A 144,179-nucleotide genomic window follows, 5' to 3' on the forward strand; every position below is an offset into this window, starting at 1 on the left:
CTACAAAACGGACTGGTACCCTTCTTACCTGCAATGCTTTCAAAACGAATTTGAGAAAATTCCTCTTAATTTGTATCGTCTGCTTTGTGTTCTTAATTAAATCTTATCCTACATTCCTACTTAAATTTTGGTGAAGATTTTTCTAAGTTGTTTCAATTTTTAAGTTTTAGTGCTATAAAAAGCGAAAATACAAGTCTACCAAATTTTCCGTCAAAGAGAATATCTAATTTTTGTGGCTATTACTTTTCCCTTTTCCAAATTCACAATGGAGCCTTTTGTATTTTGACAAAAGTGGAGAGGAAGAAAGATTTGTTTGAATCAAGGAATTTAATTTGAAAAGTAATTTTTGTAGACTATATGATGTAAAATTATTGTGTTTTTTCTCTATAAAAGGCGGTTGGAATGTTTGATTGTTCATGAGGACCAATGTCCCAAAGTATTCATATAAATATTGATGGTTATAATACGTTTTTGTTGGAAATGGATTTACCTGTTACCCAGTCTTGAGGATAAAGTCATGTTTACATAAAAAGGACGATAACTATTTTTGGGCACTTCCATCACCTCAACTTTGTTTTCATCATAAAGATCATAAACGTACCTTTAAAAAATTACTCGTCTATCTAAGATATTATAAATAATGTTTCGAAACGTTTAATAAAAGTAAATATTTGGATCTGTTCAATTCTGAAAACCACAAAGTAAATGCTTGTGTATCGAAGCGATCTGCTTTTATCTCCGACACTATTTTTCATTTTTATTAATGAGCTCCTGTCTGAAAACTTCTAACCCTGCTTAGGCGTATTATATATACATATATGTACATATATTCCTTTCTAAATTCAAACTCTATTTGTTTGGTATGCATCTATAACGGAAATGGATTATAAGATCATTTAATTCTTAACTTGAACATTTTCAAAAGTGAGGAATAACAAATTGAGTAGAATTTATTGCGCCGTAAACTTACAAGGATCACATACTTGACGCCAAAAATGACATAAGATGTTTGGGTTTCCTGAGGCGATGCAAGAACTTTTTCACCCCTTCGACCTGGCTGTTATCGAAGCTTCTGTATATTTCCCATTTCTGGGCTGTTGATCTTACTTAAGTTTCTTGGACAGTTTTGATCCGAAGAGTATTTAAGTTGGTTGGTGAAAATACTTATTTATACTTAAGGTGGCGCTAGAGTCCTTTGCGAATAAAGGCCTCACCCAACAAACTTCCGCATCTATGTAGCTCAGCTAGAGCTAGATGGCTCCAGTTTCGTGCTCCAAGTTGGATGAGGTCACTTTCGAATTGCGCGCGCCACCTGATTCACGGTCTTTCTTTACTGCGCTATCCTGTGGGTGTGGATTCGAAGACTTTCCGGGTTGGAGCATTGGTTTCGATGCGCCTTACGTGACCCAGCCATCTTAGTCGTTAGAGTTTCAGCCTTCTGGCTAAGTCTAGGTCGCTGTACAGCCCGTACTGCTCGTCGTTCCATCTTCTCCTCCAATCCCCTTCTATGCATACGGGACCGTAGATCGCACAAAGAACTTTTCTCTCAAAACGAACCAAGGTGCTTTCTTCTGCTTTTGACATAGTCCATGCACCGTATAGCAGGACGGGAATGATGAGCGTCTTATATAGCGATACTGGTCCCTCGAGAGAAGGTTTTGCTACTCATTTGCTTTCTTAGTCCAAAAAAACAGCGGTTAGCAAGAGTTATTCTTCGTTTGATCTCAGCGCTGGTGTTGTTTTCTGTGTTTATAGCGGAGCCTAGGTAGACGAAGTCCTTAACTAATTCAAAGTTACGTCTGTCGATGCCTACGTTTTAACCGAGACGTCGGTGTTTAAGTTCTTTCTTGACGATAGCATGTACTTTGTTTTATCCTCATTAACCGTTAAACAAATTTTGGCCGCCTCTGCCTCAATACTCACAAAAGCCCCATTGACATCACGCTGAGTTCTTCTTCTTATGTCTAGCACATCAGCATATGCTAGTAATTGGACAGACTTTTGAAAGATAGTGTTGACGTGGGAGCTCTGCACTTTCAAGTACGTTAAAAAATCGCATGACATCGCATCATCTTGTCTAAAACCTTATTTGAAATCGAAAGGTTCTTTTAAGTAGTTTCCAATTTTTATGGAGTAGCGTGGATTCTCCATGGTCAACCTGCACAAACGGACGAATTTGGCAGGGATGGCAAAACTAGACATAGCTCTATACAGCTGTAGATCCTGTTATATGCGGCCTTGAAATCGATGAAAAGATGGTGAGTATCGATTCGATGTTCTTGGGTCTTCCAGGATCTGCACTGCATTTGATCGACTATGGACCTTCCTGGTCTAAAAGCACTTTGATAAGGACTTATCAGGTTGTTGACGGTGGGTCTTAGACGTTCACATATTACGGCAGAGAAGATTTTGTAGTATAGTTGGTGCATTTTAGAGGGTCTCATTTTTTCAGAATCGAGCAAACAATACTGAGGTTCCATTCATCGGGCATGTTTTCTTCCGACCATATCTTACAGATAAGTTGGTTGCTGCGATTCCACTATGATGTTTCCATTTTCGTCTTTGCAGCCTTCGGTTCTAGGTTTATGCACCTGTAAATTCCATTTCACCTACTCATAAAACTTTTGAACTTCATTCCTGCTTCTCATGCTCTCTCTCTTGCCTTCTCAGAAGTCAGTGTTCCTCTCACCTCTTCTGCTCATAGAGATCATGAGCATTTGGCTGCATTTGACTGCCGACATTCCTCAACAAACCGGGGGTTCCTTGTTGGAGGCTGCTTGAAACCCAGCACGTCAGAGGCGGCTTCTCTGATTGCATCTTGGCAAAGTTGCCACTGGTTGTCGATACATTGTAGGTATTGGCGGCAGAGAACTTCGAGAGAGGTTACTTGTAAAATAAAAAAAACAACGACATTTTTAATCATCGAACATTATTTTGATAGAATAGCGGTTGTAAGTGGGTTACCCTTTTGGAGCAATACGAACATAATATATTTTTCTTACTGAAAGAAGAAAAATTAAAAACAAACATTTAAGCAAAAATTTAAAAAAAATATATCGATTGGTTTTTGAGAAAATTCGTATTTTTGATTGATCTTTTTCGGGCGTCCACTACTCTGCTTGTTTTCAACTGTACCAGTATTATTAAAGTTACTATGTATGGTTTGAACTGTAGACTTACTTAAATTTAATAGCTTTGCTGCATCGCCAAAAGATTTTCCTTCGTTTCTTTGTTTCATAACCAAATTTCGGACATTAAAAGTTTGTTGAAATTGTTTAAACTTCGACTTTGTACAATGCTTTGGTACAATCAAAAAAACCAAAAACATAAATAAATAACAGTGCTGTCGGTCGTAGGTACATTTTTGTCAGTGTTTTTTTTTTTTAATTGTTTTTAGTTAAAATATTTTAAAGTAAAAAAAGATTGTTTTTTTCGAAATAATAAAAATAGATTTAAAAACAAACTGTATCATTATTTTTATATTTTAAGCTTTTGTTTTGATAAAATGGCAAAAAAGTGGTCGCATGTAGACTTTTGTCGGCCACTGTACATTTAAAACAATACTTCTACTATACCAAACTAAATATTCTAGTATGATCATACTTGCACCACCGCTATCAAATCAAGAAATAATTATTTGGGCTTTAAGCCCAATAATTCCGAGCCTATCTGAATCAGTAGAATTCATTTACATTAAAGTATCCTTCCTCCTGAAAAGTGGCTGGGATGGGATTCACACAGATAACTTACCATTCCGTCTGTCGATTTATCTTGCTTAAAACTTTAACAAAGTCTTCATAATGATATTTTGTGTAAGATAAATAATTTAAAGTCAAATTCCTTCTTTGTTATCCTAATACTTGAGTCGAAAACAATTTCTTATCAATTTTTGTAGGTTTTCGTGGCAAGAGTATGATAACTTAGGCGACAACATTTAATGACGGATTTGTATAGAGCAGTTAAAAATAAGCATTTTTTATTATGGAAGGGGGAGGTTGGATTTTTCTAAAAAATATATTACAGAATGAAATCATTTTGAAGTCAATACCTTCATTCATTCACGAGATCACGAGATCACGAGAATCGAACATCAAATTTTTCCAAAATTTGCGTTCTATGTATTTTTATAAAAAAAACTGACTGTTCTATTTATAAAAAATGTACCCAATGTCGAAAACTATATTTTCTATAAGATGAAATTAGTTTGAAGCCAATATTTTCAACCAAGGGCGGATCCAGACTTTTAATCAAGAGGGGGCCACGCGCTTAACACATACACGAAATGTTACTTACCGCTTAAAAATGCAATATAAAAAAATAGTGTCATTTTCGATCATCAAAAATCATCATCAATTTGAAAATTTGACCATCGACAAGAGCTTGCATTGTCTTGTCTTTAGATTATTGAAATCTGTTGATCAAGTTCTGAGAAAATTTGAAAACAAAATAACGGCCTTATGAGGGGTACCCTTCTGGAGCAATTCCACAATATGTTTTTCTTGTAGAAAGAAGCCGAAATAAGAAAAAAATTAGAGAAAGTTCAAATAAAATCTATCGGCTCATTTCTGAAAAAATCGAATTAACACCAAACAAATTTGTATGGGAACTGCCATTTTTATAGTAATCAAAATGAGACAAAAACGCCTTAAGGTAATCGGCTTAGTTTCAATCGGCACAGTGGTTTAGGCTTTAGGGGCCAGGACAACAAGACAGACGGGTGGAATGGGGGACCCACTTTTTTTTTTGACTTTTCTACCATTGTAATGTCTTGTTTGATTCGAAATTTTGAACGAATGCAATAGTTGCCATATACATAGTTCTTATGTGTCGGAAGTAAAAATCACTTCAATGTTCACTATTTATGTGCATCCAAAAATAAGATGGAATGAAAGGCTTGTTTCAGGAATTTAATATAAAATTGAAGATCTTTTATTCAAGGTTTCTTAAAAACCTAAGTATTTCCTCTTTTTCTTTGAAAAAAATTTTATGAAAATAAGTTAAAGCATTACTTAAGTTACAAAAAATTTAAATGTTTTTCACAGCAAACCACCTTTGGTGAATGTCGTTAAATTACTAACAAGTCGTTACTTATACAACTTAACTGGATAAGCTTTATATCTCATATGACCCCCCCTGGATCAAAGTTTTGGAATAGAGCTGAAAGTCAGATTCATATTATGTTCTTGGCCTAGCCCTCAGTTAAAAGCGCTACTTTTTGCAACAAAGTTTAGAAAGTAAAATACAAATTTTGTTTTCATATGCAAAAAATAAATAATTCAAAATATAATAATGACCCTTATCCCTTATCCATTAACTAAATACGATTAGTTTTGAATTGAAGAGAATTCCTACAAAAATGCAAACAAGTTATCTCCCAGGATCCATTATTTTTAACTTTTGAAGAGATATTGGAGTCGAAAATTAATTTTTACCAGGTTTTGTTTTTTTTAGGTTGTTATTTTTCGTAAGAAAACTGTGAACTCTATCTTTCCCAACATTTTACTGAATGTTGAAATCTATATTTTACATAAGATGAAATAAGTTTGAAATCAATATCTTAAATTTTTGATGACAGTTTCCTTTTTCCTTTTTTTCACTTTTTTCCAAAACATCTTATTCTTTGTTGCCTACAATTATTTTGGAGATAAAATAATTCTGTTTTTTTTCTGTTCTTTGATTTATTAAAAACCGTAAGTTATTTTTTTCAATACTTTTTTTTTAATTTGGTATAACGTCACTATGCACAATATAAAATTTTATTTAAGTCGCTAGTGTTATTGTGTTCGTGATTTTATTTTTTAATTGCTATGGTAAAAATAAACATAATCTTAATATTTTGGAGAATCCTTTTTGCATCTTTCTGTGTTATTACCTGTCGATATCTTTAACCCAGAGGTCTGGGGTCAATCCTTGGCTGTGCCATGCATCTTGCTAGGAACTGACAAATCCCTTAGGAGTAATTCTTGTTATGAAAAAAAGTATTTCGTATTCGGAGTAGGACCTCTCCATCCCAACATTACAAGTACACAGGAATGGTTGATAGTTGTTAAAAACAAATAATGACCATTTAAAATAAAAATCTACTTCACTTTTATAGAGGGCTTTGCTAAAAAGAATTAATAAATTCATTTGAAGTAAGATCCAAGATTGTGAGAGGTTAAATGAACAAAAAATAGAAAATCTTTTCCAATTTTTCATTTGTTTTATTTTATTTTAAAACTTTTTCTATTTTATTTATAATTCGTGTTTCTTTTTCATCATTATTCTTTTTTATATTCATATACGCAATTGAAAGTTATTTGATTTCATAAATAACTTATATAGAAAATAACATTCATTTTATATCGTCAATGCTTTAAATAATGCATTCCAGGGAATGGAGATTTTCTTTTATAATAAATGGTTTAATAATATATTTTAAAAATGTGCACTTATAACCCAATTTGTAATTATTTAATAAAAAAAAAACAATTTTTATCAATAAAAGGATTCTGATAGTTTTTTAGTTTAAGTCTTTACAAGAATTCTTTTAAAATTTTAATTTATTTTATTTATAATGTTTTTAATTAATTTATGTATATTTTACTTTAAGATTCACCTTTGCTCTATGGATTTGTAATTTTTTTTTTGCGAAAGAAAATGCTTTGTAAACAAATTATGTTTATTATAAAATACATTTAGGGAAAAATAATAATTATTCTAATAGTAAAAAAAAATATTGTATGCATTTATATTGCTTTGTCTTTGGTGATAATAATAACATAATAACATATATAAAAATTAGGTTACTATGCATAAAGAATTGCGCGAACAAAATAATAAATACAAAAATTATATTAATAAATATAAACTAAACTGATTGATATGTATTGTGACAAATATAATTTGTCGTTTTCGTTTTATTAAGAAATGTATATTTTATGTATGTAATTATATATTTTAATAATTAAATATATCTTTAAGATTATTTTTCTTATTTCCTTTTGAATTTCGGATGAATAAGCAAAAAGTAATTAAAAAAAGTAAATAAACAAAAATTAAAAATTCATAAGATAAATTAATACCTTTCTTTGGTCATACTCATAAATAATTTGTTTCTTTTATTTTATTCTTATTGGTTTAAATTTTTTTTTGTATTTTTCATATTTAATGTTTTTAATTATTACATCAACTCATGAAAGGATTTTTTTCGAATACATGGTTAAATTATTGATTTATTCGATATTCTTTATTATGCTTTATCGATCAGTCTTAAAGAAAACAAAAAAAATATAAAAAATTTAATAGATGTTCTTTTCAATTATTATCATTATTATATTATTTTTTTTGTTTTTCTATTTTTATCTTTTTTTTATTTACTAAAATAACACAGCAAAATTTTTTTACAAGGTAGTATCGGTTAGTATTTTCGGTTGAGTATTTTATTATTGTTCAAAATCCTTTGAAGAGATGGAAACAAAACTACCAAAAATCCTTTCGCGAGTTGAATCTGACTAAAAAGCTTTTTGTTTAGAAACTTCTGTGAATATTTCGCAAATAAAATAAAACTGTTTAGGAGAACAAATCAAACAATTTTAACTGTTTCGATCAGCAATAAATGTCAAGGAATGTTAAAGCAACGGTAACGATAACAGTAACGGACACCACACAATAGACCACGACTTGTCAAAGTGTCTAGACAAAACCTTTCAATACTGTTTAATTAATATGAATTTATGTGGTTAATCCGTTATAATAGTAAGTTCCATTAGACTGGGATTTTGGATAAAAATAAAAATATAAATAAATAAAATAATAATTACGAGTAGAAGCAATTTACATTAAAAGTAGATATAAATAATTTAAGGATGGAGGAGGAGGGAAATTTAATTTCCTGTTATCTTTAGTAAGTACATAGATATTAAGCTAAAATTATGTTTGGTTATTTTTGTTTTTAAATAAATAGAAATATTAAGGTTACAATTTATATAGTTTTGATAAAAAAAAATATTAACGTGCTGATTTGGAATTAACACTAAAAAAAGAAATATTCTTTCGCGTTTTTGTTGTTGTGTTTTTTTTTTAATCTCATTTGTGATTTGTCTTAACATATATTATATAATAAGTTAAGATTTCTGGAATAAATAATTGTTTTTAAAGAGTGTTTTTTAAGCTAGGTCATTACATTATTTTTTGTTTTGCTTATTTTTTTTCTTTTAGTTTTCGTTTAAACTTATTTGATCATCATTGATTAATAATAGCCTTAATCATCTTCGTATTTTTAATATTTTGTCTTTAATATTAATTCATTTATATATATTTTTAAAAATAATAATAATAATAATATATATATTCATGTGTATGTATACATATATACTATAATTTATTTTAATTTTTCTTTTGTTTCAATTTGTTGTTTATATTCGATTAAATATGTAACCAATACTAAACTAGAAAAATATCAGAAGGCTCTGATTTTGTGCAAGCACTGCCTGTTGGTGATGCTGCACTTGCTAATGAATTAGCACGCGTTGCAGCTAGGGGAGAGCGCATGTCTTGGTTAAGGGTTGTTGTTTGGTTTTGTCCACTTTCATAATAATATGATGTATCTATTGAAGAAATAAAGAAACGAAAATGTTAATCCAAATAGTGGAAATGTAAAATATATATCTTTTTTAAGTTTACAATTAAAAAATACTAAAGTATAATTACAAGAAAAACTTAAAAAAAAAAAAAAAAATGCATCTTGCGAGAGATTGACAAATTCTCCAAGAGTAATTCTCGTCATCAAAAGTGCTTTCTGAAAGTAGAAGTTCGGACTCGGCTTAAAACTGTAGGTGCCCTCCTACCCTGACAACAGTACTCGCACACAGGAATGGTTGAGAGTTGTTGTCACTAGGCCCTATTTCTCAACGGACTGTTGCGCCACTTAATATTTATTTGTATTTATAATAGCGCAAGCTATTACAATATTATTTGCATCAGAATTAGAACACAGATTTTCAATAACATTAAGTGGCCAATTATAGCAATCATTGGTATTCATCATTGAAACCATCATTGGAATTCGTTGGCAGGTAGTTTATATCTATCATTGAAAATTTCTGTCATTGAACAAAATGTCCTGATTATAAACCACCGACAAATTTTTAGTGACAGAAATCTGTCATTGGAAGTGTGAAATCGAAACAAAAATCAGTGAAACGACTTTTGAACATAAAAGTTTCAACTGTTCCAGAAAATGAATATATTCCCATCTGTCGATTTTCTTTCGATGATCAACTCTAACTCCAAATGCTTGATTCTAATCAGGAAATGTCTAATTCCAATAAGGAATTGTTTGATTCCCATCAGGAAATATTTATCCAACCAACCTGACAAAAAATTCCAATGATGAAATCTAATTATAGTTATAACTAGTCCCTAATGGGAACAGAATCCATGAAAAGCGATTCAAATGCGAAGAATATTATTGGCTACCTTTGTTGTATTAAAAAACATATGTCTCCTAGAAAGAATACAAAATATGGACTGTATCAGAATGCCTGTTTCTAATGACAATGCAGTTGTGACAGTTGAAATTTTGTAACTCTAATTCTAATTCATGGTATCAATATAGCTTAACACCATTTAGAAAACTGTCAATGTAGTCTTCGTTAAGATTAATTCTAGGTTACTTGTTTTTTTATTTTATTTAAATATAATTATTAATGATAAAGCAAATAATAAAATCAAAAGAATTACAATTTCACAGCAAGTATTAATGTTAAATACTCACTGTTTACTTACTGAGGAGTCCACCAGATGTGCTATATCCGTATGACCCGTAGGCACTGCCATACTGTGGATATGCTGGACTGTATGCATAATCAGTTGTCGGAACAACAGATCCACAACCTGTAAACAAATAATAATAAACAAAAATTAGAAAAAGAAAAATATTAAATTTAGTTCACATTTTTTATTGAAGATTGAACCGCAGGTGTTATGGTTAAAAAACTACTTTGTCTTTTTATTCCTTGGTCAACGTCCAATCCTCAATAGTTATGATTTACATTATAATTAATATTTGGCTATATTTGTGAGACACCTTCACCATTTTAACAATTAGTTAAGTTGCATACCTTACTTCCCATAAAAAAGAACAAACAAATAAAAATAAAAAAAAAACAACTCAAGAGAAAAAAAAACTAAAACTTGCCTGTTGAATAATGACTAAAACTTGGCAGCATTGAGGAATAACCGCCACCGCTTTGGTTGCTAGGTTGCAACAAAATTAATGACGAATTATCCTGCTGATGATGTTGATGGCTCGGCGAGACATTTGAATTTCCCCTTTCGTTTGTCGTATTTACACTTAAATTGTTATTTGAATTCATAGTTTGTGAAGTAATGCCCCCTCTGCCATCATCGCCGCCGTTATTTGCATTTGATGATGCAACACCACTTCCACTGCTACCACTGCCAACATTTTGATCTGACTGATTGTTATTCGAAGAACTATTTCGATTAGTAGATAAATGGCCGCCACCACCGTTTTGTTGCATATCCGGCACAACACTGTCAGAAGTTATTATCGTTATTGGCAACCCTGGTGATGAAACTGTTTCCGCGTGTGGTGAGACGACATTACCCAGATTTGTTATTGTAGCATAATGACCGTTTTCAACAACTATACGTTTATTTTTTTGGGAATTTGACAAATGTTTTTCTGATTACTTAACTTTTTTTAATATTATTTGTTTGAAATTTATAAAAGCTGACTAAAATTATTAGAACGTAAATATTTTGCAGAAGCTTAGAAGATAAATAGAAAAGTGTATGACAATTGTTAGGAGATAGTAAGATAAAATCGTCTAATATTAAAATCTATTAAGCTTAGTAAACTGTAAAAAACGGCTTTAATTGATTGTTTTTAAATTAACGACCTCATTTTTAGATCAGGTGATTACGATAGCACTGATCTCCATATTGTTGGAAGGTCAAGTTTTGTGTCCAAACATTTCTATCGAAAATTCCAAACCCCAAGTTGACCTCAAAGCTCAACTATTCCAAAATAACTGACTGCTCCCAACTCCTTTAAGGTTATGATAAAGCTTTAAAAGCTTTTTCAATTTTTAAAATAAAAAGTTGGACCAATCAGGGCACCGAAATTTAACAATTTATCGTCTAAAAACCACTTTATACCTTTCTTTTTCTAGATGATTGAAGTACTTAAAAATCTAATCGCATAAGTTATTTTATTTGAATTGTCTTGAATTTTTGATAATTCTCATAACAGTTTATCGACCTCCTTTAACTCCGAGTTTGTATTTTATTTTTGCCACAGAGTCAAAAAAATTTGACGCGCATCTTAAGTTTTTTCCGTACAAGTCTTTATTTTTTAAATACGAATAAAAGAAATTAAAAAGTTGGTTAATTTTATCAGCTATTACACGTCCAGTTAGGTCTCGGCAAATTTAAAACTTTTTAGTGTTTTTGTACCTAATTAGTTGGCCTATGATAAAATATGCATGGTCGAAAGAAAAACTCTCGGTTTTATTTGGAAACATTCTTCGAATTCCTTTCTTAATATCTTTACAGAATAGTTAGATTCAATTGATGGCAGAATTATCATCAATATTTGAAAAAAAAATGACTAAATATCTCCAAAAATGTATGTCCTCGAGTTGTCAAGGAATACACCCTAATTCCTAACAATACAGGATACAATTTCTCAATACTGTCAGTATTTTAAAGATTTCGTTGGTCAAATACATACATATGTACATTTTATTTATGGCCTAGGCCAACAAGCCAACTTCCTCGACCCTCGAGGTACCTTCGATGTGGCAAAATTGAGTTTGAAAGGGAACAACAAAAAAGAATTCTCTAGATTCGTTTCGTCAAGTACGATCTCAACCAAAGAGTAAAGCTTGGTGAAAAGTCAAGAGATTTGAATTTGAGACAAATGATATTGTGAGATGTTTTATCAAAGGGTTTGGCAAAATCAGTGTAGATGTGGTAAATCTCATAGCAATTCTTAAGAGCCTTTAATAATTGGGAAAAATTGGTTTCATTGAGTTCGAAAGAAGGTTCAGGTGGTAACAAAATTAGCCAACAGCTAGCCTGAGTGTGTAAAACAAATTTTATAAGGTTTTAGTTGTTGGTCTAACTTTAAGAAAGCCGCGAAGAACAAGTGAAAATATTGACTTACTGTAAAAATTAATGAAGTCCCTGTTTGGAAATACGGGATAGTTAAGGCTTTCGGCCTTTATATCTTTCGTTTGCATTTTTAGGAGCTATTTTATGAATTGCAAGGATAAGTGAGTCTTTCCACTGAAAAAAGCAGATTGGGTCAGACAAGAGACCGTTTTTAGCTTTGATAAGGTAATGATTATAAAGAGGTTTATTTTATTCAGAGAAGCGATTATATTTGTCAATGTAATCGATATAATAAATATAAGAGGGTGGTTCGTTTTTGAATATTTAGTCTATCCTAGGAGGACATTAGGTTAAACAAAATAGCAAAACATATTCTTGGAGTTTCAAGACTTTTTATCTTGAATTAATCCTATCCACTTTACATTACAGTTGGAGGCTTAATATTGCCATAGAAATCCAACTTCCAAAAAAATTTACCTTAAAATAAGCAGAAGATCGTACTTATATGAGTCACAACATAAAAAGCTTCTTTTATACATTTTTATTTGAATAATTTTTCTAACTAAATACCTGATCCTAGATCGACTAGGCTAGATGAGAATCTTAAGAAATTATTACGGCTTACAGTTTTTAAACGAGTCTTAACATATAACGTTAAATATGCAGTCTTTACTTTTCTTAACATAAGTGCATATATTTATCTTATTATACTATTTATTTAATCTAATGGAAAGACTGCAGTTTCTAAATTTGTCAAAGAAACTTGTAATTTAGAAGTGGTCATTTTTATCAATATACTTATTTTATTTAAACATTTATGAATAGGTATATATTTAAGTTCTAATTAACTTTACGTATGTCAGCTTTATAATATGAAGAAACTTGGTGCAGAATTGATTGTGATATGTGCAGACCTTAAAAAGGAAGTTCATTGTTTTACCTGAATTATATGGCGATAAGGACTGATCAAGTATTCCTGTGCCAAGTTTCATGTCCTGCATACTTATAGGTGCTAATGGTGTTAAAGAACCACCAGCTATTTTTGTGTACATAATTTTTTTTAAATTTAAAACAAAAATTAACAAAATTTAACAAACAAATATCAATTAAAAGGCGAAATAATATTTTTAAAAAAATTAAATGAGCTTAGCAGCTTTTAACTATTTTCCCTTAAACGATGTCCTTTCATTCTGTTATCCATTTTTTGCATTGAATTTAAATAAAAAATTAAATACTTAACACAAAAACAGAAAAAAATATTGGAATGCAAGGTTTCGAATTCTGGTTAGAATCGTTGAATAATATGACTCAAGCATAAATGGTAAACAGAATATGGTTTAAAATAGTCTATAAAAGTTTTCATGCTTAAAGCTTAGTATACAGTTCTTTCAAATAAATAAAATACTTCGTTTTGAACGTTAAATTTGGATTGAAACGTGAAACTTTTCAGTACTCAATTATATCCCACCAGAATTATACGTATTTTTTTTAGAAACTGTTTACTTAGCTTAGAGCAGAAATTATTTTTCAATTGAATACTCACCAATCGATGTTCCAATTGGTGGGGTATACAGCGAACTTTGTGATTGCGTAATTGTCGTTATACTATCATAGAGAATGGATTCAGTTCCAGTAGACGTGGGAAAGCTGTTGTGTGTATCGTAGTAAGTTCCTCCACCATTTGTTACACTCCCCAATTCTGACAAAAGTTTGTGTTCATCCTTGATGCACCATTTTCCGGACCAAATCTGCTTATAATGATGTATAAAATTAAGCTTTGACAAATTGGTGCAATAGAAATTGAAATTTGAAACTCACATTAGAATATAATTGATCACCGCTATAAGCTAATCTCTGACGTTTGATATCCTCTTCGGGATGAATATTGATGTCACGATTTTCGTCATCTGAAAAAAATATTACTGTGAATTTTAGTTAAAATTGAATTTAATCTCTAGAATGGGGTTTTCATTTTGGTTTTGCTTTTAAGGGATGAAAAGTAAAACAAGGTTTACCAGAAATTGATCTATTGATAATCTACGTACGAATAATGTAAAATTGAGATAACAATTGTTGTTCTTGAAATAAGAAACTTTTTAAATACGATTTTAGATTTATAAAAATAAAAATTAGATAGGTTGAAACATGATTTAAAGTTAAATATAACGCATTGCAAGAACTTATAAACAATAAAATGCACACTAGAGGACTGCAGGAAATAAGTACCTAATTAAAAGTATTGACCAATTACTAAGCTTTAAATATGATTTACCTAATTTTAAAGGATTCTACCGTCTTACTATATCTCTTAAAAATTTGCTTAAGTTTAAAACACGGAATGGCTACTTTAACTTTTAGCAATTTCCTGAATCCACATGAAACTGTCAAATGTTCTTATAAGAGCAGTGAATAGAACGGTCCAATCAACAGATATGAATTCCAATTAATAGGTCCATTCAAGCGTATTTGGTATGTTTATTCTTACGAACTGTCACCTTTTAGACACGTTTGGATGCTTGTTTTTAAATAAAAGGCGATCAACAATTTAATAGCCAGCAAAACGGAAAGAAAGGTTGAAAATGTTGGCTCCCTTCATAATTTGCTAAATATTAAGCAAATTGTTAAACCCTTAACAATTGGTTGTTTACAAATTTGCGTCAGTACATTTTAGAAACAAAAACTTACATGTTTTAATTATTTATCAAAACGGAAAGAAAGGTTGAAAATGTTGGCTCCCTTCATAAGTTGCTAAATATTAAGCAAATTGTTAAACCCTTAACAATTGGTTCTTTAAAAATTTGCGTCAGTACATTTTAGAAACAAAAACTTAGTTACATGTTTTAATTATTTATCAAACTTAAAAAATTAATAAAACCCCTCTAGGTTTTATTCAGTCGAATCTAGTGTGAGAGTTTTTATTGTAGAACTAGGTGTATACCCATACATAAATAGAGTGAGTAGAGTATAGCGCAACAGATTTCCTGACATCCATCCTGTGTGCGTTCTGAACTACGGTTGTTGCGGCACGTGATTCCAATGAAAACATCAGCTTAACTACAACTTATCCTCTTTATTAAGAGTATAAAAAGACATTTAACTAATGCAACCCCAAATCAATCTACTTACTTACATATACATCGCATCTACTTGTATTGCAGGAGGGGTAGACACTGTTGTTAATTGTTAAATTCAACCCTAAGCAAAAGCCACCGACATTGGGTGATGAATTATTAACCATCTGATATAAAAATGTTATTCTGACACTTGCATCGATTAGGGAATATGAAATCCCAACTTGAAGTCATGACAAATCAATTCATATTTTCAAAAATTGAGATCCTCCTTAAAGGACCTCTAGGTGAATTTTATTTTAAATGAATGAGAATACTATTATCAACAAAAGTTTTAACATTCTGCGAATTTCCTTAAAAAGCTTAACACACCATTATAGTGGCAACAATAATTCGCCAACATTAACTTGGCCGCGTGCCGTTAAGTGACATTTTGCGTAGCTAACTGTAATTGATGCTCCCAGTGGCGGATTGACGACTGCTGGGTATAAATGTTCACGGCCGTCGTTGTCGTCGTCGCTCGTCGTCGTAGTGATTATGTAAATTGATTGCCTACTCACATCTTTTGATCTATGGTATGGTTGTAATATGTATCGAAGAACTTTTGAAATTTCTAAAGAATCTACATTCTGTTTCAAAATTTAACCTTAATCCAGGACTAGTTGGGCAAAATTTCTTTTGAGAAAAGGATGTGTTATAGAACAGGAGCAGGAATCATTGTGTTTTGGTTTCGGATATGCTCTGAGAAATGAAATATTTTTTTTTTATGAAAAACAGACATCATAACAACATAAGTAATTTGAAGATTATTCTTGAGATAAGGGTGACCATATTATAATGATTATTGCAATATAATTCCCATAATCTCGATAGGGTTGGTGTGTATACTGCGTAAATAACTGCGGTGGCGGATGGTGATGACGACGACAACGGTTTCGGCAATAGCGACGATGACGACGACGCACGTCGACGTCGGAAGGAACACAAAAAACTAGTTTCATAATTCATTTTAGAATATACTTAAGTGTTTGGGGTGCTAAAAGCACTTATCTAAAATTATATTTTGCTATATAACAAAATTGTGGCTTACCAACATCATAAAGGGGGCTCTACTTTTTGTATCTCGAACAAATGTATGTTGCAAAACAGATGTTTTATTATTGTACATTGCTCTGAATACTCTTAGGAGAGCAATGCAGCACCCAGCACCCAGGACCCAGGACCACACTTGCATTCAGCAGTAAAGCCTTTGTATATGATGGTAGCGATAAGTACAACATGTGAATAGAATTTTAATCTATGAAATACACCCTCCAAATATGTAGCTAGTAACACTATAGGGGGATAGTAACACATCGCTCAGAGATAAAATCACTTGAGCTGTTAATACCACCAAAAAAACTGATCCCTGGTCTCAGCTACATCTATATGTACCTGTTAATAAGGAGGAGTGATGAAATTCAGAAGTAGATAGATGTAGCATCATCGTATCTCTAGTTAATAATCATGATAGACTTTTGCATTAGGTGGTTAAGTAAAATTCTAGAAATGGGTTGGTGTAAAGTGTATACATGTCGAATCGGATAAGTTGATAGATTTTGATCCGATATCGTGATGTTTCGTGCTTATTTAAAAAAAGTGAGGGTGTTTTTTAATTTTAAATCTAATTATGAAACATTAGAAACATAATTAATTAAGTTCCACGTCCACACAAAAAAAAACCACAAAAGGTCTTCATATTCATACCTATAAAAAAAAGATGGCAGCTATTTGATAGGAAGATGAATTTTGACCATTTTTTTCGTCCTGCACCTATGTATATCTTGTATCGAAAAAAACCTGTACCCGTAAAACCTGAACCTGCATATGTACATTTTTAACTTCTTATAGGAAGTTATGGTAATGGTTTCGATTTGTTGAATTGAAAATCGAAAAAATTGAATTAAAAATGTTTGTATAAATTACAAAAAAAACTGAAAAAAAAATAATCGTGACCTCGAATATTTTAAGAACAAAATATGATTTTAACCCAAAATTTTGAGAAAAAAAAACAAAAAATAAAAAAAAAACATTTTCGACTTAAATATCTGTTTAAAAATGTATGATACTGGTTTCAAACTAATTTCATCTTATATTATATTGACTTCAAACTAATTTTATCTAATTGAAAAAAAAAATAATTTTCTTAGAAAAATTCAATCTGTTTTTGTTTATATAAGGAATAAAAACTTTCAAGAAATGCTAATAAAATTGGTAAAAACGGGTTTTCGACTAAAAATCTCGTTAGCAAAAATAGATTTTGAAATTAAACTAATTCATCATATGGAAAAATATTTTTTTTAATTTTATATAATTTTTTTTAGAAAAATTAAATTTACAACTTTTTTACAAAACACGAAATAAAAATGGTTTTCGACTGAAGTATTAGGTGAACAAAAAAAAATATTGACTTTTATTAAATTATCGCACACAAAATATTGTTTTAAACATTTTCTTAAAGTGCTAAACAAGACAAATCGGCGGAAGTGATGGGAAGTTTTCATTGTGGGTAGCATCCCAGGCTCTTTTTTGGTAATGCATTTAAAAGAGCAAAATTGAAAACAAGATTGCGGTTCTTTATACTATATATACATATATAAGTATGCAGGGTAAAGTTCAAAGGAAAATTTGAGTTGAATTAATTATATGTATCTTGCTATTTATATTATCATATTACCTTTCAGAACTGTACTGTACAGTGTACAGGTACATTTTAACAAAATATGACTGTGGATAATAGTTTAAAATAGCAAAGAATGTTGATTGTATAAATCTCATTCAAAAACCACATGTAACTGGATACTTTTATGTCACTTAATTCTAATATAAGTAATTTTAATTAAAAAAAAAAAAAAACTTGCAAACGTTTGGTACGATTATCTACTCTACATTTTTTTTGAACAGGAAAATAATTAATTTTGAACCCTTGCTCTTACCATGAACAACATAGGAATAGAAAAAAAGGCTCCTATATAAATATGTATAGCAAACAGTTAAATTCCAGGAGCCAAAGGACAATGGTCATAAATACCCGTCGAGTTGGTCAGGTTTATATACACAACATAAAAACTCTCCAAACCCAAAAACATGACAAAAAAGTGTTTCTTTATCACCTAAAAAGGAATCTTCTTTATTTAAGTATATACCTATATAACTGATGCAGGGTGAAAGATAATTTTACTCTTCAAGGAGACCGCAATAAGTTACGACATCCTTACGATAAGAGTTTGTTATGATGGCAAACTGATTGTAAATATGCAACGTACTTGATTTTAATTTTGCAATTCAAATTCAAAGCTGGAGCGAAGAATTTAAAGACTGTTTAAAATGCTCTAGAAGTGTTACACTAACTTTAACGAAGCGGCCAGGCTGTATTTGCATGGATTCTTTTTGAAAAGCATAAAAAAAAGGAAAACGTTTTTCCTTAATGGCAATAAAATTGCATTTTTCCAATGGATTTGTGCGGCCTCAATTCAAATCCGACTTCAAAATGAATGAATTACTTTTTAAAAATCGAAAAAGCACGTAGCCTCCTTGTGGCTCTCTTAATTTATGAAGTAGCTTTTTTCGATAAAACCTATGATAGTTTTCCAAATCTATGATCCTTTTCTTTATTATTCAGCTGAAATATTTATTTTATACCCTAAACCAGTTTTGCTGGAATGATTTCCAAAAGAGGCAAATCGATTTCAAAGTAATTCTATTATATCAAGTTTTTGAAATATATTAAGAAATATAAAAATTCGAAATCAGCACTAACAATTAAGTGCAAAATGTATTTTCCAAAATTATTTAAATTCAATTTTTTTTCGAAACTTCATATACATGCAAATGAAGACTCATAGCAAATGAGAATTTCCAGAATATAAGTAAGATACTATAATACTTTAAATAGTATCTAAAAGGGAAAGATTTGTACTTTTAAAAATCATCATACAATTTCTTGTTAAAAGATATTTTGAGCTTTAACTTAGGCTCAATAAAAAAACGTTTTTTGTTGTTTTTATAGTATTTTTAAAGGGTGTATTTAAAAAATCTGATGTGATAGAAATATTAAAGGCGGACAATTTAAGATATCTTAATTCTTTAAAATAGATATTGATATTGATAACGATATCTTTCTTTATTGATCGAAGCGATACAAAGAACATTAGTCCGATTTCCATATCAAAAGTTATGATTTTTCAAATTGAATTTTGTTACGGTTCATATTGCTACGTTTTTGAAACAGTTGTTGAAAATGTTGGAACCTTGGACCACATTCTATGAAAAAGTGGGTCAAAAACAAGCGTTTTTTTTTCTAAAACGAAATAACGGTCTATGAGATTCTTGTTCGTTACATTCATGAAGCAAATCGTTCGATCAGAAGTTAACCAAAAATCGAAGAAACTAAAATATCAAACATAAATGTTAAGTAAAAATTTATTAGAATTATTTCGGAATCACCCTATGTCATAAAGCTTTCACGATAACTTCAGTTCGTATTTTTGGTGGTCCTCATTCTGTTATGTCGAGTAGATATATGCACATAGATACTTACTATTTCAACTAACGAAATTGAAAAAAAAAACTTATAATCAAGGAAGATTCGGAACGAATGAAAAAAGAACTCCGTTATGCCTGGTTAAAAGTAACAATGGTAACAGAGTATCCTTGTCGTACATTTTTATTTGCAACATATGAGGGGAGCTTGGAGGGAGTATGGAGTTGTGATATACCAACCTAAAATTCGAGATTTTTATACTGATATAACAAACAAAAAAAAAAAAAACGGAAAAACGGGGTGATATGGAAGACTTTCCTTGGAAATCATAAACATACGAAAAGACTGACTTTTAGTTAGTTGTTTCTTTTTCACTGTTATTTTAATGTTTTGGGATATAAGAATAAAACAACGAGTATATGTTGTTAATGTTTTGCTGTTGTTGCCGGCGGAAATGCTAAACGGATGTTCACCCATTTGACCGGATATGATGTATGTCCTGTGCTGTTGTGTGATTTTATAAAATGTTTTTCGTTTTTCCCCCAATTTAAATAAAGAAAAATGTTGGTTTTCATCTCAATGAAAAAGCATTTAAAGGAGTAAAATATACCACATCAAACTAATTTTATCAACAAAAAAGGAGTTAAATTGTGTCAGAATCAAAAATGTCCGATTGTCTATATATTAAACATAATTTATATAACTTCGGATTTATTTTGGGCGTGTTGCTTTCACTTCAAAAAACAATAAAACTTGAAACTAATTGCAAACTGTAAGCGTGCTCTTAAGAGAACTTTCCTTGCATTTACACAAGTTTCATAAAGTTGGAAAAAAAGAAGAATACAATAATTTTAGTTAAAGAGATAATGACACATTCTATTACCTAAATCATTCCTACAAGACCGATTTTTTTCTATGATAATTTTATAACTTACTACGAAAAACGTAAAGGCAAGTCTACCAACCAGCCTGCCTCTCAACCTTTGCCTTTGTGTCAACAAATTAAGTTTACCAGACCGTTTCCGGTGTCCTTGTAAGAGCCAAGGTATGCATCAATAAATGCAAGCGAATATCGTAAATAGGAGTTTTCTTGTTCTCTTGCATTTAACGATGTCTACCGAGGCTTAGCGAGGTTGGCAGGGGACTTCAGTTTTTGAATATCTCAACACATAAACAAGCTCTCAGCCTTGTAGGAATTGACAATTATACCCATTTCTATAACATATTCACCTTTTTAATTTAATAACTTTTGCATTTTTATTTATTAGAACAAAATCCGCTTTGTAGGCATTATCGCGAAAAATGTGTCCTTATCTCCCGTACAATTGTAAATGTAAATATATATGATATTCCAGAATAAAACTATAACTTACCATGATCATCAATCCGTTTTCTTTTAATATTATTTCCATTCGGGTCTGTTGCATGATGTATACCTAAAATTCCATTTATACTATAACCAGCTGTCCTATGTTCACCTTGACCATCATTTCCATTAACAACATTATTACTACCACCACCACCACCGCCGCCGCCAGGATTTGAACCATTACCTGATGGGTTTATGAGTGCTTGCGGGGGTTGCTGTTGTTGTTGCTGTTGTTGTTGCATAGCTGGAGCATGAGCTATAACAGAAACATTTTGAACCGAACAAGAATTTGAGCCTATTGCACCAGCATTACCACCACCAACGCTGCCACTATTTCCGCTTCCACCAACATTGCCACTGCTATTGCCACTTGCTCCTGCTGTCCCAGTACCACTGCCTGCTGCGGTTCCAACTACCGCTGCTGAGGAACTAGATTGTTGTTGAGTTTGTTGTTGCTGCTGGTGATGAACATGTTTAGCCTTTTCTGCCGCTTTGTTACGGACAATTCTAGAATGAATGAAATTAATAAAAAACATATTAAAACAAATTTTTGATAATATAACATTTCGTTTAAGTTTACTTTGCAATTTCTGACAATTAATTAATAGAATGCTAAAAGATTATTTTAAAAATTCAAAACACACATTAACCATTTTTAAAAGTTGATGAAACTCGAACAAAATTTTAATATTTTATTGATAACAAAAGAAGTATACGGGAAGTTGACGAGGACAATGCAATTGAATTTTTTGCTAAATCCCTGAACGCATTCACTAATGGAATTGTAGTGGATAATGATTTTAACATCTTACAATCTTAAACTAATTGTGCAATATGAAAATACTCGTATAGACAAAATTTGTATTAAAAGTATAAAAGCATTTCCTGTTTTACATGTCAACGTCTATCATTTGACGATATGACAGTTTAGCATTGACTTGCTTTGTATAATGCAATTTTAGTAAGTTAAATTTTGACAGCTTAGTCATTGAATAAATGAACGCGCTCACTGATTATAAAACTAACTAGTCAATTTATATTTGAAAAGTACCATACTTAAGCCGTTTTGCTAAAAAACGTTATCTGAACATAGAGCGTTGCTGTTTTAAACTATAACAATAAAGAAGCTTTCACATGAGCGCGACCAGAGAACGACGAATGAATTACAAAATGTGAGTTTATATACGTTTGAAGACATATTTCCACACAAATTCTTAACAAAACGATAGCAGTATAGTTTTTATTTGATATATGATGCATACTTTTTACTTTTCAATATCATATATCAATAAATTTAAGAAAACAAATTTATTCGTCGCGAAAAAAAATTGACACGAACTGTCAAACTTTATTCGTGTTCCACAATATCCACACTCGCAACGAATAAAATAATCGCGCGTACTTAACCTAAAAAAATCATTCTTGTTTTGGTTTCGGTGGTGAATGGTGTTCGGCTGTAGCTCATTCGCGACCAATTAAAAACTCTCATGTGAAAGAAATGTCAAATCGACGAATATTGGTTCATTCGTTGGTCGTGCTCATGTGAATAGTGCTTAAGTCAGATTCATGTTATCCTTTTTTCAAAATATTTGCTTTATTTTGCAGTATTTATGCAGAATTATGAATTGTGAGATGAGATCAGTTGCAAAAGAAATTGCCTTTGAGACTAAGATATTTTTCCAGCAGCAAATTGATACCTAAGTATCACACTATTAAGAACTAAATAACATTTACAACCATTACGTCAGGGCGAAACGGATATTATATGAAAACTTTTATGCTGGTTCGATTTTAAATCATATTTATTATAACAATTGTTAGTTATATTTTCTTACAGCACAGTTTAGAATGTCCTTAATGCCACACGAAAAAAGTTTGCTAGTTTTCTACAATTCATATACAATTTAGCAGGTTCATATCTAATTGCAGCCCTGCAAACCTTTAGACTTGTGTTAATCCGTCAATTTGATTGCTCTAATTCAGGACCGAAGTGAGGTGAATATAGCAAAAAATTAACCATTGACATACGGTCTTATAGCTTGCTACGCCATCCATCCATCCATCCAACTACCAGTTTGTCGTCTAGCAACATGTTGCGCTAGGTCAATTTGAAAATTACAAGCTACTCGAAGCAACTTGTTGCTTTCGTATTGCTTGGTTTTCAGTTGAATTTCTCTAATTTACCATATTGTAAGCGGAAACTTGTAGCAGTGGTGAATAAAATAAAGTAAGCATATCCGTTTTTCATTCGAAAATAAGCAATATAGAAGAACGAGCAACTCTAAAAATGTGAATTGCTCTTATATCGTAGGTTTACATATATTCTCTATGCTCGTCGCGGTAGTTAGAATTTGAAAATATTGCTATGGTATTTTGTAATTTGAAAGCCTTTTGCTATGACGATGAGTATATATGTATGTGTATGTGTTTAGGGGTGTGTAAAAGATGGGTGTTTACAATTCTACATAATGGGAGGTTACGCGTTGTGCGCTTGTGCATAAATAAGATTACCATTTTGTTGTCTATGTCTATTTTTTCGCTCATCTCGACGACCACGACATCGCCGACGGTGATGGTGACGGTGACGGTATTCACCGTGAGCTAAGCATTCCATACAAAAAGCAGAAAGCTTACGACTTTCGTATTTCTAACAGCTCTTCTTCTTAGGTCTATATCTCATCTTGTGGGTTATGAGATAGGTACCCATCCAAGACAAATAGGGTAATTTTTTTTATTTCGTTGGGCAGGAGTTTAGACAGCTTTTTTTCGTATACCATAAGACAACCTCAAAGCGCATAAACATTATCCTCTTTCCGCCAATAATAGTGAGCGAAACCATCCAAAAGTTTTAATATCACTATACACTGTACCGTTAAGGTATAAAGTTCAAAGTTGCTTTCAATCGCCCCCTACTATTTCATTCCCGCAAAATGTCATAATCAAGGCACTCAAAATAAGAGTTCTGTCTTCTTTTGGGGTTGCTTGTGTTTCGTCGTATAATTTCTTGTTGAAAATAAATGTTCACGCTCTTCTCGCTACTTGTTTTTGTTTTTTTTTTTTTTTAGTTTGTGAGTTCAGTAGGAGGGGGCCATTTCCTTGAGGAAAAGAAGAAAACTTGAAGTTGTTATACGGTGGCGGATGTTAACCACTTTTTTTGGGAGCTTTGTGTGTGTTTTATGGTCACTTAAGAGACAATATTTTTTTTCTTAAATTTTGAATCCCTTTTGTATACACACACAAACCTAAACACCATAAAAATGGAAGATTGAAGTGATTGCAAAATTGAAGATTGCATAGCTACATATTACATATACAGAAGAAGTGGAAGTATATATTTTTATATTATTGTTTAAAAAAATGTGTGAGTTGTCTGAGTGCTGGCCTGTTATATACCTAGATTCTGTCTATAACGTACCCTGATATAGGTAGCTAGCTACGTATTTAAATATATATAAAAACAAATTAAGCAAGAGAAGTTTAATTTTTCACCGAACGTTTGCACCAGTGAACCTTAGAAATATTACGATGTAGGATAAAAAAAACTATCTATGTTTTGTTTTATTTCTTTAATTTTTGTAATTTGGTTTTGATTTTGTCATATAAATTTACCAACAACTTTCAAAAACAAGTGAAAACTTCTTAACTCTTATACTTTTTTTGAGTAATTTGAACAGATTCATTAAAACGTAAAAAGTTGTTTCAAAACTTAATTTTCCCCCCATAACTTATGCAATAAAACAAAACAAAATTGTACTGATTTCTGGGACGTTCGTTACTAAACAAAATTGCAGTAAAACTTGCAATTTCTTCACCTAAAATTGACGGAAAGTTTTGAAACTAGTAAAATATACAAAAAGAACCTTTAAATTTAAATTAAAGAGTTTGATGTTTTTTGTTTAAGTTGGTTTGGTCATTTTAAGATACAACTTTTGGAACGCGTTGTTTTACTGTTCATTGCTTAATCTATTTAATTTCCAACCCCACACATGCTTGCTCTTATATATATAGGGATTAAATTTGATCCATTTTAATCGGATAACTCTTTTGGGATTACTATTTTTAATTTGTTCTTAATTTATTTTGACAAGCTCCATATTTGTTCACTGAATATTTTGATAAACTGAGTGAATTCAAGTAAGAAAAACCCGCATCCTTACTTATAAGTCATCAGTTTTTCATATTCTTAATTACTTAAATTTCAAAAATTTTAAATTATTTTTGGTTTTTAAATAAATCTATACCTTACCTACCTATTTGCACTTTTACAGTAGTTGTATCTAAATTTCGCAGATTTTAATTCAAAACATCAGTAATTATAATAGCGACATTGGGCATTTTTAAACAATAATTTTCGAACAACTCTCTCCTGTACTACAAATTATAACGTTAATACGTATTTTAAAATAATGGCGTTAACATTTTAATCCCAGGGCTCGCGTTAAGTAATAAATTGTTTCCTTTTATAAAAAACCTTGCACCTATGTATAAGGAAAGCTATAGCTTTTTTAATGTTTCACATTGTCCCAGATGCCACCCTTCTTTTGATGCTTCTGACATTTTAACCAATTTGAAAATTAACATTTAACAAGGATATTGCTTTTTGTTGGTATTTACTCAAATATAAAAAAATGCAGTTGAAATAAAATTCTTTTCTTTCTTATAAATGTCATAGCTCATTGGCATTCTTCTTGTGTATATTGAATTTTGAATTTAAGATTTGTTTAAGTTAATGGAAACTAAAATATATAATCATGGTTGAAATTTTCAAATGATAAAAAAGCTGGGGTTTCACCTTACAGCACATTTACATCTGGCAGCTTGCTTTCGCAAATTGATAGCTTTAGCATTCATTTTTAAGTTTCAGATTAATTTAATTGTGATGATTTTATATCAATGATTTATTCAAAGAATGTGTTCACAATAAAGATAAATTTTTAGCCAAACTTGGTGAGATCTTTAATTCTGTTATAACAAGTTTTTGGGTTGTTCCAAAAAACCTAAGGCTTTAAGAAATATCCTTTTATGAACTGTAATTTTTATTATTATGGAATCTGCTTTGAGATTTGTTACGAACTGTAAAGAATTAAAAACATAAAACTCATAAACTTTTAAGTGACTTATGAATTTAAAAAATGTATTCATAAGGTAGGTAGTTAGTGAATTATCCGCATCCCAGCCTCTTTTTTGTGTTTGTTATGAAAATCAGCATATAATAGTATAATATAATATTTTATAAATAAGGAATTTATTTTCAATGATAAGTTAAGAGAATTTATTTAAGTGGCGGATATAATTTTTTTTTTATTAAAAATAGAGCTTTCTTTACACTTTCTGAAACCTGGTTAGAATAGGTCAATGATTTAAGCAGATTTCCGCACGAAAATCAAATATTTGTTTGCCATTGACCATGAGCATGATTACATAACACTCTCTCTTTTTTGTAGAGAAACAAGCTCGGAAATTTGCGAAATATGATCTTTTACAAAAGCTGAGAGCTGGAAAGTCAGATACGTAGATATTGTATAGCAGAGAAGAGAGGATCGATCTTTGAGGAGCATTGGGCTTTATAGAATATTATGTGGGCTTGCTTAGCGAAGTTTCAACAAAAAACTTTTTTTCATATAGAAAGCTTTTAATTAATTTAACAAGATAAATGGGAAGACCATTTACTAATAGCTTGTGAACAATTCCGTCAAAATCCTTTTCAATGCAAAAGTATTGCACAACTCCAATGGATTAGCAACAATTAATTCATAAGGGCAAATTTATTAAATCTGATTCAGAATGTGAAGATTATAAATTATAAAATCGATTTGTATACACTTTTTTTACTATAGCTTTTCTACCTAAGTCTAAAAAATCGTTCTCATTATGACGGGTAAAGTGCGGTTGTAAGAAAAGAGACAGGATAACTTATATGGTTACCTGAAACGATTTCATATAAAAAAAATACCGTTATGCAAATTATTCCGAGGTGAAATGTCTATTTCGACTGGAATAATAGTTCTGTTTTGCAACAGATTTTGTTTTCAAAATTTCGTTATAGATATATATAATATAAAGTTTTTTATCATTATCACCAAAATTGAGTATGTACTCCAATTGGAATTTCGTCTCGTTTAGATGCCACGCCGCAATATGTTTTTTTTTTTTAAGTTCGGAAAAATACCTTTTTTTAATTCAGTCAAATGACATATCAGATCGCCTTACCCTTGCTGTACTAAAATGCCTTTATTGTAAAATGATAACTACATGAGACATCTCATATTTCATTGTTTTGGCATTTACGTAACTGTTACAATGTTCTGTTGCTTCCAGACGTAAAATTGAATAATTATTCTATGCACATACATAAATAAAAAAGGAATGATATATACCTATATTTTACATTATTATTAATTCGTATCAAATTGAAATCTAAAAGGTATGAAGTCGAGATCACTATTATTTTGGTTTAAGGCAAAGGTGTTAGCCGAAACATGATTAAAAAGTAAAAAAGAAACAAAACAAAATAAAAACTATTATTGTGATACAATGAAATGAATTATTGCCTAATCGTAAATATATCGTTGCACGCTCATGGAGAGGGTTGCTCTCATATACATATGTAAGTTTCTATAGATTACGTAGATCACTACCTATATATAGATAGGTATAACTCGGCCAGAATTTCGGGGTGCCTGTTTGCAAATCTGAAGAGAGGCGCACAAATGCACACGAATGTTTCTTACAAAGGTAAATTATATTTGTATTGTATCTATAAAACTTTGTTTCCGATTGTGATATTTCCACCTTAGTCACTTTAACAAGATTCGTTTGTGGTACACACAATGCACTTTTACAGTTTCAAGGGGTCTTATAAAACATCCTCTTGACTCTGGGTAGTTCTCGCAAAAACACAAAGCCTCTTCTGGCTGTAAATAGTTATTAATGTTTGTTTACATATAGACAACCAGAAGTACACAAATTTAAAAGTCGAGTGGCTTGATGAGGACCCTTTTGACAACAGGAAAAAAAACAATAATCAAAGGATATTATTGTCATCATGGGTGACCATTGCATCACAAAAGAAAGAAACAGATGTTATATAGGAAGGTATAGAAGATCACAACGTTTTCTTAGTTGATTAGGGATTATATGAACTGTGAATTGTTTCAAAAATGTGCAGAGAGACAGATAGGTATTTATTTCAATTGGATTTTTCGTTTGCAATTTCAAATTGTTTTCTTTTTCATTTTATTCGAATTTTGTTAAAAACGTTATTTTTTTCTGTAAGGTAATGTAAAATCTGCCACAATTGTTTGTTGTTACCTGAGACTTACAATAAAATAAAACATGATAGAGACATAGGTACCTATCAATCTTATATTATTTACCTATTATTGATTTGTCTTTTGTTAAGCTTTCGAAAAGGTTTTGTGTTTCTGTTAGTGTCAAATTGAAAGTACATAATATGTCCAGAGAACATCACCCGTCGGCCGTCGGTATTTTGTAGTCAAAAAACGAACATGAACATACATTATACTCATACACTTAACACTGTATGGAAATGTCTTCTATATTTTGATTTTACCAATTTCAATCACAAATAATAAAATGAGAAAAAAAAGAATAAGGAATGGAAATTAAAAAAAATACTATAATTTCATCATTAAAAAAGTAAACAAGACGAAAAAAGTTCAAGGTTTAATAAAGTATATTTTCTTAGAGGGAGTTGGAATGAGGAATAATAAAGGATAGGATTGAGAATTTCCACGGACTCGAAAGTAGATTTTGTATGACGAAAAAAACTTAATATTTTTAATTGAGACAAGCTTTGCTTTTGAAAATTTTGATTGATCAAAATTGGGAAAATAGGTTGAAAAAGAAAATTTCCATTACGAAAACATTTTTTTTCTATCCTTTGTGTATTTACAGCATTTCAAGGAACAGAACTTGTATAGTCGAAATATTATGAACAAAAATATAGTTTTTGCTAATTTTAAGTTTAAAAAAGAAACTTCGATTAGATTATGGAAAAAGTGTGTACTGTTTAAATCTTTCACAACTTTTGAAGCACAGAGTTGATTATTTTATCAAAGTATTATATCATGTATCATACTTTAGCACTATATTTTGAGATACTATAGAATAATAATATACATCAACAGTCTTTGAATCAACACTTTGTAAATGATGGTAAATGATTTTTCTTGTGATACTAAAAAAGTTGATAAGTTCTAAGTATTTTTATTTTTCTATTAGTTAATTTTAGTTTTAATTTTGGCTTTTAAAAATACGTACAATCATTACATTTTAGACTCATATAATTTTGAAATACAGATTGATGATTAACTTTTTGTGAAAATATTTCTTGTAGGTACATTTATGGATACAGCATCTTTTTTAGTTCTGTTTATTTATTGAATTTAAAAACTGAATGTAGTTGTACACTGGAGAAGATTTATATCTGCATCATTCAATAAAAAATCCTTCCTAACAAAAAACATAAAATTTGGATTTGAGATTCCAATAAAATCAATTAAGAGTAGGAACTCGTTGGATCTCTAGACAAACGAAACGGTTTACCAGTGAACAATTTGCAAAGTAATTAATGACCAACGAGAAGTGTTTAATTTTATAACAATGTACCTATAAGCTATTGCTCTAGCTCTAGCTCTTTGCTCGAAAACCACAATACAAATTAATCTTACAGATTCAACATGGGACACATATGTACATACGTTGTCGTACAAACATACCCAAAAGAGCATCCATCAGTGTATCTAGATCAAATATAAAGTGAAAATATAGGTATATGTGGATATAGTATGGAAAGCAGACAGATCTAGGTAGTGGCAAAGGCAAATTGATTTGTAATCTTTCGTCCGCAAAAGGATGGAAATAAATTTCCCAGTCTGCTCACACTTTAAAAAACATAAATAACACATCAGAATCACCAACCAGTTCAAAAAGCTAGCATGGTTCGCGTTCAACAAATAAAACAACAAACCAAAAAATTTGCATTTCAAATTCATATATGTACATATATAAGGAGAGACACGTAAATATCCTTAATTCTACATTCGTAAAAGCTGTACATATTTTATACTAAGAGTTTAAGGTTTCAAAAACATTCTATTTTTAGTTTTAAATAAACATTCAAAAAATCTGTTGAACATTTTTTTAAATAAAAATGAAATCAATGAACCAAAATCTACCCCGAAATTTTAACTTTTGGAACCTTATAGACGTTGTCATATAAATTCTTATAAATATTGTCCTTCCAAACTTTAAACAGTTTAAAAACATTGCTTTTTGACAATTCCTTAGAATTCAAATTGACCTTTTTTAAGGAGACTTATTTCAGGATTTTAGCGTTTTACTATCGATGATTTGAGAATCACGAAAAATTGAATTTTACTTTTCAAAAATTCGAAGCGGTCGGTCCAATTAATATTTCCTCTTTGGAATGTTTAATGAGTAATCTTATCAAAAAGTTTAAAAAAAGAGATTCATCAAATTACATGGGTATAATAAGAAAAGATCAATTCCTTTTAAAAAATTGTCAAATTTGGATTTAAATTGAATATTATAAGAAAAAATAAAGACAAAAACATGAAGAAGAGAATAATCACTATTGAAACTTCGTTCGATCTTTATATACAAACTTTACAATGGCCTACATCCCACAGAAAATATTTCAAAGGACGATGAAGAGGAAAAGAAAATGACGGAAAATGCCATTAATTTCTATAGCTTCAAATAATCAAAGCAATCAACAGATACTTTTTTTCAGTGTACATGGAACAAGCTTATACAGTATACACGGAGATATTCACACTTCCACAGGCATTATTTTATTTTATAAAACAGACGTTTTATTGTGGCAGGAAGCAGGATATAACAAAATGTGTATTACCTACATATATATATTTGGTAACCATTCGGAGCACCAAAATTGATGTTTTTAAATATACAACGCTATGTACCTATATGTATATAGAAATGCAGTTGCATATAAACAGTTTGCTAATTTTTAATTCACATCACACAATAAAACTGAATTTCTTGGGATTTTGGTTTTTAATAAATGGTGATGATGGTGCAATGATACCGCACAAAGGACATCAGTAATGTTTTGGAGTGGACATTTTGTTGACATATAATATGGTTTTTTGGTCTACTAATTGACACATTTTTTCTGTTGGTTCAACTATTTAGTTTGAATGTTTTAAAGGTGAGAACGTGTTTGAAACCAATGATGTTGCTGATGGTGTTGCAATTTAAATTTCAATTTCAATTTAATTTTTTTTGCTTATACAAATATTAATTGGCCTTATTTGTATTTGTTACAATAATTGAGAAAACTAAGTTGTCAATTAATTGGAGATTATTTGTTGTAAATTAATTGTGGAATTAAAAATTCAAAAGTTTTGTTACCTAGATTTAAAAATAGGTTGGTTGTTTCTTTCTTACGAAAAAAAATCAGTATTAGTAGTGAAAATAACCTATTAAAAAGTAGCGAAGAGTTAGAACGAATTTCTTCATTAAAGTAAGAATATAGTCTACGCAGTTGTTATGGAGTTTTGTTGAGTATGCTTAAACAACATGGGCACAATTGACCTTTCGAAAAGAGTGCATTTTTAAGAATTCAAAAATGTATATTTCAAGTATATAATCAAATGTCATTCTGTGTTCAAAAGGTAAAAGCTCTTAAGTTTTTAAGATTTTTAACTTTAACTTTGTTTAAAATAATTCAAGAAGGATACGATGATCAGTAATTTTGTCCTTATACATATATACAATTATAGAGATAGAAAAATTAAATTATAATAATAGGAGTATTAAATACATTTGTTGAGGCTTTAACAGTTTTCCAATTACTAAGTATCCAAAGTTCCTAGCTCGTGTTGTTGTGGTATTTTTTTTATAATAAATGGGCACTCAAGGAGCTATTAATACCCTTAACATGTTTAAAGTTTAGTGCGAGCTTTAGGAAAATAGGAAAGGATTAAAGAGGAGATACCGATGCACATTGGCCTCAAAGTTTTGAATATCAAAATGATAGGGAAAAACAGAGCTGGGTAAAGCATTTCACATTCTCGATGCGCCGTTAAAAAAAGAATCTCTATACTTGACAGTACGTCCGAAATTGGTCTCAAGGTTAAACTGATGTGAATTCCTAGAAGTACGAGTATTACGGCTGAATTGTCTGAGGGGGGGAATGCAACTGGCTAATTCGACAGAACACTGTTCAAGTGACGTAATTGTTTCGGTTATATGTAGTTCTATCGCATATCATTGTCAAAGCTCTTTTTTTGATCCTGTCCAAAATACTTAAATTTGTTTTAGGGCACCTGCCCAAATATGCGAGTTATATTCAAGTTTTGGACGAATGAAGGCTTTGTAAATTACAGCCAGATCAGAAGGGGTGAAAAATATCTTCCACCGTCGGAGAAATCCTAAGCACCTAGCAGCATTTTTGGCAATATCGAATATGTAATCATTCCATAGGAGGTGATCTGTGATACACATACCGAGTACTGAAAGTTGGTTAGTTTCCCCGATGCAAGTGCCACTCATGGATAGCGACATCGGGGGTGGGTTACGCTTTAACGACAAGAGACAACATTGAGTTTTCGGAGTATCTATTAAATTCTACACGGTTCTTGATTCCCCATTGAACAATGCTGTCGAGATCAGAATTTAATGAGCTTATCATACGCTGCCGTTGAAGTTCCACATCCGAAGGAAAAGGATGAGAATCTAGAAACGAATATGAAAAGCTGAGGGTACTGTCATCCGCGAAACAATTTAGTGGGTTAGAAGTTTCAGACAAAAGATCATTTATAAAAATAAGGAAGAACGTCGGCGACAAAACGGAACCCAGGGGCACACCAGCATTTATTTTGTGAATAGCAGATTTGAACCTGTCCAATACAACTTGAATTGTGTTTTTACTTGTATCCTTTTTTTTTATTAAATACAGTTAAACACATTAAGTTAATATATGAAATTATATGTTAGAATAGTTGTTAGGTAAAATGTCTTAAGTTGACATAAGCGGTTTAACTTTTTTAATTGACATCGAACATAAAAACAACCTAAGGTATTTTACCAAAATAATTTATGTTATTATCTGATAAATAAAATAAATTGATACATAAGACGCATTTGAACTCTACTTAAGTTGTTTTACCTTTTGCAAAACTCTACAAATTTTACAAAGGCACAGAAGAAAATAGTTTGTATAGAGAGAATATATAGAAAAGGATAAATAGCTAAAGCCACTTAAATCTCTTTAAGAGCCTTAACCCTTTCCGCACAGTATATATGAATTCATAAAGTCTTAAAATTATTATTATCATAAAAACTGAAAAAATAATATCGAAAGGTGTGAAAGCCCTCTAGCATTAGCCAGTAGAAAAACTTCCTGCTTTGAGAAAAGGACGCCATCTTTATTGTTTATGTGTATCCACCACTCACATGGATATTCGTGCAAGAAAAAAATAGACAAATTAAAAGAGATTTCCCCAATGGTTTTTCATGCAAGAGCGCAATCAGTAAGTAAGAACAATCAAAACATTGACTAGAGTTACCTTTCTTGAAATTTAAAATGTATCTTCCCACATTCTTGAAAGTTAGTGACGCCTGGTAACAATATTATGCAAGTTTTTCGAATTTGAATAGCAGCTGATTCTGTTTTGTATTGAAGTTTTAAAAGTCCACATATAATAGCACCACTAAAGTTTTTGATGTTTTGATACCGTTGAGCTAAATATTTTGCTCCACAACTAATTTATATTAAAAAGCTACAATTAGCTCAGTTTTTTTTAAATTTCGAAATTTCACTTCACTGTTTTCTTTTCGATTATTGTATCGCTTGCCTATATGAAGGGAGTGTAGTCGGACTACTAGACCATATTTAAGAATTTATCATAATAAAATAAAATAAAATAAAATAAAATAAAATAAAATAAAATACAAACTCCAAACAAATTCTACAATAAAAAAAACATGTATCCAGACATTTAAGTTAGCCATGTTTGTATATATAACTTCCTCTCAAAAACTGAAACAATACGTATAAATATTTTAAAACAAATTCAAAATTTCTGAAAACTGCATAGAACTTTCTTAACACAGTTTAGACTAGTAAAAATAAAGATTTCTTTATTCTCAAACAAAATAAAAAATGAAAAGATAAAAAGAAAATGAAGATACAAGAAAACTTTCCAGAAAACGACCACTTAAACTCGAGTGCCCCTTGGGGAGGAATAAATTACCCTTTCCTAATACTTTGATTTTCGTCCTTTTAGGCCATAACTCTATTGAATAAATTGTAAGAATTTTGTCTTGTTCACCCATATCCTTTTTCCTATTTTTTCCAGGTACGTAGTTAGGGGGGTAGGTATAGGGGTAGGGATGGATGAGGTACATAGGTTGTTTTAGATGTTAAAAATCATCCCATAGCAAAAAACAAGGCATTTTAAATGGAATTAAATTGCTTACAAAATCAAAAAAGAATTACTAAACAGTGTTAAAGGATTCCACACTAGGACATATTACGAAAAGCATACAGTTAACTAAAAATCTATTGTTAACTTTATAACCCTTGTCCAGGCGGAATACATTTCTGGCTACTAATCTGCAATACTTATTCTCTGCAAAAAAGGGATCATCCACATTCGTCATTTTCTTTTAACTTAGTTCACAAGACAGACAAAATGATGTGTAGTAGCTATGTTGTAGGAGCTCTTATAAAATATCTGATCAAAAGCCAGGACTTATGCGGAGATTACACGGCTTGTGGAAAAACTCAGTTATTTTTGACAAAATAATACCTATGATGAATTTTTTAGTGAGTATATCATAATATATATATGAAATTAACTATCTTGTTGATTTATTCAAAATTAAGAATATGTTAAGTTTAAAAATGAAACCTTGAAAATATACGTAATTGAAGAAAAATAACCTTAGGAAACCTATTTAATTCAATATGTAAGTGCAACAGTTGAGATAAGTAAACAAGTGTTTTTTTTTGTATCAGGTTTTACAATTACATTGCTTTATGTGTAATAAGAATATATGTGAGTCAGGGTAAGTCAATTTATTTAATTTGATTTCGGTGTTCGTTTATTTGAAGACATATGTTACATAGAGCAATTTATTTCCAAATGAGTGGAGCAAATCCCTTTTTCGGTAGCGCAGAGATAAACCAATGTTCAGTTGAAAATAAAAAAGGGGCGCGTGAACAATGATTATTTAACTCAACTAAGTTTTGTGAGTCAATTTGATTTGACCTGCTCTCTGTCTGTTTAAACTCTCGATTTCCCTTGACATTTTCACCGTCGCCGTGCTTCGTAGTCGTCCTCGTTCTTGCTATTGAATATAATCGAAAAAAAATTAACAGAATTGAGACATATGCAGTACCTAACTATGATTTGTCTCCTTTAAATAAAATATCCTTTACTTTCGGCTATATACATTGTGAAATGTGCCTCTTGGTCTGCCACCCTTGGTTGGCCTATTATTGTTCTTTCCCTTTCCAATAAATACAAATGAACAACAAAAATAACACCAAAATCTATAACATGTCCTTAGAAATGAGGAAAGTAGTCAATCACAAAGGACAAAACAACACGCACTGACATAAGCAATAATAAAAAGAAGATAAAAGAAAATAGAACCTGAGCCCAGATCCAGAGCAGCAAGGTTTTAGGAGGAAAATCACAAAAAACCATACAACATATACAGAGATAGAGAAGTTCGAGATGGGTCTTTTTTCTGTTTAGACTTTGTGTAGACTGTATGACTTAGGCCATGTTGACGAGCGGCCATCCGGCGGGCGGCGGACGGCGCGCCACGGCGGAATTGATGGACCAATATATAATGGCTGCAGGAATATTGTTACAAAATATCGATTAAATTTCATTTGCGAAAAAAGCAAAGAGATTTGAATGCTTGAATTGAAATATACCAATTTCCATCTACATATACACAGATACTGTGTGTCTGTTGTGATTTGTGTTTTTGGTAAATGGGATGCAATGTCAATTTCGGAAAAATCCCGGAATGACGATGATGAATCAATTCTATTTTGGAAACATAATCAAACAAGTATACCCTTTTTTGTTTAGTTTTGTTGAAAGGTTATTCGTCAAATTTGTGTATAGCAATTGGGTAAGATAAGTAAGCCAAGTCGATTTTGCTATCACATTATAAGCTAAAGTTTTAAATTTCCGTGTTTTGACTTTTGATGTATAGAGGTATAAACTTTAAGGATTATTTTTTTTTTTGAACGCATAGACACTTCTTAAGCATTCTAAAGCAAGTTTAATACCCATTAAGTACAATTTTTTAAATTTTGGTTTCAGAACTACAAAAAGGAAAACACAAATCTACCAAACCTATTGCCTCAAAAATTATTATTTAATTATCATTCATATCATTAAATTATCAGATTTGATAACAATCAAAAACCCGACGGAATTTCAAGCCCACAAAATATGCTAACGCGGGGGTTCAAATATGCTCATCCCTTGTTTAATCTCCAAAATCTACTAGGACAAATGGAAACAATGTGTAAGTATGTGGCAGTAGTGGTTGGTTGGTACGATTTCAATGCAGTATCTCAACACGGTGCTTAGCACTTTACTGAGTAGGTACACATCACAGCAATGCAGGGCCCTTAGAGCAGCTCACGTTGCTACTGTCACTGAATGCGGAGTGCGCAGTTTTTGGTTTGGTGTCCTTAATTTCATGTACTTATGTTTTTCTATAAGAAAATAATCGACTAAGAAGAGATTGTTTTTTTTCTGCACATTTGGATTAAAGGTACCTTGTTCGCAACAACTATGTAGCACAAGGGAATTATTACTTTCGAGTTCTCAATTAATCTGAACTGGCTTATTATAGATGTCTAAATCTACCCTTAATGTGATGTCTTTTTAAGTGGTTTTATCGAGTGCATTACAAGGATATAGAAATCGACAAGCGACAAGCAAAGATGAGGGTGATAGTATTTTTCTTTTTTTTATATTATTGTTTCTGGTAGTGCTCTCAAAATCGCAACCCTTTATATCTACCCTTATGAATGAACATATGTACATATACATCCTAGGTACTTGTCGGTCTCGGTATCGTTTAAGTGCAAAGTAAAGCAATCGTAATAATATCGTCATCAATAAAAATATATCTGTTCTTCCCTGTTTAAGCTCAAATATACGTATAATGACGTGAGCAAGCATATTTGCCCCTGGATGCTTATGATGGGGATGACGGTGAGTTGGCATCTATATTTAGATTGTGGAATTCGTGTGGTTGGTGTTTTTTCCGATTATCTGTGTAGGGGTTACGTGTTTAATACATACAAGTGCTTTACTTTGTGTTTTACTTAAATTAAGTCATTTTAAATGTAAGCGAGGGTGGTAAAGTGTGGTATAATATTGTTGTTGTTATCTTTTCTTAGGCATAATTTCAATAAGGTTGTGTGCTCTTTTAAGCCAATGATTTGTGTGTGTTATTTGGGGTGTTATACAAATGGGATGAAGAGATTAGTTATTGGTGGTACAAGTACAACGAACAAGATTTAAGTTAGTAAATAAGGGCAGACAAAAGTTACCCATGTAGATGTGACTCGTACTTCAAACTACAAACGACTTGAACTTTTAGAACATAAGTTGAATCTTCAGCTACGTATGCTTTTTTAAAAAAAACCTTTGAGCAATTAAAACATAAACTACTTTTTGAGTTTTTCTAGAACATTTGCTAGTATTTTAAACTTTTGTTACTAAGAAATAGGTGCCTGGAAGCATGTAGTTTCCGACTTTGCTTCAGAGCTTTGAATCCTTAGTGTTCTGAGTGTGTAAAACATGTACCGAACCAATTTTACTATAAGCGTTAAGTGTTCGCTTTTTCTGAACACTCAAAATTCTTTTTAACAAGCAATTGAGCATTAAGGCGAAATTTGACCATTGTGATTTCAGACAAATGAAACCTTTCTTTAACTTTCGAAATCAAAAATATTTAATCAATATCTTTCATTGCGCCGCATCAACTACATATGTACTTCAAGCAAAAGCTCACTGTACACGAGTTTTTTTTTTTCAATTTGAAAACATCTTACCATCATTGCTTCGTATGGTACAAAGGTGTTTTTGCTTCATGTGTTTTCCATTTTTAGAAAATTTGTGTGATCTTAGTCTTCTAAGTATGGTTTTGTTTTGATTCAACCATATCAAGAGATCAAATAGGTTGCAGGTTGTGTTATTAAAGGTGATAGCATAACCGATCGCCTGTCAGCACTGGCAATGTTTTTTTTTCCCAAAATTGAAATATTGAGGGAAACCACTTCAAATGCATTTGATGCGTATACTGATTCGCTGATTTCCAATACGGTTTCGACAAACGTGTAGGCCGCATTTGTTCTGCAGGATGCTCAAAACTTTTTTTGATGTTCTTATACTTCTGAGAAACCTATTGAAATCGGTCTCATCCGTAAGCTCCCGACTTGTTGATTTCGAATATAATGTACATATATATGACAGACGTCGCCGAAAATTCATTTTTTTTTTTGGATTTTTGGACTTTTCAGCAACCACTCCAGTGTTTCCAGTAACAGACAGACGTTTAAAATAGACCAACTGCTCACTATCGCTATTTAAGTCGCAAATGCTATGCTACATTCTAATTTTCAGGCATCGAAGTTAAACCAAACTTGTAAAAAAAAAACGTCAGCAGAATGTGTCACGTGTGTACACTGTACACGTTCAAACTTAGGAATTTTAGAGCTTTCACATGCGACTAATCTTAAGTGGTTTCCCAAAAGTCCAAGAACAAAATTACAATTTAGAACTCCTTGATAATAGTCAAAATTCAAACTGCAAGTCAAGCAGACATTAGAATAGATATTCCAACATTGAAAATTGATTAGCTGAGAGTTGAGTTTGCTGAAATTCTATCGTTTCAAATATAAAAAAATGTATCAACAAATGTTTCAAAAATTTCCGCAATGAAACCAAATTCCAAATCTTAAAGTACCTTAGATATAACCGCACATAATTGTAGCCAAATCCATTTCAAATTGATTTACCGAGCACGTGCCACTTTAGCTTTTCGCTGGTTGATATATTAATGTCCGTCTTTATATCGAGCTCTTAATTTATTACCCTTTTTTACTCCTATATAATGTTAACCAACGCATGTACATACATATGAATGTGTACGCTATACACTTAACCACTTTGGCATAAGTAATACGCAATGTCATCATTGCCGTCATCAATGTTGAGTGAAAAGTTATTTCGATTTATTTTGGTTGAGTGTTCACTTTTTTGTCTCGGTTTTTTTTTTGTTTTCTGAAAACCACCTCTTACGGAAATGAACTTCAAGTCACGTGTCCCGCCACGCGTCACAATTATATACGCGCTATGCGACATTTTTTGTCACTGCCAAACTAAATTTTTTATAAAAAACCGGAAGTGAATTTTTGTTTTCACATAATCAAGTTAAAAATAATAATAAATAAAAACCCAATGATAAAAAGAAATACATAGATACATATATTTTTACTCAAGGATATTATTTTCGGGTCAAGAAACAAAACAAAAAAAAATTAAGAAACGGAGGAAAGTTGAGAGGGAAGAACCACCAATCGAATTTTCTTCAATCCTTTTGGGAAAATATACATTTTACGTAGAAACATACTCAAATATACATATATGTTTGTATGTAGGTATGGAAAAGAGTATCACTTACCGATTTATTGATGAAACACTAGGCACATTATCCTGTGAGCATATGCCTTCGGCAAGCAATCTGTCGCGAATTTCCCAAGCGAACATTGTTGGATTTTCTCGTTTGTAATTTGCTATCGCATCGACTACAGGTGGTGTTGCTACTTTTGGTTTTGATCCACCTATTACACCAGCCTTGAAACTTCCAGTCTCATAATATCTATAAAAAAAAGGATACAAAATGAAAGCAAAAACAAAACGAAACGAAAGAGTTTTACTTGTGTTTTATTTTTATAAATGCAAGTGTGATTTTTGAATTTTCCGCCTCCATTACTTAAACCAATAAATGTGTTTTCAAACTACAAACAAACATAACAACAAATGAACACAATCAAATAGATTGTATGATTGCCGCCTAGGAAATTGGTTTTAAATGCTTTTGGGTATTTATCCTTGATAGTAGCGATTAGTAAGACATCATTCTACTTGTACGAGCATTCTTTATTGTTCTCTTAGGTGCAAACAGGTGGGTAGCTCTAAGCCAAATTGTATACATGCTAGTTTGCTTCTGAGCCAAATGGAAAAATTCTTCACGTTCACCTTTTGCATCACACTAAATGATGGGTGCCGTGAAATAAGACCAACTTTTTAAAATTGGCTTTATTGCTTTACAATAGTGAAAAAAGACCAATTCTTTTTAAATTTGGTACCAAGATGATCTACAGTAGATTTCCCTCCACAAATAATATTTGAATTATTAAGTAAAGTGAGTAACGTGATGGTTAGGAGGTGTAGGGCCGTCATGCCAGATGTCTTGGGTTCAATCCCTGCTTGCGCCACCTAAAGATTTTTCACATATACAGGAATTGATAAATCCTCTAAAAGTAATTCTTGTCATAAAAAGTGCTTTCTCAAATTTGCCGTTCGATTTCTGCATACACAAATTGAAGTTCCCCTCCATCCTTGAAAAGACGCGCACACAGGAAAACTTGAGAGTTGTAAGCGCTGGCTCATTATGGACTGTGGGGTCCCTTAATTTTTCTAAGTAAAGTAATAGTAATGTTGGCAATAAAACCAACAAAACTATGGATTCTGCATTTGCATAATACTTCAAGAGCTTTCTTAAAAAGTTTTTTATCTAACACTTTGAAAGTTTTGAAATTAAAAATGTCTGTCAATTTTGTTTATGACAGAGAAAAATATCTTTTAAACTACCTACCATTACAACTGAACTGAAATAATGCAAGATCAGGAATCATCCAATCTTAGTCGTACAGAATAAATTTACTCTATAGATTTACCTTCGAAATACAGGGTTTTTACTGTACATGTGTGTAAAATGCGATAGATGCAGAAGCACTTGAGAACCTTTTTATTTAAATGAAAACAACGATTTGCATGAGAAGGCTTTCACTTTTATTAGGTATTCGAAAATGGAGGAGTTGAGTTTTTCCGTATATCAGGAATGTATATAAAGAACTGCGGGATTTTGGAATTCAAATTGTAGTTGAAACAGGAGTATAGGTGAACAATGTACGAGTATATAACACACAGCAATAGGTATTCGCATAATGTATATCTATGAGATTGAAAAAGAATAATTGCTTGTGCAAATTTTGTAAATAATCAAGCGTACGTCGCCGAGTCGGTTTTCCTCGTGTCAGAATTTCAATGATATTTTTGGCAAGCGGTGAAATATAAACGTCGCCTATTTTAGCATTAAACGTAACTGATTACCCGTTTTTTTTTTAACTTAACCATTCACGTACAGAATATAATATATGCATGCCACAAGCAATTTATTTTGATTTCGGTTTAATCAGATGGGAAAGTGGAAGGTATCAGCGCGGATATTTTGTGCATTTTTCACATTACATTCAAAAATATAACTTAACTTTGAATGAAAACAATGTGCCAAGTTACATAAATTGCATCCTAATCAAATTGTTTTTAACAACATCATTTAGGTACCTGTATTTTAGCATTTTAGTTTAGTCCTACATAGAGAAATGAAACACTAGGGAGCTTTTTAAAAGGTCAAAAAGCAGGAGTGACCTCTTGCTCTGAAGCGTCCTCAAATTAACATCTTGATATTTTTTCCTGTTACGAAGCATATCTTTTAAAATAACTTAGCACAGCCATATTCAAAGTATGCAGATATTAATACATTCTTCTAAAAGAACTTGGAAAAAAACAGTGTAAATGTCCCGTAGGATTGGACAAAAGGCTATATGAATGGTAGTTTCATTCTTATTCGAGTCAGATTTAAAAGGTCTACAATATTTTAGTTCTGACTTGAAAAATTTAGCTCATCTCAGAAATAGATTGCTTCAACAAATAAATGCATTCCAGATTTCAATCAAACACACAAAAATATAATTAGTTAGTATTTTTATAGAAGGATGGGACTTGGCTTAATAGTAAGACAGATTTTTCTTCAATAACTTTTCAACTTTCAGTAAGGAAGATAATTTCTTGATGGCTGGCCAATTAGATGATGATGTCTATTTTTGTCGTCTGAATCTGCTAAGTTCAGCTTATTTCGTTTTTATTTTTACGACATTTTATATCGTAGGATTCTTAAAGATAAGCAAATTAAATAACAAAAGACGCTTTTAAAATCACAGGGAAACTTTATTCTTGGCAGGGCGTAAGACAATCATATGAACTTACCTTGATAGTATTTTTGATACACAGCCATGACTAACCCGTAACTGTCTAGAAATATCACAAGGACGAACACCATTATGAGCCAATTCCACAATTCGCTGCCTCACGACGTCTGGTAATGGACGACCGTTTACAAAAACACCACCTAATTGATTGACGCCACCGTGACCTGGAAAAAATTTAAAAAAAAAACGTTAAAGAATAGCAAAAACAACAACTTTATAATAAGCTAGGTAAAAATACATAGGACAGGTAATCACACAAAAACAATAAAATATGTTCGTACAAAAACAAGTCGCATTGCGGCTGATGATGACATTTTGATTATTCAACTTTATTCTTCCTTAAAATGGCAATGAGAGAAAGAACTCTATCGACAATAAACATCAACAACACCAAAACCACGTGGCAACCGCTAATTTTTGTTTGTGATTTTTTTTTTGAATTTAATTTTCCATCACGCCGAATAAATTCACGCATTTTGTAATGCAAAACTCAGCATAGAGAAAAATGTGTTGTAAAACTCATGCTAATTAGTAAATACACACCGAGAGTGTCAAAAGCATTTTTTTTAATGTTGAATGGTTCCTATACTGAAGTAAGCAATCCTCGATACCACAGGCCTGATAATTATTTAAATACACAGCTATGTCGCATTATGTTGCTTTTTAAGGCTTTATAGGTAAACAAATTATAAAATTTTGTCCAGGCTTTGGGCAACTTAGGAAAAACAATATTATTTTTCTCCATAAGCCTGCAATATGGACAGACAGAAAAATGTACATAAAAGAACAAGAAAAACGACAATACTTACCAAAAAGCTCACAACGTTAATGGAATTGGGCTTGAGAAATGTATACAAAAGACTGCGGTATAAACTACCAACTATTTCCTGAAAATCTTATAAATTGCTTAAGGATTCTGCTTGTTGAATTTAGCTATACTCAATAAACAATCATTGAAGCTTTTATACTATGCAAATGTGCCCAAATATGGATATTAATAAACCAAATGCAAAACTATAAAAGTTTACGCCACAGAAGTAAACCTTTAGAGGAAATATAAAATAAAACATAAAATTGCATTTTAGAGTCTCATACCTATACGCTTCATTTAAATTCAGTTTACAAAAAAAAAATCTTATTTTAGCGGCATTAATTAGTTAAAATGATTAGTTTCCTCTCAACGCATATGCAATGCAAAAGATTGAGCAATTAATGAGAGGAACATTTTCGGGTGGTAAGTAAGGTTTATGCGACACATGCGAAATGCTCTTTCTTTAGCAACCAAGCGAATACAAAAATGCTTAAAATGTTTTTGTACTTTAAGGCATCTTACCATGTGCGGTGATGCTTCAGTAGATTTTAATTCCATTAATCTTAAAACGAAAAATTTGGCAAGCCACACATAGTTTGAGCATATTATAATTGTTCTATGTTAGGTGTAAAGAAATGCAATTCTAATGACTAAATGATAAATATAAATAATTCAGTTTGTACTCGTGCATATACTAAGTTTGCAAAACCTTTTTTATTATGAAAAACCTTGAAATACTCGTATTATAAAATGGTGTAATGATGCGAGGGAAGAGATAGGCATTTTTCCAACCACACATATGTGGAAACGATACATTTACTTTACTTATTTATAAATATTTTATGTCGATGAATATTGAATAATCGATAAATGTATGTATTCAATATGAAATTATTGCTCCCTGAGTGTTTGTTAAGAATGTCGCTTTATTGATCTGAATATATGTATGAACAAAAATCTTAAATGACAAAATCTCTTAAGAAATTGTTAATTCGAGATTGAGTTTCTTTTTTTTTTAACGAGTTTAACTAAAGCAGAACACATCATGAAATGTTAGGTAGTCGAAAAATGTATCGTCTCAGCTGAACAAGAATATATTTTCAAAAATTAAAATAAGAATTTTTTTCTATTTCTGTGCTCAAAAAGGCTTTTAAGTCTTTACCCTAGTTGATAAATCTTTTAAAACAAGAAAGTTATGACCTTTTGTAAAATTGTTTAAGTTTAATTAGCAGGGTTTTGCAAAATGTAAAATAACTTAAGCAGAGGATGATTCGCCTTATGTATCAATTTATTTTATTTATCAGATAATAGGCAGAAATGATTTTGGTAAAATATCTTAAGTTTTTTTATGTTTTCAATTTTAATCTAAGATATTTTACAAGAAAACATTTCTTGCATTTACATTTCTTATATTGGCTTAAGATGTCTTACTATATTTAATAAATAAAAAAGAATACAAATGAAAACAAAATAACGGCTTAACCGACCTATGAATGTCTTAGGATACCTAGTAAATGAAAAACTGTAACTCCACTTATCAAAATTTAAATTTACTATTTATATCTTATTATGCATTATTGTATATATATAAAGGCAAAATGACTGAAAACTGTATCTTCATATCTTTCTTAATTTTAAAAAAAAAAATAAAGATTGAAAGTTAAAAATACACTGTCTAAAAAACTGTAATAATAGACTTTAGAACTTTTAGCTTTTAAACACATATTTATAGCAATCAAAACAAGGATTTTGAAGCACCATAAAATCTGTTTTTTTTTTTTTTTGTTTTCTATGTACTCCCGACGGAACGTAGTTGCTTTAATCCTCTGAATGTTTTCGAAATAAAAATTCCATACCCAAAAATGTCAATTAAAACGTAAAGGCCTTCTTACTTCTTTGCCACGAATGAACAACAAACTATGGGAAACCATGGGCTAGATTTTGTGGAACGATTTTCAGGTTTTTGAGTACGAAAAATTCACGAAAGCTTGGAAAAGATTATTAATTTTAATAATTACATATACCAATTTTCGTGACATCATTTTCATAATAATCGCGAGCACATGAAAAATTAAGCAAAAATGTAAGGAATGTTTACTTTACAAATTGTCTATATGTTTTTATTCCGTTTTTTTTTTTAATTTTTGTTGTCGAGATTTTTGAAATCTAGATTTTAGCTTTATAAATTATGGTTTTCGAGGTATCGCGATAAAGGACTATTTTAAATAGTATATGCAAAACATTTTTTGAATAAAGAAATTTAAAAGTGCACAAAATAGTGATATAAACTTTATAACATTTAGGCTGAAGGCAGAGCCGGCTCCAGCCAAACTTGATCCCTTTGCAGGATTAGTAGAAAGCGCCCTTTTTTTATTTTTTGGCACATAAAATGATACACAAGTATAAGCATTTCCCACATTACCCAGGAGGTAGATTTTCAGTGTTTTTTTTTTTTCTTATTGAGGTATCCCAAGTATCCCTAAACAATAAACTAAAACGCAGCGATGAAATGAGCAGAGGGGAAACGTTTAAATTTTTAAACTTACTTTTCTGGCCTTACATTTTGCAAATTCAGAAATGAGATCATTAAAGTTTAAAAAAAAATTCCTTTTCAATGGCCATTATAGATAAGCCTAACAATCTCTCTTGAGTCATGGTTGTCTTTAGATAATTTTTAATAGTTTTAAGTTTATTTAAACTACATTCTTCATTAAGGATTCGGAGAGCAATTATTAAATTCGGAGCAAAATCTTCAAGGCTTGAACTCAAAATAAAATTTAACACATCTTAACTTGAGCTTTGTGGTGAAACAAGTGGGGATAATACGGTTTACATTTGAAACAATTCTTCTCCATCTTAATCTTTAAAACTACCTAATGTTATAACATTCTAGGCCCTAGTTCACACAGGACTGCAGTGCCACCTTAAGTAAGTAAGTAAGTTATAACATTCTGCAAATTAAGGTTCATGCACGTACATTTTTATTTTTGAAAAATTAAAAATGAAAAATTGATGGTATCAAGCTGTTCAAACCTTTCTGCAATTGATTGAATGGCTTGATTAAGTATTTTGACAAAAAAAAATCTACTTTAAATATTTGTTTCGGGTCGAATATAGTTTTAGGACATTCATCAGCATGAAGTCGCAATGATGAAGCTTCTGGAAACATATTTAGTATTTCTAGGGGACTAGCAATACGCGCGGTTAATTGAACAAATGTACCATGTACCTTCCCATTAAATATTTCATCGAAACGCATTAAAATCAAACTGTTGTTCGTATTTTTTAAAAATTGTATGCCAATTGACAGATTAACGGACGGACTTTGCAAGTATTTACTAGTTTTTTTTTATATTTTCTAAAATATCAAACCAAATTAGCAGGCAGCAAATAAATATGAAATCAAAAATTGTATTTCCTAACGATTCTGCAATATTTTTGCCTCTAGATTTTCTATTTCTATAAGGGCTTCATATATTTCTTTTTAATTTGTTTTTAAAAGCCTCAATGCTTCTAATCTGATCTTCCATCTAGTCTCAGAAAGAGGTTTCAAAGTAAGACTTCTGTTCTTACCTCGTTGAGGAACTTGAAAAAAGTTATACAAACATTGAATTGAGAAAAATGAATTGCACATAATGAGCACCGAGAAGCTCATTTTTATTAAATCATTAACCACTAAATTTAAGGAATGCAAGCAACATGGAACGAAAAATGCTCTTAGTTCCAGGGTTCAAATTTGATTCTGAACACCCGCTTCTTTTCCTTTCATATTCGAAACATTATCATAACTTTGGCTTCTACAGTTATTACTATAAAATTCCATGTAATTCAAGCTTATCTAAAATCAACTGAGTTAGTCACATTTCGGTCTTGTCTTGTCATAAAATACGTCACTTCTATTTAAAACTGATAGCTATAAGAAAACTTGCACATCCATTGACTATTTGTAGTAGTGGGTAGTACAGCAACCTACCTGCTCTCTTTTTTCGGAGGCATTCTTTTGTAGATGAGAAATCACATACAGAAGTACGCGTACGGTGCATATTGAAAAAACCTGCACGTTCTAGCCCATATGATTCAATATGAATAAGTATTTTGTATTGTCATACTCTCTATGTTAATTTTGGGACTAAGAAAATATGGCAACTAGTAGAACATGTATTTGTCAGAAAGATCAGATTACATTTTCTAGATCCTGTTAATGCGCCCCCAGAATTTTGCGCCCCGTGACAAAAATGACAAAAAATATTTTTTAAATGTTTTCAAAAACTAGCACAAAGTGCGAAAAGGATTTTGACGAAAGACTCCATAACAATTGAAACGAAGATACAAAAGAGGTAAAAACAAATAATCATGACAAAAACAAAAATTATCGAAGTTAAAAAATAAAACAAAACAATAGGCACCCCTAAATTGTGTATCAAATCGCCAACACAAAACGATAACAAGTTACTCTTGGGAATAAAATTCACAAATATGCACTATTGCCACACATTCGATTTACCGGATGGTTCCCGTCGGGAAGTCTCAAAATTTAAGATGCATTTCAGCATCCAGTTTTCTATTTTTTACTGAAAATTTTAGTTGATTAAATACAATTTTGAACAATTTGGTTTGACATTTAAAACATTTTTCTTTTATTTCAAGTTTAAACATTAATTTTCAATCATTCGACTTCTTATAGGAAGCAATTGCAATTTTTTGAATTGAAAATTTTGGCATTTCTCGACGTTTCAATGTCAATAGAATCTAAATCAAAGATTTTTAGTTTTCGTCGTGCATATCTTAAGAACCAGTAGAGATATCGACTTCACATAAATTTGTTATACAGATAATAAAACAGAAAGATGCAGAAAGGAGAAATTACTTTCAAAAATTAAAATATAAAAAAAGTAAGTAAAATATTTCACATTCAATTTTATATTCTATGTCCAATGTATCGTGGCACCAAACTTGTATAATTTTGAAAAAAAAAATATAATTAAGGGTAGATATTTTTATAAATCACAAAAGTCGAAAAATTGTATCAAATATTTTATGAAATGACCTCCAAAATAATTGTATGCAATGCAAAATGACGTTTTTGACATCTCGTACAAAACTATGAAAAACTAACGAATATTTTACAAAACATAAAAAAACTAAAACAAAACAATTAGTTCTAAAAGTTGGTAAACATTTATTTTATCATGGCAGATATTAAAGATATTGGCTTCAAATTTATTTTATCTTATACAAAATATTTAATATTTAATATTTAATATTTAAATTTAAATAAAAATACAACAACCACACTTTTTACATAAAATGTAATATCTACAAAAAATACTCCACAAAGTTCGTAAAAGTTGGGTTTCGACTGAAAATATAGTTTATTGATTTTGTTTAAATTTTACAATAGTTTGTTACCGCACATTTTACAATGTAGTATCTTTCAGCTAAAATAGTATCTATAAAAGTTTTGAAATTTATCAATAAGGTCAATATAATAAAAACCTCCAGATATTGAAATAAAACTTATTTTATCATAATATCAAACGTCAAAAACAAAAGTTTCACTAAACAAAAAGCCTAGTTTTCGAATATAGACGCTTAAAGATTTACTACAATTGTCCATAGCTCTAAGAAAAAATATTGAGTTGCTTTATTATTTTAACAAAATATAGTATTACTATCTTTTTATAATATGTCATTTTACAAACCAAAATTATGGGTTTAAAGAAAAAAAATGGATATTTAAAAAAGTTTTGTATAGTGCCACTTTTGTTTTTAGCGTGCGATATGTAAAATATTTTTGCTAACTATAAGTTATTTTTTTTAGAAAAATTGAATCGACAACAAAGAAAGATATTGAAATGTTGTAATTAATTTTTTGTTGAACTTTCAGACAAATTGACAGACGAGTACTGTGGGTCGCATCCCAGATTTTGTGATGTGAAACACTGAAAACAAATTCACTCATTTTGAAATTCGTCTTCAACAATGAAATTCTTTAATAATATTACTATTTATGAATAGAAACATATGGGCCTGCAAAATTAGGAAGTAAACACCCCACCTAATAAATGTGCATCCTTGTATAAATAGACAAAAATCGGAATCATAAACCTTTAAACAAATCAGGAAACAATATATATTACCTCAAATTTCGAGTCATTGATGGTGCTAATCAATTTCTTTTGGGTCTTTATTTTTAGAAAAATTGTAATTTTAATAAATTGCATACCTTGCCTTTTATTGTACGTTTTTTAATTTGCTTTCAAACGACAAAATATCTAAAAAATGTGTAATTTCAATTTGCACACTAAATGTGTCTATAAAAATTGTTGGGAGTTTTGAGAAGTCATAAGAGAAATAGAGATGCCAGTGGTAATAAATTCGTTTTAAAGTTGGTTTAGTTTTAGTTTTGTAAAAAAAGGGTCTAAACATATATAAATACATATGTAGATAGGTTCCTAAATTACTCATATGGGATTTATTTTATAAAGTCTATGCGACTTCAACTATCAAGAATACATTATACAATTGAGATTGTTCTCGATGTATTTCTAAAATCTGATTCTGTTCAATCCCAACGCACTGGTTTCAATATTTGATTACCTAACGCTTATAAAAAAAAAAAACTAACTACTATATGTATGTATACGAGTATATCTGATATACATAGATAAGTATGCAAAGAAATACATATACAGATTGAATTATTTGCTATGCGATATTAAATATCAAAAAAGAGTATTATATAGAAACAACTTTTTCACTATTAAAATAAGATGATTTATATCTATCTATTTACCTGAAGCTTTGAAAATAGAATACAGATGGCAAATAGAAAAATTAAACAAAAAAGAACAACAAAAGTACCTATAAAGAATGTGATATGTCGTTTGGTATCATGTTTGCATCTTTGAATTACATGACTTTACGAGTATATTGTATATTCTTATTAAGGTTTAACTCAACACCTCACATAATAATTAGGTATATAAAAATGTCACCCAACAGAAAAGTATATTCGAAGAAAAAAAATGTTCATTTATAGTAAAAAGATATTTAATCTAGGTATTCTGAGGTATGCGGCCCTGAAAGGGTTCAGGTATTTTACTAATCTATGAATTCCTATGCATCCATTTCAATAATAATTTGCGTTGTGATTTAAAAGCTTATAAGATATTAATTTAATAATGAAGTTAAATTCAACTTGAATTGATTTATTTCGGACTTTTTATGAAAGATGAAGTGTTTGACTGTTAACAGTCGAATTGTTATTTCCTGAACACCGTTTAATTTAATAAATATGATTTAAAATCATGAAAATCGTTAAATTTTGTAGCAACAAAATTCTGACCCTGGCGAAGAACTGAAATGAACATTTATACCATCAATGAATGAGAATGAAAATGTCAAGTGATTAAGTTGGAGTAATTTTATTTCCCAATTTCAGATTCCAAAGAATAAAGTATCTACCTCTATTATTGCCTTACCATTCTAAAACTTATATCTATCGATCAAGATACATTTTTTGAAAATATAATTTGAGTCTATTAATAATAATAATCATTAAGCACCAGAAATCCAATGTATTGAACAAGTGTTCCATATACTTCGATGTAAAATAAATCACTATAGCAAAATTCTAACCCTTTTTTGGACCAAAGCAATCCTGCGTCAAACACTTTAGTTCATTTTTTCACGATTATTATCACTTTTTTAACAGCCAATAATGGACGCAATATTAACGAAAATAATTACCGTTCAATTGCTCTTGATTTTCATTTTGTATTGAACTTTATTTGGTTCTATGGATTTTTTTGTCTCCCTGATAAAGAAGGAATACCAACCCTCCCAAAAACGTATAGGACATATGAACTAAAGTGATGGGTCTCAGTCACATCTTTATCAGATTCCTACCATATGTGTACTTAAATTCCCTGAAACATCAGTAGCAATCCCTACATGCGGCTTTTCAACGCAAAAAGGACAATCGACGACGACGACGACCATCAGAAAGGAGGGTGACAGTTGAATTTTTAATCGAATCTATCACAAAAAGAATCAAAGTATTGCCCTTCTCTATTTCTTTTATTTGAGTCTGAGAAGGGAATTATTTGGGACGATGTCTTTTTGATTTTATTCCATTTGAATCCCATGCCAGACGGGAACTTAAAAGTAGCCAAATTTACCTAGGGTGGAAACGATCTGCTCCTACTGAATACGATTGTATGCAAAGGCATTTCAAATAATCTAATAAAAGTTCACGATTTAATTTTTTTTTATTTTCGTATCAATGTCTTGATTTTAAAATTTGTTTAAATGTATCTTTTCCCAAAAATAAAAAGCATCACATTCATTTCGGATTGTTGATTTGTTTGAAATTTAGACAGTAACTTGATAGCATAATAAATTCAATTATGGTTAAGATGATTGTTTATCCGAATGTCTTGTAAGAGATTTGTATTTAAACAATATTTGCATAATTATATTTACATGGAATTTATTTTGCCAATAAGGAAATAGTAGGTTATTTTACGCATAACATATACGCACTACATAAAGTGATGGACAAAGTTATAGAGACGATGAAAAAATGGAAATGAAATGGATGATTAAATGAAAAAAATCATGTCAGACGATCAATGAACTTTAAGTTCTATCTCAAACACACGAAGATGACGGTTCGAGATATTGGTGGAAGCACTTTGAGTTTTTACTAGGTTTTACCATCTGAAGTAACGCCAATTTTTTGAATTATAAGAAAAACAAACTAAATTCGGACTCTAAGCATCGAAATGATGCACTCATAAAAGTTGTAGAAAGAATATAATCTCCACAGCACAGTATACTTAACAAAAGGCCCATCCAAATTATATGATTTTGAAATAATAGAATATAAAACCTGAAAGAAACTGCAGGGCCAAAGACAAGGACATCTTGATGTTAATAATAAAACAAATTGATCTTAATTTACACTTTTCAAGACATTTGCTTAGGTTGTTCGTTCTATATCAAAAGATGCGATTATGCTATTTAAAATAAATGTACAACGACTTTTGATAGCTTGCATCAAGCCTAAATAAATTAAATATAATAAAATACATAAATTATTTGTTCCAGGGCAAATTAATGGGTAATACTTCTGATATTATGTATAATTATTTCGAGATTAATTTGAGATTCTTTCCTTAAAGAATGTGGAGTTGAAAAATATTTGTTAAGACTCTTCCCAATACACTTTTAATTCCAAAAGAATTTGTAAGCTAAGATAGTTTATATTATTTTCCCCAACACCACCGTACGTATGACAGCATTCCGAAAAGCGAGGAAAGCGAACAAAATGGCGCCAAATTTTAATTGATTTAGCAAAATGTTAAAGCCATTTTCAGCAATTTACTAAGCTTGAAAGATGATGTACCTTATTTTAAAAAATGTGAATATCTTACTATCTCTTAATGATTTGCTAAAGCTAAAATCACGGAATGGCTATTTTAACTTTTAAGAATTTGCTAAATCCATATGACATCTGTACAATTATTCTTATAAGAGCAGAAGATGAAGTTTTCCATTCCAAAGTTGGGTCCGTTTAAATATGATTGGATGCTCTTTTTCAATAAAAGCCAATTAGCAATTTAATGGTTTAAAGAACGAAAAGAAAGATTTTAAATCTCTCTTAGTAAATTGCTAAATATTTACCGAATTGTTGACTATTAAATTGGTAAACCCTTGAACCTTTGTTTAAAATGTTGCGCCAATGTTTTTACAATGTTTGTAAGTGTTTCTCGTGCTAAAATTTCGGGTTTTTACAAATTGATATCCCTTTGAAACCAAGATTGATCAGTCGCAAATGAAATACAGTCTACGCTCACTAATAAACTAACACCAGAGTTATGCATTTTGAGATTCGAGTTCATAACCAAAACTGCTCACTATAGGAAAGCCTAACAGCTTATACACCAACAATATACCACAGGAGGAATTATCACACTCGTAACTCTCTCTTCAAGAAAATAAACTTATTTCTTTTTTGTATTAATTGAAAAATAAAACGTAAATGCAATTTTCAGGGCCTATTTAAAAACAGGTCCTTATAACCTTACGAACATTCCAGTTTGAGTATGAACTTCTTATTTAGATACGTGCATGCATTGTTTAAATAGTTCTTGTATTACTGTGTAAAGTAAATAAATAATAAAATAACTTACTAATCTAAATGCAATTTAATTGAATTTTTAGTATTTAAATTTGTTTTCTTTAGTTTTACTAGCAAACAATTTTTTAGTAGGAAGTAAAAACTAAAGACAAACAATATAAATAAATACAACTAAAATTTAAATGAAAAATAGCCAAATATTTGTCGCCAGGTCCTTTTAAATGTGTATATCCTTTCAACAATATTTAAAAAATATTAAACAAAATACATACAAAATTGAATATACAAAATCAAAATAGCTTTTACACTCAGAGGATGAAAAATAAAAACAATTTAAACCTTCAGTACGCGTCAGTTATCTAATATAACAATTCATAAGATAACCAAAAAACTTCGGCTTCTCCTAAAAATATATCTTTATCGATTTATAAATTTATATTAATTCCTTAGACAGTAATGTAAATGAATGTGTCTATTTCTTTTTTAAATAAATATCAAATTCAAATATTGATGAGAAATAAAAGTATTCAAAACATACGAGTAGTTTTGAACCAATTATTTTACCAAAAAGATCTATAAAATGGTGTGAATGTCAATAGATGCATAATATCTACATTGTATTTGCATTCCCAAACCAAACAGGCTGATTTCAGAAGGTAATGGGCTTGAACTTGAAGAGTGCTTTATAACTTTACATAATGGACTCTGATTTTAAATAAGATCGGATTGACACTTAATTCGAATAAATTTTTTAATAAAATTTTCTAAAGAACAATTAAAAACATCAATGAACAATGATAAGTTATAATTGACTATTAAAGTGGACGAGTACCTTGAAACCAATATTTTAATTTTAGTACAAATATGTAGTAATTTCAAACAATTAGTTATAATTTCTCTGACGAATATAGTTATGTTTTTTGACAATACTTTAGTTACTTTTAGTCAAATGTGTTTTTTATGATAGCTTGTAACTGACAAGCGGATATGTCATATCTGATAGGTGAAACGCATTGGACAAAACACCATTACTGTTTGAAACAAAGTCTACAAAAACTATAAAATACTGTTTAAAGCATTGTTATTTAATTGTCGAATATTAGATGGCGTTGATCGACTTTATGAGTGTCAAAGTTTATTGTTTGTTTTCTTAGATTTTCGCTTAAATGAAATCCTGAAAATTATTGACGTTTCAAACGTTTTCATACAGGATTCACTACTGAGTCCATCTTTAATTTGCAAACTAAAACGTATTATTTCTGCAAATAAAAATTGGTTATAAATGACGAAAATCTTGACACATTTGATATAAAATCGGCGAGCAACTTTAATTAACAGAGGCTGATGCCAGAAATCAATGTTTTTGTTTCCAATGAGTGTAAAAAATCTTTCGGTAAATAAAACTAAGGATTCAAAGATAAGAAAATTCTAATTGTTTAGGCAGGTAGATACGGATACTTAGGTGTATAGCAAGAGACTAAATCTATCTTACATGTGTAATATTCCATCATATTCTGATTGTATCGATATGCCGTAGATAAATCCATGATATCACAGTGGTTTTAGCGATTTTCTTTATATTATTTTACAGAAATCCTTCGTTGTATGTTAGGAAACGAGGATATAAGAATTAAAAGATAACTGTTTTAATATGTGAATTTTTAACTATACTATAGATTTTACAATATTTTTGTACGCACAATGTTTTTTTTATTTATATTTTGTTTGGTTAAAGGTCGTCATTTTGAAAAAGAAACATCCTTAAGTTAGCTTGTTTAATGGAACAAAACTTTTTAAAGGAATTTTTCAATTTGAACTCGTTTTTTTAAATCTCACTCTTTTTTATTTAGGAAAAACTATTTATATGACCGGGTAATCATTTCCTTATTTTTTTATATTATTTTATTTCATTTTATAATTTTGTTGTTTTAAAAATTTCAATAAATTAAAATACGCCGGGCGACGAGACGACTATTAAAATGATAACAATAACAATGACAACAACACCGCCGAACACAATGAGCACAACGATGTGACAGCGAGCGAGCGTTACGGAAACACAACGACGGGTATTGTTCCGAGGATTTTGTGTATTGGAATTATTGTACTACGGCGGCGGCGGCGGCAGCGACAAAGTTGCACAAACAAAAAATATACCAGTGTTGTAAGAGAAGACACAAAATTGCACCAAGAACTGTTTCAGTGATTCTTTTCTGCCCACAACCACCTCATAACCGAACAACAGTGGTGTGATTGGATGACAACAACGACACAGAGCCAGCGATAACGACACCACCGTCGTCGTCGTAAGATACTCGGACACGAAAAACAGATAAGCTGTTTGTATATCACTCCTACATCTATAAAGACGAAAAAGATTATGATGATGATGATGTTGATGATGAAGATGATGATGATGATGATGAAGATAATGAAGATGATGGTAATGATAATGATGATGATGATAATAATAAGGATGATGATAACAATGATGATGATGAAAAAGTTATGTTGAAGACGAAAAAGATTATGTTGCGGAGCAAATTTAACGGTACCGAGCTGCGACGTATCGTTATTAAAATACCACTATGCCTATAACAATATAATACACAAACCGAACGCCGAACTTCAATGAAAACAAAACGAAAGGGATCACAAAAACAGAGACACAATTACAGATGCCGCTGGTGTAGTCAGGAGGATGTGTGATGTGTATGATGCCAGTTAATAGTTGCAGCAACATTAAAACGTCAAATCAAAACTTCAACAACATCTAGTGTCATTCAGATGAAAAGTGTGTTGTGAAGCGGGGGTGGATAAAAGTGAACACAAATAATACGATATTATGATTCTTCACTTCTGACTTCTGAGGCATGGCATCGGATTCCCGAATGTGTCTCGAATTTCAAGATAGAAAAAAAAACAACATTCATTTGCGCAATAGAGACCATAATGATGATGCTGGTGATGATGATGACGGGGGTTGAATCATTGTTTTCGCCGTGAATCGAGAGCAGTAGTCTCTTTACAAAGGTTTGGTTGGCTGGGCCAGTGGTGTGTGTAAGACGATGGTCTCCTCAGAGTTCAGAGGAATGTTGTGTGTGGTGAATATGGTGAATGCTGGTGGTTGCAATGACAGGAAAAAGAGAAAGAGAGAGAGTGGTGTATCTAATAATGGGAAGATCGTAAAGTCCAACCCTCGCATTATGGATTTTTAGGGGTGGATCCTTCCCTGGCTAGTTTTGTTTTCGAAGAGAATCTTACAAACATAATTTTTTAACCAATCGCGCTAGACAATATTGCCCAGGAATATGGGATTGAAGTTTTTGTTTTGTTCTTTCTTTCTTTCTCTTCTTAAATAAAAGGAAAAAAGTAAAAACTTTTCTTTGCCAGGAAGCTTATAGCTATCTCTGTCTATTTTCCTTTAGCATTAAGACAATTAGGAATTCCTTTGGTTCAAGGGGTGACTATAGGGTTGAAATTTTTTAGTAGAGAAGGGGTAGTTGGTAAAGTTACGCATTTTAGTTTATGTTGTTAAACCAAGGTGAATTTTATTTATACTGAAGAAAAATATGAGAAAACTTTCAAATATAGATATAGATTAGGTTAGGTATCTATCTAAGCTTTACCTGTTCTTCATGGTATTTTTAATGTTTTGAATTCAAGCCAAGCTGATGAAAAAGCGAATATTTTAGATTTTTTGGTGTTATCGCGATAGGCAGATAGGTTATATAGTTTTCGAACAAAGTTAACGTATCTTAAGGTAACTGAATATTCAATTAAACACGGCATTAGAAATGAAAAGCTTCCCAGTTAACAGCTATTAGAAAGTAAAGTCTGTTTGAAACCAACGAATCCATTCATTTATCTATATACCTTACCTACCTACCGGTAAATGGATAACCTACCTATCTTTGCTGTATTTTTGTTGCATTAGGTACCTATTTATTCTTAGAAGAAGAACCCGTGGCGTGATGGTAACCGCGTTGGACTGTCATGTCAGAGATTTTGGGTTCAATCCCTGCCCTACCATCGAAAGTCTTTGGTACTGCTTCTGGGTTACTGGGTTACTTTGGTCAATATTAAATTTGTAACTACATTTACTATATTTCCTTTATTAAAGAGCTGGAGTATATTTCTATTGCAATTCACAAAAGGACATAAATTCGCTACCTGATAAGCGATGCTTGTTAACAGATTCTTGCCAAGTTCCGGTAAGAAGATGGTCTGTTCAAATACGTGTCAGGAAAACATACACATGTTTATTATTTCCGTAAATACCACAAAGCAACCTGTGCGGAATAAAAGTAGCCTTGTGTTGCGGCATGACCAAAGTTCTTTTTGCAAAAGTGTCATCCACTTTGAAAAGGTAGAAAAATTGAAAATTAAATTAAAATAAAAACAGTTAATTATCTTAATCCATGAAAAAATCAAGTTGTCATATCTATAAACCCATTATTTTTACTTTTGCTGTTTATTTTTTTTTTACAAACCTGCTGTTCTGATAAAAAGAAAGAATATAACTACCCAACAATCGAGAGTCTTTTATAAGTTCCTCTGCTAACTTTACTGATACAAGGGTTTCAATGTTGAATGTATGAAGGTATACCTTACCAAGTGCCCGGTCTCGGGGAATTGAATTTCACATGACCACTCCATCAATCGTTCATTGTTATAATAGAGTTAAAAAAAAATAAACAGCAATAAAGGTGTGCGAATTCAAGAATCAAATCCTCCTGCTTCCCTACTGATGCTTCCTATATGTGGTCATGGAGGCCCCCACTTGATGGACTCAGACTGAATGCAATGTTTTTTTCCCATTCTTAAATTTATTTCGTACCTACTTACAAAAAAAAATGTGAGATTTCTCAATCAAATTGTATCACACACATTTTCTTTCTTACAACCTGTTCCCACAGGCTTCAAAAAATAAGCGAAGAGAATGGTCAGCGCTCCACATTTCGGTATGCGAAGTTGTGAAATGCGGGATCGGAAACCAAATTCAGGAAAACCGCAAATAGTAGGTACAGCAAAGCTTCAACGGAAACAAACATATCTAAGTAGTTATAGAGTCTGCAAGAATTTTTCATTCACAATATTTTTTCTTTTTCTTTTGTTTTCTTTGGTTTGGTTCTTTATTTCTTTTGTGTGATTTCAATACCCACATCGAGAATGAAAGCAATAATTTTTCTCACATTTTATAACTCTACAAGCTCTCCTGCACCCTATCCCTTACGTAGATTAAATTACAACTTTTGAATTATTTTAATTCGTTCATTTTTTGTTTGTCTTTTCGTTATGAATTAGATGGTTTCAGACTTTTTATTGGCTTCTATGAGTTTTGAATGATAGAAAACTATGAGCTTACATATGTGGGTGGGGTGAGTCTCGACTTAACAAATACATATTTTCGATCGTTTAATAGTTATAAATTACATATTTGTAATAATATTGATTTTGTCAATCTATGTTTTTTTTGTTGCTTTGATAACATGGTATCAGCTTAACAAGGCTCTCTTCAGAATAAAACTTGAAAAGTTTAAAAAGATTTCTGAGGGTCGAATTGCTTAGTTGGCATTATTGTAAACAAAAAAATTAACAAATGTAGAAAACAGTGCACAATACAATTGAAATTGTTTATAACTTACCTGCACCTCTGTTTCTAAATCCGTTTTTGTTCACGATATTTTGAGTGGTAAATCATTTTTATCAACTTGATGAGAACTTTTTGAAAGATTAATTTCTTACACAAAAAATTCCGATTGGATTCTTCTAAGAACATTGTCTTATATTCTTGAAATATATCAATAGAATATCAGTTTGTTTATTTTGATTTTTTTAGATTCTTATTTTTATAAAAAACGATAAATATAAAAAATACAAAAAAAAATGATAAATAGTCTAAACAATATTTTTATTAAATCAAATTAGTTGGAAGGCAATATTTTCAATTATGGCCAAGAAATTTGAGACAAAAATTATTTTTGCTAATTTTAGAACTGCCTTTTCAGGTTTCTGTTTTCTGAAAAAAAGTTAATGCGATTTCTGAAAATTCAGTTTTTTTATTTATACAAAAATATACTATATATATACATATTATGTATATATATATGTATGTATATATTGTATATATTATGTATATATATTATAATAGAATTTTGTTCTGAATTATACTCTTTTGGTATCACGTCACATTATAAATATAATATAAAATTTGTTTGGCTTTTAAAATGTGCGTCGGAATCGCTTAAGATGATAAGCGATTGTCACATTTGAGCCAAACAAATTTGGCTATCATCAAACTCTCTGTCTACGTCAAATACTTCAACTTATTTCATTTCTAATTGAACAATGTCCAATGAGAATTTTTCAAATGGTTGTTTTGGAGACATTTTTAGGTGTTTCCAAATGGACTTTCAAATTGGATAACGAAATTTTAATATGTAGGTGTTACTACAATTTTGGTTTGAATAAAACAAAAAACTAAACAGTTTTGAAATGGAAAAAGATCAAAAGATGAGTTTTTTTTATTTTCATAATAAAAATAATTTTTTATTTGTATATTTAACTATCCAATGGAAATTTGAGTCAAGATAGAACACAAATTTAGCTTTTGTAACGAGTCACAGAAACACGCCTGAGTTTAGTAACATGGCGCAGGAGTTTTTCACCTCTTTTATCTCCTTTCAATTTAATATAATTTCAACTATTTCTAAAAGAATAGAAAACTCTACACTTATTATTCAAAGGTTTTCAATTGGGATCTTAGACACAATTTGACTTTTCCAACAAGAAAATTCATCTTATCGACTGATAAGGAAATTTCTAATAAGCTTGCATTGTATTGGAATTTTGTAAACGTTGTCAATAGGATTTTTTCATTTAACACATAGAAACAAAAGTCTACGGGAAAGAGGAATTCGAATTATTTTTTTAATTAAAATTTTGCTAATAAGATTTTTAACATTGTCCTCGTTTTTGTTGTTGCGGCATTGTAATTGAAGTTCATCACTATACCACCATACCATCATAACGCATACAACGATGAAATTAAAATTTCGTCAAAGCGTAAATAACAAAAAATATAATTTTTAACCACTTCAGTATATATTCTCTCTGTTTTTTAATGCCGATATAGGGATTAGGGATTAATCGCGTTAAAACCACAATCTAATGGCTGAAACCTAAATACGGTTCAGCTTCGTCTGCGTTACGTTGGGCCTGCTTCGAGGTTGCTTTGAATGACACTTCCTATATGACATTTCTAAAATGTTTTTTATTGTTATTTGTTCTCAAAAGTTTGTTTGTTTGTTGTTATGAGTTTTGAAATCACAAAAAGCAAATAAATTTTGTTTATTTACTTTTTCCACAGCTGTTGAGCTGTCAGACAAATAAAATATTCAGCATATTTGAACTAAGGCTTTCGTTTGGAGGCACATTACGTGACAATACGTTCTTTTCCTTACAATTGTCAAACGAGGGCAAAGCTTCATTGTGATAACATGCATTGAATTCCTATGGCTGAACTCGTAAACGTCAGGCGATGCCGAAGCGTGTTTGTGTTTCAGCTATAACGGTATCAAAACGCGTGGTTGCAAGTTAACGCACTACGTACGAGAAAACATACGACATTTATAATAGGTGCGAGAGTCTATAACATCCGATCATTTGCATTACCTATAAACTAACACCCCTAAAGACAGATACTAACTTTATTATACTACGAAATGAATGACCTTTTAAAAATAAATTGTATGAAACTTGCACAAGAAAATGCCACAAATCTCTTGCAACTACCTATAGTCTCCACGTGTAAATCGGAAAAGTAATGGGAATTTTAACTTGGTAGGTAAAGGATAAAATATGGGAAGTTCTGTAAGTATTATTTGATGAGGACAACCTTTAATGCGTATATATGTATATTACATTTCTAACTTCCTATAGGAAGTTATTGTAATTGGTCCGATTTGTCGAATAGAAAATGTTGACATTTCTCGACGTTTCAAGGTCCCTAGAATCTAAATCAAAGATTTTTATAGAGATGTCTGCATGTGCGATACCATTTTTCGTCGAGATATTGACTTCAATTAATTTTGTCTTACAGTTTTCAAAAAATGGAGTGGGTGTTTTTTTTTATTATAGCAATTGAAAAAAAGTAAACATATTGGTTGACCCTGAATATCTTACGAACCAATAACGCTAGCTACTTGAATTTGTATATAATTGTTTGTGACATTATTCTAAATAAGTATAATTTTGAAATAAAATCACATACAAATAAAAAACAACTTAAAACACAAATTTCAAAAGATTACAAATTAAAACCTTCCAAAATGCTACCAAAATTCAGTAAAAAATGTTTTTGACTCGAATGTCTCGAAAAGAAGTGAGACTATCAACTTCAAAACTATTTGAATCTGCTCTTAATATTATTGTAAATATTTATATACTCTTTGAGAAAAATTCGATTTACAATAATTTTTTCAAAAGCAAAACTGGTAAAAATTGATTTTCGATTCAACTGTTTTGAAAAAAAAAATGAGAAATGACTTCATCTTAGGCTCGTTTGACACTACATGGTTTTGACCGTACGGCAAAAAACCGGAGGGCGACATTTTGTTAAAGGCTCGAAGAAGAGCATATACGCTTTCATATTAAACGGTCACGGAAAAATACCGGCGCCGTGCCGTGTAGCAACCGTCTACTGCCACTACGACTACAGTAAACGTCAAGCGGACGGCGCAATAAGCTTAGTGGCGTACGTGATGAAATGCATGTTTTCACACCATACGATTTTATTTCGTGCGACAGAGTTCGATCAGCGACTTCAAGACATGATACTAAGCATAGGAACCCTGCATATATCGTGTTTTACCGTACGGTTAAAACCGTGTAATGTGTATTTAGCCATTGATCCGGTTTATGCCGTTCGGTTTTTTGCCGTACCGTCAAAACCGTGTAGTGTGAAACGAACCTTACACTAAATGTTGTTAATAATGTTTTGTACAGCTGTTACCGATTGAGAGAAAGCTGAGCACTAGAAAGTTTTACGATTTAAATTTTAAGTTTATTATCTTGTGAATAAAAGAAGATATTGCTAAATATTTAGCAATTTACTAAAAGGGAATCCAAAATTGTAAGCCATTGCTAACTAGTAAATTTTCAATTGCCTTTTATTAAAAAACGAGCATCTAATTATGCCTTAAAAATTGACAGCTCGTAAAAATAAATAAACAAAAGACCTATAAATTGGAATTCTTGACTTTTAGCTAGACCATTCCATCCTCTCCTCTGGCTCTTACCTATAAGAATAATTGCACAGATCTCATACGGACTTAATAAAATGATAAAAGTTAAACTAGCAATTCCGTGATCTTAGCTTTAGCTAATTGTTAAGATATATTCAAAGTGTTAAAAATAAATTTAATAAATTGCTTAAAGAAAGTGTTTCCTTAAAGAACATATTGTTTAAACTTCTCGAATACTTTTTCACAGAAAACAGTTTTAACTAACATTTTTGATATCCACTCTTTCACTTTCTCTTAATTATAAAATAGATTTGTTACACAAAAAAAAAAATTAACATGAACAGGGGATACCAATGGAACGTTATCAGTTATCAGGGTCGCATGCCGGCCTCTTTTTATATCTAGAATATCTACTTTATCAGTGCAGTCTAAATACTTGCACATGAAATCTCTACAATTTTAGACAGATGGTATTTTTCCATAATGCAAATTTGCCTACCTTTTATTAAATTTAATTGAAACATCAAATTTCAAAACCAAAAGCAAAGTGTTTTATCAACTAGATCCATCAACGATAACGATAACCATCTTGTTTAATTTGTATATTTGTATACTATCTTTATCATTGCCTTTTTGATGTTGGTGTATAGATATCCCTCGAGATTGTTTTCAATTCATTTAATCATAATTCGTAATATTACCAAGCTTGAGGTGGTTGTTAATGGCTTTTTTCACCAACTACCCCGAAAACGATTGGATAAAATGTTGTTCTCGAATCAAAAGTAACAAAAACACAAACAAACAAAAAGCTAACCAAAAACAGCATCTGTGATTTATCTTTTCCATATTTTCTAGAACACTTTTGTCTACCTCTCTGAAGCACCAATATACATACAAGGACATTTTATTTTTGCGAACCCCAACCAACCTTAACCCCCACCACCACAACATCAACCACCATACTAAAGAGGGTAGTATCCGTATCCTGAATTGTAAGTCCTGAATCCTGCTACCATAGAATATGCGTTCCATCGTTAGTAATTGTCCCTTTGAAGGCAACCAACAATATAAAAAAAGTATAAAAAACGACTCCATTAACATAACTTGATTTCTAATTTGTGGGAATTTAATTTTTCTCTTCCTTGTTTTTTTTTTTTTTTGAGTGGCACATGAAAGATCGCGTAATGTCATTTCTGGGAAGCACTCAGTGCCAGGGCCAGAACCAGGGCTTTCGTTGCCAAGTTGCTATCATGTTATAGCTTCATCTATCCTCGTGCTCGTTGCCTTTGCTTTTGCCGTTGTCGTTTGTCGCAAAAGTCGTTGTCGTTGTCGTTCTCAAAATGTTTACAATTTACAAAAAGCAGGGAGGGATCTTAATGTGAAATGTAAATTTGTTCTGCGGATTAGATAGGGTGTGTTTTTATTTGTTAGGGAATGGTGCTGGTGTCGCGGCGAAATTAATACCTTTTTAAGGGGGTAATGAGATTTTCTCCTGCTTCATCTTTTATACTGCTTCTCTCCTTGGAATTGCATTTTGTTGAGTACTTGCCCATGCCCTTCAAAAAATACAATACCACAACAAAATTACCTATCACACAATAATTTGCTGACACTCTTAAGATGAATACCTCTATACCTACTTGTGGGTAGGTATAGCAGCATCTTTTCTTATAGGTGAACAAAATGAACAAAAATATATATAAGTAAGTTTGAGATACATATACAGAGCTATCTATCGTAAAAGATGAAGTCATATTTCACGGTGCTGTGGTTTCAAAGCTAATTTCAAACCAGCCAGCCAGAAGATATAGAAAAAAATAAATAAAATGAAAATAAGATGTGAACCCTTATGCCACACCTATTAATATTATTATAAGAAGATGAACAAAAAATCATATGCGACAGTGAGAATTTTCCATTTTATTGCGGTTATTATCATCAAAAATTTGTTATATGAGATTTTTCATTTCATATGTATGTATATTTTGACTACGACCGTATCTAGGATGATGGGGATGTAATTGTAGAGGGTCTAAGCCCTCCACAACAAGTACTTTTACTTTTGTATTTAAATAAAAATTTTTACCGAAATCCTTAAATGAAAAAGAAGTTGAAAATATGATTTTAAAAAAAATTAGATTGTTTTATATTTTTTAATTTCTAGGCACTTGAAAATTGTTTGCACAGAAAGTATTATGACTACCAAGGGCGGAACCAGACATTTAATAAGGGGTCACACGCTTAACATAAAGATGAGTTTTTGAACACCACTTAAAAATATATCTTAATCTTACATATACAATATACATATTTCGAGGCCTGAAGTGCTAACTTTAATTATTATATTATTTAAGAAAGCTGTTGTCTAGCAAGATATGGTCTAACTTTATTTTTTAAATGACTCCTTACATATAAATTCATTCCAAGATTATAACAGTTTTCTAAATATGCCAAACGCTAAACCCCAATAGTTTAGACGGTTTTTGGTTAATTTCACATAGAAATATTAGAAATTGTTTTGCAACGTAGCTTTTTCCAAAAATGATATATTCTGTTTTTGTTGACATATCTATTAATTGGAAGAACTCAACATATATATAAATACAAAGGCCCAGAAAATGAGAAAGTTTGGCCGAAAAATAATATCTTTTTTTGAAGGGAAATAAAACAGAATCTTCAGAACTGTCTGGCTTTTTTGACGTATTTTCCGAAATCAATTTCCGGGAGTCTATTATTACTATCATTATCAGTCTGCTTAGAAACTCGTAGATTCGAGCTGATGCTAGAAGACAGATTCTATGAAAATACTCTTTTGCGTTAACCTTTCGAAAATATTTTGATTATATTTAAGGAAAAAGCTGCATTTAAGTACCTATATATTTTTTGTTTAAATTAAATAAAAACAAATTAAGTTCTCGAAAGAATCAAAGCTCTTGTATCAAATTAATTGATATAAAACGTTCATTATGTTTTTCAATTAGCCATTAGTTTAACGAAAGTGTCACTTTTGCCGTGTTTGGGACATTTATATTGTTGAAATTCGTCTTAAAATCTCAGTTCTAGAGCATCCAAAGGAGATTCACTTCAATTTTGAAATTAAAAAATCACTTTAATAAAGCCTTACACTATTTATGTGTCTCAAACAAAAAATATGATCGAATTAATAAGAGTTTTGGGAATTTAAAGGCATCTTATTGTCAATTTTGTGATATCGCATTCAAAGTTTCTTCTTATGAAGCTCTTTCTCTCAGAACAGATCTTAAAAATAAAAATAAATTGGGTGGCGCAACAGCCCGTTTGAGAACTAGGGCCTAGTACATGACAACTCTCAATTATTCCTGTGTGCGAGTACTGTTTTCAGGGATGGAAGGGAACTACAATTTTAAGCCAAATCCGAACGGCAAACTTGAATAAGCACTTTTCATGACAAGAATTACTCTTGAAGAGTTTGTCAATTCCTTGCAAGAGGCAGAACCCGTGAAAAAAACTTTAGGTGGCATAGGCAGGGATCGAACCCAAGACCTCTCGCATGACAGTCCACCGCATTAACCATCATGCCCCGGGTACTACAGAACAGATCTTATGAAAATGAATTAAAGCATTTTCCAAATTCTAAAATGCGTGAAAATAATGATTTAGTTGTTTTGACTGAAAACCGCTTTTTGGTAAATATAGTTGGGTTACTAAAAAATCTTTACTTATTCAACTTAACCGTATAGGCTTAATAGCTCATACTACCCCCTCCCCCCTTCTGGATTATCTATTGGTCAAAAATTGATGATTTTGTGCTGCGCTATTGGAATAGGTATATATTTCCGATTCATATTTGGTCTTTTAGCAACAAAGTTTAAAGCAGTAAAATACAACTCAATCCGCCATTGCTGACATCATTATACCATGTTTGAAATTTAAGTTCATGAGTTTCAGATAACCCCATTTGTACAATTTGAATTTTATGTTTAAAGTAACTTTGTACAATTTTCAAAAATTAAAAAAAAACACACACAAATTATGTTGGTTACCCAAATCGGAAGTAAAATAAGACAAATTACAAACTTGCATGTCAAACAAATTTGTGTCGCAATAAAGTAATGATAGCTAATGAAAACAAACCAGAGTGTCGAACGCAACCGCCGCGCCGCCGCGCCATTAACACTAGTTCAAGAGTGTGATGCATTTTTCTTCTTGACATTCACATTTCACAAGATTACACTCACGTATAGACATGTTATTAACAGATACTCATATTATTAACAGATACTCAAGATACTCAAAATTATAAAATACACAGTGAGAGCAGATGAAATTGTTAGAAAACACAAACATTTTTTAAACTTACTTTTTTAATTCATTGCCGTTTTGATCGTTTCTCAATGTTTAATTTTTTCCGGTATTAAATAATGATGTTGATCTCTATTCTAGTACAATATAGATTTATTGGGCCAGTTAAAACTATCATTGGTTTCCATCATTGAAACCAATTATTGTAATTTTTCACAGTTATGTTATATCTATCATTGAAAATTTCTGTTATTGTAAAAAAAGTTCGCTTTAGTGGAACGAGTTTTGATCTAAATTGTGAACTGTAGAATTGACTGTTCTTCGAAAAAAGATTTCTTATTTTTTTTAGTAAAAAATCAATCTAATCATCTTCGATTTGAAACTAAAGATAACAAATGTGACTCTCTTAATCGCTTTTAAATATTGAAGCAAAATTTTCAATGATGAAAACCAATAATAGCATCTAAGGGTTAGTAAGATCATATTTAATCATTGGTTAACAGGTCAAAAGAGCTTCTAACCAAATTTTGTATCAAGGAATCTTTAAATTTAAGCGTGATGGATTAAGCTAATCAGCCAATTTTTATTGACATTTGGACCAGAACCACTGCAAAGTTTGTTAAAAACTAAACCAATATTAAAAACGACTTTGTTCAATGGATATATGTATGTAATAAGACAACTTTACCCAAATTACAAAAATTTCAATTTCAGAAGTTCACATTACATAATACGTATATACAACCTGTAGTTACCCTATCAAATAGTTAAAACGTGTAGGTTCATAAATAAATGCGAGATAATATGGAAGCCAGCCAGCATCTGGTTACTTTTTTTATTTGACATCTTGAAAACGGCAGACACTTTGACGACTTCCCTTCTGAAGACCTTGCATTGCATTAAACTAAAAAAAGGACAAACAAACTTCTTTCTATACACTTGGCTTCAATTTGTGGTAAGATCATTCGTGGAAACGAGAATCTCAAGAGTCTTATATTTTATGCCGTATATATGTATGTATGTAGCTCTTAGCCCAGTTCCAATTCCCAGGTAATTTGTTTTTTTTTTTTTTCTTTTTCGTTCCTTAGAGAACGAAAGTGCATCCACCTACGATCGTCGCGTTGTTGTGCGGACAATAGCAGACAACGATCGATGTTTGAAAAGGAAATGATAATGTCTGTTACCACCGCTGCCGACGACGAACGCCGCCGCCGCCGCTGGAACTTTTGCTTTCTTTGGATGGGAGGTTATTTTCTATATATAGTGGAATTCAGTTGTATGATAGCAGGCTGCGCGGACCGGAGCGGAGATGACGTGACGTGTCGCGGCACTGTGGCGCTGTGGCGTTGTTGTGAATTGTGATGTCAAGGCAGGAGGTTGTGGGAATAAAAAGAATTGTTGACTAGGGGGGCTTTTGGGAAAATTACTCTCTCACATTATTTTTTCTTAAATAATTTAGCTTACCTTGGCCTTGAATATCACACTTTATGTTATAGTGTCTGTTGGTTTAAGTTATCTCATGTCAGCTTAAAATGTATAAATCTTGATGGTTAGTAATTTACATAATTTGTTGTCTTTTTTTTTTTCAAAAGTTGTTGGGAAGTGTTTTGGTTTCTGTTAGTAGTAATAGTGTGGGTAAGAACCATTAGTTTTGAATTATTTCTACGTCTTTTTTGGTTGAAAGTGAGAAAGCCTATTCATCCATCTCAATAGGTTTGCTATTTATTTTTAAGTGTCAGAGTGTCATTGGTGATTCTAATCAGTATTTAAACTATTCCGCCAAATCTATGTCTATGCATTTTTCACAAAGCCGAAATTTATACCACGCAGTGTGAATTTGGCTTCTCTTTCTCAATTCGCATGAGATATACGAAAAACAAGGTGTCCAAAAGCCCTCACTTAACTGACCGATTCTTGATTTTATATTTTTGTTTACTTGTTTGTTATAGCAGTACATAGTAGCTTTTGGTGCAATCACATTTTTCGATGTGGATAATGGTGTTTTGTATTTGTATAAACCATTTTTGTAGCTTTTTTAAGCTTTTTTTTAAGTAGGAGGGGAGCAGTAGTTTTATTTTGTAGTTTAAGAAACTGTAACAAAATAAATGTTTCGAATTTTGAAGCTGACAAAAAGGGGTCATGACATAATATTGAACCACAAAAATCTCCAATAATTTTGATCTTATGCCTCTTTAGCGACATTTGAATTAATGGCTGTAAAAGTAAAACAATAAGTAATATTGACATAAATGGAAAGACACCAACCACCTCAAAAGTTACCATAAGGTGTAGATTTCATACCATACGGGTTGGGGTTATTCATTGGTGAAAAAGGGCTAGACAATTTACAACGCTATGGTTTAGCAGTAATACAATCAACAATCAATGAAACCTCTTCATTCAAACCTCCCATATTTTGAGACGTTTATATTCAAAGCTATTTATAGATAAAATGGTATTCCGGGTATAAATAGATAGAGGTCTACGTGACGTTTTTGGTAAAAAATGGCCAAAAAGTTACAGTAAATGCGGATCGCTACTGTCACATGATTGAGACCTTCCTCCAACCAAACTTAAATCAGTTTACTATAGGAACCACAAAGAAGTGTAGTTCCAACAAGATGGAGCCACAGCACACATTTTACGGCGTTCACATTTAAAATATGACGTATTTGAGATGGGAGCCAGACTTTAGTTGAAGAAACCGTTCATACATCGCCTTATGAAACCCAAACATCTTGTGACAGGTTTTTTTTTTGTAGGTTTCCGTGTTATTTTTTAAAGTTGTAAGTTGAATTTTTCTAAAAAAATTACTTAAAGTTATCAACATTTTTTCATATGATGAAATATTTTTTTACCAATTTTAGTAGCAGTTCTTGAAAGATGTTATTTCTTATATAAACAAATAAAAATTAAATTTTTCCAAAAAAATTAAGCACAGAATGAAATCATTTTGAAGTCAATACCTTCATTTATTCATCGAGAATCGAAAACCAAATTTTAACAATTTTGCGTTCCATTTTTTGAAGATTTTAATTACTATAAAAAAAACTGACTGCCGGACTTTTATATTTTTCTGTATTATTATTTGTATACAAATATTTAATTGTATATAGCGTCTAAGGACTATTTTTTTGTTAATTAAATTAATTAAAATAAGACTGAATTTTTGAACTTTCAAAAGATAGTTCATCAGAATCCAATGACAGTGATAAAGCTGCGATATGAGTGAGTGTCATAGTAGGTAAGATACCTAAACTGTCAAAAAATCACTCCCAAACCTTCCGCATCCCATTTATCGGATTCTGTAATCAAAAAGATTGTTTTTTCAGTGTAAGAAAATTGCAATCATTCCCCCAGGAGATTATCTGTGTTTGATTTTAGGGGTAAAGAGAATTAATAATAAAACGTACGTAACATGGCTCGCGCTACAATATAAAGTAAAGATATCTGCATTCTCTGCACAAGTGACAATAACTAGACATGCATACATACATATGCGCCTATTAAACAGGAGTTGCAATAAGGAAAAGAAACAACGTAGATAAGGGTACATACTCGTACATACCTACCTACCTACTTTTTCGCTTTTCTTTTTGATACTTCCTGCTGCAGCTTGAGGCGATCGATATGAAATGCGCGCATGATAGCAGGCAAGGTAGTATAGACCACGAAAACAGAAGGTAATACTTGAGTATTGTGTTTTTGTATAAGTACAGAGAGTACAGTAGATGCCAATGATAGATGATTAACTTACTTTAAAAAAGTTTCCGCTAGACCCAGAGCAATACAAGTTAGGTATTAAGTAGGTATAGGAAAATATTTCAAGATCAAAGTGGTTGCATTTTAACACTGTTCACATAATCTTAAAATCCTGTTGCTTATAATACTCGTATCACATCTATGTAAAGCTCCAAGAAATCCTTGTTGTTTGTTTGTTGTTTTACCTTGTAATACAAACATCGATATCAAAAGACATTAAAGTATCATTTTGTGTGTGTTAAGTAATATCAATAAAATTAATCACAAATTAACACACCAAATTACTATGTGGCAATAGAAAATGTTTGCCACACGAATATATCATGTACATATATTTTTTTAGAGTATCTTTGCATGGCCAACAGCAGCAAGCCGTACACATGGCACAGCCAGCTACACCAAAATGCATGGTGCGGAATTTCGCCTTTTTAGTTTATTCATTAGTTTTATTTTACAGTGCACAACGGCTAAATAGATGCACTCCAAATTTAAATAAAATATTACAAGATGTGTATTCTTTTAAGTTACCTAAATGGTTTAGGGCTTTAAAATTTTTCAAAATTAATATCTAATTTTAGTTTACTTATGGGGGTATCCATGAGTAAAATAAATCAATTTATTTTTGATCTATACCTGTCAAAACAGAAATTTCCCCTGTATGGAATTCCATGGGGGCAACATAAATTGATTTACGAGTATTTTTGATTTAAGAACAATTCTGCAGATCTAGATTTGTTGTCAAATTTACAATTCTTTTCACTAATACTACTACAATTATAAAGAAATGTTTAGCTGGAAATTTGACAGCTCTATCCCACTCTTTAACACGTTTACTAAGTTGCACCAACACATGACACGAATAAAAAACAGTTCAAAACGTGTTTAATACAACTTTGTTCTTGATAATTCGTCACCTCGTGGATATTTTAGCAGTCATTTTAAATTATCTTTTAAGGTATTGTTCAGTGAAATTGCATAGCAAAAAGCTTCTAATCTGTCCGATAAGAATTTTCAGGATAGGGAAATTGGCGGTGTTTCTCTCTTTGTCGCACTTATTTATTTTCTTGATTTTAGTAAAATGTTAGTACCTACTGATGATATTAAACTGTGTTCAAAAAGGTTAAGACTCCTAAGTCTATCTATTTTTAAAGCTTTTTTTCACAAAGTAGATTTTTAACTTTGTTTAAAACAAAATAAGAACGATAAAAAGATACATTTTCAGTAATAATTTGTCTTCATATGTACAATTATATAAATATTAAAACTATGTTTTGATAAGTGGAATATTTAATGTATTAGTAAATGTTCTTTTGATTTAAGTGCTTTTGCCAAAACAACTTTTATTTCATTTACTAAGTATCCTAAGATGTTCTTAGGTCGGTTATGTATTTATTAAATATATTAAAACATCTTAAGTCATTGTAAAAAATGTAAAATCAAGAAAAGTTTTGTGGCAAAATAATATCTTAAGTTGACATAAGAGATCTAACTTTTTTGATTCGTATCGAACATAAAAACAACCTAAGATATTTTACCAAACTCATTTATGCTTATTTTCTGATAAATAAAATAAATGGATTTATAGGACGAATCTTCCTCCACTTAAGTTGTTTTGCAAAACCCTGCGAAATAAACTTAAGTTATTTTACAAAAGCTCATAAGATTCTTCTTTTCCACCTTCTCCTTTTGAATTAGTTTAGTTGATTTACAAGTGTCATCCACCGAAAAATAATGAAACTGCTTATTACCTTCTTTCAAAATAGGTTTTACTTATATCTCAACTACCTATAGCCTGTGTCTAAGCATAAATAGGCATTGCGGCGAACCGTACTGTACGCCCCGCCGCGGCCGAGCCGCCACTGCGCTGCAGCGTAATGGTCAGTCCACTTTTCTATGCATTATTATATTGTCCAACAGTATATTGCAAATTCAAAAAAGTATACATATCTAGGTTTAAGCCAACCTCAGATACTCATAACCACATTTGTTTAGTCTATATCAAATAATTTTGCTGTACGGTTTCACCTATATTTAAAGGTACGAGCGCAGGCGCATAGCTACAAATAAATACCTACTTTTGCACAATCAGTGGTTTTTTTCTTTTTTCCTTGAAGGCAAATGAATAAAGCTACATAGATAGATGGATTTGGATTTGGTGGATATATGTATTAATACTCGAAACAAAGTACAACGTCCGCGACGTTATACCGAAACGGCGAATAAAAAAATAAACCTTCGGATTTGTATCTTTCGTGGAAATAAATGCGACTGCGCAAAGAATATTTATTTTTTTTATTTTTTTCTAGTTCAAGAAATAGCTTTTTGCTTTTAACTTAATACAATAAAACAAAATGGGAAAAAAGAAAAATGTATATAGATTTCAACAAAGAGAAAAGTACAATCTAAAGGTATTTCTACACTATTAACTGATTTATAGGTTAAGTGGTGTTCGGCCTTTACTTTTCACTTTTATTTCGTATTTCTTTAAACAAAAAAAAAAACGAAAAAATGCACTCATAGATACTGATGAGGAACTGCAGTTCCGATTGTTCTGATTTTAACTTTTTTTTCAGTTCTTTTGAAACTAATTTAGTAAAAATAATGTTCGGTATCTCCTTTTTAATCCTTCCCTATTTTCCTAATGCTCGCACTGTGTTTAAATATAAACATATAACCCCTTGAGTGCCTGCAAATTATAAAAAAAAAATAATAATAATGATATTATATATAAAGACAATATTATTATATTAATGACGCAGCTACGTGAATAAGAATTTTGAAGATCTTCGCAGAATAAAAGTAGCTCAGTTTTGCAAATGTAAAATTATTACTGCAAGACGGAAGACAAGACAATCCACTTTTACACAGATGGGTCAAAAACGAATGAAGGGGTTGGTAGAGATGTCCACTCATTCCGCCTTTCCAATTATTGTAGCGTATATTTCAGCAGGAACTTTTGGCGATAAAAGAAGTCTTGAACTCGCCAGAAATGGTACAGGCCACCCCATTCAAATCTTTACATCGTTTGGAGAAAGTAAGATTATTGCACTTGATATTTCAAAAGCATTTGATAGGGTTTGGCATCAGGCTCTCTTATCGTGCTTTCAGTTTGCATGAATCCCTGCTTCATTGGATTCGTAATTACCTTTCCGATCGTTCAATACAAGAAGTATTGGATGGATTCAGGGCTCTGTTCTATCTCCAACACTCTTTCTCATTTTTATTAACGATCTCCTGTTTGCAACTTCTAATCCAATACTCTACTGTGGAAATGCAACGACAAAACATGATAATCTCATTGAATTCCGACCTAAACAGCATTGTACAATGGGGAATAAAAAACCGCGTGGAATATAATCCTTCGAAAACCCAATGCTGTCTTGTGTCGTTAAAGCGAGATATATCAATGAGACTGTACACCTCGATATTCTCGATATGTGTTACACGAACCACCTCTTGTGGAATGATCACATGCGCGATGTCACAAAAAATGCCGCAATGTGTTTGGGTTTACTTAGGCGATGCAAGAAATATTTCACCCCTTCTGATCGGGCTGTTATCTACAAGACTTATACCGTCCAAAGCTTTAGTATAACTCCCATTTCTGGGCTAGTGCTCCTGCAACTTACTTAAGCCTCTTGGATAGAGACGTAGAACATTTAAATTGATAGATGATAATATCATCATAAGTTCATTTACTTCGCTTGAACATCGTCGTAAGGTCGCTTGTCTGACCATTTTTGACAGTTATTTTCCTCCCCTTAAACATTTCCACCGTAATACTCGCGTTTCTAAGAATGCTCATCAGTTTACCCTCTAACCCAACTTCGGCCGTACTGTCAAATACAGAGAATCGTTCTTTAGCCGTACTACGCGAATGTGGAATGCTTTACCACACTCTGTCTTTCCTAGTTATTGCAATATTCAGGAATTCAAAACCAATGTGCACCGACATCTCTTTTTAAACCCTCTCTCCTCTTCCTAGTGCTCACACTGTGCCTCTGCATAATAAGGGTAGTAATATCTCAAACTTGTTACGTTAAGCTTAGAAGAAAACCTTAAGATTAATGTGGTATGACAATGGGGTATTAAACTGGCCTAAGTGTGTCCTGGTCCATCACGGACATCCACTTTAACCTAACCTATAAAGTAAAACAGGGACAGTTTTTTTTACAAACAATATTATTAAAACTTAGAATACATTGATTTTCGACTTCATACATATGTTTTCAAAAAATTAAATGTATTGTCTTAAAAAATTTCATCCCATAGAATATTGTTTTTGACATTCAGTTATTTTTTTTATAAAAACCCAACTTTCAGTTTTTTTCATAAAAAAATAAAATTTACCAAAAATATTGCGACAAATTTGTAAAATTTGATGTTCGCTTCTCGAAATCTCGTGAATAAATGATGGTGTTGTCTTCAAAATGATTTTATTTTGTGCTAAATTTGCTTAGAAAAATGCAATCTGTAAGAGATTTTAAGAACTGCTACTAAAATTGGTAAAAATTGGTTTTTCACTAAAAATCACGTAAACAAAAATTGATTTTGAAATCAAACTATTTCAACATATGCAGTTGTTGTTATTTTTAATTTTTAGTTAATTTTTTTAGTTAATTTATTAGAGAAAATAACCTTACAACTTTTTAACCAAAACACGGAAATATTGAAAAACAACACAAAACTAATAAGAAATGGTTTCCTACTCAAGTATTAGGAGATCAAAAAAAAGTATTGACTTCAAATTATTTATCTTACACCAAAATAATATTGTTATGAATATTTTTTAAAGACTTAATCAAGACAAATCGACAGACGAGATGAGAAGTTATCAGTGTGGTTCGCATCCCAGCTCTTGTTAATCAAAAGTAATACCTATGTTTCGATTGCACGAGTATTAATTTGGTTTTGTAGGTACAAAGATTCAAATACAATACTTAAATGTGCACCAATTTTCACTGTCTTCTCGCCTATATAGAAAAATATACAAACTTCGTATTGGTTAATCCAATATGCTAACGCGTATTATTATTGGAGCGTGCACGCATGTACACATTGAGGTTTGGCTAGTTTGGCAGATATCGTGCGTACATTGCATGTTAGCCATTAACGAATGGGAAACCTGAGAGCACAAAATCAAGCACTGGATTTATTTGGTTTGCTTGTACCTATAAACTAATGACTAATAACCAAGTTGTTCTTTTACTGTCATGCAAACTTTTTTTTATTGATTTTTGTATAAACAAAAATATAAAATGGCATTACTGTAATGTAGATAACACTGGTCGACAAAAAATAACTATTGCGCAAGCAAATGAATAGATTTTTAAAACAACCAAAAACGAAATATCTCTAAACAATCAATTGTCTGATGATTTCAAAAAGTACCTTCATAGTTTTGGACTTAATTTTTTAGTGCTGGTTTAGAATTCAAACTCTAATATAACCCGTTTTTAACGTTATTTGTCTATACAATATATATAAAAACCATTTGAATTAAGGCCGCCAAAACCTATTGTAAAATGCAATTGTAATGCCAGAAAGAAAATCATGTCAACCAGTGTAATTTAACATTTCGTTCAACTAGAAATTCATTGCGAAAAAAAAACTTAATGTCGGGGGTTTCAAATTTATAGCCCTTTCTTATAAACATATCTTTCTTAATGAAAAACCGCTAATCTGTTTATTTATACCTATACCCATGCATGTTCATTATTACATTTATATGCAACTACATAATTGCTTCGGGATTCACTCACAAAAGGTAGATTAACAAAAAATAAGCAATCAGTCAGTGCAAATAGGTTTGAAGTCAAAACAGAGTGGTCTCATAAAGTTAAATTCATTCAACCATTGGCCGCGCGCGCCGCTCCACGCCGCGCCGCCGCGCCGTTTCGATTATGTGTTACAAGGAAGTAAAGATCAATGTTCTTTTGGCCCATACCTACTCAAGTTATACATCTGTATAACGTGCTGCTACCCCTTGCGCTCTTTGCTACAGAAATATTTCAATAGTGCTGCTATAAATGCTCTTATTTTTCGCTGCTTCTGCTGCTGCTACTGCTGCATTGTGGTTTGGGTTTCGCTATCAAAATGATATATGATCGTTGGGTGATTACCACCGCCGTAGCAGCATGCAGCGGTAGCAGCTAAGCAGCAGCAGCAACTGCAAAAACGAGCCAACTTTAAGGAAAGGATAAGTCACTATCAAGCGCCAAAAGTAAGGAAAACAAAAAAAAAATATAATAATCCGTAGTTAAACGCGTGCCAGGCACTTTTCAAGACAACAAGATGACAGGGGACGCGGCCAGCCGCGCCGCGGCGTCAGGTTCGTGAAAAGGAAACCAAAAACACTATGTCTTTTTTGTTCTTCATTTTTGTTCAACACTACGAGCTCACGCCAGAGTTCGCTCACTCAAGACCAAGAGGCAATCGATCGATCGATAGTCGCTGATGGGTTTGTTCCCGCTTCCCGATGCAACTGTTTTTTTTTTTTTTAGTTTTCTTTTTGTGTGAAATCATCTTCCAACCTGTTACATAACAAGTTAAAGTAGGCAACGTGTTTGCTTATACTTCGAAATATTCTTTACGCCCTGTTACCGTCGTCGGGCGTCGGAGGTTGTGCGGTGGTAGCGGGATCGGGATTGTGTAGTGGAGAAACAAGAAGAAGAACCAGATAATCTTATATAGAAATTTCGTTTCGATGAAATAGGATTTCAAAGTGTTGACAGCTTAAAAGCCACTGCGTTCTCCATGTTACAGGCTTCTTCTTGCCATGGACTAAAGCCTTGTCCGGAGAGCTGAGGCTTTTGTTCACTTTGTGCTATGCGCTTGTCTATTTAAAAGAAAAAAAAAATGTATTGTACTATAGTTGATAAGATCACGACAATGTTATGTAGGGAATTATTGGTCTTCCAGGTTTTTTCTTATAATATTTTTATTTTAGTTTTCTTGCCAAGGGGACTTCAAAATTTAATAAACTTGAAATGGTCGAATTTTTTTTTTGTTTTATGAAATTATCGGTTGGACAAGTGAAGTCAAAGAGTCCAATATTAGGTATAACTGGGTGCTACACTGTGCTACTGATCTCACCTAGCGATATTTTTAGCTTCGTTTTTATTTTGTGTCTTATGTTTATCTGAGGAAAAAAAAAGATTTTGCAATTTTAAATTGGTGTTTGAAAAATCCAACACCTGCTCTAGATGGAGTGAGTTGCACTGTAGGTCATATGACATTAAAAACTGGCTTAAGATATAACCAAAGATGTTATACTTAGATCATAGAAGATGGTATAGATTGACCTTAAATGGCAAAGAAAGACAACAACAAGACAACTAGCTAAAGGAGAAGGCTTGTAGCTTGAACACGTTTAGTTTAAATTCAATAAAATACAAAAAAAATGTAATGGAATACAATAAAATAAATATTATTTCATGAAATAAAATAAAATTAAATTTCATTTTATTAGTTAAAATTAAAATGCAGAATTGAATTGAATTGAATTTAATGGAATTGAATTGAATCGAATTTAATTGAATTGAATTTAATTGAATTGAATTGGTTTATATTTATTGGAATTGAATTGAATTGAATCGAATTGAATTGAATCGAATCTAATTTAACTGAAATGATTTTAATTGAATTGAATTGAATTGCATTCAATTTTTACATTTTTCTTCAACCTCCAGGTCATTGAGACCTACTGTAATAAGTTGTATAATCGCGCTCGGCTATAAACTTTGTTCGAATTATTTGTTTGAAGCATTTTTTACTAGTGCACTGGTTTCAACATTTTTTACACCCACGTATATTTCTAAGAATGAACATTGAAAAGGATACCTACTTGCATTTGCGATGACGATAATATTCCACCTACAATGGTCTCAAGCAAGTTATGAGCACCTTACACATATACGAATATGTAATATATACATATATATTGAATGAAACTACTTTGGTGGTATTGCCTACGGTTTTTGTGCTCTTGCCGATCGATTATTGTTTACTTAAAAGAAGTTGCTCTTCGCCTTTTTGCAGACGAGGCGTGATCACGTACATTTGTCCCGTGACGTTTGCCACGTTGAATCTCATATCGTCTGTACCTACTATGTACTTTTAGCCACTTATCTACTCGTTTCAATTGCACACCTGATAGGTGGTTTAATGTCTCTATTTTCCCCCTCTCTAATGTGCGTAGACTCATGTCACCATCGCGTTCGCGCTTGGCATAGGCTGACTGGATGGATGCGTGCAAAATACGCACACACTATTTTCATTTCGTTTGTTGGCACACACCTTTTGCCTGCAGATCATTTTCTGATTTGTTGGCAAAGACGTTATATCTAAGCTTATAATGCATATAGGCTTTTAATATACAGATCGAGATAATTTTTGGTGCAGAAAAAATGCGTTTTTGTTATTATGAGGTTGGAACACGAATTTTATTTACAGCTAAATGTTTTGTATTTCCTATTAGTTCGCAAAATTTTCTAAGACGAAAAAACTATAATATGAAATTTTTTGAAGACATAAATTAAGCAAATCATAACAGGCGACAGTTATCTCCTCAATAATGTTTTTATTACTTGATTTTTAATTTGTGTACCGGAAGCATCAGGAGCACATTGTTCATTTATTTGAACGCTATTAGCACATTCGAAAAATTCTTTTTGTATAAACTGATCTTGATGCAACGTTCCTTATCAACATAGAGTTTTGACTTTTCCAAGTGTTAAGTGTCATACATTTACTTATTCTAAGCATCTTTAATACAAATCAAAACGTTCCGTTCATGTCTCTTGATAATTTTATCCGTGCGTCCGCGTCTTTTTGGGCTAAATATAGGAGGTATTCGCGTTAACTCAAATTTTGAACTGCTACAGAGTACTCACATCATAGAAACGAAATCCAAAAGAGCTGAAAAAATGATTTATTACAGCAGCTTACAAAACGAAATTCCTATAAACCTTTGGCGATACATTTTACCTCGCAAAATAACAATTTAATCGTGTGGTGGGCTTTGATTATGTAGCGTGCTATCTTGTGTTTAGCGTCAAATCGTTGTTGTTGTTGTTGACGAAGTCGTTGTTATCTTGCGGACGGACGCGACGACGGTGTGTATATTTTTTATTCGTATTGGGTGGGCACATCTGACTATAAGGGGTCCATTCTTGTAGATATAGTATACATACTTCATACAGAGCAAATACTACATTAACCGAGTGTATTTTTCAACGACAGCGCAGCGCACGTCCCTGTTTAATTGTCCCATATGTCTCCGTGTGCTTAAAAGCAATACTTGCAGTCGACATGGCACGATTATGTTGCACACAGTTGTTCTTGTTGCAAACTCTAAGTTTTTACCTTTCGAAATGTTGTTTTTTTTCTTTCTATTTCGTAAGCTGCTACCTGTCTTTGGAAAGAAGAAAAGGTTCGAAACATCAATGCAAGGAGGTTAATACACTTTGACTCCCACCTTTCCCGCCTCCTAGCAATTTTTCGAAAAATATAGGGAGCCATACGTTCAACATTGATGTATTGCGTCAATTTTTCTATGAAAGTTTAGTGAAAAAAGTACTCACTAGCTTCGAATCAAGCGGGAAAAATTGTATTTCGTGTTATGCAGCGAAAGAAATATCGAAGGGTTTATTGTTTACCTTCACGAAAAATATAAATAAAAGTACTATATAGAGAGCTTTGAACTGTTCTTAAATCATTGTGTATTTACTTAAAGCTGAAATATTTTTTGTAAGGAATTTACGAGTAAATTAATTTTCTTAATTTAAACTTACCATCGCCAGATATGCTTCCCTGAGAACTGTGAGAGTCTTCTGGAATGAATAGAAACAAATATTTTATAATTTTGACAAATAAAGAAGGCAAATACTTTTTAAAGACTTATCTAACTTCACCTTATAATCTGATACAAAGTTTAAACCACACAAGTTCAATAAAAAGGATCAAATCGGCTCGGCCGTGAATGATCGAGAACATATATTGACAGATCGTTTCAAAAAACAATTGAGTTTTTGTTTTCTGGCAATATTTTTATTCGCTTTGCTTGTGCGCTGGCTTTTTATGATTGTCTACCAATTATTTATGTCCTGGTACGATTTGTTCAAAAAACTATAAGAAATTTCTTATTTATAGGAACACCATCGAAAATTGTGAGTCTTTTAACAATCAAAAAACAAACTTAGGACATCGGGGTTAGCTAAGGTTCATACGTTTATCTTATATTTGTATTTCAAAAAAAAAATATTTGTCCATAATCAAAGATTAAACATAATTTATAACGGGTGTAAAAGTTATTGGAATCAATCCAATGTTCTATAAATAGAGCTTCGGGGATACGAGGGAACTTTTAATTTAAAGTTAAAATCAATTTTTTAGGAAATTGCCCATACCACTTAAAGGGGGGTAATAGACCCCACACGATTTTATTCTCGTTTTAAACCAACCTACTCACTCCGGCCTTTTGGTGCACTTTATACGAGTACCTAACAATTAGCCTAAGCCCTTCATTTGTGGCAGAATTATTCCAATTTATAGCTGTTAAAATAATATAGCTTGTTGATATCCGAAAACCAAAGAGTGAAAGGGAAATATCCTTTCATCCCTGTACAGCATATTCAAATTGGAAAGAGTACTAATGCTATTCATTTTATATTAAATTAAGACAAACTTGTGTTTTAAAAACTTTTCTGTTTCAAAAACTAAAAATAAAAGCAAAACCAACCAACAAACTGACCTGCATTGTTTTGATGTTCGTTTATAGATATCCATTCTGCAGCAGAAGTTGGCAAGACATTCGTACCACTTCCGCTGCCACTTCCACAATATCCTTCCAATTTGTGACCTAAAAATAAATTTAAAAAAAACGTTTTTTTAAAAACAAAATCTGCATTTTCCTATTGAGAATAAAAATAAAATATATATAAAATACCTAGGTACAAAATCTTATCGAATTGAACTCTTTTTTTTCGAAAATTGTAGAAAAAATTTAATAACGCAAAAAAGGACAATTGTTCTTTGACAATAATGTGTTTTGGTGTGTGTAGTGTGGTTTCATGATTTGCGATACCAGTGGCCAGTGGCGGTAGAAGTCGATGCATGCAATGATATACAGTACAGAGCTTTATTTGGAGAACAACAGCATCAAGCTGGAAACATTTGGTTTGTTTTGTTTTGTGTTTTTTGTTTTTTGTTTTCTGGATACCGACCAATTTGCATTTGTGGCATCATTAGACCCGAGTTAGTTTAGATAAAATCAAAAGAGCCAAGAGCTTCTCTCTTCCCTGACACCCCGCATAAACTCATGGTTGGAAATGTGGAAAGTAAACGCTTGGCTGCGCACAAAACGATTGTTTTTTTCTTTTTTGTTTCGCTCCTCTGTTTGGTTTTAGGATGAGCTGAGCTGAACTGAGCTCATCTAGCTCACACTAGCTATAGGGTAGTTGTGGTACAAAGGGTAGAAGGCAAGGAAGGACCGAGCGACGACGACGTCGGGACCCTCTCCGAAGTGTTGCAAGTGCACCAGGAAACGAAGAATTGTTGAATATTATTGTATGGTTGATACCTACATGTAGATTATGTAGATATACACAAAATACATTGACGACTCCATTTATATCCTTTGTTGCAGCAGCAGCGATGCGCGCTATGGAAGAATGGGTAATGGCCAAGTGTAGGTAAATTCACCCTTGAAAAAAGAATTGGTGGCGGCATCATGGTAAATGTTGATTTCGCAAAAGCCAGAAACTCTAACATAAAAATATATGCGAGCATTTAAAGTCTTAGAAGAAAGGCGTGCTTTTATTATTATTCAAAGGTAATGGAAGATTTAAAAAAGAAAACTGGACATCAAAAATTAGAAGAAAATATTGGGCCAGTATTGATCCGAAGAAGTTCACATAGCTGGAAAGGATTGCCATCGGCTAAAACGCTAGCCGCTTTTCCGAATTTTTGAAAGTTCACCATTTAACACGTGAACAAAAGTTTCAGATATTGTTTACCTTTCACATCAGTTATTTTACCTTTTGACTAAATATTTTGAGAAATAAAGGAAAGATCTTTCAGTTTATTTTTGTATCGACAGGTTGATAATCAACAGTTTTCAAATCAAGTGCAATACGTAAATATTCGAACACTGTGGTAAAGCTAAAAAGAGTACGATCGAAAATTAAATTTATATTGGATATCTTTTTTGAACAAAAATGTCACCAAAACACCAAAGCCCTTCTACAAAATTCTGATGCGCAGGTCAGAAGTTACTTATTTTCATTATATTATGGTCAGGCCAAAGCTGCACTTAAGCTCTTATTGATGTTGTTAAAGAAAAAGCGAGAATGTTGTTAAGAATAATAGCTAAATCACAACCACACTTTAGGTCTTTCGGACTTTTGACAGGCTTTTTAGCGACTTTACAATATTTTACGATATCATGTGGAATAAAGCGCTACGCGACGTAAGAATTTGCAAAACATAATGTAGCTTCAAACCTCGGTCTTAAAGTTACTAAATTTTTTTAATAAATGTATTTATATTTTTTATTATTTTATAAATTTAATAAATTCTTAAATAAAACAGTTGTCAGTTGTCAAAGTGCCACAAAATATAAAATAGATGTATTTGGGCGTCGAGCTCGAACTTACGATATTTACGATCTAAAGGCTCATAAGAGTCCATTTTTTTCTATCCATTATGTCAAAGTTGACACGATCGAAAGCGTGATTGCGGTTTAGTTATGAAACAGTTGCCACCCATATTTAATATACAAAACAGAAACCAAAAGTATTAAAATGTAAATATCTACCTTTTGGAGACTTTTCATCGTGCATATTTATTTGATGCTGATGATGATGTGATGATTGCATAAATCCACTGTGATGGTGATGATGGTGGTGATGGTGCTGATGTGATTGTAATGTTGGTAATCCATGGTTTAAGTGCTGTAGATGCACTGATGACTGCAGTTCCATACTGAGCATATCACAAATATCTGCAAACAAAATAATAGAAATAAAATACGATTTAAATCACAAAAATTCTAAAATAAGAAGAAGTTTTAAATTAATCTTCCAAAGGCTATCTCTCTACGAAAACAATATTCTAAGTTAAATGCGCCTATAAGAAGTCTAAAGTTATGGGTCTAAAGTTATGGGTCATGCCCACCAAACGTTTGTAAGTACAGGGATTAATATTAAATAAAGTGGCCCAACAGCTTGTGAGAACCAGGGCCTAGTGATTAAGAACTCTCAGTCATTTCTTTATGTGAGTAATGTGAATGTCAGGGATAGAGAGGGCCTAAAGTTTGTATGCCAAATACCCAAATTGGGAAAACACTTTTCATGAAAAGAATTTTTCTTAGTTGATTTGACTATTTCCCCTGAGACGCATTACCTCCGAACAAATTTTAAGTGGCATAGATAGGGATGGAACCCAACACTGGCATGACAGTTTTACGCACTAAGCCATGGGTACTACAATTAATTATAACAATAATAATAATAAAAATATAAAATAAAATAAAAATAAAAGTGTTCAAAAGTAAGAGTTTTGAACATTAACATTTTTTTAATTTTTCTTATTTTGATTATCCAACTGACAATTATTATGTATACAAAGATTTTTAAAAAAAGAATATATTTTTCGAACAAAATAAAAATTATAACAATTTGTCGATGTAACCACGTTTAAGTTTCAAGAGATTAAACAACGTCATTTAATTAAGTCTCTACTGTGCTTTGTTTATTTTACTGTTATTCTACAATTAACAGTTGAGATATTTAGCATATTTCGTAGTTTCATGTAAATAAAAGTTCATTTTTAAACGTTTAGTGCAGATTATTGTCAAAATGAAAAAATGTAAAAATATCGTGAAACGCTTTATATTTTTTTAATAAAAAGTGGGAAATCATCTCGCGAAATATCCAAACTATTAAAAATTTCCAAAACTTCTGTGCTTTACATAAGAAAAAGCAAAAATATCGATGGAAGAATGGTAAGGGAGTTGAGAACTTGTGGATCCAAAAGACCTAAGCAGGCATCCAAAAACATAGACAAGTCAGTTAGTGTATGGACTGCACGCCGGGCACTCAAAAGAATTGGATTAGCCGCTAAAGATAAACCAAAGAAGCCTTTGCTTTCAGCGAAAAATATTAAGGCCAGGTTAGCTTTTGCTAAAAAGCACAGACAATGGACCATAGACCAATGGAAAAAAAGTAATTTGGTCCGACGAGACGAAAGTCAATAAAATAGGAATGGATGTAAGCGCTTTTTATTGGTCACGTCCTTGAGGACTTCAACAACATCAACTTCAAAAGACCGTGAAACATGGAGGGGTCTCAGTAAAAGCTTGGGGCTGTTTCTCGTGGAACTCTGTCGAACCTTTAGTAAAAATCTAGGGTAGGTATCATGAACAAAGAAAACTATTTGAATATTTTGAAGGCAAATTTACCACCTTTTACTGCATCAATGGGCTACAATGATTGTGAAATAACTTTTCTGCAAGACGGAGACCCCAAACACACTTCGAAAATTGTCACAGAATGGTTGAGAAATCAACAGTTTATGACGATGATGTGGTCAGCACAAAGCTCTGACCTTAATCCAACTGAAAATTTTGTGGTCAATTGTCAAACGACGGCTGGGACAATACCAAAATCACCCGTCGAATATTCAGGAGCTTTGGCAACGATTGGAGTTGGAATGAAGTCATATTCCAGAAGAATTTCTTTATAATTTGGTGGAAAGTATGCCAAAGCGTTGCTCACAAGTAAATAATAAAAAATAAGGGACTTAAAACTAAATACTAAAAGAAAAAACAATTTTTAAAACGTGAATAATTGGTCAAGTCGACAAATTAATTAAATAATTTAAGTTTTGTAAAATATATCCTTTTTTGAAAAAAAAAAAAAATATTTTAAATAATAAATGTAAGATTCATAATTTTAATAATAAAAAAAAAATATTTGAATTTTATTTCAAACGCTTAGTTTTAGTAAATTATTCAAATAATTGAAAACATTTGACCACTTTTGCTCGTCACTGTATATCGGTTCCATTAGGATCAAACATGTGTCGAACAATGGGATAACAATATCATGAACTTTTAAATTCGTTCATTCTCAATACGCAAGTTTTAAGAAAAATCGTAAAAGTAACAAATAACTATTATCAGAGCCTAATCCCTTGGCGTTAGCCCGGGATAGGTAATTTCCAACTTAAACCATTATGATTTAGAAAGAGTCGGTGTAAACTTCAAGTCCAAGTTAAAATAAGAATACATTTGCTTTTTTGTTTTAAGACGCTTCAGTATACGTTAAAATTTTCTTCGCGCCAAAAACAATCAAGCGACACGTCACGTGTACAGTGTGACTGAACTCTTTATGTGTTTATCGAAACCCCCAACTAAATTCGTCTTTCACACACATTGGAACGCACATATTTTTTTTTTTATTATTTTGTGAATTAAATTTTAAGGGTGGCGTGGAAACCTTGCTCTCAGGCTCTTTTTAAGCATAAAATGCATTAACATAACAGTTTTAGTAATGATTATGTAGATATAAAATATGCGCGCACCTTTCACCCCTCTAATGAACAGTGACGTAGACGTTTGACGATGAAACTTCTCTCCCTTATATCAAGAATTCCAACAAAAACACGAATATGTTTTTTGACAACATGTGCAGCCCTTTTATTATTTTAAGTATCTACATAAAGGAGTCTTTTCTTTTCACAAAAATATTCCCCATGTAACAGGTAGTTTTACATAATTAACAAAAGTGCATTCCAAATGTATATTTAATGTATCATTTCTGACAAAAAATAACCCTGGAAGTCTAAATAGGATAGAAACAAAAATATACTTATACAACTTTCTTCAGTACTTTTTTGAAAAATGACAATAGAGAAAAATAAAGAATCGTGCTATCATAATAAAGATTTTAAACAGCTTCATTTGACTGAATTAAAGCTCATCTCCGTATGTACAAAAAGCTTGGTAACAAGTTAAAGGATACCACTGTTTTGATTAATTTGTAATGTGAAGCCTAATTTTGTTCAAAAATAACAAAAGTAGTAGAAAAGATCCAACAGCGTCGTAAAAGATGTATTCTTAGAAACTTATTAACAAAAAATTTAATTAAAGATTTTCAAAATTCTTTAGAAAATTGACTTTTTTTAAAAATCGTTAAAGGTAATAATTAAGAAAATGTCACAAGTATTCAATTTTAATGAAATATAATGAATTTAAATTTAGAGCTGATCATGATCGTGCGTTGAAAATTGCCTGCTTTTTGTTTTTGGTTCCAAATATTTTATATATAGAAAACGTGTTGTAAGATATTACTGTGTAGGTACTTTTGTAAGCTGATGAAGAGCTACGAATACCCTATACATGTGTACTAATGTTTTTGACTAACCTGCTGATGATGTTCACATTGAATGCCGGTAACGGGGATGACGATAGCCACACTGGCTAACACCTGTGACTATAGCTATTTAAAAAAGGGGGAAAAGTGTATTTAAGAAGGGTAACTTCTATTAATATGTGGAAGTAAAATTAACAGAAAAAACCTCTGTATCTTCTTACGAGTATCTTCCGGTCTCCTAGCCTCGATACATCAACTTTTTTTTGTTTATTTTATTTTTATTCCCGGGAAAATTGTCCCGCATTTTATTTTGTTGATGCATAACTTCTTGAGTTTTTGACCTTTGTCGCATCATAACAATAGTTTCTTCTAGATATACCAAGTAGCGATGGGTGGGCTAAGGCAATATAAGGGACTGTAAGGTAATTGCGGGAGAGATGCCGCATTCAACCAAATTCTCCTTTTTTCTAAACTTTGCTCTTAAGTATTATACCAAAAAGGTAGAAAAGGCTATCAGACTATGGAAGTTTTTTTGTTGCCCTTAAAGAGTCAAGGCGGCAGTTTCAGATATATAACTATAAATTAATACATTTTTTAAGTTTTAAAACGTTGTGCGGCAATTCGGGAAGCTAAAATGTTGTAAGTGTAATAAAAGCTTTACATTTCTACTTTATTGTGTAACTATATTACATTTGGTACATTTTGTTACAGCTTTTTTCAAAAAATTGAGGTTCATGGAATTAATTGCAATATTTTTCTTACATTATTGAGATAATTTTTCAAATCTGAGTTCGTTTTTATTATATTAAAGAATTATAAATACCTTCTAAATATCATTTCGAGACTATGGAAAAACACGATACTAAATTAAAGACCCCTTTTTTTCTTATTTAGTTGTTCGAAAATATATATATATATAGTTTTTGTTGGATTTTTTTTTTGTAATTATTTCATTACGCTTGGCCTTGGCGTGATGGATAGTGCGTTGGACTGTTATGCCGGAGGTTTTGGGTTCAATCACTGTTGACGAAGGTTTTTTTTTCATGGGCCCCTTTAGAGGAATCGACAAATCCTCCAAGTGTAATTTTTTTCATGAAAAGTGCTTTCTCAAATCAGACTTTCGGGTTCGGCTTAAAACTATAGGCCCCCTCCATCCCTTACAACAATACTCGCACATATTAATGACCTTACTTCTCAACGGACTGTTGGGTCTCCTAATTTATTTATTTATTTTTACTACACTTACTTTAAAGCTTTCGGCATGCTGTACTGTCCAAAAGTTATAGCGGCATCTCTCCCGCAATTACCTTAAATTTAGTCTAGTTAGTTTTTAAAACGTTAATTTAGACCAAGGCAACTATTAAGTGTTCAAGATGTCACTAGTTTCAAACATGTAATTTTACTTCATTAACCTTTAACAATAGTGGAACGTGCATAAAGTATCAATATTATTACTGTAGAGAAAAAAATCTTCACACTAGCAACAAGTCAATCATTAATTCTTTTCACTTTTTTAATTTGAAAGTTAATATTACTTATTACTTTTTCAATTTTACAAGGGAAATCAAAGTTACAAATTTACCACTTATTGTGTTTAGAAAAGTATAACTCTGAAAATCGGGTTTCTATGTTAGTTGTAATTTACAAGTAATAAATTTGTGAGTTGTCAAATTTTTCGAAGGTTTCTGTTTCAACAAAGAAAAAAATGTACACATTCCCGTTTAGTTGTGATACTTTCCAAGACTTGGCTTAAGACTTTTGTTTGTTGCAATAGCTGTGATGCCAGAGGTTTTGGGTTTGATCCCTGTCTTTGTCATCAAAAGTTTTTTTTTCACGGGTACTGCCTCTTGTGAGGAATTGACAAATCCTCCAAGAGTAATTCTTTTCTTGAAAAGTGCTTCCTCAAATAAGCCGTTCGGATTCGGCTTAAAACTGTAGGTCCTCTCTATCCCTGACAACAGTAGTCGCACCAGGAGTGTTTGAGAGTTATAAGTCGCTAGGCCCTAGTTCTCATCGGACTGTTGCGCTACCCAATTTATTTATTTTAATTATTTTATAGAGCGGCACAAAAAAATTCAAGTTAATAGTACTTGTACGATTTGATCGACAAACAGAACATTTACCTTAATCGGAAAGTGCGATGAGAAATTCGCCACACCTACTTAAAAAACTAACGATAGGTTAAGCTATTCAAGAGATACAAACAATATCTCCTAGTATTTTTTCTCTACGATAGTCGATGTATCTTTTCAACAGAAATTATTTAATTAGTTTTATCAATCTTGAACTTGACTCTAACTTACAATTTAACGTGTAAGACTCAGAATTTCCAAGAGGCACAAAAATATTGAAACCAGTTGCATGGGAAAATGTTGATTTCAAAAGTTCTTTGTAATTTTGTTCATATTTGAAAAATATTTATTACTTGTGTGAATGAAAAATCACAAAATTGTGCTTGTAATAAAAATCTAATGAATTTTATCTCATCATCTAAAAATTGTGAATTATCGAAATTAAAGATTGTCTAAATTGTTGTGTGATTAACCGAGAGTATATAATAAAAGTTCTTTCAATTATAAGCCATGGTGTAACCTTACAAATAAATTACAACTCATGTTGTGAATCGATTAAAAAAAAAAAACATTGAAATTTTTAAGAACAAAATTATTATTTTGCAGGTCGTAACTAGTGTGAATAGAACTTTAAGAATATTTGGAAAATAAATGTAGAAAAACTGGTAGTAGACTAGACACATATTTATCTAATTGTCTTTATATTTAGGATTATTATGATCATGCATAAAATGATATGAGTAACAATTTTGGTATAGAACTTCCGTAACAAAATTTAAATATTCTTTAGGATTTACAGCCCTTTGATCTTGACTTAAAGACTTTTTGCGTACTAAGTTCACAACTTTATCACTCCTCCCCCGCCCCTGCTAATCCAATGAATTTCTAACCAAATACTTTTATCTCGGTTGCAAAATGAATAATTCAATAGGGAGAAAATTAAGACTGTCAACTGCCGAATAATTGTCATAAGAACCACGAAGAAAAATGTTGACAGATACTGGGATGAAATTTGTTGAAAAAAACAGCTCAGAGATTTAATATACTTGACTGCGTTTGGATCAGGTGAAAACATTGAGAAGAAATTATTTATTTCATTTCGAAAAATTGAGAAGTTTTTTATATTATTGACTTTAAACTTCGTACCTCTTGACGCACATACATTTTTTGACATAATTTGAACTTCACACCAAATTGAAGCACACCTTCCAACTTACTTAAACTTATAAGAACTTAGCTTTTATATTCACCCCTATTCATTGCTACATAAAGTATAAGGCCATCAAATGTCCTCAATTTTTATTTTATTCTTGGATGTAGCTTTGAAACGCATAATTTAAAACAATATCTACTTCTTATAGATACTATTGTAGTGAACCTACCTCTGTAGATATATTTTTTTACGAACAGATTAGTTGATATATACCTTTTTCCGCGGTTTGCGTTTTTATACCCAGTGTGGATGATAAAAGGGAATTACAAAAATAACAACAACAAATGATTGTAATCATGCAAAGAATTACACAAAAAAAACAAACGAAAATTCCCATGCAAATGCCATTGGCCCAAGGTCAAAACCGTGGGTAAATTGTATCATAGTTACATTCACTTGTTATTTCTACTCACACGGCACAGACAAGTGTCTAGCCGTGCTTTAGTCATCCTCAATTCATTTGAAATCTTTGAAACGCAAATTTGAAGATGTACTGAAAGAGTAAAGTAATTTATTAGACGCGTTAATTATTTAAAATTATTAAATAGCGCTATCACACTTTATTAAAGTTGTTTGAATTGGCGGTGAGATTAACTTACTAATTCAAAAAACTGATTTATTTTTAATTTTTCGTCCTCATAATCATAAAATTTTGAATTAATAGTATTTCGATTGCGTACCGTTTGTATTAAAAAAAAGGAAACAAAACCTATAAGTTTCCAAAAATCCAAATCCTACCAATATACTCGTAAGTAACAATAAATAAATAAATTAAAGCCACTTAAGAAATGTTTTTTATAATTATAAAGAATAAACAAATATATTTTGTCAGCTGTAGTTGTGTCCAATCAAAATTTCACAACGTGTAGCTTGAGCTTTAAAAATAATTTAAAATAATAATAAATATCTATAATGAAATTAGTAAGGTACAAACAAACTTTTTTGTATCTTCGTTAGGAATTCAAGAAAAGGTATGAAATTAATTTAAAAAAAAGAAAATGACAACAAAACAAAAAATGGGAACAATCATTTTTACGCTCTCTAAACTCAAGTTGCGGTATTTGATTATTATTATTTACTGTCAATTGCTTAATTTTTTTTATGGTATCTAAATAAAAATAAACAAATAAGCTTGATGAATAGTGAGATCGAAAAATGCTGGAATTCGTTTTAAGTTAAATGATTAGAAATTTTCTTAGTTGTTATTTGAATTCTAAGAAAGATCGAGTTATGATTCTGTTTAGTTTTAGTAAATCTAGCACCAAATTTTAAGGAACTTTCAGAAACTTATAACTTTTATATATAAATTAGATATGATTGTTACATTTTGTAATAAGTTGCAATTGCATAGTTATAATTAAAAAACTATTTTAATGCCCTTTCTGGAATAATGTCTAAAAGAATTAAGTAAATTAAAATATCCATATCAGAAGGAATGGAATGAATGACTTGTTGCATCGAATTGTAATACCCAAACATCTTGAGGCATTTTTGACAACATCTCGTATGTGATCGTTCCACAGAAAGTATAAAGGTGCCACTCATGAATAATGGCAAATGTGATAAATACCACTTTGATGACTATGGCAGCATTTAGTTTTTGACGCATTTAATTCTCCTTAAACTTGTATACCCCAACAACCATGCTATCAATGGTGAGAAAGTTAACATTCTAAGCTTAAGGTACTGTAGATTCAGCGAAGAAGTTTCAGACAAGATTAATAAGTGACAAATTAAAATGAAAAATACTCTTGGAAACAGGTATTTTGAGAGAAATCATCCAGTCTATCTATTGCTACGAAAGTAAAATTGTCAATCAGTCAGAAGCTTTCAGTTTTTATGGTTGGGTATTGAACATTTAGACATGATTTACATTCAAAACTTGACTATATCTTAAAATTAATTTGATTTTGAATTGTGGTGGGACTTGTGTAATGCGAAATAGGTACGAGTAGTATTGAAGAAATCGATTGGAGTAAATTAAATCTTGGCCCACGGCCCTAACGTTAACCTTCGAATCATCGCATAGATTCTTTTTGCTTTTGTTGATCGGGCGGTGTCAATTTTACATCAAAAAGAATCGCGAAAAGAACAAATCCATATTTTTTTTGAATAATGTGAACCTTAAAAATGCAAATCTAATGTGCAGCATTCTTGATACGACATTAAATTAATTTATCGGTGTTTCTAGATAAATGTTAAATTTTCATATGATGTCTAGGGCGATCTTATTTTAAATCAGCAATCAACTAATTGCTTGAATGTTAGGGTTGTTTTTTGTTCTTCATATTGTTAGCAATTAAACTACAAATACCTAACAAAGATTTTTTGTCTATTGATTTTAAAATGCTAAAATACCTGACACAAGTCAGGCTGAGAGAAACATTTCCCAATCGAATATTTATAATTTCTGCTTCTAAACTGAATTGGTATTTGAAATCGGAGATTTCTCCAGAATGACCAATTAAGAAGGCTAGAAGTGTATCTAATAATTTCTACCTTTACTGTAAATAATACGCATTCATATACAAATATTTATTATTTTAAAGGTGGGCCATATTTACAAAATTGTCAATTGACAGTTAATGCAGTTTTCATAATGATTTATTTTGTGTTGTTTTCAATGAAGTCTTAAATAGCCATTTTTGCCAGTTTTGTTTTTTCTCTTGACAGCTGGGGTTGACACTTCATTTTCCTTATTTACAAAAATTTGAGCATATATGTAGATACATTTTCCTATCGAAGATACGATAAGCTTGTTCGAACCAAATTTAAATTAAAAATTAATAAACTTGATATATTTGAAATATGTAAAGCTTTTAACTTACCAAACAGTAAGATAAAATCCGATAGTTTCACACCGATATAAAGTACATACGGTTGATCCTGTCGTTACTGATCCTCCGTTCTGCACTCTCAACTATAAGATCCAAAAGCAAAGCTTAACAGATTGGAACTTTACTCAATATTAAATTGCCGTTGGTATAATCCACTTTCATTATTTTTTTGAAGTAATTTTTTTTTTCAAATTTTATATTCTTTTTGACTTGATTTTCATTTTTTTAAACTGAAAATTATAATTTCAAATTTTTCGTTTTAGAAATTCATAATTAATCACTTCACTTTGATGATATTTTGTATTTATTTTGTGTATTGGAAATAAGACCGTTGCACAATATACGCACTGATCGTAGAATCGTAGAGGTCTTTAAAACTTCACAGAAATTAGAAGAAGGAAACAAAAAATATTGTGTTGTATTGTATTAAAAAGTGAATTCAATGTATCCGAGAACTTTTGGTAGTATAACATTATTTTTTTTTTTTTGCGTATAACAATTATTTTATTTTTGGTTTATCGTTTTCCTGAACGAACCTCTAAAAGACCTCTTTGTGCGGCTACCTGTCCGAAGACGAAGAGATCTCGAGCAGAACTGCATATAGGAACGAACAAAGTATCTCAAGCAAAGCCGATACGCTTGGCCAACCCAGGTGAGCCATCGTCATCATCATAGTCATCGTCGTCGTCGTCGGCACCTCGGCTGCCGTTAACTAATACTTCTACATTAGGCCGTCTTTTGGGGTATGTATTTACATGGATCGTATACCTATTTTTATAAAAGTGTGTAGGTGAATTAATTTTTGTGGTGTGGTCATAACATTAGTGACCTGCCCCTACCTGTTGTTGTTGGTTGTGTTGATGGTTGGAAAGACTATGAAATTTGAAGATTCCTGTAGAGCTGCGCAACGGCAACCTGTTACCTGTCTGTCTGGTTGGCTGTGTGGAGGCGCAATCGGTTTGAATGTATTGGAATGTCGTTGCATACAATAAGCAGCACATGGTGTACATCTGTGTAATAAAGAGGAGGGGTGAGTATTTTTTTTAACGGTCATCATTTATTGGATGTGGAGATTGGAGAACTCTGTTATGAGGCCTTATTCCAGTATTGTTTTCTTACCAAAATGTTTGGTTGGCTGAGTTAGCTTTGAAGGTAGATATATAAAGTTCCTACCTGGTTCGGTGGGTATATAATTTTGTGTTTCTTACGTTTTGTTTCTTTTCTTTTTGCTGATGTTCATATTTTTATTCGCTTACACACTCACCTACGTTTTAAGCTTATAGCTACCTTATCTATACCAAAATACATAGATCACATGGAAAGCGATTCACGATCAATTTTAGAAATTATAGAAAATCTTTGCCTATGTACATACTTATATCTATCTACTTATTATATACATAGGTCACTTTATGTTTTTGTTGTTTTGGTTTTAAGAACCTATAAATATGTGTATATACTTATAGATTTCGGTAATATTCATCAAGTGGTTTATGAGATAGTCAAAATTAAAGGAAATAAGATTATGGTTGAATCAGAAATACAGCGAAAGCTCTATTTCTCGCGATTGGTGACTTTAAGTCATGGATAGGTACTATCTTTCCCGAAAGCGGACAGGGACTTAGACCACAATTTAATTCTCTTAGGACAAAGTTGTTGAAAACAAAAAAGTATTTAAAGCTTCATATAAAGCTTGCTAAATCAATAACTGCCAGAATCATCTTGGTTAAGAATTACTAAACATAATTGAGATTGGTTTTTACCCTCAGTTAATGAGTGTGGTCTTCAGTTTGAAGCCAAATAATCCTTAATTAAGTTACTTACTTACTTAAGTTGGTGCTACAGTCCTATGTTAACTAGGGCCTCACAGAAGAAACTTCTTTAACTAGCTCAGTCTCTAGTCAGATGTCTCCAGTTTCGCACTCCAAGGGTGAGGTTACTTCCACTTGTGCCCGCCACCTGATTGGCGATCTTCCTCTACTGCGCTGTCCTGTGGGTGTGGATTCGAAGCCTTTTCGGGCCATGGTTTTCATGCGTTACTGGTGTTGTTTTCTGCGTTCATAGTAGAGCCTAATTAACGAAGTCCTTCACTACCCCAAACTTACGTCTATGGATGCTGTAAGTCCTTTCTTGATAGCATGTATTTCGTTTCGCCCTTATGAACCGTTCAACCCATTTTTGCCGCCTCTGCCTCAATACTCACAAAAGTCCCATTGACATCAAGTTGAGCTCTTCCGATTATGTCAATGACATCATCATATGCTAGTAATTGGACAGACTTTTGAAAGATAGTGTCTCTAGTTTTGACGTGGGAGCTCTAAAATATTCTTTCAAGTACGATGTTAAGAAAATCGCATTACAGCGCATCACCTGTTCTAAAGCCTTTTTTGGCATCGAATGATTCTTTTAAGTTGTTTCCAACCTTTATGAAGCAACGCGAATTCTCCATGGTCATCCTGCACAAACGGATAAGTTTATCAGAAATGCCAAAACTAGACATGGTTCAATACAGCTCGACCCTGTAGATGCTGTCATATGTGGCCTTGAAATCAATGAAAAGATATGGTGGTTGTCGATTTGATGTTCTTAGATGTTTTCCAGGATCTACCGTAATGTGAATATTTGATCGACTGTGGACTTTTCTGGTCTAAAACCACACTGATAAGGACCTATCAGATTTTGTAAACTGTGCTAAGCAAACTAAAATAGTCCTTTTTTCAGAATCGGTTCGTCGTCACTGTTATACAGTCTGCAGAAGTAGTCTTTTCATATCCTCAGCATTGGCTGCGGTTCCACGATGAAATTTCCACTTTCGTCTTTGCAGCCTTCGGTTCGAAGTTAATATTAGATTGTGAATTTTGTTTCACCTGTTGATAAAACTTCCGAACTTCATTCTTTCTTTTGAATCTCTCAGCATCTTCGACCCTATATATGCTTCTCATGCACTCTCCGAGTCGATGTTAGCTCCTCAGAAAGTTCGGACATCCATGACGCTGGAAGTGAGTCTACCGTCGATCGCAATATGGTCAATTTGGTTGACGGTAGAATGATTTGGACAACTCCAAGTTCGTTTGTAGGTTTTGAGGTGCGGAAATCGCGTATTAGCATGACGCTTCGTCCCGTGCAAAATCGATGAGCCTGGATCTGTTAACGGAAGTCTTGTCGTGCAAGCTGTTTTTCCTTATTATTTCACGAAAGATGTCTCCCCTTACTAGATTGGCATTAAAATCGCCCAGGACAATTTGGATATCGTTACTAGGACACTGCTCACATGTTTTGTTCCAGAGTTTAAAGAACATAATATCCTTAGTGTTGTCAGATGGTAATGAGATGCTCGTTGATGTACCTATAGCTCAAGACTTTTTGCCTAAGTCTAACAAGGCTACATCCAAATAAGCGTTGTTTGTTTTCTTGGTAGCAGTTACCATAGTAATTATCACAGGTTTCTATCCTGTTTTTGACCAGACCATCCCATCGTATTTCCTGCATGGTTTTGATGTCTGCTTTATAGAAGTCTAGGGCCTCCGCTTATTCTTCGGGAGCACGTCTTCTATTAAGAGACCTAACATTCCAGGTGCATATCCGAAGTTCGTTGTCCTTAGTTCGTTTGCGTGGGTTGACAACAGTCTATATCCGAGGCTTTTTGGTGCTTGGCATCTGGGTTTTCTTGTTGTGGTCAGGAAGTTACCCTGTAGGGTGGAACGAAATTTCGTTGAAATATTTTAAAATGCGGGAACTAGTTTTAGAATTATTAAAAAAGTAAAGATGGAAGCACATATCATCAAACTTAACAAAAAACTTGTTTAAGTCCAATGCAATAAAAATTTTTATTTTTTGAACCTTTTCCGTTGACCAGTAGTACCCGTAGCGTGATGGTTAGTGCGTTGGACTGTCATGCAAGGGGTCTTGGGTTCAATCCCTGTGCCACCTAACTTTTTTCACGGGTATTGCCTTTTGCGAGGAATTGACAAATCCTCCAAGAGTAATTCTTGTCATGAAAAGTGCTTTCTCAAATTAGCCGTTCGGATTCGACATATAAACTGTAGGTCCCTTTCCATCTCTGACAACATTACTCGCACACAAAAATAGTTGAGAGTTGTTAGTCATTAGGCCTTGGTTTTTCATGGACTGTTGTGCCACCTAATTTAAAAAAAAATGTCGAGTAGAAAGCTTTGCGAATAGGCAAAAGGAAAACTAGCGTTTGTTTTTATGCTTACTCTTTTCTTAAAATGTCAAAAGTAATTCCAGAAATGTTGGTGCATATTCTGTTCAAGCGGAGTGTACATAGATTTTTATATTTCTTTTAATGAAGATAATCCTTTAACTTATTAGAAATATCAAATTTATTTTAAGTTTAAGTCTTTATTGGTATATAATTGATATGGTATATTTCTAAATCTTCTGCAAACATAAGACAATTTCCGGAATCCCCTTAACGAATAGGTCATAAAGAAGGGGTCCAATAACTAGTTCGCCGAATATTTGTACCTAAATCAAATAAAGTTAGCTATTAATTCTAAAAATTGGTCGGATTCTAAATCTCAAAGAAATAAACTAATTGTTAACTTTCATGTTATTTAACTAAATTACGAATATTTTTTGAATATGTATAAAAAATGAAAAAAAATGTCCACTGATTCAAATTAAAATGCTTATAAAGCATCAACAAATTATTCCACTGTGGTGACTAGAAACTCCAAAAGGAATTACTATAATACGACACTTTTCTCCAAAACGACAGTTTGGTATTTCTTCCTCAACGAGTGTTTCTAAATGTGATGCTAAATAAGTGTATTCTTGAAAACAATCTTAAAGACCGTAATTGCGGTAAGGAATTAATTCATATTTTCAAACGATAAGGTTGATGAGAATGATGTTATTTATTTTGTAGGGCTATTTAATTGAAACGCTGTTGGAGAAGATGGGATACCACTCCGATTTTAAAGCTTATCCTGCCTTACATAACTTATAACTTATCTTACTTATAATCTCAATATTATAGAAGAAAGCTAGAGTAATGCCTATTGCCAAAAACACTTCTGTCTCTGCAAGTGTTTTTAGGCCAATAAGTATTTTACCGTGGTTATCGAAAGTCTTCAGAGACTAAACAAATTCTTGAGCAGTTATTCTTACATAACCTCTTATTTCCTGGCCAATCTGGTTTTTATCCTAAACACAGTTGTTCTACTGCCATGGTTGAAATGTTGGAAGATATAAGACAGGACTATGATGCTAACACGAGAAAGACTTTTCATGGCAAGAATAACCCTTGGGGGATTTGTCACTTCCTCGCAAGATGCAGTACCCGTAAGAAAAACTTTAGATGGCACAGGCAGGTATTGAACCCAAAATCCCTGGCGTTAAAGTCCTACGCCACGGGTACTTCATTTTTCAACAATAAAACTCTTATAAATCCAGTTATTGGAAAATTTACTCCGGCTTCTTTTTATATATGATTTCTGTAATCTTTCATAGGGAAATGTTCATAATTATGATTAAAAAAAAGTTTTATTTTAATTAGTTAAATTAACATATTTAAAAAAATTAAATAAAATTATGATGTTAATGAATTAAGGTAGTAGTGGAAAGACAACAGAGTTTTACATTAGAATTTTCTTAAATAAGTTAAAAATAGTTAACTCTCCAAATAATCCACCAAAACTCAATAGGCAAATTCATACCATAGAACAACTTGTTTCAGTTCTGTAAATAAGTAGCTAAACTGCATTTACGTAAAGAACGTAATTTTTGTCAAGGGCGTAAAACCTGTGGGTGAAATGAATGTCCCTATTAGGGTTGAAAGTACGTTTTATTGTATTTTCACATGTTTCAAGTGTTCAACTTCGTAGTGCATATTTGGACTCCTTATTAGACAAAAAAAACTATAAATAATTTACTTGTTAATGTTATATTCACCTTCTTAACTAACATTTGACTTTAGAAGCTGATAATATAAGCGGTACCCAGCAGGTGTGCCCCCTGAATAAAGAAGATACCAGTATCACATTAATATCTTCCGTATTTTTATCTCTTTTCCTTTTTTCTTCTGTCGGATAATCAAATTTTCATAACAGTTTTTTTTCTTTTTTGTATAAAAAATAACAACCACTTTTGAACTGCTGCTGCTCATAGACATCATAGGACGACAGCACGCGCGCTGCCATTAATTTCCACCTGTTTTCTTATTTTCCTTTGCTAATCATTTAAAACAAAATTTTCTACCAGTTGCAAAGGAAAAGGAAAACTCTTATTATATTGATAATCGAATCGAATGGCAGCAGTTTGTAAATTTGGATGAAATGAATTAAAAAAAATTGTATTCATTCATTTTTATGGAAACACCTGCTGTTCACCAATTGATAAACCTGAGGTAGGTAGATATACCCTCTAACCTATCGTTGAGGTAGTCACCTATAATTTTTGTTTGGGGTTTAAGATCTAAGTATTTTCCCTATGATATGATGGTGCGTTAGGTTAAATACAGATGGACAAACGATTTATTACAATAAAAGGTTCAATAAATATTTGAATATTATAGATCACAACCTTTCCTACATAATATTACGGCTAATACCTACAAATAAGTTGAGTTAAGTTTAGTTAAATCAAGTTGAGTAAATTTCAATTCAGTTCAGCTCAGCTCAGTTAAGTTCAGTTCAGCTCAGATAAGTTCAGTTCAGTTCAGTTTAGTTTAGTTCAGTTCAGATCAGTTCAGTTCAGTTGAGTTCAGTTTAGCTCAGTTCAGTTCAATTCATTTTACCTCAGTTCAGATCAGTTCAGTTCAGTTGAGTTCAGTTGAGTTCAGTTGGTTTCAGTTTAGCTCAGTTCAGTTCAGTTCAGTTCAGTGCAGTTCAATTCAGTTCAGCTCAGTTGAGTTGAGTTGAGTTCAGTTCAATTCAGTTCAGTTCAGTTGAGTTTAGTTGAGGTGAGTTGAGTTGAGTTGAGTTGAGATGTGATGATATGATATGATTTAAATTAAGTCAAGTGCATGTATTATATCAACTTCATAAATCATCATTTTTTATTTCGAACATTATAATACAAGTGTCTTACTGCGCAGATTGCTCGGTTTTAGGCATTAAGTAGACAGCTACCTCCTCATATTGCTTTTTACTTCTCATGCTTCATAGATTCCTTCAGTAAACAAACACAAAGAAAACAGTGAGAAGGGAAGTAAATTAAAGTAGGTATTGAATAAAATAAATAATAATGAAAAACTAATTTGACCCAAAACGACTGTGGAGGCAAACTTTTACCACCACTGATAATTTTAAAATATTAAGAATCTATGTAAGAAATTTTATGTGCTTTATTTCCTTATGCTGTAGCTTATGGAAAATGATATAAATAAGAACCATATTATGAAGTTTTCTTACTACTTGCAAAGCCAGAAAAATAAAAACTGCCGCCTCCGTCAAGATTACAAATCCAGAAATACAAATTGAGTCCGCCCATTTTCTTTGATAGCACATCATAAGTAACGAGCTCATTGGGTATTGATACGAGTTTTTTATTATGTGTATATGTGGGATAAAATTCATACACAAACTTAATGTGCTTACCATGGTAATATGGTAAAGCTGCCATTTGTACTATATTTTTATTTTCAGATTTTTATAATACCTACGTACTTTTAAATTTTTTATTAATATTTTTGTTTATTTGCATTGTTTAAAAAACATAAAGTCAAAAATGACATGGTTAAAATTAAAAAAAAAATACCAAGCTTGAGGTTTTCGAATTATTATGAAAATAACCTACATATATTATGTATTTAATACGATAAATTCAAAATATTTTTTACTCTTAAAGTTTTCAACACAGTTCGATACATTTGAAGATGAGTGGTAAATAACATTAAAAATTTTCTAGAAATGCTTACTTAAATTAAAAAAAACTACATTTTTTTCAATGTCTTATAGTAAAGGAATGTAGTGGTATGATTTTAAGTGCGTTGGACAGTTATGCCAGAAGTCTTGGGTTCGATCCCTGCCTATGCCATCTAAAGTTTTTTTCTCGGGTACTGCCTCGTGTAATTCTTATCATAAAAAGTGCTTTCTCGATTAGAAGTTCGGATTTGGCTTAAAACTGTAGGTCCCCTTCATCCCTGACAACAGTACTCGCACACAGGAATGGTAGAGAGTTGTAAGTCATTAGGCCCTAGTTCTCAACGGACTATTGTGCTACCCAACAGAGGTTTGTGTTTGGGGTTTTGTGTCCTCTATAACTCAATGAAATCTATCCTTAATTAATTGTAGATCATGGACAGAAGTTATGGAAAATTTTAAACGGTATTAAACGGTCAACAAACTTTGTGAAAAGATGAGAGCTGCTTAATAGTGGGGTTTTTAAAACCTCTTATTGGAAAACTCCATAGTTTAGTTATTTATTATACAAACACTATTCAATTGAGAGCTTTTAATACTAAATTGAAAAAGTTGCATCACTGGTAACGTAGTAGGTAAAATATAGCAATAGAGTGGTGCGCACTGCGCTGCCTAATTGTGATAGTATGCATGTACCTATACCCTCCAAATGAGTCATAACGATCATTTGTGGATGTTTGTGTGTGTTTTGTTAACATACCGACAATCTATACACAATAGTACCTAGGTACTTGGAGGAAATGTAGTAGGTACACATAACAAGATTTACCTTTTGACGATTAAGCCTGCAAAGATGATGATCGACCTGATGAACACGATAATAGGCGTGTTTAAGTGATAAAGTATGTCGGTACATACATACATATACGCTGTATATGTTGTACTTGCGTATAAGGATGCATAAGGCATCATCTACTACCTACCGTGATCGTAATTAAAATTTAATGTTATGCAGCTTATGCCTTTACGGAGGATTTTGAATAAAATACCATCTAATGTACAGATATTATTTTTTCACAAAGCCACATAATTCACTATCTTAGTAAAAGCTTAAGTTAGGCGGCAGAAGGCCCGCCGAATCGTTCGTCGCGTCGCGTCGCTTCGCCTCGCCACATCACAGGCATACGATCAATATGCTTATGTACAGTATATATACCTATGTGTGAATGTGGGACGATGCCATGACAGCATGAGCCACGCGCCGTCTGCTCACTCAATTGGGAATGAGCGGTGATTTTCTTACTCTACCCGAACGAATAGTGTTTTCATTCGCAGTTGCATTATAGATATACATATGTAGGTAGGTACTTGTAGATAAGATATGCATGCTGTATAGGTGTACTTTTGCTGTCTCTAAAATCTGAGGTGTAAAACACTGTTCAGGATATTTATTCTAGTAATAGGCATGATTTCTACTTTTGATAAGGAAGTATATGTATCTGTAACGAAAGCTAACACCTCATGAAAAAACTACCTACGTTAAACCTGTTAACGGTTTATAGGTTTATGATGTCAAACTATTGAATGATAGAATTTATGAGTACACAAACGGTATGTGCCAAACATACCTACTTGGTTTCTAGAGATCATACAATAAGCCGTTCCAAATATTAGACATACTTTAAAAAAACTACTCGTGTGATAGTTTTTTTTTTTGGCTGAAAACTTAAAATTGTTCGTGGGATTTTAAAATTATGTCAGAGTTTTTTTTTTTTAATATACGACTGCAGTAGGTGCAGCGAAATACTTCAAATATCTTCAAGTATTTTTTCACTGCATATAACAGAGATTTATTATTATTATTCATTTTTGATTAATTATTGCGATCACCAAACTATACCGAAGTTTTAGAAGAGTGCTACTTGATGTCATTAAAATTGAGAATGAGATCCAAGGAAACAAGAAGACTTTTAAAGAGGAGGAATTTAATTAAAGAATTCAGAGAGGATAATCAAAGATAGTTATAGAAGGGTTGAATATGAAACAGAGTAGGAATAAACCTTCTAAGATGGATATGTCCTCAAAACAGAATCGTTTAACATATAAAATCAAACATTTTTCTTCCTAATAGATATCAAATATTTTCTATCAAAATATATAATCTATTCAAATTTACTGTCGAAATATATTGGACTTTGAAGTTCATATGTAGATATATTAAGTTTTTGGACAGATTTTTATAGAACCTACCATTTTAAAAAAAAATTTAAAGCTGCCAAGCTGTGATAACAATTTTTTGCAAAAGTGTCAAAAACAAGCATTTTTCAATATGAACCTTTAAGGACCGAAATTACTTTAATTGAAAAAAAAAAACAATTTATGGCTGAATCACAAACACGCTTCAGCTTCACCTGACGTTTACGTGTTCAGCCATATAAATTAAATGCATGCTATCACAATCGAGCTTCGACCTCACGTTTTGTTTGACAATCGTAAGGAAAAGGGCGTAATGTAATTTAATGTGACTCCAAACGAAAGCTCTAGTTTAATTATCTGAACACTTGCTTTGTCTGACAGCTCAACAGCTCTAAGAAAATGTCAACAAACAAAATATTTGTTCTCTCTCATTGGAGGGATGAAATAATAGAAATGTCATTCAAAGCAACCTCGAAGCAGGCTCACCGAAGCCTAAGCTGAAGCGTGTTTGTGATTCAGCCATTAGATAATTTAATATAAATAACCTTTTAATCATTTTTAATACTTATTTTTTATTACAAAATAACTCAGTAATTTCTTATTACCTAACTAAATTTTTGGGTTAGATACAGTTCATATTTTTCTCTGAATATTGAGTAGAATGCCATCATACGAACAACTTAAATTTTGAATATTCAAAGTTTGTAATTAAAAAGAAAGTTGTATAAAATAAAATATTCGAATTTTGTGTTTTTCTTCAATTTTCGAGCTAACAATTATTTTCTTGAAGTACGAAGAATGACGTGAGATGGATTGTTTTCTTTCGTAATACTATAGCAATGAAATACAGTCTTTCTATTGATTGTGTTGAAAATAGGCTCTTTTAGTCTTTTCGGTTTGGGAATGCAAATAAAAAACTATTTCATTCATTCTTTCTTTTTTATTTGCATTCCCAAACCAAAAAGACCAAAAGAGCCTATTTTTAACACAATCAATAAAAACAAATTCAAAGAATTGGTCAAACACAATCAGAAATATATTCATGTTTTTGGGCTTTTAAATTGTTTTGTTCATTCAATTATTTGTTTTGCTGTTGAAAGCGAAAAATCTAGTTGACCAAAACTATAATATCAGAGACTGCAACTGAATCGTTAATTTCAAATTGTTCACAGGTATTGTCTCTTGCAGGGAATTGACAAATCCCCTAAAAGTAGTTCTGGTCATGAAAAATGCTTAGTCAAATTATTATCTATTCGGATTCGGTATACAAATTTTAGGTCTCCTCCATCCCTGAAATGACTTGCACACAGGAATGGTTGAGAGTTGTAAGGCACTAGGCCCTGTTTCTCTATGGACTGTTGTACCACCTATTTTTTTTTTTAAGTTAAAGCGTTGCTACAGTCTTGTGCGAACTAGGGTCTAACCCAACAAACTTCTAAATCTAGTTCGGTCCATGTCTCCACTTGCAGACTCCAAGTTAGGGGAGGTCACTTTCCATTTTTGCGCGCATTCGAAGATTTTCGGGCTGGAGGCTTAGTGCTGTGCCTTAGAAACTCAGGCGTTTGACTATATTCTTCTGGCTAAGTTTATATCGCTGTACAGTCCGAACAACTAGTCGTTCTATCTTCTCCATCACTCAACTTCTATGTATAGGGGAAATTCGATCGCACGAAAACTTTTTTATCGAAAAAAAAAAACATGGTCATAGTCCATGATTCTGCACTGTATATGAGGAAGGGGATTAGGGTCCTATATATATTTAGCGAGGCTTAGGTTCCTCAAGAGGTCTTACTACTAAATTGCTGTCTAAGTCCAAAGAAATAACTGTTAACAATAGTTTTCTTCGTTGTTTTCTATATTCAGGTCAAAAAAGTCCTTAACTACCTCAAAGTTTACGTCTGACTGCGACGTCAGAGTTGTAGGACCTTTCTTGATAACATCAGTATATGTGTACTTTGTTTTGCCCTCATTAACCGATAAGCCCATTTGTGCCGCCTCTGTCTTAATATTCACAAAATAACCATTCCATTCTGTGACTACAACTCAATTTTGGTATCATAATAAGTAGAATAAAATATTTAAATATACCTCAGTACTATATTTTGAGGCCCTCTCTTTTAAATTCCTAGAGTCCGTCCATGAACAAAACGAATTAGAAAAAATTCAAATTAATTAAAATACATTTCAAAGCCGGAAGTACTACAAATCTTAGAACAAGCACTTTATATTACATATATAATATCCATACTCAACAATTTTATAAAACATTTATAAACACCATTACAAATTTTCAAAAGTTCTACATTTTACCTATTTCCATTCACTATCAAGCTATTGAGGTGAAAATAGCGTACGAGACTTTTTCAGAACAACGAATAATTAGTATATTCTTAAATAAAAACAAACATGGATCCGGGAAACTTCAAATTGAATGTTCTTATCTGAACCATGTGAAATTTGGACGCCTTCTGATACTTAAATTCACTTCAACAGTGTCAATATTTGAATCTGGGTTGATTTGTATGGTTGTTTTTATTTCTTTGAAATTATATTTTTTTCAAACTGGGTGCGGATTAGATTAGAACTATTTTTTGAATCCAACTAAATTTTAAAACTTTGGAATTTCGATTGGTTTTCCGTTTTCCGTTTTCCGTTTTTCGATTTTGTTTTCTTTTTTTTTATACAAAAAACGAAAGCACTTGTTGTTTGTTCTTGTGTTATTTATAAAAATACATTAATTACACTTCAATATGTATTTAATCTATGTATATATTTATGTCTTTTGTGCATAGGTACATTCATGCAACAGGCTACGTAGTTCGTACCCATACAACCCTACCTTTATGCATAATAAATATCCTTTCAGATCAGGAAAAGCAAGTGAAAATAAAATAAATTCACAGATGGATAAATAAAAACGAGGGAAAATATTTTCACCGTCAAAATGCACAGGATGAAAGGAATAAAAAAAAATTGCTAGAGCATGAAATTTACCACCGTCGACATCACAGTGGCAGTGGCAGGGGCAGTGGCAGTGGCAGATAGATGCATATCCAGTTTTAAAAACGAAGCGCACATACAAAAGCGAACTGGCAGTTATAATGGTTATAGATACGAGTACCTACCTATATAAAATGAGATCGGCATGATAGGTATGTCGACACAGACAGCTCTTTTATGAATTTAACCCAGCACCCATGCGATTTCATTCCATTAAATAACATACCTATAGGTCCTCAACAAGTGTTGTTCTTTTGTTATATTGTAGTTTCCTGGGTCCGGGACATCGCTTTACTGCATAAAAATGCACGATTCACCTATACAAATACATATATTTACACATATGCAAGGTACCGATATTTGTTTGTGCCTACATACCTATACATATATATATTTAAAAATGTTAGTCTTAGTTCCTAAAACCGAATGCAAAGTCTAATAATTTTACCCATTTTTAAATTTCTAATCAAGGTTCAAAATACCTGAGAAACGAGCACTTTATATAAAAGTCCTTATTGACACGTAGGGCCGCAAAAAATTCGTTATATTATTATGATAATTGCATAAAATCTAACATATTTCATGTCTTACAAAATAATTGTAAACCGGGTGGTTTTTTGTGCTAATAATTTTGAATGCATACAAAAATTATATAAAATGACTTGAATCAAAATAGGCGGCTCAAGAGCGGATCCAAACTTTTAAACAGGGTGAGTTCGCTGGCTTAACATAACGACGAGTTTTTGAGAACCGTTTAAAAATGTTCTTTAATGCACTGTAACGAAGGCTAACAAGATTAAAATAACATAACTAACTTAAATTATAATATGATTCTAGGCTAAATAGTCTAACTATTTTATTTTGGACGACTCCTGAGAGCATTCCAAGATTTCAGCATATTTTCATATTTACGAGTAAGATCTAATTTACAATAGTTTTGTATTTTGACCAAATGCTGAAAATTTAAAAACGTTAAATAAGGTCAATTCTCAAAAATTGTAAAAATAAGTTGGTCCTATGTCTCAAAATATTTTGGCTTAAGTATATTAACTTTTTTAAAGTGCAATAGGACAATCTTTCAAAAATTGGCTTCTCTGCACTTTAAAAAAGTTTAATAGGCCAATTTTTAGCATTTGGTAAAAGGGGATTAAACATTTTAAAATTTGAAATGCACCACATATTGTGTCACAGATTCTTTTTTTTTCCGTACTGAAAAAAGAATTATTCAAAAATGCAACCATTGAGTTTAAGACTTTAATGTTGTATCGTCTGTTTTCATAAGCGAGTCACAATTTATTTCTCTTAATGTATTGTTGCAGAAAGTTGGAAACAAAAAACTTGCAATTGACAAAGTTTTGTAAGTCACATAACAGGATTTCAGAACTTGTAACACGGGTAGAGAATCTGTTAACTATTGCACCTACACTTTCAAGCACAGTATATAACTTTGCTCCAGCTTTTTCTATTTATAGAAAGATAAGCTGTACTTACTTTTCAACTTGGGAACAGTGTTGTGCTTTATAAATGGCGCAACAGCTCGTTGAGAAATAGGGCCTAGTGACTTACAATTTTTTAAAAATTCATCTGTGTAAGCAATGTCAGGGATAGTGGGACCTACAGTTCTTATGCCGAATTCAAACAGCTAATTTGAGAAAGCACTTTTCATGACAAGGATTATTCTTGGAGGATTTGTCTATTCCTCCAGGGGGCAGGTATCCGTGAAAAAAACTACCTAAATACATCTAGCATGACAGTCCTACGCTACGGGTTATTTTAACCTGATTGACTTGATCATTTTTTTCGACTTGTATACAATTCTCTATCTTAAAACGGAAAAAAGTCACATTTTAAAATGTGTATGGTCTCGTAACGGCCCTTAAGCAACCACAGCCATATGAATTTGGTTTAGCCTTAAATTTTTTTTTTATATTTTGCTCTAAAAAATGCGTAAGGAGACCATCATAGTCAAAAATGTATGTATTTTGTCATGCCATTCAAAGCCTCATACTAAAATCTATGTGATCAAAAATTAGATACATATTTCATGTAATTCAAAGCTTTAGCCACAGATACTATATTTCAACTCTATTATCTGTGCTTTAACTTTAGAAAATTGGCTGCGACAACATTTTTTTACATCTTCTATACATGATTTAAGCCCTGCGCAAGTGAAGAGCTTTATACTTTGGAAATACTTTCGCTTTCCAAAATTCAGAGATGATGTAAAGCTTTGATTATATTGATTAACTTGAAACAATTTTACATAGTAATACATATTAGAAGGTTAGTTTTAGGAAAACTAAATTAGATTGATAAAGTTGCAGCAACATTACCGGAAGTTAAGACAACACTATTTTTGAGCATTTAAAATGGATAGAGTAGCTACGATTCCCAAAGAAAAGCGAAGCTAATTATTGAGAGATGCTTTGAAGCATTATTTGTGAGATACTTTTAAACAGTCGATAAACAGCTTTCAGAATTTGATAAAGATATTGAATCTAATCTTAAGAACAGAACCTAAACAAAAAACAACAAGAATGAGAAAAAATGGTTAAAATTTGATTTATTTAATTGCAGTCCATAATGCAACAGAAAAAATGCAAAAATTCATAAAGAATTTTCTTAGAAAACAGTAAAGCGCATTACTTGCACCAAGCACGAATATGATCCACATGCATCATTTTTATGCAACGAACGGCCAAAAGCAACAGGGCATCGGCATAGTAAACAGCTGCAAAGAACCAACGAACGCTTGAAATAATTTTTCCTTCCATAATGCATGTAGGTAAAGTATAAGACTTCCTGTGTTTAATTTTGTGGTGCAATGCATGTAAGCGCAGAAGCAGGCACAGGCCTAGCATAGTATGAACGGACGCGAACACGGACCTGAAGAACTTTCATCCCCCATGATGTTAACACAATTGTGGTCAATGTTGAAGGTAAAACAGAGGAAAAAGAGTATTAAGCAACAAGTGTATTCGTAAATTCAACACATTTGCCGTCGCGTCGGTCGCGTTTTCATAATGTCAAAACTAACTTTTATTACTGCAGCTACAAATACCTATTTTAGATAGGTATATTTTCTTGGCTATAGTTTCGTTAACTTTGAGTATCTTTACTGTCAATGATGGCTATAAGCATTTGTTGTACTTAACTGTTCCTTCTCTGTAATGGTGCTGCTGCTACTTTTGTTCCTGGTTTTCCCTTATAGTTTTATAGTTTGTGTTGGTATTTATTTTTTGTTTTACTTGTCAGTCAGTCTGTCACATCCGCAATATGTTCAACAGACCAAATCCAGAAAATATAGGGAACCAACATCAATGCAACAAGGAATATAAAATACATATACGAAGGTACGTACTACCTACCATCTAAACCTACCATCGAAGAAAAATTGCTTTGGAATTATATACATACATATTTACCTTCATTTCGATATACCGAACAGCAAAAATGGGTATAATAAGGGGGAGTTTGGCGGCCATTTGAGATATGGTTTAAATGGAAAGTAAAGGGTGTTTTTCTAGACGTGGCGCTTTAAAGAAGAAATAAAACGTATTTATCTCAATGCTATGCCTTTACTATAAATCCAAGGGAAGAGGCCCAACTTGCGTCCACTTTTAATAACATTTTGGGCTGTAGGCTAGCTAAAACAGGCTTTTATGCACAGACAAGCAACCTCACATTTGAAATAAGCCCATCGGTGTTAAATCGTATAGTTTTAACGCGATATAAACAGATATTACGCTACCCAAAAATTTCCTCTAATAAACTGATTGCTTCGTTGGCTGTTTGGCGTTGTTCATATTCTATTCATTATAAAATGGCAAAATAAACTGAGCAAAAATCAAGTGACAAAAAATCTAACTTCGCGTCGTAAGAAGCATTGCAACATTGAAAAATACTCGTCTAAAAAAAACACCCATTATATAAATTTAAATTATATGTAGTTGGTTTTTATTTTGTGCTGTACTGATTTTCAATTCCACACTCGCTTACACTAGCTGCTCAAAATTTAGACTTCATCTTCAGGAAAGATGTCAAGACTTTTCATGTTTTTGAAATCGAAGATTAAAAGTAAAATGTATGAACAGAGTAAGTGCATTAGTGCCAAAAAATAACGAAGTTATATACTGGTAATTGTCGTCACTGCCAACTTTGTGCAGTTTTATTATTTTGTATGCGTGTTGGCAGCATTGCATTGATGTGGTGTAATATTTGTTTTAATTGTAACGAATTTTCTTCTTGAACGCAAACATATGTATGTCTGGTGCATAAGGCTTAAAGTTAACTTATAAGGGTTTTTCAATTGACGCCTGTAGATTTTGGCGCCCGTGGCGGCATTTTGTTTTTTGTGACATCTTCAAAATCTTTTGTTTATTATTCAGTTGCTTATTACAAATCATCATTGCAAGTTACACGATGGAACAGCACGTTCAAATGACAGTGATATTATCAAAATCAGTTCTATCATGAATTCCATCGTAATCGGAAATTTTTACGAAACCCGAAAAACTGGATCATGAAATCCGTTCGTAATGCAAAATTGTGCCTATTTTACAACTTCAACGTTTGGTGACCAAAGTTAAGACGACCGGTTCAGTTAACCATCAGCTATCACCCGTACGTGATCGGCCGAGAACATCGCAGCGGTCCGTAAAAGTGTACAGCCGAACCCGAGGCTGTCCTTCTTCGACGTGCACAAGAACTCGGCCTTTCGCAGACTTCACGATCCAACTGACTCAGGAGCTCAAAGTTCATGACCATAGACAACACCATTTGCTTGCTAAATGGGCTTCAAATTGTTTGGAAAAGGATCCCAATTTTGGCCGAAAATCATCTTTAGTGACGAGGCGCATTTTTGGATAAATTGCTGTGTTAACAAGCAAAATTGCCATATATGAGACGACACCAACCCACGTGAGGTTCACCGGGTGATAATGCATCCTCAAAAAGTGGATTTTGGGCCGGCTGTGTAATTGGTCCGTAAAATTTTTGAAAACGACGTTAGTAAGGCGATCACATGTGGTTCCAGCAGGATGGCGCTACGTGCCACACAGCAAACCCCACGACATCTACACACATTACCTAACCAACCTTATTAAAACCCCTATATTATAAATGGGAAAGTCAGTTTGTTTGTTTGTTCGTCCTTCTCAGCGCAACAGTGCAATATTATGACATGATTTTTTGTGTGCAGGTAGTTACGAGGCTGGAGAGTGTTTTACCGCGGTAAAATGTCTCTTTCCCAGCTCATTCAAGCAGGTCCTGCGGTACATTCTTTTTTTAGAACTTTATGCTTAGTAGCATATCATTATGTGCTTTCTGCTTGAAATGATCTAGCATCGTTGCTCACGTTGAGCGTTTTTACTTTTATTTGTTAGCACCCGTTACGTTTACCTGTGACTCATAAGGGCATACCTACTGATGAAATTAGAGCACGTGTGAAGTCCTCTGCGCTTTGAAACAAGGTAACTAAATTCACGCTTTGAACGAATATGAGGGTGCATTTGTATAATGATATTAACTCACGAAAATATGCTGAAAAATTATCAAAATAAGAGATGGGTAGTAAAAACCCGATGCTGAAGGCTATGCGACCCTAACGGAAGATTTTTATAGTTAAGTACACCGTAATTATGAACTTATTGCATGTGTTTACCTTGATTTACAAAATAAGTTGGAAAGGATAAAAATGTATGTAATTGTTCCTGGAATCTCAAAAATTCCCACAGATTTACCATTTCAATTCAAAAGACTTCAATTCCCCGTTAAAGTTAGTTTCGCTTTGACAATAAAATCACTAAAGTAGGGGGGGGGATGGACCTAGAAAAGTCATGCTCCTCAACTGAACAGCTATATGTTGTGTGTTTGAGGGTGTCCAATACCTAGAATCTTATCTTCCTTTCACCTATAGTATACCAAACCATATTAAAAAAAAACGTTAAGTTAATTTTAGTAGATATTTAATTCAATGAAAACTATACTTTCAACCTATCAAAAAGTTAGGTGGCACAGGCAGGGATGAACCCAAGACCCCTTGCATGACATTCCAACGCACTAACCATCACGCTACGGGTACTACCCACCGATTTTACTTATACTTTTATTTTAAACGGAATAACGACAATAAAAAACAGAAAATTTATAATCGGATACCACACCAAATGCAAGAAATTTAGTTTAATCTTTTAATCGAATATTGTGCTGATTGACGTGTTACTTGAAGAAAACAATTAAAAGGGAAATGATTTTAGATTTAGGAAGCCATCTGTCGGGAGATTATTGAAAACAATCTAGGGATTTTGGCTGGGGCTGCCTAATGCATTAAGTAAACTTTCCATCAATAATTGATAGATTGTGTGCTATGCTAACGGATGTATTGATGTTTAGATGATTAGTTGTACTTATAAAGAATCTATATTCAAACATTGATGACTTAAAGATTTGTAAAGCGGAAATAGTTTTGTGAACGTATAGAACAAGAAGCAATGTTGTTGATTTTGTAGAAAGAAGAATTTTCTTAGTTTCTTAGGTCAAGGAACCAAACATTTCGGAATTACACCGAACCGCTATAGGAAATGAATTTGCCACTTTCATTTTTTCTATGAGAAGATGAAAACTATGGGAACATGATATTTATCACTTTCACGTTTAAATGCTTAAGAAGCATAAATAAACTAAAAATATAAGTAGTGTTTCTTACCCCCGACCGGAAAGTTATTGAACCATTTCTGTTCATGTGATGTTCATTAAGGGTTGCACTTTTAATAGGGTATTATATTGATGCGTATAATTGCTGATACACCTGTTGTGTCATTTATACAGAAACACCCCTGTACACACGAAATGAGGAACTTATATAGAAACACCCCTATATGCACGAAATAAGGAACGTTTAAGAACAAAACAGGCAGAAGAACGTCAGGGGTGGGTATAAAGTTTACGAATTTGTGCCGACTTAAAAATTACATACACAATTTAAGAATTATTCTGAAAACTTGTTCGCTAAAATTTAAAATTTATGTGAACAAATTTGTAGATTAGTACTTCAAATATTTACTCCTATCGTTATAGCCAGGAAGGCATGACAGACAAACAATTACTTTAGACTATGATTTCAATGATAGGCGTTATAAGCGATATTATGATTCAATGAACCCACCTTCAAAAACACAAATTTTGTAATAAATTTATTCACGAGATATCAAGAATCGTTTTTTGTAGATTTTAATTTTTATGAAAGCAGCTGACTGTCGGAATTTTATAAGAAGAGCTAAATGTTGAAAAGAATATTTTTGTATAAGATGAAATTAGTTTGAAGCCAATATTTTTTATTTTTAAAAAGACATTTAAGTGCAAAATTATTAATTTTAGGTTTTTATATTTTGAACAAAAAAAAAAACTCAAATCGATTTTCTCTATATTTTACTGAATGTTAGCAATAATATTTTTAATAAGATGAAATTGTTTTAAACCAATATCTTAATTTTTTAAAAAAGCTGATAATCCAAACAAACTGTCAATTCAGTCTTTCGTAACATTTTATGACATGTCAAAAATGTTATGTTATGTCAAAAATCGTGTGTTGCATTAAAGTCATTTGGAGCTAAAATCTTTTTTTTTTTGTAAAATATTCGAAATGACTATTCTTTTTTTCAATTTTCTTGATTTATAAAAAAGAAACGTTATTTGAATTTTTTCAAAGTTATAATAGTTTGACATCCTTTCACAACATATATTATAAATTTAAATTCAAAATAGATATTGTTTGGGTAAACCAAAATGTTCACTTTCATTTAAATTGCTATGGTAAAAAACACCCTTTAAATTTTTTTTGAGAGTACTTTCTGCAATTTTCTGCATTATTATCTGTCTAACAAAATTTACTTGAAGTCGATATCTATACTGGTTTTTGAGATATGGACGACGAAAGAAGCTTCCACACAGATATAGAGTCAAAATTTTCAATTCGACAGATCGGACCGATTTCAATAACTTCCTATGGGAAGTTAAAAATGATTTGAATTTAATTTCATAAACCAAGGAAATAGAGTATTTTACACTTTTAGAAATAAATAATTACCCAGAATTCTACAACATAAACATTCTATTTGGAAAAATCAAAACATTAAAAATAAAATAACCCGAAAAAACAAACTCAAAAAATCATTGGCTCAACATTTTAAACGATTTAGCAAAATTTTAAAGCCATTTTTAGTAATTTACTTAGCTCAAAAGATGATTTACCTAATTTAAAACAATTTTAACATCTCACTATCGCTTAACAATTAAAAAAAAAACAAACAAACAGTCCGTTGAGAACTGGATCCTAGCGAATTACACCTGTCAACAATTTCTACAGTTTAAAGATGAATCCGAAGAGCTAATTTGAAAAAGCACTTTTCATGACAAGAATTACTCTTGAAATAAGGTCGTTTATATAAAACTTAAAACTAACTTAAACTACCTATTCTACTTACCAACTACTTAAAACTAGAACAACCACAGCAGCAAATCTAACTATCTAACATTTTTTTGTTTTTTCCTTATTTTTTCTTATTTCATGTTTTTTTTATTTATATATATATATTTTTTGTTTTGGTTTTGTAACTATATTTTTTGTGCCTCCACGCCTATTCTACTTAAAACTAAACCCTAAAACTATAAAACAAGTATGTAACCCCAACCCCACTACCTATCAAGTGCCGATTGAAGCCACCAAAACTGGTTCTCCCGCTTCACCCTACCAGTTCGGTCCCGTTCAGACGCAGTCCCGATTGTACGGGACTCGCCTATTCACTGCTCGTCGGCTGACGTGGTAGATTAGCGATACTGCCAATCTATCCTGTATTAGACCGCATCTATCTAAGAAGAGGAATGTTTCTGGTGGAAGGGAGCCGCTTAAGCGTGCACTCTCAAAATACTGGTCATTCGGATAGAACGCCCCGAAAATTAAATTGTTAGTCGAAGACATAACATTTGCAATGTGACCTCCAACAAGTTTTATCACGAAATTGTCAATTTTGTTGATTCGAGCCCCATTGTATAGGACCTCGTTTGAATAGTAATGAACAAAAGATGATTATATAAGCCGGTACAGCGTCGTCAGAGCGAAGGCTTTATATGTCTGTTGAAATATAAATACTGATCTAATCAGATGTCGAAGTACTTCACTACCCTTTTGCTCGTTAATAGCTGCCCGCGAAGAGGAACGATGACCATCTTGTGCTAATTTTTGCACGTATACCTCGAGGCCCTAGCCAACGGATCTCGGAACAGAATTATCTCCGACTTCTTCAGTTTCCAGTCGTCGCAATATCGGTGAATCTTGTCAAAATCACGCTGACAGTTAATTCTAATAACCTCAGCCTTTCGGGCCGTTCTGTACGCAATTAGATCGTCGGCGGCGTAAGCAATTGCCTTTGTAAGACTACCTATCCGATCGCTGGTGTACATGCTGAAGAGAATCGGTGAATTCACCGCTCCCTGTTGAAGACCATTTTTTATTTGGAATGTTGTGGTAGAAGTTACATTGTCACTTTTGACAACAATCTTTCTACCGTCAAGCATATCATAAAGTATATACAAGCCTGCTCAGTTTTATGTAAAGATCCTCTAACCATACGGTGTCAAAGGCCTTTTCTAAATCAACCAGAACAGTACCTGTGCATTTTTGTTTTGATTTGTTCTATTGGATATCAGAAACTAGTTTAGACGCAGCATGAATTGTGTCATTACCAGCCTTGAACCCGAACTGTTTATCCGGAATTATTTTGTTGTCCGCAGCCTACTTAGTCAGAGCCCTATTGATGATCTTTTCGAAAACTTTGCTGATGCTCGGAAGAAGTCTTATCGACCGAGGTTTTGACGGGTTGGAGTTGTCCTTTTCCTTTTTCGGGAGAGGATGAACCACAGCGGTCTTCGAATGCACTGGATAATATGCATTATTCAGTGCATTATTGAAGAATGTGCTGTAAATGTCAATTGCCTCCATCGGTAAATTTCTTAGTACAACGTTGTATATACCATCGACACCTGCTGACTTTTTGGTTTTTTTTGAATTGAAGATGAGCTGAAACTCAACATTCGTCACTAACAAGGAGTCCAACCATCACGCCACAGGTATTACTCTTAATAATTTGATTTAGTTCAAATTACGTAATGTCTACTTTATCTTTAATTAAAAGATTATGTATTGACCAATGAATATATACTTATGTGTATTGAAAAAATTAAGTTTTCCTTCGGCTTTTTTCATCTTTAAGTAATTTTCTAAATCCATTTGATAACTGTACATTTTTTTTTATAAGAACAGTGGATGGAATGGTCCAGTCAACAGAAACGGTAACCAAAACCACCGATAGTAAATTAGTGTTCGTTATCGAAACTGTGTCAAAAATCTAAAATGTACCTAGGAGTAGAAAAATCTACAATTAACTGTTTACTCAGTTTTTTTAATTTTTGAAAAATGTGGTGCTAACTTGACATTCGTACAAAATAGTTTGGTATTTTCTCTCTTGATGTATCTAGAAATCAAAATTTAGAACCATGGACGATGAAATTCTAAAATTAAAAAAACAAATTCAAGAATCAGGATTTTCAGAATCGATTCAAAATTTCAAAATTAACACAATACGAATCTCGAAAGTATTAAAAATCGTTGGGTTTTGAATTTGAGGCGCTCTTTGAAAACCCACTAACATGAAAATCATTATGAAAGTAGAGAAAACTTATATGATTTCCCTGTTGTACATAATATTGCTTGATATACATATTTTTGTTATTGTTATTCACCATTCGTTATAGTTTTTTTTTTTTTTTGATTTCACTTCTTTGTTAATTCGAAAATTTACTGTATCAAATAATTATATTTGTTAAGTTCCGTATGTGTTGCAAACGAATAGCTATACACAAAAAATAAAAACACAGTGAAAATGAAGCATAATATCACCGAATGGGGAAAACATATCAAAGAATTGGTATGTCGACCTTTTTAATTGAAGAGGATCACCGGACCGTGATTCCTTTTGTTGATGGTGGAGAGACTATATGGTGTGGTATAATGATTGTGTGTTGTACTATTCATAGTTATTATAATGTACATACGTACATACATACAACGAGTAGGTACCTATATGGTTTTCTTGAAACCCGAACTCTGCGCCCGTTTGCTGGAAAAAAGATCACAGCCAAACAAAAACTTGGATAGCCAAAACCTCATAATTATCAGAGTTTTTTGTTGCTGCCGTTTGTTGTAAGCTTGATTTTTTATACAATGCATACAAATATTTATTATATTTCTATATACATATGTGTTTGATGAATTCAATTTAAAGGTAATACATATTTTAAAAATCATGAATATGCCCATTTTGAGGTGGTGAGTAATTTTGTACAACCTGCGTGATTTAAATTATATCTTATGACATATTTAAGATCTAACTAACTTGGGGTGAAATATTAAAAGCATGAAAGCAAAATCCATACCTTTGATTAAGTCATTTTGTTGCGATAGTTGCATTGGATTGTTTTGTATTCAGGCCCATATTCATTTTTAACTATATACAGAATTCAAAATATAAACAGTAAGTGTGCGCAAATCTTAACTTCTGTTACCATGGGCCACAGCTGCACCTCAATGTACTGTTTAATGATTTAAAAATAAAGTAAAACAAAATAAAAAACAGAAATCTTCCTATTTGCTCGTGTGGCTCGTGGCTTCACGCTCTAAAGGCTCTTCAAACTAGCAAACCATCTCTTAGACACATTAAAAAATCAAATTGTTTACTGCTATTGTATGCTTCTTTAAGACAAAGACTATAATTTATCTTTTTTTTAGCATATGGAAAACTCTTACCTATGTATAAAGGTATTTATATCTTTACAATTTTTATACGACTTTTATGCATGTGTGTTGTATACATACGTACATACATGCACAATGTATACTATATGATTTCGTTTCCATGTAGATCACATAACATAGAGAAGAAACTAAACAAGGTTAAGTTTTAATTTATTGTTTAGATACATACATAGGTACCATTCTAAACCATTAAAAAACGATGAGTTCTACAAGATTGTAGGATATACTTTTTTAACATTTGTACTCAAAAGCATAGTTTAAGTAATTCATATTCAACAAATATTTCAAAATTTCAAAATTTTGTGTGTATAGTAATATATCTTACATGGTAATTATTGACATTAACATAAACATTGGTACGATTGTTTAAAATTGTAAATTTCAAATAATTGTTAGAGAACGGCTTCAAATTTATTTCATCTTACATCCAATATTGTTGTTAACCTTAGGTTAAAGTGTTAAAGTGTTATAGTTTCAATAAATTGATTTAACGTCAATGACACTCCTTTTATTAGCTTTTTAGAGAAAGCTTATCTCTTTGCTATGCAGTTCGCCACCAATTCTACGTTGCCAGTAAGTGGTTTGACTCTGCCTGTACTTGAGCGAGTTAGTGATTTTATGGGACCAATTTTTTTTTCACTCGTATTTTGGCAAGAGTTCTTAAAGATCTCAACATTCAAAAAACCGCTGGTACCGATGGTGAGCTTTTTCATCTGTTCTATCCCTCAGGTCTCATTCCGAGCAGATGGAAAACTGCATTTGTCTATCCCGTCCCCAAACAAGGCGAACCTTTCTCACTATCTAATTACCAACCGATTGCATTTACGTGTCTTTTTTCCAAGGTCATGAAAACGCTGATTAATTATGAGCTCAAGGAATATCGAAAGTTCTTAATGTGCGTCAGTACGGCCTTCGAAGCAATAGGTCCACTGGTGATTTCATGGTCCATCTCACCGAACAGTGGAGCAAATCTTTACATCGCTTTGGAAAAAGTAAGATTATTGCACTTGATATTTCAATCTAATCCAATACATTGTTTCGCTGACGATAGTACTCTACTGTGGAACTGCAACTGTTATACAGATATTAAGGCAGAAAGATGCAGTAAGGGCTCTCAAGAAAATTGCATGGGTGGTTTTCTTACTATAGCAGTTTAAAAAAAAAGGCAACAATTTTGGTTAGCCCTTAATATCTTACGAACCAATAACGCTAGAGACTTAAATTGAATTTTATATTATATATTGTAACGTGATACCAAACAAATATATTTTTGGAAATTGGAAAAATCCAATTAACAATTTTTTTAATAATCAAAAAAACTGAAAAAAAAAATGTTCAACGCGAGAATTTTAAGAATTTTGTGCAACGAACAATAACGTTTTCAACATCTGGTAAGATTTTGAGAAAAAAAGAAAAAATACCTAAAAAAAAAACATTACTCAAAGTTGGTAAAAATTGATTTTCGACTCAAAAATCTTTTCAAAACTTTGAGATATTGGCTTTAAACTACTTTTATCTTTTAAAAAATATAGTTGTAAACATTCAATATAATTTTGAAAAAAATCAAATTTACAGTTTTTTTTACAAAAAATAAAAACCTAAACAAAAAAATTAATAAAAGTTTGTAAAAATTGATTTTCGACTCAAATATCTTTTCAAAAATTTGAGATTTTTGCTTCCAACTAAGTTTTTTAAATTATAAAAAATATTGTCTTCACCATTCAAACAAATTTTGAGTAAAATCGAATTGACAGTTTTTTTACAAAAAATAAAAACCGAACAAAAAACAATACTAAAACTTGGCAAAAATATACATTCGACTCAAATAGCTTTTCAAAAATTGAAAATACTGTCTTCAAACTTATTTTTATTTCACAGAAAATATTGTTTTCGATATTCAATAGTTTTTTTATAAACGAAAACAACAACAGTCCGTTTTTTCATAAAAAAATAAAATCTGCAAGAAATAGAACGCAAATTTGGTAAAAATTGGTATTCGGTTCTTGATATCTCTCAAATTAATTTCATTCATCCATTTTGTAAAAATTTAAGAAGTTCTACTTAAATTGGTAAAAGTTTGTTCTGGACTAAAAATCTACTTAACAAAACTAGAATTTCAAACTAAACTATTTTTTTATATGAAACATATTGTTGTTAATTTTAAAATTTTTAAGATTAATTCAACTAACAACTTTTTCAACCCAACCCTACAAACTTTTAAGCAAGACAAATTGACAGACGGGTTGGAAAGTTATCAGAGAGGGTCGCATCCCAGCCTTTTTTTAAATTATGTTTGTTTGGTATCACGTAACATTATACAATCAATTTAACTCAAGGCGCTAGCATTATTGGTTCGTGCGATGTTTTGGGTTAGACTTTTTTTTTAATTGCTATCCTATAAAAACCCCAATTAATTTAGTTGAGATTCTGTAGAACAAAATGTATTTGAAGTAGATATCTCATCTGGTCCTTGAGATAAGGACGACAAAAAAACTTCCCGAACGAGCGGACATACGGACGTACAAACGTTCGCACTCACGCACTTACAGGCATCTCTCTAAAAATTTCTAATCTCTAAAAAATTACCCCACGGAGTGGGTAATTCGAACAACCATTGATCTGTTTCACCATGCATAATTCGCATCCTCTAAGAAGTCGTACAGTGCGCACCGAAGTAGCTATAGTTGCTGTGGACGAATGAGTCCATCCACCAATGCGGCGGGAAACAATCCATCCACTTTCTGGAATATTTTGCGGGATCTTGGTTTGCGGGCTCGGTCAAGAATTGAAGCCGAACGACTATCAAGCAAGTTTGGTAAATATGCCCAACACGAGACGACCACTGATCCCGATTTTCCCAAGAAAACATTGTTTAGTGATGAAGATCATTTAGTGGAATAGGTACGTTAATAACCAAAATCTTGGAAGGGAATATTCGGAGCAGTATTGGATATACGATCCTTATTGCTACAAAAAGTGGTCAAAAATTGGGCATCTCGTCAATATTTATTCGAGGTAATATGGGTGGCCAATTGATCGAAGTAATTGCTTAAACATAGTGTCAAACCCTTATGTTTATAATAAAGTTACATTGTTAGCGTTTTATTTCTTTTTGAGAACTACGTGTCTTAGAAAGTAGTTCAAAAATAAAATGAAAAGTTATTTTTTGACATAAAATGTAAAAAAAAATCTAAAGCTTTATACTTACTTAGTACTAAGCAATTTATATTTTAAAGTTTGGGAATGGAAAAAAATTGTCAAAAAAATGTTAAGTGCACGATATCAGTTGGACAAACAAACTGTACGATCCATTTATCAACCATCGTTTGTTACGTTTGATGATTTCTTTTAAAAATAAATCCAAAATAGTATCTACAATATACCATATACCTAAGAAGTAACCATGTATGGCGAGTATAATAATCTTAACTACTGCAGATAAAAAAATAATTTCATGTAAATTCTGACGCTAGACACACGAGGCACGACAAGAGGCGGACAGGAGAGATCAACTTAATGGCAAGAATAGTATTTGTTCACGCGTGCGCACTAGAAATGATGGAGGAAATAAATGAATGCAAACAACTTAGATGATGAACCCAAGTTTCTTTTTAAAGTTGGTAATCGTGTGGCTCGTGGCTTCACGCTAAATGAAGCTCTTTAACTCAGCGAACCGTTTCTTATACTGTTTTTCTTTTTTATTTTCTATTCTACAAATTTTTGTTGTTGTTGTTCGACTAAGTCTTAAAAGTTGGGGGTTAGTAATAAATGCCTACTAATATCAAGTTTATTAAATTTGTTCCATTGTTGATTGTTTTAGTTGTTCTAAACATTGTTCCAAATTTTTTTACTAACATGACCAAATTTCAGATGTGGGTAAAATTTGAAAAAGCCTTCTTTAGATTTAAAAAACATATTCTAACTCTTGTTCCACAAAAATATATTTTCTTTTTAAAAATGCTTAATATGGCCCCCAACTTTCAGTATTTTTGTTTATTTTGTATATAATTTAGGGATGCAGCTAACCTAGTAAGCGTTACATTTTGAAACTACCATTGAATAACATAGATAACGAAAATAAGAATTTTTCCTTTTTTTCTAATTTTTATTTTGCTTCAGAAGGGTACCCCCATATAGAACCGATATTTTGTTTTTAAAATTTCTCAATAACTAATGGAATAATATTAACATATTTTTCACAAGCTTTTATACTATGTCTAAACAATTTTTGATGATCAAAAATATCATATGTTTTTAAACTAAAATTGAAAAAGTTTATATGTATTACATGTTTTAGAGAAATCAAATGGCGTCCGAATTTTTGAAAACAAACTTTATTTGGGTACATTTTTAAAGCTTAAAATGCAGTAAATATTTCAAAAAAGACTTTTTGGATACATGAGCAAATTCGATCCAGTCGTACATTTTATTTTATTAAATATCATTTTCAAATAAGGAAGGCTCCATCATAACGCCCACCAGCCTAAGATTCTTATCTAACAGTTACATGTTCACGATTGAGAGGCTTTTCAACAGCTATTTTTGGATTTTCGATACCCCAAACGCATAGCCTCCGAGGTAGAAATAGGCCTTATGGCAAAGATCGACAAACAGTTCACAGACCTGGATTTTTGTGGGGAAATAGCTTCAATATTCTCAGCTGTTTTGGAGCGGTGCACGCAGTTTAATTTCTTCACATGACTAGGTTGTGATACCACATGAATCCAGAGAATTACTTCCCACTATTCGAACCATTTTGAGCTTTTTATAAAGCGAAGAAAATATTTGATATCCTTTTTAGCTAGTTTACTGGGATTATCAAAAGAATAGTCTCCCAGATGAAGTTTGCGTCTTAATGAAAGAGCAGGGCAAGTGCAAAGAAGGTGAGAGATTGTTTCCTTTTCTTCTTCGTCCATACAGCTCCTGCAGAAGTCATTTGAGGCTTTCATGTGAAATAGGCATGACGGTTCCATTTTAAGCGAGTTCATGAGCTCTACAATTTCCCGTGATGTCTCTGTGGCCCGGCACCCAACATAGGTGAATGTTAAATTGCTGCGGCATCTCCATAATCGACAATCGAGGGACAACGTCAAGAGATTTGAAAGCAGCCTGACTGTCAGAGAAGATGCGGATATCAGGAGTTGATATCACGTTTTCTCTTAGCCAGGAGAGAACCTCTTTGGTCGCTAAAATTTCCGCTTGGAAGACGCTACAATGATTAGGGAGACGGAATGAGATGCTTAGATTTTCTGAGTACACACCACTACCAACTCCTTCATTTGTCTTGGATCCATCTGTATACAAATGAATACTTTTGTTATCCAGGAGTTTTTTGTCTTCCCATTCATCTCTGGATGGAATGGATACCTGGAAGTTTTTTTCCAAATAGGGGTTTAGGAATAGTGTAGTCTATGTACTTTGGTATAAAACCAAAGAGGTTCAAAATGATCGAGTGCCCCAGTGTTGTTGGTCCATTAAGATGAGGCGTAGAGTCGCTGCCACTGGTTTACTGAAGATGTCGAGGGATGTTAGATGGAGGAGAGTGTCCAACGCTGCTGAGGGTGTGGTTCTCAATGCAAGGTTATGCAAGGTTGAAAACCCCATTTGCTTCCTATGACTTTCTTCCAAAGGAAAACAGCTGCTGCAGCTTTTTTAACTCTTTCTTTCCTGTATATTTGATTTCCAATTTAATTTTTTGTCCAATATCAGACCAAGATATTTGGCTTCATTGGTAAAAATTAGTGGTACACCTTTTATTGAAGGAGGTACAATTACTGGGATCTTGTATTTCCGTCTGAAGAGGACAAGGTCTGTTTTTTGAGGATTAATACTAAGTTCGCAGTGATCAGCCCATCTAGTGAGCATATTGAGTGCGTTTTGGTGGAGGTTTCTCAGTGTATTAGGATGTTCCCCTGTGACGGCGGTAGCAACATAATCGGCATATGCAACCACTTTGTAGCCTTTCCTCTCAAGGGATATTAGTAGTTCGTTAACCACTATGTTTCACAGAAGAGAGGGCAGAACACCACCTTGAGGACTGCATCTACTGACAGACCTTTTTGTGCAAAAATCCCCCAACTTAGAGTTGATGATCCTGATTTTTATCATTAGATTAATAAACTCACAGATTGAGTATTCGACGTTTAGGGTCGTCATAGCAGAAGTGATAGCGGATGTGTCAACGTTGTTGAAAGCGCCCTCAATATCCAGGAACATAGTATATTCCTTTTACTCTAGGGAGTATTCGATAGTTCTAACCAGAGTGCGCAAGGCTGTTTCTACCGATTTCCCTTTGCAGTAAGCATGCTGAGACATTGATAGTCTCTTATCAATGCTGAGGAATATAAACCAGATTTATACAACTTTTGAAGATCATCTCAATGATGGGAAAAGTTATATCAATGGTAAGTTGTAGCTCAGCTGGTACGATTTGATCTGGTCCTGGAGATTTATAAGGTTTGAAACTATTCAGAGCCCATGTCAATTTTTCTTTTGTAACCAGACCTTGAGGAAAAGTTGAGTTAATACTCGACCCAGGACGGTTTGTTGTATTAACGGATTTGGAGCTATACGGGAAGTGGGTGTCTAGTAGCAGGTTTAGCGTTTCTTCGCAAGAGTTAGTCCATGTACCATGAGACAACTAAGCATGGTTGGATTTGTCGAGAGAATCTTCCTTATCCTTGATGCCTCCGAGGATTTTCATAAGGATCTTTTGGCTATTCTCAATTCTAGTTTATACTTTTTGAGTGATTCTTTATAGGAGACCAAATCTTGGGGATGTCTAGTCTTTTTTGCTCGATTGAAAAGCCTTCTACAACCTTTCCTGAGTATTTGTAGTTCAGCAGCCCACCAATATGGTTTCTTCTTTCCCCGCACTGTAGTGACGGTGCAGGCAGTTTCTATGGCTTTAAAGAGGGCTGCTGTAAGCTCATCGACTTTTTGATCGAGTTCAAGAGCGCACAAGGGCGGATCAGAAAGTTCTGGTTTGATCAAATTTTTCAGAGTCGCCCTATATTTTGGCCAATCTGTTTTCCTATAATTCCGGAATTGGTTTTGGGGACCCTTCAATAAGTGTGAATAGGATGATCGGAGAACGTGTTCTCCTTGCTACTTTCCAATCCAATATTTTATCTGAAAGATTTACAAGAGTCAAATCTAAAACTTCTTATCGATTTTTAGTGACTAAGGTTGGTTCACTTCCTACATTATTTACTACCAGATTACTTGTTAGAAAATAAGACATGACTAACTTATCGCTACATCTGCAAATAATAGATGAAATTCTCATTCAACAGTTCTTCTTCTTGGTTTTTGTGTTTGACATATTTTTGAGTCATTATGTGTGTTTTCTTCCAGTTTCTAATGTCCCAATTTTCCCAATATGAGATCAGCTGTTTCCTGATAGTCATGGGTGGTACAAAGCATACAATTAACACTTGGCGTTTTTCTTTTTTAGTTCAGAGCTGAGCACTGAGCAGAGTCTGAGCGAACAGAGTAGAGTAGAGTAGAGTTCTGAGCAGAGTATGTTCAGAGCTCTCTGAAATAATTATGAAACAACTTGAGCACTAAACTGTCATGATTTAAAATGTCGTCTGTTTGAAGGCGTTCAAAATTTTCTTCAATCAAATAAATTACAAAAACAGTCATAGAGTGTCCATTTGAAGCCTGAAGTAAATTTTATATTTGATTCATAAAATTGCTATATGCAATTAGTTTTTTCTAAATAATCTTTCCTTCTGCACTAAAGCGAACAGCCTCTTCCGCCATTTTTATTGTTTTGACGATGATTTTTTTAATTTACCGGCTTTTAAATATCAAATTGTTTGATTTCAGCATTTTACTCCGTTTACTCTGTTATTTTATTCTGAGCTCAAAGAGCGCACTCTGAATATGTTCAGAACTAAAAAAGAAACACGAATTTGAAGCTCTGAACGATCAGAGCTCAAAAATTAACACAATTATTTTTTTGACAATTCCAGCTCTGCTCTGAACTAAAAAAGAGAAGCGCCAACTGTCTGTAAGGATACTTGGGGACTTGTTAAGTTAATAGTAGCCGGCGCTGGCTATTCTTACGTTATTCCTACTTACATTTTTGGAACTTTCAGCTAAGCCCTGCATTTCACTTTCGGAATAAAATCAAAATTGAAAAAAGTGGACAAATTAAACTCTACGCTGTTGACTTATAGTCTTTAAAGGTTAATGAAAGCTCCTGTTGTGTTGACTTGAATGATTTGGGGAAGTTTCTTAAATCAATCGAAATATGGAAGATTAAAATCAAACGCTTCCTTTTTTTCAAATTCTCTTTAACCTGGTTTCTAGAACCGATCTGTTTGTAATATTTCATACAAAACAAACCTTCTTCAAAGTCAAATCTCAAGCTTACCCAAAATTTTCGAGAAACTAAAAGAATTGATACAAAATAATTTATAGTAGATAAATTATTAAGCAGTTTTTGTGCGTATGCAAACAACAATTAGTTTAATGTTTTCTTCTTAGATCTTTTTTTTTTCCATTTTCTTTTGGTCCTTTTGTGTTGACAAATTATGTTACCAATTTGATTCTGGTCGTTTACAAAATATCTCAGACAGCCTAGGGAACCGAACGCGAACAAAGTCTACACAATCTCAATTTTCAAAATAATCCTCATCCCTACAAAACTGCGGACTTGACACACAGCAACCACCAATACACCAAAAAGTATATCACTTTATTTTTCTATTCAATTAGGTATATTCATAACTTTCGGTTGCTTTGAATATCAAACGTATTTTTTGACATTTCGTCCTTGAAGTATAATAAGGAGATGAGGTTTGAGCTTGGCGATCTGAAGTTGAAGTAAAAATATTGTATTATGATTATTTAATTCATTTGAAATATAGAAAAAGAAGCCTAACTTGCATTAAGATTTAACAACTTTTAATTGAAAACAAAACTCATTTTAAAGGAAAGAAATAAAAAATTAAAGTATAAAGGAAGACGACTGAAGGAAATACAAAACAAAGGACACAAAAAGAATATTTATAGATTTACAGAATTGGAGAAGTTTAGGTTTTGTTTTAATTGGAAAACTTTTGTATCCTTGCATATTATTTACTTACAGAAGTTGAGATGAAAAAACGAGCATTTAGTTGTTCAAGTCCTTAATTTACTTTTTGTTCAATTTAAGGTAATTTGGTGGTATGAATATTTCTCAAATTGTGCATTTGAACCTGAGGAATGCCTTTTTATTAAATTATACTGAACTTTTTTGGGTAGAAAGGAAAATCGGTCTTATAAGTTATAACAGACGATCGCCGCCGGAAAACATTCGCAGTACGAATCGACAAATAATCATATTTATTTATTATTTGTGTAATAACCTTCAATAGCCTTCTGTTGCTCTTTCCGCCGTTTTCAAGAACTTAATCGTATCAGGTCGGAAGGTGTAGTTCTTTAGAAACATTATGTCGGACTGAATTTGTCACTTTTAAAGTTTCCGCGACCGTTCTGTATTAAGTTCTTTTAACTATTTTCATTATTTTTGCGTGAATGTTTTCATTTTCTCGAAGTGTTGGGATCACAAGTTCCCTCTAAGGATCTTAGTTTCTAATATGGACAGTTGTAAAATATAAATAAATGTATTTTTCTTTTTAAATTAAAGGTACTGGCTTCGAACTAACTTTATCTTAAAAATATAGTTTTCAACACTCAGTAAGATTTTGAGAAAAATCGAATTGACAGTTTTTTTAACATAAATTGAAATTGGTAACAATAGATGTTCGATGCTCGATAACTCGTGAATAAATGAAGGTATTGGCTTCAAAATGATTTCATTCTGCCTTAAGGTTGTTATTAACGTAAGATAATTGTCTTAGAAAAACCCAATCTGCCTTTCTGTTTATTAAAGAAATACAAAATAAAAAAAAAGAATGCTGCTAAAGTTGGTACAAATTGGTTTTCGACTAAAAATCTTGTTAACAAAAATAGATTTTAACATCAACTATTTCATTATATGCACAATATTGCTGTTAATTTTTAGTTAATTTACTAGAAACATTTAACTGACAATTTGTTAAGTAAAACACGAAAACCTAGAGAAACAACAAAAAACTGATAAGAAATGGGTTTCGATTAGGATTAGGATTATAAGGAGAAAAAAAGAAAGACATTGACTTCAAATTAAAATTAACCTAAATTTAGAATTAATTTTACAACTCATGTTTCAGCTCAAATGAAAAGGACTTGTTCAAACAAGCCCTTTTCATTGACTTCAAATTATACATATCACACAAAATAGAGTTAAGAATATTTTGTTAAGAAAAATCGATAGACGGGATGGGTAAATTAGTAAATTAACAAAGTCTGATATTTGAACTAAATAAATAAATAAGGTGGCGCAACAGTCCGTAGAGAACCAGGGGCTAGTGACTTACAACACTCAACCATTCCTGTGTGCGAGTATTTGCAGGGATGGACGGGACCTACAGGTTATATGCCGAATCCGAACGGCTAATTTGATAAAGCAATTTTTCATGACAAGAATTACTCTTAGAGAATTTGTCAATTCCTCGCGAGAGGCAGTACCCGTAAAAAAGTTAGGTGGCACAGGCAGGGATCGATGCCAAGACCTCTGGCATTACAGTCTAACGCACTAACCATCATGGCACGGGTACTACAGGATATTTTCTAACTATCAGTATAAAATACCACTTATAATATTTGGCCCCTATAAAGATATGCAACTAGATCGCCAGTAAAATTTTGGTTTGAGAGAATTTGAAACCCTTGAAAATTTGAACTTTTCAAAGATCGGCCTATTGCTTTGTTCGATTGATAAAGTGCGTATTGACTTATTTTATTGTATAATTAAAATTAATTTTCCTCCCAATTCCCAAGTACATATGTATGTATATCTAAACCAAAAGTGACATGTGAGCCTGCGCCTATATGCGTACGAGGTAACCATGGATTTACAACTTTCTTTAATTTTGGTAGACGAACAATTAAATTTAAATTAAATTAAAACACTTTTAAAATTAGTATTTGATTTTGATAGACGAATAAGTATTTAAACACTTTTCAAAAGGTATACCCATACCTAAACTCACAATACATTTTTAAATATACACAAATCTTATTTTATCTACATTAATTTTCATGAAGTAAAAGTCAAGATAGACATTCAAAAAAAGTGCTTTCAAATTTAAATTTAAGATTTTTAACTTTATACAAAGTCAATCAATAATAATATGTATACGTACCTATGCAGGGACGGTCACCAGTCGTTTTATATGTGTTGTTAAAAGAATGAAAGAACGTGCTCTGGTCCTGATGCTCCAGGGCTGGGTGCACAAACGATTTGCTCTTGCAATGCCGAAAGTGATAGACTGGTCACTTTTAGTGTGCTTAATACATTCTATCTACAACCAGAAGGAATTCACGGCTTCTGTATTATTATTATCTATACTGCGACTGTGGTAGCTGATGGTAGCAAAAGAAGAAGGCCAACCAAATAATAAAAAAAAAAAAACATTTTCAAAACAATAGATATATCTTATACAATATTATACAGCGGCATGAAGTAGTAAGTCGAATAGAAGCAGATTTTCTATAGATGCAGGTAACCATGCCGTTCTCCGTTCGTCGTCGCTAGCTTCAGTTTCTCCTTTAGCCAAAGCCTCAGCTCAAATGATGACATAAGCTATCCCTGAGTCCCACTCCACACTGCCTTTCCATTAAAAAAAGAAAAATAAAAACACAACACAAATAATTACATACACAAAAAATATATTATCGATGAATGAAACAGCGAAACTGTTTTCCTGCAAGGTTTCATCTTTTCACGAGAATAGCTTAGAACTCTGCAAGGTGCTCGGGGTAACTGAAAACCTGGATAGGCAGGCGTCACTAGGCACATATAGTCCAAGAAGTAGTGCTGTATCATAATCCAAACTTATCTTGTCTGATAGTGTAAATGTCTCCGTAAGATAATAGGCAGAATTGATTTTGGTAAAATATCTTAAGATGTTTTTATGTTCGGCATTAATAAATTATTCGACCACCAAACATTTTTTGCAGTTACATTTCTTATATTGTCGAAAGATGTCTTACTATATTTAGTTAATAAAAAAAAAGAATAAATATAAAAACACAATAACGGTTAAAGCACCCTAAGAACGTCTTATAATACTTAGTAAATGAAAAACTGTAAAAGCACTTAGGCCAAAAAAACGTTATTAAATCTATTACACACTTCATTTACTTACTGGACATTGTATCTTTATATCTAACTTTTTTTTTTAAACAAAGGCTACAAGTTAAAATTCTACTTGTAGGATAACTATAAAAATAGAATTAAGCGATTTTACTGTGATAAATTTCTTATTCACGTATTTTTAACTAATTTTAAGTCAGAATTAGGACTTATTTTAATGAATCAAAGTTTCACAACGATGAACAAAAAACCAGAAATAGGCTAATAAATAAATTTAGTAACTATAAAAATCAAAATAATTAAACTACATTGTGTGGATATTTTGTTTTAAATCTTAACCTGGTGTACTTTTATAATTAAAGACAAAAAATAAATTCCACAATCTCTTTCTAGGCTATAGCATATACATAAAATGATTTTTCTTAAAATATCATCACATTCATTGGGCTTGTGCCTGATGCAAAAGAAAATAAATACAATTAACAAGGAAACAATATACCGCGATGTATTGCAATGCAATATCTAAATAATATAAAAGAAAATGCATATTGCAGCTGGTGAGCGCAGATACGTTGCATAGGTTGTTTTGTTTAGTATTCTTAGGTCCACAAATGTAAAGGGTATTTTTTTAGAAGTGAGGTATTCAAGAAGAAATAAAACGCATATAATTTGACATCAAAATGATGTAGTAAGATGTTAAAGCTATACTTTTAGCAGTTTACTTAGCTTGAAAGATGATTTAGCCAATTTTTAAAGATTTTAACATCTTGCAATCTCTTAACACTTTGCTAAACTTTTAACTCTTTGCTTAATACTTATGACATCTGCACACTTATTCTTGTTGGGAATTCCCGTCAAAAGGTCCGTTTAAGCGTTTTTTTACTAACTGTCACTTTTTAGATTTGTTATTGCTCTGTCTTTTAATAAAAGGTATTTAGAAAAACGAAAAGAATGGTTTAAGATTTTGGACTCCCTTAGTAAATTGCTATATATTTAATAAATTGCTGACTAGTAAATTGTTAAAGCCTAAACAATAGATTGTTTAAAATTTGAGAAATGATTTCGAGCAAGATGTGCAAACGCTGTTCAGGTTTGTTTTTAAGTCTATTCAATTGAATTTAAAAATCAAGTGAAAGCTAAAAAATTATCAACTCCGAAACAAGTATTGCCAGATTGAAAATAATACATCTATGAAAAACACCCTTTATAAACGCATTCATGATAGTTGTTTTCTCCTTGATATAGGGTGTTTGCTTTAATATCAAGTTAAGTATATTTTGGATAGTTATATTGTCTGATTAACTGAGAACATAATCAATAATTGTATACATTTAGCAGATATTTTCAAATTTAACTTTTACTAAGCATGTGTCAGTATGTTATCGATTAAAGCTTTGCGTCTTAGAAAGTTACGATGGCATCTATTTGACCTAATAGTTAACTTTTAACCCATTTAGGGTCTCTTTTTGATTATGTAAAATGTTATGTTATGTTAAAAAAAGAATTTGAATAAATAAAACCTTTTTAATTTATTAAAAAGATAAATAATTATTACAGCATTTAAAACACAAAAATGAAAACATAAACATAAAAATAAACAAAATTTAAATAACAGAAAATTAAATACGTTATCGAGAATGTAATTAAAAGAACAATTTATTGATATACAAAAATTGACACAGAATTTTTTTTCAGGTAAAAGAGAGAAATGTTAATTGAAGGAGATTTTTTCTTGATTTGAGATTAGCTAAATCATGATCACATCTTCAAAATCGATGCCTCTGAGGATTGACATCGGCGAAAAACTTGTCAATCTTTCTTGAATCATAGTAGATATGAGTTTGATTATTATGAAGTTCTAGAATATTTGTATTTCTTTCATTTTCGAAGACGAATTTTCAAATTGATGTATTCAGCGTGTAGTTTAACTCCGTTCAACATTTCAAAATTTAGCAAACAATTTGCAGTTTTCTTTTGAGTCTTCTGAGTTCAGGTTTTTAAATTGAAAAAAAGTCTAAACGTATAGATAGATCACTAGAAGTTAAGTGAGTTTTCACTTATGTGAAGGCCCCTAGTAGGTATAGAGAAAGAAACCAAATTACAACCAATTTTTTTAAGTGTTTTTTTACCTATTTGTAACTTTGAAACGCCCTGTAGTAAATGGTAATGGCATTGCAGTTCAATAATAATGTGGTAAAACGGATGGTCATGCTTATAGACGTTTTGGTTTTAAGGTTTAGAGTATTAAAAGAGGTCGAAACTCCGTATAAGTCATAGATTTGTTTTGGCATAATGAATGTTAGGATACTCTTTCTAAAATTCCTAAACTCCATATCCAATATTAAAATACGAAATTCTCGGCAAAAAGAATTTTAAACTTTTAAATTTTACCTTTCAACTTGAAGTTGGCTTTGTTGTATCTCGCATGTCAAGGTTATATCTATATAACACTTGTCATCTCTACAAAATGTTTCCAAGCCCTGATGAGTACAATATTTTTGTGTCAAAACACAGCTACTTTTGAATGGAGTTAACGAAAAGTTAGATACCTATACGATTGTCCAATCTTAAATAAAAACAAATATAGGTAAACAATGATTTTAAATGACTTGTTGAGGGTACCCTTTCCTACATATGTATTTCCATTAACTCTAGTTTTTGTTTAAACAAGTAGCGGAATCAGAACTAAAACAAAAGGAAGACCTTGCCACAATGCCGCTCTAAGGTACCCTCGTATATGAGTTTATCTTTTACAATTGGTTTTCTAGCATTCCGCCATACTTGTCTATTTCCTTCACGACAATCCGTTTTATCGGATAGCCATTGGGCTGTCGCCCCATCGATCGACCGTGATACAGTGGGATAAAAAAGTGGTTATATTGTGTTTTATACGAATTTTATCGCAACTATGATTTGTTAATAATCTATTTATATTTATTTCGTTCCAATTATAGAAACTTCACTTGTGCACGTGACCTATGTTAATTAATTTTCGACAAAGGTATTCAATTCACTTTACCTGTCTTAAAGTAATTGATGATATTTATTTTTCAATTAAATGTATGTATTTATTTCTGTGCTGCACTATTGGTCATATTACTAATTTGATAAATGAGTCACCTGGTTCGATTAAGGTCTTTTTTGACAACTTAACAGTCAAGAGTCTATTAATTCTCTCCCTAATTTTATTTAGCAATAAAGCTAATTTTTGGTTAAATAGATAAACAATAGACAAAACCGTATTGCCGTATTGAGACAGCGTTTTAACCACAAAAACTAACTGATTGGTGTTGTTTGTGGGTTGGTGGAATCATGTCCTCACTTCTTCAAAAAAGATACTGGCCAGAACCTCATGATTTCTGACTTTTTCTGTCTACAATTCAAGAATCAAGATGTCCTGGAGCTGTTTTTTTAACAAAACAAGGCGCAACATGTCACACAAATCGTTCCATAATTTATTATATAATATAAATAAATAAATTAGGTGGTGCAACAGTCCGAAGAGAACCCGGGCCTAGTTACTTACAACTCTCAACCATTCCTGTGTGCAAGTACTATTGTCAGGGGTGGAGGGGATTTTTAAGCTGAATCCGAACGGCTAATTTGAGAAAGAACATTTTTTATGACAAGAATTACTCTTGGAGAATTTGTCAATTTTTCGAAAGAGGCAGTACCCGTGAAAAAAACTCTTTTTGTAAAACCTATCACTCTTTTCGTTAAAAAAAAGTAATAAAGAAATAAAATGCAGAAATAAAATGTATACTATGGCTCCACTGTGCTTCACTATGCGTCGCGTCGCAAGCCAATATATGTGACGACGACAGCGCGCAACAGAAGTTCCGCTTGTTTTGCAGTGAAGAGTATTTTTAGTATCTGCAATGGTCCTTTATACTAGGTAGCTGTGTCTATCTTCTGATATTGCTTCTGGCTTTAGAATTAGATTCTTTTGTTGTTCAACTTTGTCGATGAAATCGATTCAATTTCCAATGATTATTCTTTTTTTTGTTGTTTTTATTAAATTTCGTTTGTATATCTCGAAAGAAAAGTTTAAGAAGATATGAAAAATATTTCGTGACCAACTAATTCGTGGTTTAGCCTCACGCGGAGATAGTCCACTTGGTGGTGGATTTATCTGCAGTAACCTGTGGAAAGTGAATTTATACAGGTAACTATTTTTTTGTTAAGTTTTTATATTCGTTTGCTTTTCATTTATTGGTCCAATAGACATTTAAAACATTTTTTAAGATTTTTTTAAAACTTCAACTCACTTGTCTGTAGATGCGAGCCTTAAACCACATGTTTTGTTATATTGACCAATATGTTGTCGATAAGGATTTTCCATCGAAAGGCTTTTAATGTAAATTTAATAGCAAATTGACATGAAGAGAAAAGTGGGATAGATGTTCTTACTTGTGGATTAACTTGTCAAGGGTAATTAAAACATGGTGACGGCATTTCCCTTCCGGTTTCACTCTGAATCTTTTTTTTGCGTATTGAGAATTTTATTCAATGTACTACACTCCAATAATTTTGACCTGTATTCTACAAATCTTTCGAAGACTGAGCAAAGTTAAAAGTAAGAAAAAACTATAGTTTTCGACTAATTTCGAGATCCAATGCAGGTTTAGGGTTCTTGTCTTAAAAATGAAACTCCTTAAACCAAAGTAAGCCTTTTTCGCAATTATAAGATGAGATCTACAGAATGTTACAATTCTAGTAACCCCGTAAGAAATCAACGATTAACTGAAAATAAATTAAATCAATGCATACATACATACAACACCTACGCTCCATTAGCATACTTAGATATGGACCAATAGGAGCCTGCTCCCAGGATAGTACAAACGATTACTTTACGAGTCAAGCCCATAATATTATATTGTTTATTAATAATGCGGGACTTTTTTGAGAAATGTTTGCAACCGTTCATTTAAATTTATTTTTTCCCAAATGTTTGGTCACATGGTTTTATCATCCATCATGGGTTTGCACTCATAGAATTGATAACAAATATAAATACAAAATAAATATATATATATGTATTTCCGCAGGTGTTCTTGGCGTATTTGGTGGGCGTCAAGTTGGTTGCAGCAATGTAAAACAAGTGGCATCCAACATTCTTGATCAGATCTGAGTGAAGGTCGTATTGGTTTCATTTGACTGTTTAAAAATATTTCATGCATTTTAAGATTTACAATGTAACTGCAAAAAAGTTTGTTTTCAAAAATTTGAAAACATTTGATTTCTCAAAAAAAACTTTATTTTTTCTTAAATTGAATGTTGCTAAAGTGTTTTTTTACTTAAAAACATTTTTGGTATGCAGTTATTAGGACCTTATTAATACACTTTTTAAATTTCAATCGTTATAAAAATGATAATCATGATATCGAAATGATTATCACGATATCGAATTTCATAAAAAAAAGAAATAATATGTTTTAACCACAAACAATTTGGAATTACAAATATTATTGATTCAGTATAGGAGCACGTGTAAATAAACAAATTATTGATATCGGTTGATATCAACAAACAAAATATTTGCTCTTTGTAGGGATGAAACAATAGAAATTTCTTTCAAAGTAACCTTGAAGCAGGCCCACCGTAACGCAGACGAAGCCGAAGCTGAAGCGTGGTTGTGATTCAGCCATAAATGACTTAAGCTGTAGGAACGAGAATAGACAGACTAACAGACGGGTGGAATCGACTTCTCTACTATCGTAGCGTCGTGTTTGATTTTAGCCTCGAGTTTGAAATTTTTAACGTATACAAAACTTGCCATTTAGGTAGTTACTATGAGGTAGTTTTGATTAGAAAGGGAAAATTTTGGTTGACCCCAAATATGCCATGGCCCAATAACGCTACCGACTTTAATTAAATTGTATATTATATTATGTGAAGTGATACCAAATAAGTATATTTTTGAAAAAAATCAATCAACGTTGTGTTTTTTTTAAATAAAAAAAAAAACTGAAAAAAAAATATTTGTCACTTCGAATACTGTTCGAATACAAAATGATATAACCTTCAAAATAATTGTATTCGATATATATTAACGTTTCTGATATGTGTCGTATTTTTCAAACAAATCGAAGTAACGGTATTTTTTACAAAAAAAAAGTTCTACTAAAAGTTGGTAAAAATTAATTTTCGACTATTTTTATATAAAAAATAAAAAAATGTTAATGAAATTGGTAAAAAACTGTTCAAATTCAAACAAATCTGAGAAACAAAAACGGATATTGAAGCTAAACTTATTTTATCATATTTAGCATATACTGTTTTTAACTTTCATGTATTTATTTAAATAAACATTTTACTGACAACTTTTCTTACAAAACATGAAAACTTACAAAAATAACGAAAAACTGATAAGAAATGTTTTTCGACTCAAGTATTATGATAACAAAGATGATATTGCCTTCAATTTTTGTATCTCATACAAAATATTGTCATCAATATTGCTTTAAAGTTTTACGAACATAGACAGACACTGGCACGGATGGGAAGTTATCAGTGTGTGTCTCATCTCAGCCTGCTTTTTACGTTTATCTTCTAGTCCTGGCCCAATCAGTTTCAAAATTGCTTGAATAACTCCGCTTAAAACTATGAGCATCGAATGACAACTTAACCAATAGCTGACCTGAATGGGAGAATAAAACTTTAACTGGTTTCAATTGCGAAACATCGTCGATATAAGTAGATCAATGTTGTTAAGTGTTTAAATAAATAAGTTTTCATTTTTCTTTAAACCAACACAACATAATGTCGAGGTTTTCGAATGTAGCTCTGAAATTTTGATTTTCGAGAATTTGGTAGTAAAATAGTTCCGGCGATTGATCTGTTCCATAGTCCTTTTCCTTTTTGTATGTATGTAAATATGTACAAAGTTCTGTAGGCTGTAGGTAACCGGGGCTTCCGATCCTAAATCCGGCCCTGGTGTCAGCAAAGTTATGTTCCTGGCAATGAAACCGCACTTTTCCAATCCCATCAAAATGGGTCTAATTTAAATCCAACTTCAAAATTGCTATATCACTTAAGATTTTTTAGATATTACTGTTTAAAATTCAAACAAAACACATACCTATACCGCTATCAAAATTCACAATAATTTTTTAAAGTAGCTTTTTCAATAAAATTCGTGCTAGTTTTCCAAATCATAATCCCATTTCTCGATATTCAGTTGAAACATTCAAGGTATTTATTAAGATTTTTTAAAAATCTTCATAAGTTGTTAAATTTCATCTTTCTTACAAACATCTGAAAGAAACGCTAAACCATTTGTGCTTAAACGGTTTCTAACAGAAAAAGCCAAAATAGTTAAAATGTAAGTTTTTGAAGTATATTAAAATGTATAAAAATAATGTTGAGACGTGTTTTTTTTATTTCAGCAGATATTAAATATCGAAGCTCAGATTCGCATTTTCACAAGCACACTTACAATTAACAATTAACTCCAAAACGAAAGAAATATAAAATTATTATTAGGATCAAAATAAGGTCAAAATCAGCTTTGCTTGTACATACATACATCACTACTGACAATTTAGAAAAGCTTTTGCAAGGGAACTTCGCCTAATTCTAGATTCGTGTTTTTCTCCTTAAGTCCTTTACATATACTTATATCTGTTATTCATTTTGTTAACTGGTTAATTTTGCATGGGCTTTATGGAACTACACATGTGAAATTAAAATGTTTAATAATTTTAGTTTGAGAAAAGCTGTTTTTACAGTTCTTTCACAGTTCTGTAGCCTGCAAATAGCATTTGTATACTTGCTAGATATTTTGATAGCCTGGTTGATAGATAGAAACTTTAGCAGTGTAACGTTAAAATTCGAAACAGGAAAAAGAGGCTGCGATGCGACCCACACTGATAAATCCTATCCTGCCTGTCGATTTGTCTTGCTTAAAAGGTTTGTAGGTTTTCGTGTTTTGTTAAAAAAGTTGTCAATAACGAGATTTTTTAGTCGGTAACCCAATTTTACCAATTTTAGTAGTTTCTATTTCTTAAAAAAACAAATAAAAATGGATGAATGAAATTAATTTGAAGTCAATATTTTTTATTGTTCAGAGAGAAACGAACATGATTTTTACCAAATTTTCGTACTGTTTTTTGTAGATTTTATTTTTTTATGAAAAAACGGACTGTTGGATTCACAATATTTTATGTGAGATAAAATAAAAGTTAAACCAATGTTTTTAATTTTTGAAAAGACATTTGAGTCGTAATAAATTTTTACGAACTTTTAGAAATGCTTTTTTTAGGTTTTTATTTTTTTTTAAAACTTTCAATTCGATTTTCAAAAAATTGTACCTAATGTTCAAAACAATCTTTCTCATAAGATAAAATTAGATTTAAGCCAAAATCTCGAAGTTTAAAAAAAATATTAACTCAAAAATTAATTTTTACCTGCTTTTGTGAATTATTTTTAAGGTTTAATTTTGTGTAAAAAACTATCAAATCGATTTTTTCAAAATGGGACAGCATGTTAAAAAAAAATTAGTTTGAAGCCAATGTCTCAAAGTTTTAAAAAGTTATTTGAGTCGAAAATCAATTTTTACTAACTTTTATTAATTTTTTATTAGGTTTTTAGTTTTTGTTAAAAAACTGTCATTTCGTTTTTTCTTAAAATTTTACCGAATGTTGAAAACAATATTTCTTATAGGTAAAATAAAATAAGTAAACTTCAATTTTTACCAACTTTTAGACACGTTTTGTTTAGGTTTTTATTTTTTATAAAAAAAACTTACGCACACACATCTTTCTACAAATCTTTTATTTCGACTCTAGAGACCTTGAAACGTAGAGAAATGTGAAAATTTTCAATTTGATAAATCGGACCCATTACAATAACTTACTATTGGAAGTTAAAAAGAACTTACTTTTCATACAGGAAATAAGGCATATTTCTTTTGAAATTGTATGTTTTTCAAAAACTTGCCAAAATATTCAGTTTTTATGCAATTATTTCAATAGACAATGAGTTTTGCTCTTTTTTTAAATGTTTGATAATTTATAAAATATAATCGTCTGTCATATGAAATGAAGTCCTAAAAAATCAGAAATAACTTCGCAAGATTAGAAGAAACTTTCTCCAAAAAAACAATTGTGAGTGAATAGAATACCTAGTTAAATAAAAAATACGGGAGTTAGCTGATGTTCCCAGTCTTCAGCACATTATAACAGGCACGCGAAAGCTTATTAACAATCTTTTTTAACTTAACTTAATGCTTGCTTTATTCCTTTTTTTAATGTTTCGTCATATTTTTAAGGTCTTAAGTTTACGCAAATCCCATTGCACTTTTTTTTATTAAGATTATTTGTGATGATAACATCCTTGATTTATTTACATCGCGTCGCTGGAACATCGTCCTAATATTTCTTGTCTCATCCCTTGACTTTTATCACAAAAAAATCACTAGATGGCATGGGCTACCATGAAGAAAAATTGGCTTAAGCTTTTAAATACAACTTTTAAAAATTAACAGTTAAGTACTCAAATAAATAGGCCATAAAGCTTATACTTTGTACGACAAAAAATTGCACCATTCTGAATTGAGCAATCATTTCTGTAAAAAGTGTTTACCCACCGATATAGTTTTTAAAATATCCGAAATCTTATTTCAGGTGGTTTGCCAGTCGAATGTTATGAGCTGATATTGAAAAAAACAACGATTTTCCTGATCAATTATCTCGAAATTTCCTAAACCGATTTTTTTTTATAAAATTTAAATATTAATGAAGTATTTTAAACAAAATATCAAATAGTACATATAATTTAAGATTTTGAAATATGCCTGTAAAAAAATTTGACTCCAAAAATTGTAATGCAATTTGATTTTTCAAAAAAACCTTAATTTTTGAAGGTTATTTTTCGAGCACCTTTAAAGCGGTTTTTATTTTAAATTTATTTCTTGTATGTGCATTTTATCAATTTTAGTTCAAAGATACTTTTTGCATGCAGTTATTTAGATCACATTAATAGTCATTTTAAATTTCAAGAAACTGTTGCTCCGTTTTCAAGAGTTTTAAAAAAAAGGAATGTTTTTTTAAGAATTTGAAACAAATAATTTGGCATTTAGTAGAGTAGTTAATTGTGAATTAAAAAAAAGTTGTACTCAATAAGCACCAAGAGAAAGCTTTAGCAAAATTTCTCTTCACCGTAGCCAAGGCCATCTAGTGTTTTTTTAGGATTAAAGTAGAAAAGAGTGAGACAAATGTCCTGAGGACGATGTTCCAGCGCCGTAAATTAATTAAGGATGTTACTCGTATAACAAATAATCATATGGTTATGATTTATGAAGAATTTTGTTATCATTAAATATGGGATTCGCAGGCTCGATGCTTTAAACCTTGCTCGGGATAAAAGTTTTTATTCACAAAGAAATTGATACTGAATTAGTACTTATCAAAGAGAGATACAACAAAATAGTAAGATATTTCTTCAGGAAATAATACTCTAAAAATGTATTCATCGGGGTCAAAAGGTAAGGATTAAGGAAAGTGAGGGGCGATGTTTCAACGGGCTGGCTTCTATATGTAAAGTGACTTGATTATGAATGCTTGTATTTCGTATTGTATTGTTTAAAGTGGTATTAAAAAAGTGTAATCTTAATTGGAATACAAGAGTTTGAGTTAATTATAATTAAGGATTTATTCATTTGATTGGAAAGTGTAAATAACGAATAAATACTAAAAAGGGTAATAAGTTTTATTTAACGAAACTAGTAAAAAAAAGAAAAATGTACGTAGTTTGTAAATAAAATAAATAAATTGATTGGCGCAACAATCCGTTGAAAACGAGGGCTTAGTGACTTTCAAATGTGACTGTTGTCAGAGATGGAGGGGAGCTACTGTTTTTTTAAACCGAATCCGAACGACTAATTTTAGAAAGCATTTTTCATGACAAGAATAACTCTTGGAGAAATTGTCAAATTCTCGCAAGAGGCAGTACCCGTGAAAAAAAAACTTTCGATGGCATAGGCAGGGATCGCATCCAAGATCTCTGCCATGACAGTCCAGCGCACTAACCATCATTCCACGGGTACAACACGTAGTTTGTAAAGGGTGATTTTTAAGCTGCTTTCTTTTTGATAACACTGGCTGACGCACGTTTCGTGTTTTGTTTCACTGTGAAACATCTTCAATTTGGTTCATTATTTAACCATGAATCGCCTTACAAACTATTGAATTCTATTATCAAAGTGCGTGCTCTGTTAAGAGAGTTCATCGCGCGCTTCTTCCATTTTATAGTCAGTTTAATCGACCCACTGAAGCGGTTATTCAGGCTATTGTGACTAAATTTCATACCAAATTTACATTGGACATTAAACGAACTACACGCTAAAGTAGAGTGCGAACTGAAGAAAATATCGCAGCTGTATCGGCCATTATTCATGATGACCATCAATTATTGATTCGTGGCCGTTCGCAGCAATTGGGCCTCTGCGGAAGGAGGAGGTGTGATGCCTTTTAAAATACAGCCGATGCAAGAAATAAAGCCGAACGACCTACTGCAAGGTAAAATTTTTGGTGGATGGGCTCTGGAATTTTGTTCAGCGACGAAGCTTATTTTTGGCTCAAAGGTCAAGTAAATAATTAAAATTGTCGATTAAGGAGTGAGTATCAGTCAGAAGGATTGCAAGAGCTACCAACGCACCCAGAAAAGTTTGTTGAGATTTATGGGCTGGTGGCATCATTGGACTGTACTTCTTCAAAGATGATGCGAGTTGTAACGTAACTGTGAATGGTGAGCGCTATGACGTGAGATGATATCCAACTTTTTTTTGCCCAAAATGCAAGAGCTTGAACTTGCATGACATGTGTTTTTAATAAGACGGTTTCACATGCCACACAGCTCGCTCAACAATGGACTTATTGAGAGAGGCGGGTTATGTGAACATTTTATTTCACGTTGGCCGCCTTAATCGTGAGATTTAATGTCCAGCCTGGACCAGCCCGGTTCAATTGACGCATAGGAAGACTTGCATGACATTTTTTCGTGAGATACCAGCTGAGATACATGCGAAAATTGGACTAAGCGGGTGGACCATTTAAGGCGCAGTCAAGGTCAAAATTTGCAGGAAATAATCTTTAAACATTAAATTATATGTGATTTGTTAATTGTATGTGTTTTTTATTTTAAACCTGTATAGCTTTTAGAAAATCACCCTTTATTAATATTTAATTTTAGAATGAGTCTTTTCATATGACATTAAAATCTATTTAATAAAAGATTTACTCCCCAAACTCACTTCCCTAACCCAAGCAAGTATGGTCAAGATTAAAGTAAGAAGCACTTCCTTTTACTTGCCACTTATAGGGAATATTAATTATGGCAAGTATTGCATTCCTAAAAATTTCGAAATCGAGATTTTAATCAAACATGACATCAAAATGCCTTTTTTGCCCGGGCCCATACAGCTCAAACCATTGCATTGGGACGATTAAGTTCATACTTGGAAATTAAATTTTTGATCAAATTCGGGTTAAGCGCTTTTTAATAAAAATAACAGTAGTTTCCAGACTACTAGAATAGATGGCTGGGCCACGTAGAGCGCATGGAAACCAATATTCCGGCCCGGAAAGTCTTCGAATCTACACCCACAGGACGGCGGCGCAGTAGAGGAAGACCGCGGAACAGGTGGCGCGCACAAGTGGAAAGTGACCTCACCCAATTTGGAGCTCGAAACTGGAGACATCTAGATAGGGACCGAGCTTAATGGAGAAGTTTGTTGGGTGAGGCCCACAGGACTGTAGCCACCTTATATAAGTAAGTAAGTTTCCATACAATTTTTTTGGGCAAAAATCGAAAATTTCAATTTTCTAAAAAAACGAACCGATAGATATTTTATGGAATTTGTCTACATTTTTTTTAACTTGGCTTCTTTTAATAAACACAAATTTTGTATTGCTCCGGGAGGGTATTCAAGTTTCCTCAAAAACTAATCAACTGATTTCTATATTTTTTTCTGCTCAAGATCTTATACTCTTATATGATCAAAAATATCGAGTTTTAATTTTTGGATTTTCACAAAATATTATATATTTTTTCAAAATTCCATATCTTACAAACGGGTCAATAGTTTTAACAAATATTAAATGTAAAAAGTACATTCATAAGCTCTAATTAACTGCATACTGAACTTATTTTAAACTAGGATTGAAAAATTATAAATTTTAATGTAAATGTTTAAACTATAATCCCTTTTGAATATCTTTGTTTAAATATTGGATAAAATAATTAATGAGAAATGATATAAATTGTATGTATCGTAGAACAACGTGAATTTAAACAATGGTCAAGACAAACAAAAGGGAGGATGAAGACGAAAATAACAGATGGCCGACAACACTGAGTTGACCTCCCCCAAGAAATTTGCTCACAATGTTGTATATGTTTTGTCGATGAAAAACTGCGAATTCCAACAATAATTTTTGGCGTGATTTTACAAAGTTTGAAACGCTCGCATAAATGGCGGATGTAAATTTTGGATCATCGTACAGGAATAACCTTCCATTTCAAAGACAGTTTCAGAACTCTATCGTATCGTTTCGAATCATGCTCACAGTAGAGAAGAATGTTTTAGCCCTCTCGAATGATAGCGCTTTGGTGGCAAAATGTATGTAATGAACTAATTTAAAATATTGTATTAAAAAAAATTACAAATCCAAAACTCTGGTTCTTATACATTTATGAATAGAATGATTTTATATCTAAAAGAACAAGAAATTGACAAATAAAACAAACGAAAATGTTCTGAAAATTGGGATAGTACTTAAAAGGTAAGTTTAATAGTAATAATAATAATATTTTTGTATTGATCCAGAAAAGTACCCCTTATAAAACTTTAACAACTAATGA

General features: G+C 31.9%; 1 protein-coding gene across 6 annotated transcripts; it reads right to left on the minus strand.

The window, feature by feature from the left end:
* Window positions 1-7,124: 7,124 nt before the first annotated feature.
* LOC129953269 (paired box protein Pax-6) lies at window positions 7,125-96,906 on the minus strand. Of its 6 annotated transcripts, none has more exons than XM_056066275.1 (16): window positions 95,054-96,906; window positions 94,069-94,239; window positions 93,221-93,997; window positions 83,549-83,734; window positions 81,485-81,592; window positions 80,526-80,561; window positions 42,481-42,646; window positions 39,830-40,027; window positions 21,399-21,592; window positions 21,090-21,341; window positions 13,942-14,045; window positions 13,667-13,871; window positions 13,064-13,159; window positions 10,181-10,651; window positions 9,769-9,876; window positions 7,125-8,588 (listed from the first exon to the last, which is right to left on the minus strand). In XM_056066275.1, the coding sequence occupies exons 4-16, from the start codon at window positions 83,721-83,723 to the stop codon at window positions 8,425-8,427; spliced, it is 2,277 nt and encodes a 758-aa protein (XP_055922250.1). In that variant the 5' UTR covers window positions 83,724-83,734; window positions 93,221-93,997; window positions 94,069-94,239; window positions 95,054-96,906; the 3' UTR covers window positions 7,125-8,424. The 6 variants fall into 6 exon arrangements, with proteins under 6 accessions (XP_055922250.1, XP_055922248.1, XP_055922247.1 ...); XM_056066273.1 differs by having other exon boundaries at window positions 80,526-80,564; window positions 95,058-96,905; XM_056066272.1 differs by having other exon boundaries at window positions 80,526-80,564; window positions 95,054-96,905.
* Between the last annotated feature and the right edge of the window lie 47,273 nt (window positions 96,907-144,179).

This window comes from Eupeodes corollae, chromosome X, assembly GCF_945859685.1.
Source record: "Eupeodes corollae chromosome X, idEupCoro1.1, whole genome shotgun sequence".
Lineage (NCBI taxonomy): Eukaryota > Metazoa > Arthropoda > Insecta > Diptera > Syrphidae > Eupeodes > Eupeodes corollae.

Excerpts from the sequence above, each read along its gene's own strand:
- LOC129953269 (XM_056066273.1), bottom strand. The coding sequence starts at position 83,723 with ATGCTCAGTATGGAACTGCAGTCATCAGTGCATCTACAGCACTTAAAC. Across the intron at positions 14,046-21,089 it reads AAAACGGATTGATGATCATG|TAATATTTTTTTCAGATGAC; the intron begins GTAAGTTATAGT and ends TAAAATTCACAG. Across the intron at positions 13,160-13,666 it reads ACCAATTGGAACATCGATTG|CTGGTGGTTCTTTAACACCA; the intron begins GTGAGTATTCAA and ends ACACAAAAATAG.